This window comes from Gymnoscopelus braueri (genome assembly GCF_963280865.1).
Source record: "Gymnoscopelus braueri genome assembly, chromosome: 1".
Classification (NCBI taxonomy): Eukaryota; Metazoa; Chordata; class Actinopteri; order Myctophiformes; family Myctophidae; genus Gymnoscopelus; species Gymnoscopelus braueri.
This window is the reverse complement of record NC_137603.1, coordinates 61,077,108-61,221,286: the sequence shown is the minus strand read 5'-3', so window position 1 is coordinate 61,221,286 and position 144,179 is coordinate 61,077,108. Positions and strand designations below refer to the sequence as shown.

Genomic DNA, 144,179 nt, shown 5'->3' with positions numbered 1-144,179 from the left:
AAAAAGATGAAGTTCAAGATCGCGTCAGTGCAGAAAAACACGGCACAGGAGGGAGTGCAGGTTAGGAGCACTGTAGATGAGGACCGAAAACATTATTTACAAGCTGCTATAGTGAGAATCATGAAGGCCCGGAAGGTGCTGCGATTCAACAACCTCATCCAAGAGCTCATCAGCCAGTCCAAAGGCAGGTTTAACCCCAGCATCAGCATGATCAAGAAGTGCATGGAGCACCTCATCGATAAGGAGTACATCGAGCGCAGCCAGAGCTTGAAAGACGAGTACATCTACGTGGCTTGAAAACAAGAAGGGCCAGAAGCATCCTTGATGTCATTAAAAGATGATTGGCAAAAAAAAAGAAGAAAAAAAAAAACTTAAATTCTTTGACTTGTTTTCATTTTCATTGTGTTAAAGGAGAATCTTGGACTAAAGTTTTCTTACCTTTTCTATGACGTTATGATATCTTAGGATGAATGGTACAGTAGAAAAATGTCATAACTCCACCCCTGAGCCGCCACAGCTTAAAAGGTGCGCGGATAGGCCTTAGGTTAGATCACATATTTTAATTGCTTTTTTTTATTATTTTTTTGTGAGATCTGACGTTCATAGTGACAGAACACTATGCAAAAAAAAAAAAAAAAAAAAAAAGTCTCGCTAGACGAGATTTCAATCTCGAGATTTCAATCTCGTCTAGCGAGACTTCTTTTTTTTTTTTTTTTTTTTTTTTGGGACAGTGTTTTTTTTTGGGACGCACCTTTTAAGCTGTGGCGGCTCAGGGGTGGAGTTGTGACATTTTTCTACTGTACCATTCATCCTAAGATATCATAACGTCATAGAAAAGGTAAGAAAACTTTAGTCCAAAATTCTCCTTTAATGGTACAATAAGACATCAGGGGTGTGGCTCTTTCGGAGCGGGAACTTTGGGGGGGGGGGGGGGGGGGGGTTGGGAGGGGTAACATACACTGTTTTTGTATGCTTTATGTTATTGACCTGTATGTGAAAGTATAAAATAAAGAAACCTTGAAAAAAAAAAGAAAAAAGATGACAGGCTGTCTGGTCAACACAAATACACAACCTCAACATAACTACTCAACTGACTTCAAATTAAAGTTAGATATAAAATGTAATGTGGAAATAAATGAGTGGACTGGTAAAAAACATCTGTCCACCAACCTTGCACAAGATATGAGCACCGCAATCTGTCACTTAACACTATTATGCAACATCCCATTGGAACTTATGCAAAGCATTCTACTTGTGTCTTAGTTAAAACCTAATGTATGACTCAGACCTGAATACGATTACAAGAATGAATGTGTCTTGTAAAGGGCAATTAAACTGAAAACATTTGTTTTAATAGAGAATGTTTGTCAAATTAACAGCAATGGTTAAATCAATTAAATCGATTAGTTTGATTAAATGTCACACCCCTACTGTGGAATTCCTTTGTCATGTGGGTCACCAGCACTATTTTGCCCTTCAAACAACTCATCAGGTTGTGTCTATAGGCCTGTAACAATTAATACATAATCGCCTGATCGCAATTACGTTTGCATAATCGTTGTTTCCATAAATCTGTATTAAAAAAAAACAGCTTGGGTGAAAGTAAAAGAAATGTCCATTTCCATGTTGTTGTCCACAATCTCTGGATCACTTTCAATCTGGCATCCCTGTTTAGGGCATTTGGAGCAACATGTTTACATTATTCATTTATTTGTATTTCTCATGCTTTGTATATTATATTACATTACATTACATTGTAATATTATCATATTATATTAACAAGTTATTTGTCATACATGGCCAGTGCATTTTCTGTTTAAAAAGCCTAAAAGGCAAACATAAAAGCAAATTTTTTAATACAGTATGTTCCATTGTTCAATGCCAAAAAAACAACAATCAACCAACAATCGTAAGTAAGACAATTAATCGTCTAAAACTAAAACGGTCACGATCGTGACGGCCCTACTTGTGTCACCTGGTTTGGAAAAGCCTGATAGTCCATGTCAACAGGTGAGAGGCTCAGTAGACGGCCATCATCACACACACCTGAGCCTCTTCTTCACGGTTCATGACAGAGGTGTTCTCAGGTGGGATGTTACGACCACCGGCGCTGACTGCCTCATTGAAGCTCTCATAGCCAGCCTCCGCTCTCGGAAAGACATCACTGCAAGGCACACACACATCGGTGCCATTTGAGATCAAGGCCAAACTGGCATTTTCTTGTGGCGAAAAACTCCCAGAATCTGCATGGCATGGCTGACACGAAATATCTGTTTGTATGGGAGAGTATGGACCCAGCTGTATATTGAGGCCCTGTTGACTGGTAACCAGACCGACTAGCGTCTTTGGATCAGGACGGCCGTGGATTGAAATGTCCCCTTCCCTACGATGGCAGCCAGGACCACCAGACAATTCCGGTCGCATCTGGTTCGCATAGCTGCCGGACATCATGTCTTTTTGACAGCTGTTGTAGCCTCTGTTGTCGAAACTCAATGCCCCAGACATCGGGCTCAAGTCATTACCTCCGTAGTCGCTGTTTGGCGATGTCACAGCGCTGTCTGTCTCTGATGATGTCATGGTGAGGTGGGGGAGGGCTTGGCGCAGCGCTGCGTGAACATTGGCAATGATGTTGCCGTTGTCACAGAAGATGTTGCCATGATAACCCGAGGATGGCTCAGTGGTGCTTCCAAAGCTCTCCTGGTGGTTCCCATCATTGGTGAACACCTCAGACCTGAATGATGTGAAATGAAAAGTTAATCACAGCTCATAAAGTATTACCCGTAATCATACAATTAACAATCCTGAGTTCACAATGTTCACTGTCCTTTTTTTTTACATTACAATCTATAAGGGCCAAAGGGTAATCATATTGAGGGGGGAAAGGCAGCTGCCTTTAAATTAAAAGGTGCTGGCCACTGTGCTTTGTTTGGCTCAGCCGCAGCGATTTCAAAAGTTGAGAATAGTTAAAACTTCCGAGAAATGCACATGGGACGCTGACAAATTACGATAAACGGTATCTTGAGATTGCTGGTTCAACCCTCCGAAACAGGTTTTTCGAATTGCCTCTCGCGTAGCCTGAAGTAACAAGCTTTGAAACGAGCTTCATCCAGACAGAGTTCCTGCACAAGGTTGTGATCTGTCCCTTACCGCTGTCGGGGGTGGAGGATGTTGTGTCTTACAGTGTGACTGTGAACACAATACATATAAAACTGTACTAACCACTGATTGTCTTCATCTTCATCCTTTTCAGTTGAGTCCAGGTAGACAGAGGAGATAATGGGTTGTGGAGGCTGTAGGAACTGTATTAAAGATCATAAAAAGGAATATTCATCAGATCCACAGTTTTGAAATACTTTTTAAAATCATTAGTTGTTGTTTTTTACAGGTAAAGCTGAATGAACTTGATGGGTTTCTAGAATCCAAAGTGCACCATTTAACAGTACGTCATTTCAGATGTATTGCCTTTAAGTTTTATTATATAATGAAACCTTAACCTATAGTTAATGTCAAATGTAGATGGAGGATTACACAAAACATTAATGGCTTGATAACTTGTGGTTCACAAAGTACATTATTATTATAGAGCACTTTTCATGAGGTAAACAACCAGACACATTTGCCAAAAACCTGATTGTATGTTCTGTAAGGTATGTTCTATACTTTATGATTATAAGTTACTGTATGTTTCATACTATGATTATGTGTTCTGTAAGGCCAGGGACACCAGGCCACACGAACATGAAAATTATTAGGACAGCCTCTCTCAGGCGTGGTCTCTCGCTATCTCTCACCTACTGCTTTGGTGTGGGTACTTAAGCAAACAATAGAGATGTTACCAGGTGTTAAATGTTAAAACTTACAACGTAGGATTTAGCAGGGAGACCTGCATAATGTGGGGGACAGTTGATTAAGCTTTTGCATAATATACTGTAGCTTTTACAGTCTCCGCACAGAGCTTTTAATTTCGAGTGGCAGTGTTACGGCATGGGCACACGGCATGTGCCCTGCAGTGAACTAGTGACAGAGTTAGTTTATTGATTCCATGTAACAATAGTGATCCTGTATTGTACACACAAAGACTCACCATTTGCTCTGATGCTGGAACCATGGTCAGAAGATTGGAGTAACATTTGGGAATGTTGTCCCAATATTTTGCTTTGTACCTACAATCAGTGGATAAAGAAGTCAATGAGAAAAAACTGAAACTACAGAAATAATTGCAGGATTAAAATGTGATGTCTTTCTAGCATCTCATTTATAAAAACAAAAATACCCTTTATTGTCAGGATGGTTCACTTGTGAAGGTTAGCAGCAACCTACTGATCTAATCACACACCTTAATCACTTTCTCCCTGTTTTTGGCATGTCATTTTAGGAAAAAATATGTTTAAAACATTTTGAAGATTTTCATAAAGCTGCAATTCATAACTTGTATGTTCTACCCAGGATTTTAAGCTGGGTGCCCACTAGTGTTGATTCTGACAGCAAATTTTGATTTAGTTTCTGAAATGTTTTACTGTTAGTCTAGTTTTAGTTGACTAAATATCATAAGATTATAGTCGACTAAATCTACAGTTGATTTAGTCGACTAACATGTATTTTGGCGGTGCCTTGATGGCGTCGTAGTGGCTGATTTTACACTTTGTTGCATGCTGAAAATAGCCGATCTACAAGCTCACAACGCGTCGCAGCGTGACGCGTTGTGAGCTTGTAGATCTGCTATTTTCAGAGGGCAACACCCGAGCACAACCAAACATAAAATGACTTGTCTTTTAGTTCTCCTGGATCTCTTCTCCACTAGTCGCCCCCCCCCCCCCCCCAACATTTTTGTCTAGTTTTTATTTGTTGACGAAATTGTCAATATATTTCGTCTTAGTTTTTATTTAGTTTTTATTTTGTCAGTGTCAGTGTCAGTGAAAAAAGGTAGTCGACGAACGTTTTCCGTCATAGTTTTAGTCGACGAAGTCAACACTGGTCCCCACAAGCGCTGACATTTCTACTGTTGAGGGAAAAGCCCGTTTGGATATTTGCGCAATGACCTTCATGCAATATCTCTTGCCAATCAGACCACATGATGTAAATGTCTCAATAGAAGAGCATGTAAACCCCAGTTGTGTTAGTTATTTTGTATTAACGTAAACATACAGATTGGTTAAAATAACATTTTATTCATTATGAAAAGTAATGGATTGCAGCTTTATCAAAGAGTAATGAACAGAGTTTACAGTAATAGTATGTCTATCTATGCTCTATAATACAGTATGTATTGTCAGATTGACTTACTTGGCATAGCAGCACAAAACAGTGCAGCTGACGATAACCACAGCAATGCAAAGGCCGATAATGAGGCCCTTCAGACGTGTGTGAGCAGAAGGGGCTGCCAATTCAAGAAGAATACAAGGTCAAATACAGTAGCCTACCAGCCAACACACTGAAAACATGGGTAATACACATGAATTAAAACATCCATACATGCAAAATAAATTATTTATTTATTTATTTTCATGACTGAAACATATTTTTTTGGCATAGTGGTTAATAGTAACTCACATACCTACAAACTAACTAGTTCAAACTAAGGCAGTAGGGACTTTACGCCCTAACTTAGGACTGAACTTAAGTTCAGCTGGTGCAACCTACACAGATGACAATAGAAAGGAGGTCTATAAATGCATTCCAATACCACTGACAACAGACTTCAGTGACAGCTACTTACGAGTTGTGAATTCCTCCTCATTGCTGCTGTCACTTAACAACGAACTGTTCGGGTATCTTGTTCTGACAGTGACCACATAGACACTGCTTGGATCCAGCTCTCTCATTTCAAAAGAGTGTGTTGTTGAAGACACATTTCGAGAGATCTAACATAAACAAACGGTAGTATACAGAAGGGGAAAAAAGTGTTGTAAGAGTTTTTTTCTCTGTACCCTGAGAAAGCAGGTCTCTGTGTGAGTGCACTTTACTACTGTAAATTAATATTACAAACATGTCAAATGAATGTTATATCATCGCTGTCTGTCGGAAGGAAACCTTGCATGTCCAAAACCAATCATTTTTTATTAGTATAAAATATAATTTAACAGTGAAAAAAGCTCACAACATGTCGCGTTGTGAGCTTATAGATCTGCTATTTTCACTACTTTTGTGTGACACTCTTGTATGTTGAAGTAGGGTAGGCCATTCATTTATGAAAAAAACAAACAGAAAAGGTTCAAATGTGGAGATACAAAGTTTCTGCCCGCCAGCAACGATATCAAACAGGAAGCTTGTGTGATGTTGACCCTACCTTGGTGCTGTCTCCTTTCTTGCCATAGGTTACCAAAGCAATTAAATCCTTTAATCCGTATCGGTGGCTGTAGTGTGTGTCCCATGTCACCTTAAAATTCCTCATTCCAGAGTTGTTCACTGTGATCGTAGGGGCTTGGGGCATTACTATGAAGATTGAAAAAACATTACATGATGATGCATGTTTGTAAGCTGAAATGAAAATGTTATTCCTTACACATTACACTTATTATCTGTGAATTGCGGCCTAAGGGCACGGCCCCACCGCACTTTTATTTTACCTCTGGGGCGGAATCTGCCAATGCTTTGTCAATGTAAATGCGTGGATTCTTGGTAAAAATCCGCAAGACCAAGAATCCACGCATTTGCAGTGACAAAGCATTGGCAGATTCCGCCCCAGAGGTAAAATAAAAGTGTGGTGGGGCCGTGCCCTTAAAATATAAAAACAAATGAGAAGCCAGGAATATTTTAAGAATCTTAACCACTGAAAACCAGTGGTTAAAAATAGTGTTTTGAGAAGTTACCAAAAAATCATATAGACATATATACACAGACCGTTTCTATACACACACACACACACACACACACACACACACACACACACACACACACACACACACACACACACACACACACACACACACACACACACACATACATATATATGTATATATTTCCTATATATATATATATAGGAAATATATATATATATATATACAAATTTACAAGATGTAATAATAAAAATAACAGATCTACAAACTGACACGCTATGAGGTTGTATATCTGCTATTTTTGAATAGCCAAAGTACATAATATGGTAAAAGTCCCCCACTTTGAGAACCAGTGCTATAGGCTATACTCTTATCTTCCACAGGACACTTTAGCTTTGTGAGAGTTGTTTCTGTTGGTGTAAATGTAGGGAGGACTTGTGCATAAGTAAGACCAACTCACGGCTCTTATAGATGTTGATGGCAATGGACTTCAGCTGCTGGCCACCTCTCAGAAGAGTTGCTGTGAGGTCGTCATGTAAATCGATGTACAGGTATTCGAGAGAGCATTTACACTCAGCCGTGGGTCCATCTTCATGCTTGAAACTGCAAGACTCCATTCTGTGACAAGCAGGCTATCAGCATTCAATATGATTGGGAAATATGTCTCTCTCTCTGAAGCAATTTACAAGAAATGATACTCACTCTGTAGCATTAGGTTTCTCAATCGATGTGATGTTCATAGTGTATTCTGAGCAGTTTGTCTGGTCGTTTGGAGGTGTAAAATGACAGAACACACTGACATAGTCATTGTAACAGTCAAAATGTCGACCCGCCTCACTTTCAGCTCCTGAATGGAAACATAGATTAGAAAAGGTAACGTGCTGACAGTGCAATAGGCGTTTATACATACACACACATATATATATACACAATGTCACAGTTTTGAAAACAGACCAGACACTGCTTACCAGAAAAACACATCATGGCCAAAAGTTGAGTGAACATAAAAGGCAGGATGAATGACATCCCTCCACAAACACACCTGCAATGAAACACCTCACTTATGAATATATTTATGGCTTATGTATTCATTATTATACTTAAGGATTCATTTAAGCAAGGGAGAAAACTAACAGTAGTGGAAAGTAATTAAGTACATTTACTCAAGTACTGTACTTTTACTTCTACTCCACTACATCTCAGAGGAAAATGTTGTACTTTTACTCCACTTTAAAACTTTAGTTACTAATTACTTTGTAGATTTTGAATATTATTACAAGACATACTGTATACCCACTTCAGCCTTATATGCATTTCGGCCATTTGAAAATAGCCGATCTACAAGCTCACAATGTGTCGCGATGCGACGCATTGTGAGCTTGTAGATCTGCTATTTCAAAAGATGTTTAAACATTTGAAAACTTGAAATCGGACATTCTGCATAATGAGCACTTTTACTTTTGGCACTTTAAGTACATTTTGATGCCAGAACCTTTGTACATTTACTCAAGTACATTTAGAATTCCGGACTTTTGCTTGCAACAGAGTATTTATATATTGCAGTTTTGATACTTTTACTTAAGTAAAAAATGTGAGTACTTTTTCCACCACTGAAAACAAATAATAGTTATTTACCGTCTCGACAGCATGTCGTGTGTGAATCCTTTTCTTCTGGAATCAGGGATGCAATCCACATTGCGTTATGTTCCAGACTGGTCCATGAAAGCTTACAGGAAGTGTGTGTGTGTGTGACCTCACCTAACTTCTCTGGAAGTGCGGCCCATTTCCTCACAGTAGAGGGAGGAGGGAGGGAGGGGAGGAGAGGAGAGCGCCTGCGGTGAAGTTAGTTTCATAACAGAGCTACTTGCAGAGGTGGGGACTTGGACTCGAGACTCGAGACTCGACTTGACTTGAAGTCCCGATTTTGATGACTTTAGACTTGCTTGACCAAATCAACAATAGACTTGGACTTGCTTGGGACTTGAATGCCAAAGACTTGAGACTTGACTTGACTTGAACGCTAAAGACTTGAGACTTGACTTGACTTGAGCCCTCTTGACTTGAAAATTCAAGTCTTTTCAAGTCACTTTCAAGTCACTTAAGCAAGCCAAAAATGTTTAAAAAGTGTGCATCAACTATAATGTTATTAGTCAGAAATCCCGGCCGTCAGTGACACCTAGTATAGTGTTGCCAAAGCTGCTTATTTACCCTAACTTTTGGACAAACTTTGGCTTGTTTTTGGCTTGTTTTTGGAAGTCGGTTCGCTTGTTTCTCTCCCGATATTGCACTGGCCCACATGTTGCACGTTACCAAACAAACAACACACCGGCTTCACTCCTGCCGTCACTGCTGGAACTGAAGCCAGGTGGAATAAAATGTCAACTCCAGCAGTTATAGCTTTCGGTTTTAAAGATTACAAGGTGGAAGACAAGACGAGAAAAGCAGTATGCAAGGCAAGACCTATACTTCACATTAACATTACGGCGTGCTTAAGAGCAAACTACAGTATAACCAGTGGTGGAAAGTAACTAAGTACATTTACTCAAGTACTTTACTTAAGTACAATTTTGACTTATTTTTTACTTTACTGAAGTATTTGCAATTTTCAGTACTTTACTTCTACATTACAGTCATTTAGCAGACGCTTTTATCCAAAGCGACTTACAGTAAGTGCATTCAACATAGGTAGGGAACGAAACTACTAATCACCAGAAGTCCTAAGTGCATTTTCTGCAAAAACAAGCAACCAAGAGTATACCTACTGTAGCACTAAGGTAAAAGTGCAATATATCAGCTACCTACTTCTACTCAACTACATACATATCAGAGGCAGATATTAGCCTACTTTTACTCCACTACAATTATTTGAAAACTTTAGGTACCAGTTACTTTGTAGATTTTGGTTATTAATACAAAACATACATTGACCACTTCAGCGCTATATACATTTCCTCTTCTACCCCGGATTTGAACGCGGTTTCCAGTACAATTGCTGAAATTTCACCATTGTGATAATAGAGCCTGCCTGCTTGATCAGAGGATACACTGAATTTGTGTCAGATCCTGTGTCTAGGTGAGACATGGCCTTTGACATTATCTAAATGTCTCAATAGAAGAGCAGGGAGACAAAATACAACCACCCTGATTGTATAAGTTATATTGTAGTAACATACTCTACCATACAGATTGTACAAAATTACATTATATTCATTAAAAAGGGCCCTTTTAAACCCTGTCCTCAAGGAGGAAATTAAAAGTACAGTATCTGCGTTCTGTTGGCCCGGAAGAAACCTTGTTTTAAAACAAATGCAAATTGTGAAAAATGCTCATGATTTATGTAAATCTTTACATATCTTGAATTAACATTTTGACTTGTTTGGGACTTGAAACAAAAGGTTAGGACTTGTGTGGGACTCGAAACAAAAGGTTAGGACTTGTTTGGGACTTGAAACAAAAGGTTAGGACTTGTGTGGGACTCGAACCAAAATGCTAAGGACTTGTGTGGGACTCGAAACAAAAAGCTGAGGACTTGGACTTGACTTGGGACTTGGCTGTGTTGACTTGGACTTGACTCGGGACTTGAGAGCAAAGACTTGAGACTCGACTTGGACTTGCAACATAGGGACTTTGTCCCACCTCTGGCTACTTGTAGGGACCATCAACAAAGTACTCTCCATACAGTATGTGTTTATTTAACTTTATAAGAGAGCTACTTAGGGACAATCAACAAAGTACAGTATGTTTTATTGAACTTCATAACAGAGCTATTTAGAGCTATTCAACTACTCTCCATTATGTGTTATATAGGACTATTTCTAAAAATATAGTTCTATAAACACATGAACTTCTGCTTCTATGAACAAACAGCATGATCTTGGAGAATGATGTCTACATTAATGCAGAGGGGTTGACTGTATTTTTAATAAAAAATAAATAAATATATATATATATATTACATGGGAATATTGTATTAAACCTGCTAACTTACTAAAACAAACATGACATCTGTGTATGAGCAAACACAGTTACATGCTGGTAGTAGTACTAGAGCCCTGTTTGGGGCCAGCCCTCTGTTCCCACAGGCCCATGATTTATTTCATTTTTTTCCCATCCACCCTGTTCCCTCATGGAATCTTTTCCAGCCTAAATAAACATAAAAAAGCTCATAATTTTGAAGCATGCACACAAATCTCAATCTTTGTTGGTGACACAATAGTTTTACCATAATTGTTGGAGATTGGCAGGTTATGAAGTAGTCAGGCTATTACACTGACTGCAGTTCCTGACAGAAAATATAGAATATAAATATATGATACCCCCCCCCCCCCTCCATGTAAAGCATCTTTGGATACTTGGAAAAGCGCTTTATAAATCTGAGAAATAATTAATCAATTTTTTCCCCCAATATAACCATGTATTGTTAGTAAGTTGATTATTTCACAAGATAATTCATTGATATTTACCAATGACCAATATTCGTAGAAACTACAGAATTAACAGTTCATACACACCCTGGAATAATCACTGGATTCATTTTAACATGTGAATTTTGAGAATTCAGAGTCTCAACTAAAGACACTGGTGTTTTAACAGGAGAGGCAGAGGGGAAAACAATATAATCAAGGCCATTGATTGTGGCCTCGTGGCTTATAATCTTTTAAGGGACAGAAGGCCAAAGTGAGGCCCTTCATGGTCTCCATATACAGCTCTGGCTGGTTGTAACTCCACTACGCAGTGTCAGATCAGACAGTTTCACAGGTTTGTTCACAGTCCCAGCCTGAATACATTTACATGCTAATGTTGAATTATAGTCATAGTGACACCTACTGGCAACTGGATGTTATTATACTGTCCCTTTTACAAACTACTCTTATTGGAATTGTCATTAGCCTCATAGCATAAGTCGTATTTTAAGGTTTTCAGAAAAGAAGGGCCGACAAGTCACTGTCAAATGTGTTTTTTCCTCATAGTTGCCTATATATTTATCTGCTTTTATTTATATCTGCCTAACTCTACTCTCCTAACACTGCCTTATTCCCTCTGCCCTCTCAGCCTATCAGAATGCTTGTTACATTCCAAAATAATAATTCTTTGACATTTTACATGTAAACAAGCATTCTGATAGGCTGAGTTTGTAGGCAATAACGCATGGTGAATCAGCAATGTTAGGAGAGTCGAGTTAGGCAGATATCACAATTTGGCCAAAATATGACTCAGGCAATTATGCAATGAGGCTAACGTTGTGTTGCTCTGCAGTAATGCATGCATGTTCGGACACGCTGTGGCTGCTGCAAGTCCGGACATGCATGCAGGCGGCTATAGCTGAGTGGTTAGTGAGCCCGCCTAGGGAGCCAGAGTCCCTGGTTGCCCCAGGTACGATTCCAGGCCAGGCCAGCATATGTGTCGATGAAATGAAATTTGTCCCTGAGCAAGACTCTTAACCCCTAATTGCTCACAGGCCCTCATTGGAAATAAGCCCACAAGGACTTTCATGAACTTCCTGTTAAAAGGAATTATTCTTATCCTTGTCTGAGGGACCGATCATTGCTGCTTTTATATTTCCAAACAGGGTTCTAATAATAAGCTCATGTGTGCAGGTGTGACCTGAAAGAAAACGTGATACTCGAGGTTCATACAATGTTAAAGTTGAATCATCTCAGCTGCATTGTTTCATATGAATAATTTTTTTGTGTTAGTTACCCACATCCCAGTTAAGTTATAAAATATCTACATTCTCCCAAGGTTATGCTACATGTTATGTTACAAGTTAAAACATTTTTTTAAAGCTTAACATTGACAGGAAACTAATTGAAAACAATATGTTTTTTATTTGGTTTGTCAGACAAAATGCCATTTGCCATTCTCAAACCATGCTCAATATTTGTAAATAATTGTGTTTTTATTCTTTATGTTCAATAAAACACATGGCTTTCTTATGAATTCTCTGTTCATTAACTACATGAACCCTAGCGTGTATATTCGGGCAAACATTCAATAAAAATAGCAGATCTACAAGCTCACAATGCGGACACGTTGTGAATATACTAGTAGGCTATATGGGTTTAAGTAGCTAATAAACATAATTACAGAAAAGATGGTTAAGAGTCGTTTGCATGCTCTTGGGTGTCCTACTTAGAAGAATACAAACTAGAAAAAGTGCTCCTCGGAGCACAGGTCTCCGCCAGGTCAGGTAAGTTATTGTGGCCTCCTGGTGGCGCTATAATAGGCCAATGTGAAAAGTGTGGCATTTCTTCCTCGGCCTAGTGGGAATGTGCGTGCAAATTTTCACGGAAATCGCACGCCGCGTTCATGATTTGAGACATTTTGTTCAAAACGGACCAATCCTGCAAACCTTGGAAGTCAACCTTAGCCAATCAGGATGGAATATGAAATATCGGACAGATGCGTCTTGATCACATGACTATAGAGATACTGTGTACCGATTTGCGTGATGTTTGGATAAAATCTGAAGGATTAATATCCAAAAATGTATTTGACATAAGTCGGCCTCCTGGTGGCGCTGTAAAAAGCAGATGTAAAAAATGCAGTGCAGATGTTTTTCCTTGGTCTCTAGGGAGTAGGCGTGCAAAGTTTCACGCAGATCGGTGCAGTTATAGTTAAAAATGCAAATCGGCCTGTTATAGCGCCACCATGAGGCTGATGTGAAAACTTTTAAGTGCCATTTCTTCCTCAGCCTAGTGGGAATGTGCGTGTGCAATTTTATGGAAATGGCAAGCTGCGTTCATGATTTGAGGCAGTTTGTTCAAAACGGACCAATCCTGCAAACTTTGGATGGTAACCTTAGCCAATGAGGATGGAATATGGGAAATCGGACAGATCAGGGTTGATCACGTGACTATAGAGATACTGTGTACCGATTTGCATGAGGTTTGGTTAAAAACTGTAGGAGTAATGGGAAAAAATGGGTTTTGCACAAATCGGCCTCCTGGTGGCGCTATAACAGGCCCATGTGAAAAATTTGAGGCAGAGGTTCTGAATTGGCATCCAGGGAGTGTGTGTGCACAGTTTCGCAGCGACCGGGCCAACGGTGCCGGAGATTTGGTGGTAACACACAGACAGGACACACGGACACACGGACGGACGGACGGACAGGGGCGAAAACATACTCTCTTGCCATGCCTTTCGGCCTGGCGGAGACAATAAGACTAAACCATTTCATATACAGTATCACAATACAATTTTACAAAAACAATACAATGGCTTTGAGGGTTGAATGATATTTTGATACAAACCTGTAGTCAGTGAGTGTTCATTATGTAAAGAGCCTGATAGAGATGATAGATGATGAGGGACAGGCTCTGCTGTTATTTATTTATCATCAGTGTTGGGGTTAACACCCAAAAAATTATGTATTGCACATGTTTCGTTAAAAACAAATAAATAATAAAAAATTGAAAGTGTTTACGTATTTACTTCCTGTATAAAGTAATTTGGTGCACTACTAGTTATTAGGGCTGCGCAATATATCCTATTAAGGAAACCTCTGTCCATCAGTCAGTGTCAGTCAGTCAGTCAGTCTGTCTAATCCACATTTTTCTCCTCAGTGGGTTGAGCAATTGATCTCAAATTATACACTGCATTAACCATTAGCATATGCAGACAGTGAGGAAGCCCGTTTTTCGCTTTCCCAAAATGTGTTTTTATTATTATCGTTTTTGTGTTAACACCAGAGATTCGGAGTTCAGGGGTTACAGCCCCGCAGGCTATGGGATCTCTAGCCGCTGGCTAGACCTGGCTTACACACACACACACACACACACACACACACACACACACACACAATGCCAGACAGGCAGAACACACACACGCTGCAAACTTATAAAGGACTTTCATTTAGGGCAAGTGTCCACACAGTACACAGCTTTTTATAAGCGGGAGGGCGCTTTGGATATCATCGCCATAGCACTAGCATGCAGACTGACACGTGCAATGTTCGAATCCAGCTGCAGGTTGTGTTATTAGCACACATAGCTTAGTTGAAACGGCATAAACATCAACTTCTCTTAGTTGTGGGTGGCAACAATTCCACGTTGGGTCTTAAATGACCGGAATTGTCTCTCTCACACACACACACACACACACACACACACACACACACACACACACACACACACACACACACACGCACCAACACGCCAACAGGATTAAATCACTGTCCAAAACTTAAAACTATGCATACCCCAACAGTCTGCATAGTATACAGTAGTATGGCTGTGCACATCGCCGGGTATAGTTGATATTATTATTATTATTATATTGATTTTGTGATATGAGACTAAATATCATCTGGGATTTTGGATATCCTAATATTGTTATATGGTGTAAAGTGTTGTCTTTAATTGGTTTCAATCATTTAAGCCCTCTATTATACTTCAAAAGCATTGTCAAAAATAGCTGATCTGCATGCTCACAACACATCACGACCTTGTGATCTTGTAGATTGCCTATTCTTGCCATTTAAAAAGGGGGGGATATATTATAAGCACAATACGGTATTTTCTGTGTTTTGATCTTGTAGATTGCCTATTCTTGCTATTTAAAAAAAGGGGGGACATATGTTATAAGCACAATATGGTATTTTCTTCACAATAACGATTTGGTCAAAAACATTAGTTTTTGTCCATATAGCCCAGCCCTACAGTTACATTACTCTTGTGTTATTCCGCAGCATCCCAGAGTCATCACTGTGATTGTGCCTGAATGACTGCATGTGACAAATAAAAACTTGATTAATATAACATACACGTTACATGAGCCCACATATCAGCAGCACAAATCACTATTCTAATAAGGACACAAGATCTTTCTTTAAAGACCACTTTGGTTTGGAGCAATTATTTTCACCTTTGGAGTTACATCATGGCAAGGTAACTACACAACCCAAACCTCTACCAAAGTGGTCTTGCCCTTTAATGCTTGTTTTTATGCTCACACACGACAGTGAAATGCACTTCTGGTAAAAGAATTTCACTACTGATAAGATGACAGACATTATTTGTAATGGTGCATATGGCTACTGTAGTGAGTTTTGTACCTATTTATGATCTAGGTCGAATTTGACACAACAGAAAAAACACAGAAAGTACACAGAAAAATATACTCATCTACTGGCAGCACGTAAGGTGCATAATGTTATTCATTAATGAACATATTCACCCAGTATGGTATGGAGTTATTTGTTCTCACGCAGGATCAGAACAGTGTGGTGTGTGCACCATTTAAACGTGAGATGTCACCCAACATCAACCGATCTGATCTCCCCACATACAGTACGAGACAGTGAGGAGGCCTTAAGGAACCATCACCTTTCCTATTCACCCTCTACACAGCTGACTTCCGCTTTAACACAGGCACATGCCACCTACAGACATTCTCTGATGACTCCTCCATTGCCCAGTTGCATCACGGATGACAACGAGCCTCGAGGAGAGCCGTGGTGGAGAGCTTTGATGAGTATTGTGTGTGTGTGTTGACCCCTAGCTCAACATATAGGTATTAAGACCAAAGAGCTGGTGGTTGACTACCGGCAGAGCAAGAAGAGGCCTCCATCTCACTGTCTGTGGGGCACACATGAACAACTAACTAACTGGACTGGACCGATAACTGAGGCCCTCTACAGGAAGGGACAGAGCAAGCTGTTCCCAACAATTCCCCCATGAACAAGAGAGAGAGAGAGAGAGAGAGAGAGAGAGAGAGAGAGAGAGAGAGAGAGAGAGAGAGATAACACCATGGAATACCTGTATGTCAAGTTAGTAACGTATACATTGAATTTGATGGGTCTTAAATGTGTACAGAGAGGAAGAGGAGCTCAGTGAGTCAACTACTAACTCTTATTAACTATAAAGACAAACAAATGAAGTTATCTGTAGAGGTCCCCCCGCCCCCTGGGATAACTTTCCCCCTTACACTGTTGGCTGTTGAACCAGGATTCAGGCATTGCCATGTTTTGGCAACATGGATTGATTTACATTAAGACATTTCAAAATCTGTTTTGATTGGGGCTAATAAAAGGAAATAAAAAGGGAAGACATCTTAGAAACAAAGTCACGTGAACTTTTATTCCCCCCCCCCCAAAAAAAAAATATTTTTTTTGCTAAAAGACTGAGAGTGCCAGTAGATAAACCTTTGATGTTCTATTGGACTGTATCCTGTTGTATCCTGCTCCAATCAAGCTCGTCTAAGTTCTTACAGAGTCAACGTCCAACTAAGTTCAACGGTTAGAACGATGTTCAGATCCCCGGAATAGATACATGACAACTCTTCGCTTTCCAAATAGAGAACAAACATACCATTGTTACAGAGGCAGACAGTACATCCTTTATGGGTGGAACTATTATGACCTGTGGGGAACTGTTGTGGGGATGGTTGTAGTTGTGTTGTCAGACTCGACTGCCGTCACAGGGCTGGACCCGGACCTGGTCACCTCCATGATAATCACCACCGCGATGATGACCAAGAATAAGCCGATAACCACGGCAACAAGCCTTCTGTTCTGACTGACGCGGTCCACGATCGATGGTCTCCTCCGCCTCTTCCCCGATGCTCGGCTCTGAAATGAAACGAAATGTTCCTGTTTCTGTGTGCATGTGTCTGTAGTTCACAGATCTCAACCATCTGACTTCAAACTTGACGGGCATCACCGGGGACCCGAGTGGGAAGTCGGTCGGATCAGCGGATCTACAAAAATATCTTTAAAACCACAAATCCCCATAGATGGAGTCACCTGATGTCATCAACATGATGTCATTAATATAACTACACTCCATATTTCCGCATGCCTGACACGGAAATCCGTATACTGTATGGGCATAAAAGGGACACAGACAGGCAGACGGCTACAACGGGTACTCTGACACGGGTACAGCGGCTATTGCATAACCGGGAGGGGCATACATTTTCAACATGCATCATTCCCGACTTGCATCATTCCCGAGTTAGCCTCGGAAACCCATGCTTTTTTTTTTGTTACAAAAGAAAAAAAGCCTGGGGGAGCCATGCAGGAACGATGGTCTTGAGCCTTGTTATCTCCTAACCAATCAGAGTGCAGAGGGGCGTCGCTCTAAATTTGGTGACGTCAGCGTGCTCCGTGCACAGGCCGGGGGGGGGAGGGGAGGGGAGGGGAGGCGGGGACATAGATTGGTGAAGCAATAGGAAGCCACGCACAAATCCGGGCGGCTGTGTTTGGATCCGCCTTTCAAGACCATCGATTGAGCTCGTAGCCTCAGGCTATTCCCGAGTAGACTGGTGCCCGGAGTCTAGTATAAAATATATACTAGTAGGGCACCGGTCTACTAGGGAACGATGCAAGTCACACTCATTTTGTAAGAATTTCAAGTTAAATTAATTATAGTCAGGCCATTAATCCACTCCACATTTAGCTAAGGACCCTCTGGAACCCTCTGAAGCCCCTTTGAGAAACACTGATCTATGCCATACAACTTTTCTCTCACCGTATGTTTTGGACAAGAAGGCTCTGCCTTCTTGTCTGCCTTCTTGTCTATCTTTGAGACATTTTCTGAACGCTCCCCTGCCTTCTCCGGTTTGTCATTCATCAGGCTCTCCTTCTGGTCACTGGCCGCCTGCTCCACCGCGTTAAGACCCGCCTTACTGTCAGCCTGTACAAGAGAAGTCACATAACTGTTAGAGAGAGAGACAGAGAGACAGAGAGAGAGAGAGTTCTCGGATGTTCTCGGTTGTCAGCTGCATCACAGGTGACAACACGAGGGCGCACGACAACGTGGTGAGGGACTTCGTGAGGTGGAGCGAGGTGAACTGCCTCTGGCTCAACGCCGGCAAGACCAAGTAGATGGTTGTGGATTATTGAAAGGAGCAAGAGGGTCGCTCTGAGTCTGGTCTCTAGTGTCATTCATCGGGAGATGGTGGAGAGATCGTGGATAGCTACAAGTTCCTGGGAGTGCACCCGAACAAACAACTGGACTGGACTGACAACTCTGAGGTCCTCTACAGCAGGGGTCTTCAACAGGGGGTCCGGGACCCTTAGGGGGTCCTCAGAGATACTGCAGGGGGGCCACCAAATCTTTGTGTGATCGGGACTTTATTTATTTTATTTCTTTGACATTAAACATTTGAACCCTAGCATCCCTATTCTGGGGGGAACATTGGCCGAAAATAGACGATCTACAAGCTCTCAACGCATCGCAGACGTGCTGAGAGCTTGTAGAATGGCTATTTTCGGAGGAGAAGTATATAGTACAGGGAGAAAAGAGCATGCCAAGTACAGAGTTAAAGGTCAAGTTTATTGAGGGTTAAAAGTCGTTAAATGTCTGAAAATACACATTAACATGTAGCGGGGGCCCCTACTTCATCGCTCTCTCTCTCAGCTAAGGGGTCCTTAGCCTGAAAAACCTTGAAGACCCCTGCTCTACAGCAAGGGCCTTCTGTGTGTGTAACAGGATGCTGCATAATGTTCTATCAGTCCATAATGGCTCTAGCTCTCTCTTCTTTGCTATTGCATGCTGGGGGGGTTACATTAATGCCGGGGACACGAGCAACCTGAACAGGCTGGTCAGGAAAGCTGACGGGGTGGAGGAGATGATGAAGGTGTGTATAGCGAAGAAGCTGGACGCTTTTATGGACAACCACTCTAATGTGGGAAGGTTTAGCAGTAGTGGTAATGGAGATGTATGACGACTGACGAGGCACACAATGGTCACTCAGCTCGCGCAGTAGACTAGTTGCTCGGAAACAAGCAGTTCAGCATGGTATGGACGCTATTAGACATGTTTACATGTGCACTCTCTTGTTTGTTCCTTTGTCTTGCACTATGCTAGCAATGCTGAGGGTGTAGTGTTTGTATGTTGCATGTCTTATCATATATTTGTTTGCCAACTTACTGATGGTGTTGCTTTGACTGGCTTTGACTGTCTTTCCATCATGTCTTTTCCATCACTACTTTTCCCTGCCCTGTAACTTGTATTTTTAACTGCTGTACTATCTTTTTTCCTTCAAATTTCCCTTGTGGGATCAATAAAGGTCTTATCTTATTAGTCTTATCTTACTACTACTGTTGTTGTACTTCTAATCTACTGTTATTACCTAACCACTGATAAAAAAAATACTACAATTGGTTTAAAAGCTTTGAATACATTTCTGATCTTCTGCTACGTTATGAACCATTCAGACTTTTCAGGTCGTCTGGGACAGGTCTGCTTTTTGATCCCAGAGTCAGAACTAAATGTGAAGAAGTTATTATGTACCGTATATGGAACATAAACTGCAGATCTGCAAACTCTCAGTTCTTTTAAATCAAAGCTGAAGACCTTTCAGTTTGCTGCTGCCTTTTATTGAGCTTTTTGATTCATTTCTTGTACTGCACAGTAACTTTATTTAAAAAAAAATCGGTTGTATTCAAATGTCATTGTATAATGCGTTTCTTTTGAATTTTGCCTTAATGTGCATGTTTTGTGTAAAGCACTATGACTTGCCTTGCCTACACTACAACTACTGTACAGTATATGCCACCTAACAAACAATATTATAGTGGGTCATACATTTATACTGTAACAATCTAAGATGGAACCCATCTCTTTAAGATGTCCAATAATAAAAGTCCGGACTCACCATGTCTAATAGACGGCTTCTTCCAGTGTCAGGTTGAAGTCCAAAATACTGAGAGAAATACTGAGAGAAATACTGAGAGAGAGAGAGAGAGAGAGAGAGAGAGAGAGAGAGAGAGAGAGAGAGAGAGAGAGAGAGAATAACTCTGTTTTGGCAACACGAGAAGCGTATTCCTACAAGGGGGTCAGTGGTGGACAAAGTACACAACCCCATTACTTGAGTCAAAGTACTAAAGTGAAAGTCGCAATGTTGCCCAAGAACTGGAGCCCTTGTTGTAAAAAGCCATTTCCACAGTTCATTTACAGGACATAAAACTCTTTGAAACCACCAAATGAATGCACTGACTTGCTTTTAGAGCCCTAAGCCACACAAAAGAAATGCTTGTAAAAACTTCAGCATAGAAATGCAATCGAATCGACAAAAAGGACAGCCTTTGTCATTTTCACACACACGCACGTCGCACGCACGCACACGCACGCACGCACGCACACGCACGCACGCACGCACACGCACGCACGCATGCACACACACACACACACACACACACGCGCGCGTGTGTGTAGGCTCACAGTAGGCAGCTAGACAGTGGAACTGCTGTAGATGCAGATTCCAGATCAACCTACTTTAATTCTAGATTCATAACTGTCCCATCAACACTGCTATCAGTGAGACAAGCTAAATAAAGACTGTATTAATTCACAACCAAGAAAAGCCTTCAAACAAGGACCTACTTTTTTCATTTTTTCCCCCCAGTTTGGGGTAATGTCCACTCAGTCAGTTTACTGTACTGTCAATCTCAAATGAGGTGAGACAGGTGGTGACAGGTAAATATTCTGTGGTCAATTGCATTTTAGAAAAGAAAACCTTAAGAGACACTAGCGAGTGTTGTGTCAAATGTCACGTTTGGAAACACCTTATTATTAGTAGTAGTATTGTATTAACCTCCTCAGTGGTCAGTAGGAACACACTGAGGACACTAGCAGGAGCATTCATCCAATGTGCGACTGGATACAAGACTTCCTGTCCAAACAACATCAGGTGGTGAGAATGGGCAGCATCACATCTGACCCCCTGACCCTTAGCACTAGAGCATCACAGGGATGCGTGCTGAGCCCTCTCCTCTACTCCCTGTACACGTATGACTGCACAGCCACACATGACTCCAACACCATCATAAAGTACGCGGACGACACGACAGTGACAGCGAATTGTCAACAATGACGAGTCTGACTATAGAGATGAGGTCAACTCACTGGCACTCTGGTGCCGGGAGAACAACCTCGCCCTTAACGTCGACAAGACCAAGGAGCTGATTGTGGCATCATCTGGCATGGGCCTTGTTCAGCAGCCTGATGACAGGCGGTGCTGTCAGGCTGGGCTTGGACCTTTGCTCTTCCCTGAACCTACCTGTGGATTATACCAGGGACAAGTGACTTGGATTTATCTCTGGACCTACCTGTGGATTATACCAGGGACAAGTGACTTGACTTTTTTTTCTTTGCTCTTCCTCATGGACCTACTTGCGGATTATGCGAGTGTCAGTCTACCTTATGTGGATTATGTGGTCGACACACACTGACACCTTAATCCCATGTACAACGCACTGAATGTTGTCTTTTTATTGTGTGTTTTTTCTAAGCACCTTAACTAACACCCATAAGTATGTCATGCACAGTATACATCTGCTGCTATGCTCACGCACCTTTTTATCTTATCTCAAGGACTTGTGTAAATATGTAGATAACTTGCTTTGTTTTTTTTGTTCTCTTGTTTGATCTCCTTTCCCACTTTTTTTTTTGCCCCCCCCCCCTCTTCTTCTTCCGTTTCTTTTTTTTAATGGATAACGATACGATGAATTTCACCCACTTGTAAACATGTGATGTGACAATAAAGCTGATTCTGATGTCACTATACGACTAGGCATGCTCCTCGATGTACGTTAGCACCTCAAAGGCATTAAAAACAAAACTGCAGACCTCCCAAAACAAACTGGTCAGGTTAAAGGCCTTAAACCCAGAACTCACCTAACCCCTGCTCATGATGCTATAGGGTGGGATGGCTCAGGGTAGAGGACAGAGTAAAGCAACTTGCAATGGGCCTGGTCTTGAACATACGCGAGAAAACAGGGATACCCATGTACCTGTCAGACTACTTCAATAAAAGACACACAGGCACAACACCAGAAGGAGCCTCACTGATCTCACTGAACCCAGTTTCGGCACCAAAAATTGGTCAAATTCGTTCTACTGCTATGCCACCAGAATGTGGAATGCTCTACCAACAGTCATAAAAATAGTGTGACTCCTACACTCCTTCAAAAGCGCTCTAAAAGAGCACTTCAGGCTGGCTGCAAATTGTAACTGCAATTTACCCCCCCCCCCTCCCCCCCAACTGTTTACTGTAAATATATTTTTTTCTTATTACTACTTGTCGTGCATATGATGTTTTTTTTGTGCATATTATTGTATATTATTGTTTGTCTTTAAATGTCTCGACTCTCGATGAATTGAATACAGGACCTTAATGAAAACACGCCCTGAGGGCTTATCTGGGTTATCCTTTTAGCATCCTTTTGTATAAATCTATGCCACGGTGCATTTTTTTTGCAAACTTTTAATAAAGTATTCAATCAATCAATATTATTATTATTATTATTAATTTATTTTTAATTATTACCCTTATTATTATGATTATTATATTATTATGATTATTATGATTATTATGATTATTATGATTATTATTATTATTAGTAGTAGTAGTAGTAGTAGTAGTAGTAGTAGTAGTAGTAGTAGTAGCAGCAGCAGCAGCAGCAGCAGCAGCAGCAGCAGTATTTGTAAATATATTATAATAACGCGCTTATAACGTCACAGAACAGAATCACTGGTAACTTAGCAACAGCCATAAAACGTGTCTTTACTGCTGAAAACTGTCGTGGAAAACCTTTTTTTCGGCCATGGGTCCCAAACCGGAAGCAGTTACGTCCAATCTAAAGTAAATCGTTCACAACAAGAGCATTTGTTTCGACGGTTTGTTTGTTTAGGAAACAATGCGACGCATAATAAACATGAAACAAAAATAACATTTCGTTTTCCCCCCCTTTTTTCCCGTGGAATTACTTTTTTCAATCGAATCGTTCATTTTCAATTTGACATTTTCTTGCACGAAGTCAAGAGAATAACGACCAGTGGTGTAAAGTAAGTAGTACATTTACTCAAGTACTGTTTTGAGGTATTTTTTACTTTACTGGAGCATTTCCAATTTTTTCCACTCCACTACATCTCAGAGACAAATAGCCTATTGTACTTTTACTCCACTACAGTTATTAGAAAACTTTAGTTACTACTAGTTACTTTTAGATTTTGACTATTACTAAACATACATTAACCACTGAAAATAGCCGATCTACAAGCTCACAACGCAGTATTTCTACATAGCAGTATTGATACTTTTACTTAAGTACAAAATGTGAGTACTTTTTCCCACCATTGACAAGCTCTTCATTACGGATTTTCTATTTTTGACATTGAACGACTTTTATTCTGAAAACGTGGACAGGACATACTAGTGAGGAGAACAAGAAGAATTGTGAAGATGTCCAGAAAATGACGGATCTTTGATTTATTTCAGTTCGGAACCATTCATCTCTCCACCATAACGGAGGTGTGTATGGTTTCATTGTCGCTGTTGTTGTTCCTTTTAAATCGGTTGTTTACTTTGTGTGTGTGTGTGTGTGTGTGTGTGTGTGTGTGTGTGTGTGCGCGCGTGACGGCGAGCGAGCGTGCGTGTTCGTGTGCAGATTTACTGCTACTAGCGTTTGCTAAAGGCCCCCTTTAAATATATATCTATATATCTCTATATGTCAATCTCTATATATATATATAATGTGTATATATATATATCTATATCTATATCTATATCTCTATCTCTATCTCTATATATCTATGTATATGTATATGTATATGTGTATGTGTGTGTGTGTGTGTGTGTGTGTGTGTGTGTGTGTGTGTGTGTTTATATATATATATATATAATATATATATATATATATACACACACACACACACACACACACACATATAATATGTATGTATGTATGTATGTATGTACAGTATGTGTACGTACGTACATACGTATATAATATATATATGTGTGTGTGTGTGTGTGTGTGTGTCTATATGTATACACACACACACACACACACACACACACACACACACACACACACACACACACACAGAGAGTACTTCTAACTGGTGCAAGGCATATGAATCCACTATCACACTCCACTATTTGTATTTAAAGACCCGAGGTGTGTGTCTGATCCAGGATCAGCCTGGCTTACACAGTGCTTTTGTGGTGCTACAATGTGCTTTGTCAGACCACAGAATAACATGTGATAACAACATGATGGGACGGTTCCCCTTTGTCTCATGTTAGTGTGCTGCTGCTATAACAAGCTGTACTGTACTGGACAGCTCCCAGTGGCCACTGGTACATTCTACCTCTGTAGAAGTACTCACATGTTTTACTTAAGTAAAAGTATCAATACTGCAATGCAGCTATGATCTGTTACAAGTAGAAGTCCTGTATTCAAAATGTACTTGAGGAAAAGTACGAAAGTATCAGTTTCAACATATACTTTAAGTATCAAAAGTATAAGTACTAATTTTGCAGAATGTCCCGTTTCAAAGTTCAAAATGTATAAAAAAAACTTTTGAAAATAGCCGATCTACAAGCTCACAATGCGTCACATTTCTCCTATTTTCAAATGGCCGATTTATATATACGGCTGAAGTGGTTAGTGTGTTTTGTAATAATAATAAAAATCTACAAAGTAACTAAAGTTTTCAAATAACTGTAGTGGAGTAAAAGTACAATATTTGCCTCTGAGATTTAGTGAAAAGTACTGAAAACTGGAAATACTTCAGTAAAGTCAAAATGCCTAAAAATTGTGATTAAGTACAGTACTTGAGTAAATGTACTTAGTTACTTTACACCACTGCAAGCAGTACAGTATGGCCGTGTACTGGACAGCTCCCAGTGGCCACTGGTCCATTCTTTCACTGTAGAGTCTACTACATGGTAGAAGACTCTAGTTGTACTGGTGAGCTGAGCTCCCAGTGGACACTGGTAGATGAACTCTCTCTCACTCTTCCTATTCATTTTCTTTATTCCTGAACTCCAACCATCCGTCTGTCTGTCCTCCAGCGTCCCCCATGCTGTCTCCATCATCAACGGAGTCCGGAGGAGGGGTCCCAAAGAGACCGGACCCCCTGCCTCACCCCGCTCCTCCCCTGCAGATGCACCCTGTCGTCCGGACCGATCCTCACTCACAGATGCATCGCGGGACGGCGCTTTGTCTCCGCCAGGAGTTCCAGGGTCAAGGCTCGGCTCGGCCCAATCCAGAGGCCCGGCGCCCGGCCGCACCGCAGCCCGCAGCTTGGTCCAGTGATAAGCCGAAGAACAAGGACCTCCCACAGTCCAATTCTCACGATAATCCTCGCACATCGGAGGCGGTTCCCGGCAGTTCCCGCCGGAAACAGTCGGGGGCGTCTTCGTTTGACCCTTGCGCTCAAACCAAAGGTGTGTTCCATAATTTCACATCGCCCCCCACCCACGCTCATCATCACCTCCACGCTCCCCTCAAAACGGCCACCCAGCGACAAGAACACAGTCGGCTCGGAACCGCTCCGTCGATCCAAAACATCAAATCGTTTCTGGTCCCGGCGGAGGGCAGGTTACCGCCTGCCGGTCAGAGTGGCCAATCGGCAAGACCGTCGACCGGTCATTCAGCCAACCAGAAGAGGCCAACGTTGGACGGTCAAGGTAAGTGAAGTGTTACAGTTCCATACTTGGGGGCAACTTAGACAAATTATCTAAAGTGTATTGCTATATTTCATTATGTAAATAGATTAGAATAGATTCACAAATGCGTACAGTATGTTAGAATTGGGGATTGGGGATAGATTTACGAACATGTTTGTTTGATTTACAAACATATATTAGATTTACGAACATGTACATTAGATTCATTCACTCACTTCAGGTTTACAAACGTGTACTATACATAGGGCTGTCACGATTACAAATTTAAGTTAATTGCGATTAACGATTTAATTGTGTGTTTGGCATTGAACATTCGTAATAGAAAATTGCACAGGGTAGTATAATTTAAATATACAAATAAATTATTGACATATTTAATACATTTATACATGTAAAAAAAAAAGCTGAAATAGTTGATCTACAAGCTTACGACACGTTGTAAGCTTGTAGATTTGCTATTTCTGCTTTTTTATATTTAAAAATGTGTGAGCATTTTTCAACATGGAAACGATTATGACGATTATGCAAAAATAATTGCCTAACTGTACATTCGATTTACATTTAGGACTAACGTTCAAAATCAGCCAAATAGCTGTTTAAATTGTTAGTTATTTAGCTAACAGTCCTCTCTCTTCTCCTACTCTTTCCTCCGTCTCCTACTCTCTCCTCCTCCTCCTCTCCTCCTCTATGTCCTTCCAGGGAAAGTAACCGAAGCTCCTCCGTGGAATTTCACCTCCTCCTTTTCTCCTCCTTTGACCACCACCTCCTCCCCTCCTTTCCCCTCGACCGCACCTCCCGTCCAGCCTCCTCTGTCCTCCCTCCCTCCCGCTTCACCTCCCTCTGCCTCCCTCCATCATTTCCTCACAGCGCAGCAGGCCGAGTTCAAGCAGTTCCTGGCGGACGCGCTCACTCCGCTATCGCAGCGTCTGGAGGCGCTGGACCGCCGCGTGGAGCACCTGTGCGAACAGGGCGTCGCCCACGGCAAAGACCTGGCTCAGCTGTCCAACCAGGTGGAGCGCCTGTGCAGCAGCAGCAGCCGTGTGAAAGCCAAGCGCACGCGTTCCCTTCCTGGACCTGGGAGAGGTGAGCTGATTTAGAAAGAGACAGCAGGGTGCAGTACCGCTAATCAGTGGTGTAAAGTAACTAAGTACATTTACTCAAGTACTGTACTTAAGTACAATTTTGAGGTCTTTTTATTTACTATTTTATTTTACTTTACTGGAGTATATCCAGTTTTTCGTACTGTTACTTCTACTCCACTACACATCAGAGGCAAATATTGTACTTCTACTCCACTACAATTATTGTTTTTTTTACAATTTATTTTTATTATTATTATTATTACAACACATACATTAACCACTTCAGCCCTACATACATTTGGGCCATTTGAAAATAGCCGATCTACAAGCTCACAATGCGTCACGATGCGACGCATTGTGAGCTTCTGCTATTTTCAAAGGATTTTTATACATTTGAAAACTTGTGAAATGGGACATTCTGCATAATGAGTACTTTCTACTTTTGGTACTTTAAGTACATTTTGATACCAATACTTTTGTACTTTTACTCAAGTAAATTTTGAATTCCGGACTTTCACTTGGAACGGGAGTATTTCTACATTGCAGTATTGATACTTATACTTTTGAACATTGTAGTACTTTTTCCACCACTGCAGCTAATTCCCTGAGTTACCCAATGGAGCTTTCTTTCAAAAATAGTATTATTATTATCAATTATACAACTTATTACATTTAAACTTTCTCTCTCACACAAACACATAAACACGTGTCACAGACACACTGACTGTCACATGATACTCAGCTTTGCAAAGATGGAGAGATTGGCAGAAGAAGTAAGAACATATGAAAAAAACGACAAATGCAAGCTGTGTGACACCAAGTTGGCCTCCTCCTACTACAACTCAACAACAACAGTGCACATGAATTTGAAGATTTCAAGCCATTTTAGTTACACGGCCACAGCTTCCTTGTATTACGAGAATTTTACAGACTCTCCTGGAGCAACTTCCAAATGCAGGTGTTTGAACAGCAGAGTTGCTGTGACTGACAGGGTATTAAAAAAGAACTTGAAACACCAGATTCTCCACACAGTCGTTGCACATTTCAGAGAGCTCGACACCGCCGGTAGCAGCTCTTCCATCACGCTTCAGTTGACATCAGCTTAGATCAAGGATCCTATGAGTTTTGTGACTCCTTGATCACAGCAACACAGGCAGTTGAACAGAAACAGCAACAGCAAATGTTATTCCAAACTTTTGATATGCTGTGATTTATTTTACTTCTATTTATTTTACTTCTATTTGGGTTTTTTCTCTCATGACCCTTTGTCCTCTGACAATGACCTTATTTATCTTGTTATATTGCGTCTTTTTATTAACACAACGGGTGCCAGCGTTTTATTAAAACAGATTACTTTGAGTGCCAGAGTCTCACCGTTTGTAACGCTGTGCTGTTTATAGCTGTGGACTCCACGGCGAGCACCCACACGCAAACAATGGATGATAGATAGATAGATAGATAGATAGATAGATAATTTTATTTCCTGTGTCCTGCACACAAAGTGCCCAACCCTCATGGGTTTATAAGACACCATTTTACGCTTTATAACATGTTTTTTACAATATATTCACGTAGTACATTCAATTACATCTCAGAATTATACCTCAGAATTATACAGACTGTTCTGTCTTCTCTCCCAAGCTTGACAAATAAAATCTGCCACAACAAAAACTCCTTTAACAAAACATATCTCAAATTTTTCATAATCATCTAACTCAAGGAAATTTCCACAAATAGAAGACATCTTACTAACAAATACCTCTCTTATATCATCATACTTTGAGCAATAAAACAAAAAGTGTACCTCATTTTCAATTTCCCCAAGTTCACAAAACAGACAATATCGCTCTTCCTCTGGAGTGGCATTAAACCTGCCAGTCTCCAGGGCTAATGGTAGTGTTCCTGACCGTATTTGTGCACATAGAGATCGTTGTCTTTTGCTTAAATTATACTTTACATACGGTTCTACAATGTACCTGTCTTTTATGAGACAATAGGTTCGTAACTTGGGCTTATACCATCTATCATTATACCATCGCTCTTTATATCTGGAAAACATTGTACTTCTAATTTTGTGAACGTCACATATTAACTTATTTTGAAAAATGAAAAACAAATCATTTGAATAAAATAAAGATCTCAATTCTTTTGTCCAAGAGTGACCAAATCTAAAATCCCAGTTAAAAATCTTTTTTGTGAGTCTCTAGTCAGACATCTTCACAAGCCTATTCCATAACCGAACCATTTCACATCTGCTGCGTGTACGTACGGTGATCGATGGTCCTGGCTAACGCCTGAAACAATAACATCTCTCACGCGAGTGGCCATTACGAAGTAATCGCCCATCGAAAATGACTCGTTTTCCCCACTGTAAAAAGTTAAGGAGATACAGAGGTTTTTATCAAGGAGATAGAACGGGAGCGGACGGGGAGCCATGTTTTTTGGCACGGTGATCCATCTGTCCCTTCCTTCTCAGAGTCACCGTGGGTGATTCCAGAGCTGCGCTAGCCCCCCCCCCCTTGTGGAAGAAAACAAAAAAAACTAAAAGACTGATGACACGGTTTTTACCGTGTTCGGCACCTAAGCGCTACTCTCTGAAAAACGGTTTTTAGCACGGTTTGGCACCCGATGTGTTAAGTGCATGTCTAGTTGTTTTCTGCATCCTTTCTCTTATGTGTATGCATGCATTTATGTTCACGATTGTATGCATGCCCACTTGTATGTATTTAATCGTTTTAGCAGTTTTGTGTTTTTTCTTGTTTTTATTTTTATACTAAACTTACCTGTCTGTTGGGATAACCTCTCAGTTTTTCTATCCTTCTTTTCTTTTTATCCCCCCACCCTTCTTTTTTTGTTGTTTTGTTAGTCTGGGTACCTTTTTTGTCTGTGCACCTTTTTTATGTATTAAAATCAATAAAATCAATAAAAGCAACAGCTAAACCTGCCAGAGCACATCTGGTACAATACTGTTGTACGAGGTGGACTTGTTGATGTTTGAGCGCCTACTGGAGTTGCGATTGGCAGTTGATGCAGTTCTTGTTGTAGAATTCTGTTTGACTTTTCAGGAGCCTAGTGTGTCCAGAGCTAATCTAGCAAACCACGGTAGAGATCCACACCCCCACTGCCAAACATATTGTTTATACTATTTGAAATATTTATATTTAATTGTATAATTGAAGTCAATGGGGCTGTGATTGTGGTTTCGAAATTAGGATTTGGAAACCGTGTCCAAATCAGGAGTCATATGTCATGGATACGTCATAGAGGACGGAGTCACGGCGGTACCATGTGAATCATGAGATTCACATGATTCGATATGAAATTAATGGGCAACGCCATGCTTTTGCGACGATAGCATTTGGCAGAATACACAGGAGAAGACCTAGGATATGTTTTGCCATGCTATTGCTGGATTTAGATTAAGATTTTGAAAATCAGAGAAGTTTCACTTTAAATAATTTGTGGTTTGTCAGAAAGGGAGACCTTTCCTTGTTAGTCCCACAGGGGAAATTGTATTTAAGCTTCACCCAGCTGATGACTGCTCAGATGGTTATGATGAGCACTTGCGGAGGGGCAGTTAGGGCTGTAAGTGACTTGCTCGGACAGGGACACTTCGACACATAGCCGGCTCGGAACACAACCCAGGGACCTTCTGTTTCCCAGGGGGCCTCTCTCTACCATTCAGATATGGCCGCCCATAAAGTCAGCAAGTGTTGTTACATTTCTTCGCCATCGCTGTAGGTGTTTCAGATGAGAGAAATCTATTTTACATTAGGCATGACGAAAAAAGTATTCTTCCCTTTCTGATTCTGTACATCTCTTCCCAAAGTCATTCTCAATAACTGTGTCTCTTTTCCTCTCGTTAACTGTGGTTGAAAAATAGTAGTAACCTATTAATTAGATGTTAACACACATGCACCATTAAAACAGGGCCATTGTTCTGCACTGCTCCTGTTCACTTTCAAACCAGTGAGCCTGGGTGTGATTAGACGGACAATACGAATGGATGTTTTCATTTGGGTTTTCAATTAGACTATACATTAGACAGACAGACAGTATGATCTACTGTCTGGATGAATTAGATACATTCATCCAGACAGTAGATCATAAATTGGATACAACATCCAGACAGTAGATCATAAATTAGATACATCCATCCAGACAGTAGATCATAAATTGGATACAACATCCATTCAGACAGTAAACCATACATTAGACAGCATCTGTTCAGATTCAGAACTGTGCTATATTCCTAATTGTTGATTTTTTTCTTTTTCTTTTTGGGGAACAGGCCACCAGGACGATTTGGCCGGGACTCCAAGCTCCACCCCGTCACACAGTAACCTTGCTCCTCCTGCCGACGACCACAAGTTGCGCCCGTTCCCTCACCTCGCGGCCCCGCCTACATCCGCTCCCGCCCATAGCGCAGAGGGCAAAGGTCGCTTGGGGTCGTACGCCACGGAGCGGAAGGAGCGGGGCTTCTCCCCTGTGACGGACAGCGATGAGGACGATGGACGCAGGGACGCCCTCGCCTGGCTGGTCCGCTCTGTGCTAAGCGACACAGAGTCCTGCGGCTCCGCTTCCTCGGGTGTCGAGGAGCCGAGCGCGACTCCTCCCGTCACCTGCCCTTCACCCCTCGCTACCTCGCTCCCTCTAACCCGGACGAGAGGAGGTGGGAAACGGGACGTACCGTCATCCGGTGAACCGCAAGGTGGCATCTCGAGAAGGGAAATAATAAGCAGAGGAAGAGGAGGAGGAGGAGAGGATTCGATCAGGGGAGAAGGCCAGAGGTTTGTGCGATGTATGGGGGTCTCGCTCCCGAGGGGAGGTGGAGAGGAGGGTCGGGCCGCCCCGTGTCTGACCCTACGCAACCTTCAAGGGGAACCAACGCATCCGGAACCTAGCAGCCAATCTTCGGGCAGGGCTCTAAGTATTTTCGGCCATTCGGAAGGCTCCAAGCTGATGGCCGGCTCCAAGCTGATGGCCGGCGAGAGGAACGGCTCATCCAAGAACCTCCTGGTGACGATGGGATCAGATTACCCAGAAGGCCACGCAGCACTGCTGCTGCAGTTGGCAAAGACTGCTAGTCGGGTGGTGGGATGCAAGAGCCCGACTCACAGGTAGCAACAAACAGAGACTAGCTTAAAGGAGTAGTTCACCCAAAAAGTGACTTATTCTCTATCAATTACACACCCCATAAAGCCTTGAATTCATGGAGACTTTTTAGTTTTTATCGCATTCCTGAGCCAATAATTTGATAACCGGGGGTCTCCGGTTATCAAAGAGTCACCTTTAATAGAGAATAAGTCATTTTTGGGGTGAACTACTCCTTTAACTACTACCAACAAACTACAGCAGCCAATGAAAGACAAGTTTAACTACTGCCACAAAATACAAGAGCTTAAGAGAAGTTACAGGTTATTTCCCAAATACTTTAAGCAGGAAGTGAATGGAGCAGTAAATCTTTGGATCACGTTATCTCCTGGTTCTGTGTGAAAAATAATAATAAAATGGAGACGGAGATCTCCGTCAATGGCTAGAGAGACTTGTCTTGCGTGGCCAAATGATTAGATATCTCTGCCTACTGATACGTGTGGGGAAATCTAAATTAATTGAATGGGCTTGGAGGCCAGAGAAAAGCAGCAGTAACGACAAACCTACGCCCACTGCTTTGACAAACAATCCTGATGTCATCCCATATGAAGGAAGGCCTCATAGTCATTGCTTTACTCAGTTTTTAGACAATTGTCACTGAATTTAGATGTCACCAGACATATCAGTCAGTCAGCATTACTTCTCTTGTTTCCTCTCTCTCTCTTAAGGTCTCCCTCTGATAGTCTCATCTGCCCTCTGCCCTACAGGAAGAGTCAGCTAAAAGGGAGTTGTCTGGGATACAGCAACCTCAAGGTCAGAACGTAAAAACGTATTTTGTTTTCAATTTCTTTGTTTTCCACTCCTCTCTACTCCTTTACTGTCTGCTAGCAGTACAACCGCAGGCTTCTGCTGTTTGTTACTGGGAGCGTCCCAGTACAACCGCAGGCTTCTGCTGTTTGTTACTGGGAGCGTCCCAGTACAACCGCAGGCTTCTGCTGTTTGTTACTGGGAACTTCCCAGTACAGCCGCAGGCTTCTGCTGTTTGTTAATGGGAGCTTCCCAGTACAACCGCAGGTTTCTACTGTTTGTTACTGGGAGCTGCGCAAACATAGTCTTCTACTGTCTGTGGGTGTACTGGTCAGCTCTGTTACTGGGAGCTGCCCAGTACAACTACAGACCTCTACTGTCTGTTACTGGCCAGTAAAACCATAGTCTTCTACTGTGTTAGTTTCCCAGTAAAACCGTAAGCGCAATACATACTCCTTCCGACGTCGGAAAATCTCCCCGCTTGGAAAGGCTTCCCGAACTTGTTGTTATATATCACCTCTCCCTTTCTGAAGAAAACTTTGGGATGTCGGAAAGTATGTGTTGCGCTTTAGTCGTGTGCTGTTAGTTAGTGTGAGAGTTTCCCAGTACAACCACAGTGTTATAATGTTGGTTCCACAGTGGTGGAAAAAGTACTCAAATGTTTTACTTAAGTAAAAGTATCAATACTGCAATGTAGAAGTACTCTGTTACAAGTAAAAGTCTGGAATTCATAATTTACGTGAGTAAAAGTAAAAAAGTATTGATATCAAAATGTACTTAAAGTACCAAAAGTTAAAGTACTACAATGTTTGAAAATAGCAGATCTACAAGTTCACAACGTGTCGCGATGCGATGCGTTGTGAGCTTGTAGATCGGCTATTTTCAAATAGCTTAGGTATAAAATAGGGCTAAAGTGGTTAATGTATGTTTTATAATATCATAATTTATATTTGCAGATATTATATCTGCAAAGTAACTAGTAACTAAAGTTTTCAAATAATTGTAGTGGAGTAAAAGTACCAATAATTTGCCTCTGAGATGTAGTGGAGTAGAAGTACTGAAAACTGGAAATACTCCAGTAAAGTAAAAGTACCTCAAAAGGTACAGTACTACATTAGTAAATGTACTTACTTTATACCACTGTTCCTCTGTCCTGCTATAGTCTCTCGGCAACATGGACCTGACGACCTCCAGCCACCAATTCCACGCCTCCAAAACTGTGAACAGCCAATGGGAAATGCCCGACCTGCTGAGCGGCAATTGGAAAGCCTCCATATCGCTGGGGCGCCGACGGGGTTCCGTCAAGTTGCGGTTCCTGAAAGCCATGCCGGCGCTCTCATCCAAGTCCAGGGCGTCCCGCCTCTGGCTCCACCCCCTGCTCTCGCGGCTCTCTGCCGCCGCCGTGGAGATGCTGCGGTGTCGCGTCATAGAGGGGTGCGCGTCGTGGCCCAAGCCCCGCCCCCCTCTCAAAGATTACACGGCTCCACCTGGATTGGACAACGACCACAGGTGTGCATTATGTGTATTATTACTATGGCTGCTACTGCTACGTCTTCTCTTACTACTACTATTACTACTGATATGAACCCTTTAAGACCGGGAAAGCATCTGTGTCATTTTTTGAGTTCTTTGGCTATTCAAAAATAGCAGATATACAAGCTCATAGCGCAGCCTGTAGCGCTTGTAGATCTGCTATTTTTGAAAAATCGTGAAAATGTGTGCAAATCTTTTAATATATATATTTTTAGAGCAAACATTTGTAAAATATTTTGTTCCAGGGACCTCCAGAAGCAAAGTTACAAAATGTTCGCTTTAGAAATATATATATATTCAAAGATTTGCACAAATGTTCAAGATTTTTTTTAAAATAGCAGCTCTTCAAGGTCATAGCGCTGCACTCGGTGCCGCGCTATGACCTTGAATATCTGCTATTTTTGAATGGCCAAATAAATCTTAAAATGACACCGATGCGTTCCCGGTCTAGTAGAGATTTTCTTATTTCAACATGAAAACGCAGAGTTGGTGCAGTAATCATAGCAATACAGATGGTGATAATAATAATCATGATAATGCTGTTGGTTTGTATTTTCTAGATACAACCGGCCAATTGGACAAGAGCCCTCCACCACCAGGTGAGCTTAGTTTGGTCTTCAAATGAATTTAGATATGAAGTTAATAATAATAATTGTTCATTGGAATATTTCAGCAATAGAGGTCCTACAAGAATTGGACTGCCTGCAGTGTCACTAGCCAGCTGTGTTGTACATGCATATGAAAAAAAAGAAAAAAACACTTCCCCTTCCTGTCTCAGCTCCGCAGCTTCCCTGACGATCCGGCGACGACACAGAACCCGTAGCGTGACTGAACGGGCCAATCGCAGCCCGGGGAGCCTGTCCCCATCCCACTACAGCCCCAAGGCCCTCGTCCAATCGGCGACGCATTCTGTTTTGGCGCTGACCAGCACCAAGTACCCTGGACTCCACGGACGTGGCACCAGCACGCGCGGCTCTGGAAGAGGGGTATGTGTACCGCCCATTGCTATGCAGTATGTAGTAGCAGAGAGGTGGGGATGCGAGACAGTCTAATAAGGGTTTGGTTCTCTCTTTCTTTCTCTCTCTCTCTCTCTGTCTCTGTCTCTCTCTCTCTGTCTTTCTCTCTTTCTCTCATTCTCTCTTTCTCTCTCTCTTTCTCTCTTTCTCTCTCTCTTTCTGTCTCTCTCTCTCAGCAGCCTGCTTTGATTGACAGCTCTAAGTGCGTATCACAGATCAGGATAAGGAAGGTAGTTCCGAAACCTGACACCAACTTGACACCCATGGGCCTGCCCAAACCCAAAAGGTTTGACACACTATTTGATTATCTTTATTATGATTTTATTAAAATGATGACACAACAGTAGCATATGATATACATTAGACAATGGTAGAATAATAATACATATTAGACAATAGTATAATATACATTAGGCACAAGAGTAAACTATAATATTCATTGGCCACAACAGCATACTATACATTTGATGGCTGTTTGTTTTTCTTTCTCCAGATTGAAGAAAAAAGAATTCAGTCTGGAAGAGATTTACACCAACAAGAACTACAAATCTCCAGCGTCCAACAGGTCAGCAAAAAACTACAATTACCAAACTTGGGATGTCCTAAAAGTCATCGGGCCTCATTCCACAAAGCTTTTTCGACTATATTTTAGTGTAGGTTTGCTACGACCGACATGGGATTCATGAAAGTCTGTGTAGAGGTGTATCAGATGATGAATTCCACCTGTTTGTAAATCAAATGCGTGTTCATGCGAGCCATATTTGCATTGTTCCACGCCCCGTTTAACACCATAAAAGGCAACCGGAATATCCAACGTCAAACCAACTGGTAAATGAAAGCGCTCCTTAGCACAACTTCCAACGCCATCCATAGTCAAAAAGAACAGATCTGCAAGCTCGCAGCACTTCCCATTGCAACGCTTTGACAGCTTATAGATCTGGTTTATTTGTCAAGTGAGTGCCTCGGGCGATGGATCAGTTGAACGTAGGAATGAATAAAGTATTGAAAGTTTAATGTCACAGAATACCAAATAAATACTATAGGCTAATAAAGCATGGCAGGATATTAAAGCCTTTTCTACTAAACAGTTGCTCACCTTTGCTGAGGTAAAAAAAACAATGATGCTGGAATGCAGGACACACTGGAACACCACTACCTGATAGAATATGGATCAAAACAAGCAATAGATTCTTCAGATTCTTTTAGTTTTTTGTTTTAAATGTTTTGACAAATGTTGGGCATATAAACATTTTGTTTGGCAGTGGCACTATTGGAATTGATTTGGCATGACGAATACGGCATTCTAACAACAGCCAACCATGTCTTGTGCCATGTACGAGTGCCTTGGAGCTTCACGTACAAAGAATAATGACTATGCTCGTGGAAACTCTCGTATACGCGTATACGATAGTTTCAAATAGTATCAAATCTGAGCATATGCGCGCTTTGTAAATGAGGCCCATTGTCTGTCTCCTTTGTTCAGGAGTCTGGAGACCATCTTTGAGGAGCCAAGAGAGAGAAATGGTTCTTTAGTCTGCATCGGACATCAGAAGAGGAAGCGTGTTCTAGATTTCCCGGACTTCACTCTGCCCAGGAAGAGGAAAGCCCGTGCCACCCAAGGCAAGCTGGGATTTGTTGTTCAGCAGTTACGAAGTCACTGACAATTAGGCCTGTCACAATTATTACATAATCGTCTAATCGCAATTATTTGAGATAATCACAATGGATTTTTTCATAATCGTTTCCATGTTGAAAAATGTTCTCACATTTTCAAATATTAAAAAAATCTGAAATAGCTGATCTACGAGCTTATAACTTGTTATATATTGTTAGCTTGTTAGATCAGCTATTTTTACTTTTTTATTTTATTTTATAAAATGATTAAATGTCAATAATTTATTTTTATATATAGTAAGTAATAAGTTATTTGTCATATCTGCCTTGTGCAATTTTTTTTTACGAAGCATAAAAGGCAAACAGAAATTATTTGTATTCATATGTTCCAATGTTCAATGGCCAAACACACAATTAAATCCTTAATCGCAATAATTTAAGTGCCAATTAATCGTCAACTTAAATTTGTAATCGTGACAGCCCTACTGACTGACAATGAATGGTTGGGGTGAATGTTTTTTGTTTCTCACGTGAATTTTCTCTCTCCAGGGATCCCTCGAGTGTTGGGCCCTCGGAACCGAGGGGCCCGCAGGTGCCGAGGTGACGAGGTGGACCTGGACGTGATGCTGATCGAACGACTCAGCGAACTGGAAGATTTCCTGCATACACAAGGCCTGGAGGTCTGACTGGTGGACCAGTGGGACCGCTGGACCAGCGAAAGTCAAACTAGATCCCAGTCCAGCGGAGATTGTTGTCCGTATAACACCAAATTATTAGCCTGGCATTGGCCAGACTGATAACGTGGATCCACTCTCACGTTCCTCCCCGGTATCATACCGGGGAGGAACGTGAGAGTGGATCCACGTTATCAGTCTGGCCAATGCCAGGCTACCAAATTATATGATTTAGTTTCTTGAAAATGACTTGAGGGCTTTTGTTTTGAAGGGACTTGAACCAGAAACCCTGTCGGTGATAATTCATATTGAGCTGTGCCCCCTCTTTTTTGCACAAGACAGGACCAGAGCCTAGCAACACTATACAATCAACCACTAGTTAGGAGCACAAGGACCAGATCCTATTAGTGGAAATGCAATATTCCTTTTTTAAGATGCTTAGATTCCTTGGAAGATGGAAGGAGAAATAGACAGAACCAGAATAGAAACGAGCGTTTTTTTTTTGTCCTCCCCACTTTTGAAAGAAACAATGACAAATATTTTTTCTCCCTAAACGCTAACTCCTCCCACCGGTTTGTTGCCCGTTCAGCTGGGAGGGTGAACTGTGAATGATAGCCAGAACCTCAGAGTGAAACAAGATAGTCGTATTATACAGTATTTCACTGCTGCTACACTCCGTTAACTGTGATGATATACGCTGTGTCCCAATTCCATACTATATACAGTCCTAATACAATACAGTATATATAATTTACTGTATACTAATCCTAGAATTCTATTTTGGCAGGTAGTATGAAATGGGTAAATTCAGCTCCCGACAGATGTGATTTGGAGTTTTCATTACCTGGACTTATTAGCCCTTTCCCCTTTCGCCACGTGGAATTTTAGTTGCCGCCATTTAAAGGCTGCTATGTCTTAGTAATGTTTTCCTACGTTTCCTTGTCCTACTCAAAACACGCTATAAAGTATGGTGTCGGGACACAGGGATTGTCCACCTAGCTCGTTAGTCCTACACTCAGCCTCTGTGCTGAAATGTAGCCCAGCTGGCTAGCTAACGCCTACAATAAAGATGGCAAGGATGGAACAGTGACATTGCAAACAATCTAGGCAATCTACATGACAAATCCTCTGTATCTTTAGTCTAAGCTAATGCCAAATTCACGTGACTGGTCCTCCGCCATTTTGCCTTTTGTTCCGACTGAGAAGGCCGCTTAACCAAGCTCGCCCGTTGACGGCCGTGACGTCGGACCTGACTCGGAGCCACGGAGAACTTTTTCGACCCACAGAGGGCAGGACAACTGTGATTTGACGCGCACCTTTACAAGGAATGCTCGGGATTGGGACCAGAATCAGTCAGTATGTGAAACTTTGGTAGATCCTCAGGTTGCAAATCTACCTGGCCAAGAAAGAAGTCCAAATGTCAAATTGTCTTTACCCATTGCTTCTGCACTCCGTGATGGAGAAACCGGCCTCTGACCCCTTTTAGCACAAACGGAAGTGAATTCTGAAAAAAAAAACTAGTATTTCGCCTACTGCGGGCAATGGCACTTGTATTACACAGATATTGGCCAATCGACAGAAGCATCAGATATTTGGACTAGTGATTTGGCCAGGTAGCTACACAGCCCAAGGTTGCTTGGTCTGAGACTTGGTCTAAGACAGACCAACAATCAGATGTAAATAAATGTGTGGATGTTTTCTCTTCTCTCACTGAGAACCAAACAACAGTTTGGCAGTTGTGTGTGTGTGTGTGTGTGTGTGTGTGTGTGTGTGTGTGTGTGTGTGTGTGTGTGTGTGTGTGTGTGTGTGTGTGTGTGTGTGTGTGTGTGTGTGTGTGTGTGTGTGTGTGTGTGTGTGTGTGTGTGTGTGTGTGTGTGTGTGTGTGTGTGTGTGAGTGTTTGACTGTTGTCACCCTGCTTTGGACCTACCTAAAAGATAGTATACTGTCCCAAAGTAGACACACCAAGTGTAGCTTTTCTTCACGTGAACCACAACCAAGAGCCTCTTCTCCTACCAGGACCCCTCGTACTGCCGGTTTGTTATCCTATACCAGGACCCTTTTTGTCTTGATTTGTGAGCAAAATGTGACAAAATGTAAACTTTATATGCAATTTTCATTTAGTTTTGTTTTAGTTTGGTGAGACATATACGTTATATATGTTTTTGCAGGTTTTAGAATGGAACTTAGATTTGTTTTTTTATACATTACCTCACATTTATGGGCTTGGCTCCTTTGTGTCACATGATGTCATGTTTGTGAATTCTAGTCATTTGAACTGTAATATTTATATTTTTTGATGAATAAAATTAGTGTTGAAATTCAAATGAATGCATAGTTCTGTGCTCTGTAGATGCAATTTATCTGTTCTCTCCATTATAAACCAATGTCTCTCTCACTGTTGGGTATATTATTGAATTTAAACAAGAGTATGATAAGTTTATCACTACTTTTTAAACTTCATAATAATGTAATGTCTTTGGGCAAGAATTTTCCTAATAGACACGTAAGGTACACAGATTTATGTGGAATGTCCCATTTCACTAGTTCAATATGTATACAAATCTTTTGAAAACCGTATATGTTGTGAGCTTTTAGATCGTCTATTTTCAAACAGCCTATATAGTGGTAAAGTGGTTAATGTTCTGTAATAACAATCAAATTCTACAAAGTAACTAGTAGCTAAAGTGTTCAAATATTGTAGTGGTGGGGTAAAAGTTCAATATTTGTTTCTAAGTAGTACTGAAAATTGGAAATGCTCCAGTAAAAATAAATCAAATCAAATAAAGTAAAAGTACCTAACAATTGTACTTAAGTACGGTACTTGAGTAAATGTACTTATCTACTTGCGCACAACACTGCACACAACAACCATGACGACGATTCACGTCTTCGTCACATCAAGACTCTCTCCGCTGATTGGCTGCGTTCTACGTCACGTCCCCGCTGATTGGCTGCGTTGCTCGTCACGTGTTGCCTCTCCGGAAGAAACTACAATATTGTCTTTAAAGATGGCGGCGTCCTTCGGGAAAGTGTGGAGGTACGTAACGTACAGATGCTGTTCTTCGTTGACTTGAATCATTTGTGACATTTAACGTGTAGCACTCGACTCGAGTTGATAATATGACGGCTTTTGGAAGCCGATATATTTAAATGTTCTTTGTAATTATTTATAAAAGCTCTCGTCTGTCGCTGCCGCAGGCAGAGAACTAGCCATGGATCCAAGACGGTCCCGTCATGGATTAACTTCGACATGGTGTTTGCAATTTCTCCCTTTCTGGCCCGTATATCTACATAAACGTTAATATTTCAAATATAAAGTGCTTACCCCATGGCCACGGATGTAACAATTATGTACGGGCCCTCAGAAGTACCTGTATCTTCCGTATTGTTCAATAAAAAGCATTTTAGTCCGATCGGTGGCCATTTTCTCATAGTTATAATGTATCAGAGTGCAATACACTTCTCAACCGATAGGGTCGCGTAGTTGAAAGTATATGGAGAAAATACGAAGAAAATGGCCACCGATTGGATAAAAATGCTTTTTATTGAACAATACGGAGAATTAGGGTACTTCTGAGGGCCCATACAGTATTGTAACATCCGTGGCCATGGGATAAGCACTTCATATTTGAAATCTTAACGTTATTTAGATGTACAGGCCAAAAAGGGAGAACGTCCAAACACTATGTTGAAGTGAATCCATGACTGTTACATAATATATGACTGTCAAGTATCGCGGCTAGCAGAGACGGAGAGAATTACATTTGCCAGGACCTGTTAATGCAGTGATTCTCATGCGTTGTCATGCCACGGACCCCCAAATTGTACGCTCCCTTTGGCCGCGGACCACCATTTGAAAATATGTTGCCTATGAATTAAATACCAAGGCCCTCATTGGAAACAAGTCCGCAAGGACTTTTATGAACGGACCTGTTAGACAAAGTATTTTAAATGTAACTGTGCTGTTTTACATTTTTTGCCTAATAAAATATTCAATCAATCAATCAATGTTGTGCCAGAGAAACCCCAATAAGAGAAGATTTGTCAAAAGAAAATTCGAGAACGGCTGATCTACAACAAGCTCACAAGGGGTGGCAATGAGATGCTTGTGAACTTGTAGATCGGCTATTTTTCAAATCGAAAATGGCAATACATGTTTAACACACACACAGAGCAGACACACAGGACAAATACAGCTGACTTTATTAAGTTTTGTTTTGGTACCATTCAGTGTTGCAACTGTAAAGAAGTGAAGTGAGGTGGCATTGATTGCTCCCAATGGGTAGGCTATAAAACCATCAGTACTAGAGGTGCTGGTAGGATAGAAAACCAGTCCAGCAGTATTATTTGAGGTGCTGGTAGGATTGAAAACCAGCAGTACTAGAGGTCCTGGTTGGAAAGAAAACCAGCAGTACTAGTTTTGTAGAAACTTGTAGAAATCTGCTAATCTGAAGATGGATGATCTATTTGCCTGTCTATCTGTCCATACAGCTCTCAGACAACTTTACGATTGCTACGGGGACCATTGCGTCACTTCTCTGCTGGTGAGTCATTCCTTCTAAATGATAAAATATGTGATTTAATATTCACATTTTAATAAAGTTGTAGCAAAACAAGTCAGTTATTCAAACCATCCAAATAATATGGTACAATAGAAACTAAGCTCAGTCATGTTGAGTTTGGATTCTATTCTCATGAGATTTCTTTTACTTAATGTGCAAAGTGATTTTTACTATTTTCTCAGTCTTATCACATTTGGCAGGGTCACAATCATTTGCCTGTCATTGATTACACGTTTTGTGTTAAAGGTTTAATACTAACATGTTTCTCATTCTGAAAACCCTGCAAAATGCAAACAGTTACTATTATTTCATAAAGTCTCTCTGGAGCTGATTTCATGATTGGTTGGTGTTTAAAAACTAGACACCTGTAGTTTCAAGGTTTTGCCTGTAGGGGTCAGTGTTGCCATGACTGATCTCTGTTTTATGCTATTGCGTTGTCATTACCACCATCATAAATTCATAAATATTCAGGTCCGCTATATTCAGGTAAAAAAGGGGAGAAAAACATACCTAGAAATATTTAGAATATACTTTATGTTTTATATTTAAGTGAAAACATTGAATACTTGAAACATACATGATTTTAAATCAGTGGTTCTCAACCAGTGGTCCAGGGACCACCAGTGGTCCTTGAGGGAGTTCCAGGTGGTCCCCAGGTAAATGATGGAGAGTTGGTAACCAAATGGACCCTTATAGATCTTTAACTCTTGAGAGCGTAAAATGAAACCATTTAATTTTACGCTCTCGAGAGTTAAATTATTGTTAAACATCTGCATTACTTAATTAAAGAATTGTTATTTTGATCAACGTTTGCCTGTTGTCTCTCCTATGGTACCAACATCAATATATATATATATATATATATGGAATTGTGGACAAAATCGTATCCAACGATAACAAAATATTCTAAGAGAGGCTATATCTCATCAAATGGTGGTCCGTGGCTCAAATGCTGAATAAATAATGGACCCTGATATGAAAAGTTTTAAATAGTCAGATACATACAAAAAATACAAAAAGACGTAATGGAGACGTTTTCATTTAGTCCACTATGGGCCATTGTGTGAAATAATGATGGAGTAACTCTTATTTTTCAGGGCGTGGACGGTATGGCTCGGGCCCCCCAGGTCTCCAGGCCCGCATGAGGCCCCTCCCCCTCCTGCTCGCCACGGGCGGTGGCAGTTACCTTGGTTACGACCAGTACGGGCGCTACCAGGACCGCCGGCTGGCTGAGCTGGGCATCGAAGTCCCGCCTCACATAGCCAGCGACTCTCAGGTAGGGAGGCTTCCTGACTGTCGTCATGGCTACCGGCCGGCGCCGACCGCAAACACTTCCCACAATGCCTCTGGATGCTGAGAACGTGTGTGTGTGTGTGTGTGTGTGTGTGTGTGTGTGTGTGTGTGTGTGTGTGTGTTGTTGGTCAGATATGCCAGTGCTTCTGCAAACTTTTCCAGTCAAAGACTCCCAAACTGATATGTATTTGGACCCCCATCTGAAAAGAGTTTGTGCCAGGGACCCCCAGAAGAGAAGATTTGTGTAATTTTTTGGGGGGGATTTTTCAAAAATAGCAATAGCCAAGTATAAAATATGGTTTAAGTGGTGACGCTACATTAACACATTTTGCTGGGGATCCCCTGGTACCCACCTAAGGACCCCTGGGGGTCCCCGGACCCCACTTTGAGAACCAATGATATATGCTACTGCTACATAAACATGGACCAATTCATCATTGAAGGCTTCAGTTTGACACTTTCTCTGTAATCATAAAGACGTTGTAGAACAATGCTGGATAAAAAGTTATAGTATTAATACTATTATTAGTACTATTATTATTATTTGTGTCATTAGTGTTATTAGAAGTATTTTAGTGGTACTAGTATAGTATTGGGGCGTGGCTGTTCTGAACACTCAACACTGCACTTCCATGTGCCCTCAGCAATAGTTCTGCCAAGTGTGAAGACAATCGAATGAATTCTCAAGATTATGTGAAGGAGAGAGACATACAGAGTCTATCTGTAATTTATAGATAGACTAGAAAGATGCACTCCACTGCTTAGACGCCATCATGCATAGTGAAAATAGCCAACCTACAGTCTCACTTCACATCGCATTGTGATGCGTTGTGAGCTTGCAGATCTGCTATTATTGCTATTTTTGAGCACTTTTTATTCTTCACAATTGATTAAATTGATTAGTTTGATTAACTGTTCGCACCCCCTAACTATCACAGTGAGAAGCTGTTACTGTCTTTAGACTTGGCAAATGTAATGAGCTTTGCTTGCTTTCAACTTGCTAGTGCTCAGAAACAAGGACCAGACATACATGCAGTGATCTAAATTAACTCCACCAATTAAAGGAGAATTCCGGACTAGTCTTTTTCTTACCTTCATCTGATGTTATTATATCCTAGAACGAGTGGTACAGTAGAACATTTTCATAACTATCCCGAGTCCCCCGCAGCTAAAAACGTGAGCCGATGGTCCTTGTGCTAAATCACATATTTTTATGGCTTGAGGAAAACAATTCTCGTCTTGCGAGACTTCCGGAGGGGCTTATCTAACACAAACACTGTGGAGAGTTTTCTGTCAGATATCTAAAAAATAAATAAAATCGAGCGATAAAAATAAGCGATTTAACACAAGGACCATCTTTCACGTTTTTAGCTGCGGTGGACTCGGGATGGAGTTATGAAAATGTTCTACTGTAGCACTCGTTCTAGGATATAAAAACATCAGATAAAGGCAAGAAAAAGGCTAGTCCGGAATTCTCCTTCAAGACATTCACACAAGCACAATGTTGATTTGAAATATACATATTTCACATTCAATATAACTTGACAAGTGGGTATTTCAGTATGCAGCCATCTGCCTTGTGGCGGAGGGACAGGAGCATGGTATTATTTGGCCAGTACTAGATCCCGTATGCCAGGCGAACAGCTTGCGTGCCTGTTTGGGTGTGTGCCTGGGCAGGTTGACCAGGTTCTAGAGAACGGCTCATCTGATCGGCTTCATCTGTTCTCCAGATATGCAAAGGACAGACAGACATTGATTGACATATTTATTGACAAAATGCATAATGCATAAAACTATTTGTACGTTTCTGTCAAAAAGGCTATAAAACACGATAACTCTCAAGAGCTTAGTTCCATCGTGGTCCTTTTGGACCACGATGGAAATTTTAGTTGCATCAGTTGGGACTTTCCCTTGACATCAGTTCATAAGGTTGGACTCTTGTCATGTAACGTGTGTGTGTGTGTGAGAGAGAGAGAGAGAAGGGTTCAAAGTGACTTCATTGAAGCCTTATCTCGTGTTGGAAGAGTTTCATGACATGATGTGACAAAGTGAAGACCCGACCTTCATCAGGTGAAGGCCACGTTGAATGGCCTTAATGTTGTGTACCTGGTTGCAGCTCAGTGTGCAGACTTTCTTCCTCTTTTCACTGTTACTCATTGTTTATGACACCGGCGACCATTGCGTGTGCACAACATAGCTCTTTGAACATGGTGTGACACAGTGTCATCGCACACTCGCTCGCTGTGATTGGCCGTGGCGGACGATGAGATGAGAGGGTCACGGTATTCCTCCTGCACGGCGGTTAGATGGGTACGAGGACATTGTTGTGGTTACCGTGGTTGCAAAGGGGCCCAGAGTGGCTCGAATCAAAGACGAACTGTGTGAATTAACCCATTTAGACCGGGAAAGAATCTGTATCATGTTTTAGATTTCTCCATTCTTTTGAAAAATCGTGAAAATGTGAGCAAATCTTTGAATATATATATATATAATTTTTTTAAAAGCGAACATTTGTAACTCAAATCTTTGCTTCTGGGGGGTTCCTGGAACAATATATTTTGAGGTGGAGGTCCGCATTTTGGGGGTCCTTGACATGAAAAAAGTTTGAGACCACATACGTTTTTTCCCAAAAACTGTTCGTATTTAGAAGACATTTGTAGAATCCCCCTGAAGCAAAGATTTGAGTTACAAATGTTCGCTTTAAAAAACATACATTCAAAGACATACAAATGTTCGCGATTACAAAAATGTAATAGCAGATCTACAAGCTCAGTGCCGCGCTACGAGCTTGTAGATCTGCTATTTTTGAATAGCCCAAAGTATAAAATTATGGTTTCAGCTAAAATCTAACATGACACAGATGCGTTCCCGGTCTTAATGGGTTAATCTCATTAACCCCGGGGTCCCTATTTTGGGCATGTCATTAGTTTGTAAACAAATGGCACACGGTCACGCAGGTCATCTATTGGACAGAATGTTTTTCTGGGGGAAAATCACTGTGTCCATTGTTGTGGACAGCAATGGAGCAACAGCAGTGTGTTGGGATTGTAGCTGTCATTGTTCTGATTTGGTGCTTCAAGCAAATAAGAACAGTGGGAACAGTATGAACACGTCTCAAGCAGGCTTATTATAATTTTTATCATTCGTTTTTATTTAGTTTTGACTTTTTGTTTTCAATTTAAGTTTGTTTTTAATTCGTTTTTGAAGTGGGTTTGGTAGTTTAAATTTCGTTTTTTTTTTCCTGAAAAGGCTTAGTTTTAATTAAATTTCTGCTTCCAGAAAATACTCAAAGATTTGTTTATTTGTTTATTTTGTTAGTGTAATATGGGGCATTGCATTTGTTGCATTTTTTGGGGGAAAACATTGGATACTAAGACTAAAACTAAACATTTTCTCTATGATTTTAGTTAGACTGAATTATATTGCCACCTGAACGAATCTGCGGGTACGTATTTTCACTCTCATATTCAGGCAAGAACCTAGACTACTAATCCACAATCCCCTTATTGGCAATTGCTGTGGTAACGCTGGTAATTATACGTGCATAAATATATCTATATCTAAATATATCTATCTATATATCGTCCTTGATTCAACACACAATGCACTGCATCTTGGTTTGCTACCTTAAACAGTATAGGTTCTATTTTAAGTCCAACTACATGTAACGTACCAAACTGTGTGGTTTGCTTGGAACTGGACCGAACCAGGGTTCAGTTGTTTGATCTGCACTAGAGTTTGGTTGAATGTTCTCACCTCCAAATGAACCAGACCAACAGAGTAAACGTACCATGGTTCAACTAAAACGGACCAAAAAATTTAGCCGTGACTGCAAAGATAACAGTACAAAATGATGGTACAATATGGTTATAAATTAAGAATGATAAAATAAGATTGTGAAGTACAGTACTAAATGATAGTAAAATAAAATGCATGATGCATGCACCACTAAACATTTATTCCAGTACTAAAATTGTATCCCAGTCGATTTCACCGTGTGTGTGTGTGCGTGCTTACAATAGCTGCTGTGTCGTCTGTGGATGTGGGACAAATGGGTTCAGAATGGCAATGAGGACACACACACACACACACACACACACACACACACACACACACACACACACACACACACACACTATGTGAGTGAGTGTGTAGGAAGCCCCCGGCATGCGTACACAAAGGCTGTGATCCTTGTACCCCTAACTGTAGGTTGTCAGCAACAGTGCTGATATAAATGTTGATAACAGTAGTTACATGACTTACATCATTGTCTGAACTGGAGACGGGTCACAGCTGAGGACAGGGGTCCTGTAAGTGCACTGTGTAGCCAGATGAAAGCCCACCCAGAAAGACCACTTAACCATGTTAAGTGGGCAGATGAGTGGGACGCGTGCATTTTTCAGAGCACGTTTATTTTTATGATCAGTCAGTCGATTGTGAATGAATGAATGTTATGTTATCATTATAATCTTAGTGCTTTGCCAATTATTTGGGGGACCCACTTGTAATATCCTCACGGTCCTCCTGTTGGCCCTGGCCCACAGGTTGAGAACCACTGCTCTTAAGCGTTTATTTCCGCTACAAAATGTCTGAAACCTCCACATCACCTTCGTGTGAACGCCAGGTTCACACCAGGTTGGTTGCCGCCATAAACGTCAAGTGAAAAAAGTTTAACGTCAAACATTTTGCCCCGCTTTTTGCTGGCTCCGCCTCCTGCCACAGTGAGGTTGCACCTCGACATAGACCATTGGTTCTCAAAGTGGGGTCCGGGGACCCCCAGGGGTCCTTGGGGGGTTCCAGGCGGTACCCAGCAAAATGTGTTAATATAGCATCACAATCTTTTTGACCTTTTATACTTTGGCTATTCAAAAATAGCAGATCTACAAGCTCATAGCTTGTAGATCTGCTATTTTCGAAAAATCATGAAAATTTGTGCAAACCTATATATATTTTTTAAGCGAACATTTGTAGCAGAAATCTTTGCTTCTGGGGGTCCTTGGAACAAAATATTTGAGATGGGGGTCCGCGGCCAGATACATATCATTTTGGGGGTCCTTGACATGAAAAAGTTTGAGAACCACTGCCATAGACATGGCATGATGGAACCGAATGAATGCTGAAGCAAAACATGGCTGTTGGTATGTACTGTATGTCTTCTAGCATCATGTAGGATCAATTGGCTTTGAGTGTTCCTGTGCTGTAGATGCAGGTGAATATGCTGCATGTATGTCAATATGGTCCATGGCTGGCTATATACTGTAGATGCATTGATCGGCCAGGAGAAATAAAAGAAACAACATTAGAGCCAGTACCGGATAGGTGTGATGTGACGGCATTTCCATCACATCACACCCATCACTAGGCCTGTCACAATTATTACATAATCGCAATGGAAATGATTTGAGATAATTGTAATTATTTTTGCATAATCGACAGAAATTACCTTTTTAAAATATATATATATATTATTATTTTTATTGGTGAAACAGGTGGTACAGAGAAACGAAGGTTGGTTACTAATATTAACATATCACCATGATTCTTTTTTACTTTTATGGGACATGACGAGACACAGACAGGACTGAAATTGACCAAGAACAACAAAAAACTAAAACAACAACAAAACGAAAACAGACAAAAAGAAAGTAGGTTAAAAAATAACCAAGATACAATGGGCGGAGTTTACGTCAGAGTATCTGAGGTGCTCACCTCAGAGAAGGAGTATTTATTTAGGATCTGTCTGGGTCAAGGGATGTGAGGGTGTTTATAAATGTGATAAGCGGTTGCCATCTATCATAAAAAGTAGCAATTGAGCCTCTTAGAGAGTCCTTGAGCCAGGAGGTGGTGGCTTGGGCTTTTCCAGTGCAGGAGGATACGTCTGCGGGCTATGAGTGAGGTCAAAGGCTACAACGTCTAATTCAAGGGTCTTCAACGTTTTCAGGCCAAGGACCCCCTAGCTGAGAGAGAGATGAAGCGGGGACCCGCTCTACCTCTATATTGTATAAAATTGTGTTTCATATTAAAGTTTTTTTTTACTTAGTCTACTATTTTTTCCCTCTACACCTATAGCCTCTTTGCCAAAAATAGCCGATCTACAAGCTCTCAACGCCTTGCAGCGCGAGGCGTTGAGAGCTTGTAGATCGGCTATTTTCGGCTAATGTTCCCCTCAGAAAAACAATTCTAGGGTTCAAGTGGTTAATGTAAAAAAACTAAATCCTATCACACAAAGATTTGGCGGACCCCCTATAGTAGCTCTGAGGACCCCCTAGGGGTCCCGGACCCCCTGTTGAAGACCCCTGGTCTAATTCCTTCCAGGAGAAACCAGCAGGTGTGAGGGGCACCCCAAAGATGGCTACCAAGGGGCATGGATCGAGGTTGATATTTAGGGCTTTGAAAAAACAAGACCAGAACTCAGCCAGCTTGGGACAGGAGAAGAACATATGGGTATGGTTGGCAGGTGACAAGCCACACCTGTCACAGCCAGGTGTCGCTCGTCCCTGGAAAAAGGTTGCTAAGTCTGTCTTTTGTAAAATGAACCCGGTGCAAGATCTTGAACTGAATTAGACTTACAGTAAGCGAGCTCATGAGGATGTATTATTGACCCTAAAGACTGCCTCTTCCCACTGTTCATCTGCCAAGTCGAGCTCAAGCTCTGCTTCCCATTTACCTCAAACCCCTGCAAGCGAGAACACTTTCAGTGTTGCTATAAGATCATATAGGCTCGAGCTCCCGCCTTGTGCCTTGGGAAGAGAGAGTATCTTGTTAGCCACTGAGCCAAAGGTATAAAGTTGGTACGGGCGTAGTCGCGGGCCTGAAAATAACGGAACAGATGAGAATGGGGTGAATTAAACTTAGCACGGAGATCTTCGAAGGAGGCAAACAAATATGTACACATGTACAAGCTCTCAGCACGGCACGAAGTGTCGCGCTGTGAGCTTGTAGATGTGATATTTTTTATTATACAACAGGTAGTTCCGACCAAGCAATCTGATTGGCTGAAATAGCTTTCTAGCCGTGCTTCAAACCAGCATCATGGCACGGGCCTAATCACATTAAATAAATCACTCCGCACTGCAGTCCGCACCTGATTAGACCATATATTGCACAGCTGTGCTGTGAAGTCACGCTGTCCCACGGTAGGAAAACAAACAGACAGTACCCACCGCCGCCACCGGAGAACAAACAGCTACGCAAAATGGACTATGTTGTTAATTTTGACTTATTTGGTGGACTTACGGTTGATCAATGGTTAGAAGAGAGCACACTAAATCGCCTAAAATCCTATAATAAAAGGAATAACTGGAAAAAAGTGTGCTTTATTTCAATGGTAACATCCATACTGTATAAATATCCTCCTGTGTTAAAGTAAAATTACTCCCATTTCGTTAACAGTCCAGTGTATGTTATACTCTATCGTACGAAGGTATCGCACGGCAAAAATAGCCGATCTACAAGTTCACAACGCATCGCCATCTTGACGCGTTGTGAGCTTGTAGATCAGTTATTTTGGCCGTGCGATACCTTCGTACGATAGAGTATAACATACACTGGAATCAGCTGTGTTGATGAGACGATGACTCGGAGTGCTGCTGTTACAGGGACTATTTTGTCTCAGTCAAACAAACTCTTCTCTTTACAGGGAAACGGATAAGCGAAATGTTTTTTATTATGAATTGCCCCACAATATGAATACATTTGGATGTGTTTTGTTGGTAACTGTTGTATAATCGCAATATTACACTCGAGGGTGTGCTTTACCTTACATTATTAGCACTTCTGTGATCGCGGCGGAACTCGGCTGACGCCTCGTTCCTGACCGCATCACAGGCGTGCTAATAATGACGGTAAAGCACACCCTCTCGTGTAATATTGCTTAAATAGCCAACGTGTAAATGGATAAAATGGTTGTGACGCTGTATTAACTGCTTTTGCTGGGGACCCCCTGGAATTCTTTTTTTTTAGTTTTGGCATTCCGAGAATACGGATGCCAGGGTTGGTTAATAAGCTGTTGGCATCAATAGGGTGTTTGTGTGGGCTGTAAATCCTGTTGAGGTCACAGGTGAATTTAGTTATTGTGCTGGTGGCTGCAAGTCGGTGTACTACCCAGTACCCGCCCAGCCAAAGCGCCAAATGGCGCACTGCCGTTGTTGTCCAGTGATTTGAAAAAAACTCATGCATTTGTTATAAAACCTTGAACATACACAGGAGATTGAGTGAACCAAAAACAAGCTCTCCCTCTGTGTGTTTCAGCCAATCGCAGAGTGTGGGACTTGCTTGGGATTCGCTAGTTACAGTGGTTCCCAAACCTTTTAGCTCGAGACCCAAAAGAGAAATTAGACATTTTGGCCGGGACCCAAACTAGTGAAAATAGCAGATCTACAAGCTCACAACGCGTCGCTTCGCGCCGCATTGCGAGCTTGTAGATCTGCTATTTTCACTCATTCTTAAATGTTTTTTTTTAATGTATTTATGTAAATTATTTTATTTTATTTATGAAATACTTTTGGAAAATGTTGGAATTCTTTTCAATTGATGAACTTTTTTAAATCTTTTGAAATAATATATATATTTTTTAGATATAGTAAACGGGGGGGAAAAAGGAGATATTTACTTGCGAGTCGCGACCCATTAAAAAAATGGTCCGCGACCCAAAGATGGGTCCCGACCCACTGTTTGGGAAACGCTAGGACCCTCTGCCTCTCATCATCTCCTGCAGTCATTTACTCTTGACAGTCGACTCACTCTTATCTTTGTTTTTTGCCCTCCCAATGACTGGAAGCCTCTTTAAAGGGGAGGCTCTCTGTGTGACAGACTTCATTGTGTGAGCAACTTAAAGGGGAGGCGATTTGGTCTGGCAGACTTCATTGTGTAAGCGGATCAGCCAGGGGAAACATCCTTTTGCCTTTAAGGCTTTGAATTTTTTTGTGTTTTTAAAGGATTATTAAAAGGAAAGGTAAAGTTGTGTTTTTTACTTTTATTATTAGTTGGTAGTACTTGTTGTTATACTAGTATTGTATAGGCAGTGGTAGTATTACTTAGTATGAACTAGTGTAATAGAATTGTAGCATAGGCAGTAATAGTATCATTTTGTAGTACTTATTAGTGTAATAGTCTTAAGTCTTGTGGTACAGGCAGTAGTAACATTCCTAGGTAGGACTTAGTCATTGTAATAACATTGTTGTACAGGCAGTTAGAGCATTCCTTATTAGTACGTCTTGGTGTTCAGGCATGCAAACTAGTCAACCTTTCGGTCAATTTCACCATTTTGAGTCAGAAATAGAGGAAGAAAGTCCAGCCATGCACAGGAAGAAAGTCAATGATGTCAGAATGACTGTGTGAGAGTGTTGCCAGCAGCCTTTTACCCGGAGGAGCACAACTCTAGCGCAGTGGTTCTCAAACATTTTCTTGCCAAGGACCCCCAAATTATGAATTTGGCCGGCACCCATCTAAATAGATTTGGTCTGGGACCAGCTTATAATATTTGTGTTATTAAAATGTTTAAAAAAATATTACAAATGTCTTTTTTCAAGATTTTCTTTTTTTTAATAGCAGATTGTGAGCTTGTAGATCAGCTATTTTCAAATATCCGATGTATATAGGGTTAAAGTGGTTACACTGATTGCGATGCCTTGTTTACTCATTTTGCTGGGGACCCCCTGGAACCCTCTCAAGGACCCCTGGGGGTCTCCGGACCACACTTTGAGAACCTCTGCTCTAGCAGGTCTGTTTGTCATGTATCTTTCTTGGAAAATTACAGTACTTTAGAAGCAGTTCTACATTGACAGTGCTTTAGTTACAGTATTTTAGTTGCACTACTACAGTGACAGTACTTTAGTTACAGTACTTTAGAAGCAGTACTACCAGTATTTGTACTTTATTTACAGTACTATAGAGGCAGTAAGTACTACAGTAGCTGTACTTTATTTACAGTATTTTTTCGGAACCTGTACATTAAAGCATAAAGCCGCCACAGTATTGGCTAAACCAGGCTTTCTCTCTCCCCTCCATCCCTCCATCTGGAAGAAGAGAGAAGACGGGACAAAGGAGGATAACTAACTAAGTGGGCGTGGTTTCAGTAGAGAGGGGGTGCGACAGTTCCTCGCTCTCTCCATCACTCTGGTAGACAGAGAGAAGAAGGATAGAAGTGGATAAACGAGGCAGATTGGCAGCCATGTGCACGAGACCAAGAAGTGTGCGGAAAGCACGGAGATGGTGAGATATGCCACCGCCTGGGGGCTTTGCTCCTCACGTGTGTGGAGGTGGAGGACGTGGGGCCGGGGGGGAAGGGGGGGGGGGGTACGAGAGAGAGAGAGACTTGACAAGAAGGAAGAGAATGACAGAGAGTCGAGGTCAAAGTGTTTTATTTATCAAAAAACACAGTATAACACAGGGCCATTCTGAACAGTGACATTTGTGTGACATCGCAAGTGACAATGCGTAGAAGGCAATATCGAGATTATATAGAAAGAGTCACAAATAATTGTAAAAATAGCAAAGCATGGTAAGAATTATAAACACATATACAACACTTGCAGCAGAATGTGCAAGTGATCAGAGCATAATTATATTGAATTGTGTTTGTGAGTCTGGTAGTGAAACAGTCCATGGTCTGGATGGCTGTAGTGTACTCTTTTATTAATTTCTGTGCTTTCCTAAAGCATTGTGCAACCTGTTCTGTACCGTATTGATCCCGGTACATAGACCCACTGTACGTACGTACGTACAAACAGAACGGATACCTATTTAGTTATATTAAGTCAAGTTATCATTGTTTATATGTTTGTTTTTCTAACAGAAAAAGCTATTTTTAAAGTTTCTGTAGTCGATTGCAATGTTGGAACACGGCTCTGTTTAATTTCTTTATTCTAGTAGGCCTATATCTTGTACATGCTGTACTGTACGTTTCTTATTTAGATTTGTATTAGTTTTTCTCACTTGTTAACATAAGTTTCCCATGCCAATAAAGCCCCTTGGAATTGAGAGAGAGACACTTGGTTAAATTCAGATTGTTAGACTGGGGATAGACTCTGTGAGACACAGAGAGTGCCTTACTTCTTAGCAACAGTAGTAGCCCTAGCAAGCTGAGGCTGTCAAGTAGCCTCGTCCTACTCCTCTACCCCTCTTCTCCTACTCCTTCTCATATTCAACTTCTATTTGTTTTCTCCTCCTCCACTACTTCAGATTTCCAATTAAGTTTTTTTTCATGGTTTAGTTTTTTGGGATAAATGAAAGAAACATGAGCTCTGTAGCAAACAAACAAAGGCTTCTGATACCCACACACTTTATTCAATGAGATCATCTCCACAAACCAACACACTTTGACCGTATTTCAGTAATTTAATAGAAAAAAGCACATAGAATAACAGCCTCAAAATTCACGGTTGCAGATCAATGTTTACCATACATGAAACGGGCTGATGTTAACTTTCTCTAGGAGGATCCAGGATCTGATCCGTGTGCTGCTTTCTGTTGCTTGGCTGTAATGTCGCTGGTCTAGCATCTGATTCTTGTCCTCCTTTCTATTGCTTGGCTGCAATGTCACTGATCTAGGATCTGTTCTACCTTTTTAGAGAGTGGTCAAATCAAATACAACATACAAGAACATGTGTGTAACATTGGTCCATCCCATTTCAGGCTCCAGTTACCTCAGTTCTCTCTGCGGAGGCGACTAGGCGAGATCAGTTGTGTCTCGCGGCCATCCGGCCGTCTGTCCTTCCTGTATTACTTCCTGTCAGCTGTGACACTCCGTCCCTCTAGGGTACGTACTCGTATAGTAGAATACACCAGGGTGTGTACACCTATAGTCAAATAAAAGTACACCAGCGTACATACATCTATAGTGGAATACACACCAGCGTACGCACATATAGTGGAAAACAACAGATTTACAATGCATCAGGGTAAGCACTCTCATTGTAGAATACCATAGAATACAATAAAAACAGGAATTTGCGTGTTTGTGTGTGTGTGTTTGTGTGAGCGTCCAGAGGCACTTCGGTATGAACTTTTAAAATGAATCATTAAAAAAAATGTGCGCTGTGGATCCACAGAGGCGAGCCGTCTAAAAAAGGGTCTGTCTTGTCTGTGTGTCTGGAGCTAATCTCTCAAAGCGCTGGACTGATCAGCGCAAAATTTGATCATTTGTGTGCTTTCTCTTATTATAATACTGTTTTTCTTCATGTACTCTTGACATTTCATATTGTTGCTGTCGGGCAGAAACCGTTTGTGTTTTTCCTTAAATGAATGCCGTACTTGATCATACTACAACGTCTCATACATAAGCATCAAAAGTAGCAGATCTACAAGCTCAAAATGCGACACATTTTGAGCTCGCAGATCTGCTGCTTTTGAATTTGAATCCTGAAAAGTAACTCTGTGCGTAATGCCTAATAATCTATGCTCCATCTATCACATCCGTGACGCGTTGTGTGTAGGCTTGTAGATCATCTATTTTCCGCGTGCTGTTGTGTGACGAAAGTATAAATCAGATAAGGGCCTAGCCATCTACAGCGTTTGTATGTCCCCCAAGTTTTTTATTCTTGTTTCCACTGGGCAGGAAAAAGGAATACATCACTTTTCTTCTCTCTCGCCCTGTCTGCCATTCTCTCTGTCCTCCACCAGGTGGCGCTATACAAGTCCATTCCTACCAGGTTGTTGTCGAGGACGTGGGGGCGTCTGAACGCCGTGGATTTGCCCACCTGGATGAGGAAACCCATTTACAGCCTGTACATCTGGACCTTTGGTGTCAACATGCAGGTAGAGCTGATTGATTGATTGATTGATTGATTGATTGATTGATTGATTGCTGGATGGATAGTCATATATAGGTAGATGGATAGATGATAAGTGACATACTGTAATTCCTCCTCCTTCCACAGGAGGCAGAGGTAGAGGACCTGCGCCACTACAGGAACCTGGGAGAATTCTTCAGACGAAGATTGAAACCTCAAGTCAGACCACTGTGTGATTCCAGCTGTGTGGTACGGACAGACGGACAGACAGACAGACAGACAGACAGACAGACAGACAGACAGACAGACACACTGCTCTCATTTCTGTCCTATGTTCTACTCTGTTCTGTTTTACACTCTATTCTAATGTCATATTCTACTCTATTATGTTGAACTCTTCTATTCTACTACAGGCTGTTCTAAAAACATGATCTGTTCTTCTCTTCTATATTCTGTTCTATTACTTTTTTTTTACTACGGTACATTGAACTATATTTTCTTCTATCCTTCTGCATTATGTTCTATTCTACTCTGTTACATTCTGATATATTCTCTTACATTCTACTGTATTCTCTTATATTATTCTATATTTGCTTCTATGCTACTTTATTCTATTCTGTTCTGCACTCTTTTACTCTCTTCTATTACATGCCATTTTACCCATCTATTCTACCCTATTCTGTGCTTTCATATTGCATTCTACCCGTTTCTATGCTATTCTCTTCCACTCTGTGTATGTTACATAATCGTGTTCTACTCTGATGTATACTCTTTGATATTATATTGCTTAGACTGATGCTAGGTTCTTGGTTTACCTACAGTATCATCCTAGATTACTGAGTCACTACACTCTCTCTCTGCATTTGATGTGTGTGTTTACCTTCTTTACTGTAATTCGCCCTGGATAAAGAGCTTCTGCTAAATTCCTAAATTGTAAATTGAAGTATTCAGTTGTATTCTTTTGTCCTCTACTCCTGGTGTATTCTGTTGTCCAGATCAGCCCAGCGGACGGTAAAATCCTTCATTTCGGTCGTGTTCGTAACTGTGAGGTTGAACAAGTCAAAGGCGTCACCTACAGCCTGGAGTCATTCCTTGGACCTTTGACTTGGACCGACGGGCTGGACATGAACAAGAGTGAGGACCAAACCCTTCCTCTGTGTGAAAGTCAAGACTTAAATTTAAACCCCAAACCACAAGACCGGTAGACCGCAAGAACTGATGCTTACTTCTCTCTTTCATTTCTCTAATTCTCATAATTTAAGTTCTCAGTCGCCACGACGTCATTTGGATTCCATAGAAGCCAGCGTGTCTTCTATGGAACCGTGTTACACAGCGAAAATAGCCTATCTACAAGCTCTGTGAGAGCTTGAAAATGGGCTATTTTCTGTTATTATTTTAAGATTAGAGCATTTGAAGTGATCAAACTAGCAATATGTTCAGAAGCTTCTTCCATAAAATCTTAATCGTCTCGGATATTTCATATAAAAGCAAAGGTTAAAGCCTCAATCTGTGATTTTTTTTCACCTGGTTGGCAGTATGTAGAACAGCGGGAACACTATTACTAAAACATATTGTGTAAATTGTTTAGGAATCAGCGCTAGTGTGTGGTGGGGGCTCCTTTCATACATCAACATTTTTCAGTCATGAGATTTTATTTAGCTTTAATCCATGAATTCTCTCCGCTCAGACGAAACAGGTTCATTCCAGGAGCTGCTGGTGACTCAGCCAGGCAACGAGTTGTATCACTGTGTGGTTTATCTGGCTCCTGGAGACTACCACTGCTTCCATTCACCTACCGACTGGACCGTATCACACAGGAGACACTTCCCTGGTTAGTACCCCATTCTAATTAATACTCGCGGACTATCTGAAAAGATTTTGTGCCAGGGACCCCCAGAAGAGAAGATGTATGTAAAAAAGATTATCCCTGTATACATATATTCCACATTTTCCAATACTTTCAAGATCAAAGATTTTTGTATTTAATATTTTTGATGCTTGTGTAATACTTTTATTCTGTAGCATATTCAACTGTTTACTGCACTCAAACAGAGGAGGATAATTCAAAATAGCCAATCAGTAATTGAAATGTGACGAATCGAGAACCTGAAGGCTCAAAACTGATTCATGAGGTTACAGGCGATTACCATACTAATACTGGGGCCCCATACTGGGGCGGCCATAGCTGAGTGGTTAGTGAGCCCGCCTAGGGAGCCAGAGGCCCTGGTTGCCCCAGGTTCGATTCCAGGCCAGGCCAGCATATGTGTCGATGAAATGAAATTTGTCCCTGAGCAAGACTCTTAACCCCTAATTGCTCACAGGTTCTCATTGGAAACAAGACCGCAAGGACTTAATTGAACGACCTGTTAAAAAAAAGGATTATCCTTATTATCCTAAGCATTAACCTTTTTTCTACCCTGCCCCCTCTCTTTTTCTCTCTCTCTCCTCTAGGTTCTTTAATGTCGGTCAACCCAGGTATTGCTCGGTGGATCAAGGCATTATTTTGCCACAATGAGCGGGTGGTTCTGAGCGGCGCCTGGCGCCACGGCTTCTTCTCGCTCACCGCCGTCGGAGCGACCAACGTGGGGTCCATACGTGTTTACTTTGATGAGGTACAAATAGTCCCCCGACTACCCACAGTTTAGGTTTCTCCAGCTGGTTGTTTGTTTGCTAGTTGCTAGCTTGCGTCTCCCCCTGACTCTTACCTTAACTCATTTAGTGCCACTGGACGTAAAATACGTCCAATGTAATAAGCCCTGTGCCACAGGACATCAAATACGTTAAAAAAAACATTTTTTCTTTTTTTTTCTTTTTTTAAAGGTTTTCAGAACCCAAGATATGATGATTTGAAAATGTTCTGCTCCATTCACTTCTTGTTTAACTTCTTACTGAAAAAGGCTGTATCTCGGCTCCTAAGCACTTTTTTTTTACAATGAATTTTGGCTGTGGCACTGAATGTTTTTTTTTACAATGAATTTTGGCCAGTGGCACTGAATGACTTAACAGACTGAATACCAATGTTATGCTAAAACTGGTGACCTACAGAACCTATTTTAGTTTCTGAGCCAGGGTTCCACTTATGTAACGCACGCACGCACGCACGCACGCACGCACGCACGCACGCACGCACGCACGCACGCACGCACGCACGCACGCACGCACGCACGCACGCACGCACGCACGCACGCACGCACGCACGCACGCACGCACGCACGCACGCACGCACGCACGCACGCACGCACGCACGCACGCACGCACGCACGCACGCACGCACGCACGCACGCACGCACGCACGCACGCACGCACGCACGCACGCACGCACGCACGCACGCACGCACGCACGCACGCACGCACGCACGCACGCACGCACGCACGCACACACACACACACACACACACACACACACACACACACACACACACACACACACACACACACACACACACACACACACACACACACACACACACACACACACACACACACACACACCAGTTACATCAGATCCTTAATCCAGATGATTTAACAATGTTTTCCTCTGAATATTTGAAATAGGGAAATCATGTTGTTGTCCCTAATCTTTCTTTAGCACGGCCACAGAGAATACTCTATTCTGATTCGAGTGTGTATTTTCTAATAACCGCATGGCTTTGAATACAGTATATAACTATAACATAACTATAATAAAATATATTCCTTAGAGAATAAGTATCTCACAAATAAAGATTAACATTTAACGTTAACATTCTTTTCAAGTCATTAGATGGCATCAGAACATAATGAAAGGTAATTTAAGAAATGGATTGATAAAACAGTTGCTCATAATTAGTAGTGGCTCAGGAGGAGGCAGAGCGGTGGCTTGGTAATCGGAAGGTTCCTGTATCAATCCCCGGCTCCTCCTGGCTTCGTGTCAAAGTGCCCTTGGGCAAGGCACTGAACCGCTAACTACTTCCGATGAGCAGTTTGCTTCCTTGCATTTCCTCCCCTGTCGGTGAGTGAATGTGTGTGTGAATGGGTGAATGTAATGCACATTGTAATTAAAGTGCTTTTGGCACTATATAAATGCACCATTTATCCTGGGGTGTGTGGGTGAATAGTTAAGCCTGATTTATACTTAGTTAAGCGCCAGCGCATGTGAAAATAGCTGCTCTACACGCTCCACAGCACTACCAAGTACAGTATAAATAAGATGAAACACAGTTGACCTGCGGATATGGAACTTGTGACAGACCACCTTATAAGACACATGTGATGGAGGGAAAGGGACTGCGAGATGCAGAGAATGGATACAAATTAACTAAATAAAGGTTGACAGGAATAGATCACTAGTGGCCCATTTTGAGTTAGGAAATGCTGGGATTTATTTCCCATTCTGTGCATAATAAATGTGTATCATTTAAATTTAAGAAAAAAAAGGACTGACCACTTCTCATAACACATAACCACATTGTCTGACCATGTAGTGAGCCCAGCTTACTACTAATGATTTGACATACTAACAAAAACAAATGAAAAAGGAAATGTTCAGTGGGTCGAGTGTTTGTTTGTATACAACAAAGTGCTCTTGGTGGGGAGAAAAATGTGTGGCAAAGGTCTGTTACTGCTGTGGTGGTCAGGATAACATGTGGTGGTCATCATGGCACCTGTTCTCTGGTGTGGCTGGCGGTCATGACAAATGGTCCTTGTATACAAACAAACTGTATGCAAACAAACCTCCACTCGCAACCTCCGCTCTAGAAACACTAACCCCCCCCCCCCCCCCCCCACACCCCCCAAGCTCCGCACCATGGGCGACCGGGCCTTCTGTTCACCTGCCCCTCAACTGTGGAACTCACAAAGAGCTGCAAGTCTGTTGATGCTTTCAAGAGAGGACTAAAGACTTTGCTTTTTAACCCATTAACACTTTCACTGCCAGAGTTTATTCATAAATACTGACCCAGTGCCAGCGATTTGTGTTTTATAACCTTTTCAACCGGTCACAGAACTTGTATATCCATTTTGATGTATCCATCATCTTACCGTGTTTATAAACACACACGATCGATGTGCCAGCCCCCAGAGAATTACGTTTTCTGAGGCGAGCTGTCTTGAGTTAGTTTTTGCCAGCGCAAACAGGCTGCAGGCACCATATCCGTGTCAGACCGTTCGCGTGTCAGACCGCTGGTAAACACAGAGGGGATAACTGTTCGTCGTCCAGAGAAAAGAAAATATAACCGGAGCTTTCCCTTTCGTTTTTTATACCATGTGAAAACGACCATGTCTAGCCAAAACAGGGCAAAACCAGTTAACTCGAGATAAAACCGGAAACACGAAACAGGAAACGGTTATTTTTGCCAAGGATGAGTCGAAAGCGAATGGGAAGAGAAAAAAATCAAGGATGGTACAGAAAACAGCACGATCGTGTATTAAACCACAAAAAGACCCTATCCCGAGATATCTCGGGATAGGCGGTTAACGGGGTGGATTTGATATCCCGAGATATCTCGGGATTGGCGGTAAATGTGTTAAGACCGGGAACGTATCTGTGTCATTTTAGATTTTAGCCATTATTTTATACTTTGGCTATTAAAAAATAGAAGATATACAAGCTCATAGCGCGGCACCGAGTGCCGCCCATGAGCTTGTAGATCTGCTATTTTTTTTAAATCATGAAAATCTGTGCAAATCTTTGAATATATATATTCTAAGCAAATATATTTTAAGCAAACATTTGTAACTCAAATCTTTGCTTCTGGGGGGGTCCCTGAACAAAATAATTGTGGGGGTCCTTGACAGTTTGAGAACCACTGATATTATTATAGGAACATACGGTTTTCAGAAAACTGTTAGGATTTAGAAGACATTTGTAGATGCGTTTCCGGATTGAAAGGGTTAAGAAAGTATTCGGTTAGCTATTCTGGTTTTACCCCTAGGTTTCTAATTTTATTTTTTTTAGACTCCTTTATTTAGATGTGTTGTTTTTATGCAAATGCCTTTTATTCTGTACTGTTGCACTTTGCGATTAGTTTCAAATGTAAAGTGCAATATAATGTAAAAAAAGTATTATTATTATTATGGTCTCAAGGCAGTCTTAGTCTTGAGACTGCCCTGAAGAAGGCCACTTGCCTGAAACGCCCCGGGAACCTTTATTTTCTTTCTTCATTATTTTTTCTCCCTTGGACATGCCTGTGTGCCTTAGACCCGCAGAAGACAATGTTTTGTAGACAATACAATTATTCAAACGTCTAAAGATGGAATGTAAAGAGAACTACATGTTCATCCTACCAGGTTTTGTGTCTTATCTGTCCTCATTTTACCTATCGATTCCACTATGAGGGTGTTCAGCACCACAGAGCCCCCTGCTGCCTCTTTTGTGAAGTGCGTGTCGTTTGGTCTCAGTACCACCTCAGATAATATTTGGCTCTCCAAGAACCACCATTATGACTGATTAGCCCTATCCTATTCTATGTGCAGTTCACATAGGAGGCAAATTGTATTCCTAATAATAAGACTATTATTTATTGTTGACAGTTGTGTGATCTCAGTTTTGCATTGGTTCCAGTGATCAAGTAGTCTGATCTCTCTGTTTTGTATCAGTGACAGTGATCAGGTAGTCTGATGTTAGTCTTGTATCAGTCACAGTGGTCAGACATTCTGATCTCAGTTTTCTATTAGTCACAGAGTCCTATGATTATGATCAGTGAGTCGGTGACTTTGAGATTTAGATGTTTCTTTTCAGTGTGACTTTATTGATCATTTATTTTTTTTAAATATATATTTGGGGGCTTTTTGCCTTTATTGATAGATTACAGTAGGCTGACAGGAAATGGGAGAGAGAGATGTGGGGGGGGGGGGGTGACACGCAGCAAAGGTCATCTGGATCGGGAGTCGACACAGTGTCAGGCTGGCACTGCAGCCTAGGGTGCCTGGATCTCCACGCAGCGGCCCAGGCCAAACCCCCCCCCCCCAAAAAAAAAACATTTATTGATCATTTATATAACTTTGTCTCTCCTCTACCAGGAGCTGAGGACCAACGTGGCGCGCTACCACAAGGGCTCCTACAACGACCTCAGCTATGCCGCCGGCGGCAAAGGGGGCGTGGCCATGTGTAAGGGGGACGACGTCGGCGAGTTCAACCTGGGCTCCACCATCGTCCTGCTCTTTGAGGCGCCGCAGGACTTCGCCTTCAACCTGGAGGCCGGCCAGAGGATCCGCTTCGGGGAGCCAATGGGAACGCTGTGAGAAAACGACGACACAGCCGACGGATGGAGAGACTCTCAAGAAGGCGTGAGAGCGAGAGAGGGCGGAGGCAGACTCGTGCTCAAACGGACACTTTAACATTTTTTTACCTCAATATATTTGTTGTTGGGCTAACGTTCCGTTTGAAGCCACGAAACCGAAACGCCGCCCAGGTTGTGGCCAAACGTTTACTTCTGGTCATATGCCACTAGGGTAACGTTTGCGAATGTGAAAACCACAACCCTTCCACTTTTTTCCCCCTTGGACAATCATCCTTGTTCGCCACGTTCACGGCATAATAACATCCTTGACTTAAGAGGACGTGAATCTGGTTGATGTAATGGTCAGCCATAGACGGTACGGGCATGCCCAGGGCTGCGCTTGACTGCAAAATGCATCATGGCGCTCTTCATGGCCGAAACGGAGAGAAAGAGGAGCTTGGCATGTCTCTATAGAATATGATAACCATCTACAAAGAACTGAAATACACCCATAGCTTCCACAGCATGGCCTGATGCCTTTGCCTCTGATGATGGAGAGGTGGGTGTGTGGTTTGATGACCGAAAAGTCGTAGTCTCAAGCCCCGCTGTACTCAGTGTATCCTGTCCAAGTGCCCATGAGCAAGAACTTGAGGCTGCTAATTGTCTCCGGATGTTCATTGTAAGATAGCCGTCCCTAGCAACTAGCCTGTTGCTTTTATTTATGAATGAACATAAATCAAATATGATTATATAATGAATATATATATATATATATATATATATATATATATATATATATATATATATATATATATATATGTACTTGAGTCCACACTGTAACAAACTGTAAAAAAAAAGAAAAAAATATTTTTAAACTAGAAATCAGCTGTTTTGTAATTGGAGCTGTTGCGGTGTATGTTTGACATCAAATCTACATGTCAGTTTTGGAAAGCAATGAATGGGTCACAATTAATGATTAATAAAGTTTTGTTCTTTTTCATTTTTGAACCAGTCTTGGGCTGTGTTTGCTTGTAACAACCGTAATGTGAAGTTTAAGATAGATGCCGTAGTGCAGTGGTTCTCAAACCTTTTCATGTCAATGACCCCCACATTAATATATATTTGTCTGCGGACCCCCATCTGAAAATACAAGATTTGTGTTGTTAAAAATACTTCACGTTTTCTAGATTATTTTGAAAATACCGATCTACGATCGGTAGCCGACATACTGTATATAGAGAACCACTGGCGTAGTGAGCATGGCGTCTGATGACCAGGTGTGCCTAGGACAGTAGTTCTCAAACTTTTTCATGTCAAGGACCACCCAAATTGACATATTTGGCCACGGACCCCCATCTGAAAATGTTTTGTGCCAGGGACCCCCAGAAGAGAATATATGTATATATATGTAAAAAGACAAATGTTTTCAATATTAAAAAAAAAAACATAAAAATGTACAAGCTCTATTTTTCGAAGAAATCGAAAAATAGCAGATGTACACATGTTAAAATGATTATGATGCTATATTATACCCCCCCCCCACACACACACACACACTTTGAGAACCAAAGGCCTAGGACTGTCCTCAGTAAGCCGAGACGTCAGTCCTGCAGCTAAAGGGAACGTGAGACCAGCAGGTGTCCAGTTTCAGACTCGCAGCAACAAGGGTTCTAGGAACAGAATGGAACGGGGTTACATACAACAACTCCACCATTGAACAGAACAGAAACGCAACGCAGACTTCCAGTTTCACTTTTATTGATTAGCACAATAACAGAGAAGTAGTCGGGACTGCAGATGTGCGCTTGTCCAATTGAACGGGATACCACTGGTGACCTCCATGAATGCTTCCAACAGATGCAGGAGCACTTCCATCCCAGCAGCTCAATCACACTACCATGTGAGTTAAGACTTTTGACTGTTTTGAAGACTTGTAATCACTTTAGACCTATATTTATTGATTCAATACTTTATTAACGGTTTGCAAAAAGTACAGATGTACACTGTACAGTTATACAGTCATACAATAACTCTAAAAGGACAACACACAAAGCCCTGAGGGCTTGTTTCCATTGTGGTCCTGTGTATTCAATTCATCAAGACATATAAAGATATACAATACTATACAAGTGTACTATATAGTGCACTTTGTCATACAATGAATAGCGAAAATAGCCAATGGATCTGCTATTTTCTCAGACTTTTAAAATTATTATTATTATAATTTTTTTTTAATGTGACTAATACTTTGAAGTAAGTGTCCTCTTTTTCATGGTGATTGTGGTTTTATTGTAGCTATGATTATTATAATTATCAGGTGGACAGCATAAAACACATTTCCACAATGGAGACTTTCAACTTTAGCTCGACTTCCATCAGCACTAACGGCCCCAATCCTGGATTGTTGTGAAAATACATACATTCACATTGTTAAAAAAGTTTGTAATTGTAAATTAGATGGTAACGCTATTTGGAACTTTCCCACAATTATAATAGTACTCCAGAAGTTGCCAATGTAAAGAAACCAATTACAGACCCCAAATAAATCCAGAAATATTGGTATATCGTTATACCCTTTATCTGAGCCAATCACCTAGTCCAGTTAGCTCTCAATCTTTTTCGTGCCAAGGACCCCCAATTGATATGTATTTGTTCAAAAATAGCAGATGTACAAGCTTGCAGCACGGCACGAAGTGTCATCATAAAAGATGACCATTCTGCCAAAAATAGCCGCTCCCCACGCTCACAATGTGTCGCTTCGTGACGGGTTGGGAGCTTGTAGATCGGCTATTTTCAGCAAAGAGAAAATAGAGGGGAAAAGCCTGGGGGAACACAGTCAACAAAGTATTTAAAAAAAAAAGGCATGGGTTTCCGAGGCTAACGAAGTATAGGCCTATAGGGTTTAACCACCTAAACCCCATATGGTTGAGCTAGTGTCTTTTCAGTTTTCTGTTCGACACGCTCACAACACGTCGTAGCGTGATGCGTTGTGAGCTTGTTGATCTGCTCTTTTCATAGAAAGCTTTCCCCACAATACGGATGCTGGGGTTTTAAGTGGTTAAGGGGTTAACTCACAGGTTCAGAATATAACTGGATCTCTGATTCTGTCTCTTTGGTGGCATGAATTTTTAAAGAGATGCGAGCCGAGGAGAAAGTCTTAACCTCTCATTCCTAAGTGTTTGATTTTCATTTGGTTCTCTCTCTATGTGTGTGTGTGTGTGTGTGTGTGTGTGTGTGTGTACCCCCCCCCCCCCCCCCAACAAGGACGGCTGTGGTCCATTGAAGTGTGTGGTTCATGAACTTTGGAGAAACGGCCTTGGCTGTCTTGTCACAGTGACTGCAGAAACCATGGCAATGACAACATTCCACTGGAGTTATGAAAAAAATAACTGGTGGGCATTTTAATTTTCTTTTACTACCGTAGATTTTTTTGTGTAAGGAATTTGCTGGCATCTGGATAGCATCACGTCAACCAATAATAACCTTCTAGGGTCCTAGAAGGAATGTAATGTCACTGATCTAGAATCTGATCCTAGAATCTAGGATCAGATCCTAGATCAGTGACATTACATTCAAGCAGCAGTAGGAGTACAAGGATCAGATCCTACATCAGGACAAATTAGTAATAATGATATAATTAGTATAATACATTCATATAATATATAATTAAAGGTAGGGACGTAGGGTAATTAAGTGATATTTTTTGGTTAAAACAAAACATCTTTTGTTAAACGGTTAAAGCTCTATATTCTGATAGTAATCATTGCTATAGAGTGTTTAATAAGCACAATAAAACAAAATACAATTTCAGGTAGGTGACAACATTTCAGCCAATCAGGAGAGAGTACCAGCTTCATTCATCAGCTTCATTTTTATAGTGTTCCAGTTCCAATTGTGTCTGCTCATTTAGATGTGTCATCACTTCCAATTTCACTTTTTTAATCTGTATCCTGTCTGAGTTCTCTATCCTGATTGGATAAAATTGGTATCCTGACCTGAAAATGCATTTTCTGTTTAACAAAGAGCAGGAGAGACTCTGAGCAAACTGAACAAACTCTCAATGACTGAGTAGAATATAGAGCTATTAACACTTATTTTAACCAAAGAAAATCACTTACCCTACCTTTAAAATGTATCTACATAATACATATATGCTATATACAGTATTTCACATAATGGCAGAGAGTTCATATATTCTGCATGATCGTTTTTGTCACTCTATTGTTATGCAACAGTCACCTGGGTTGCCCATGGTTACATTTACACACATACTTTATCAAATATTCATGTAGGGAAAGTAGAGTATTGGTTTACAGCAGTGGTCTGCCCAGTACAGTACCAGTCTTTACTGGTCCTTTCCCAGGCTCTCAGTGGTTTAAATGTTAATGGTTTAAATGTATATCATTGTGTTAACATATCGTTGCTGTCGGGCAGAAACCTCTTATCTTCAGATTCTAACTCTAACTTTGAGTTTTTTCGTAAATTAATGCCATACTGCCTACTTGATCATACTACAGTGTCACACAAAAGTATGAAAAGTAGCAGATCCGTACGTTTCGAACTTGTACTGTAGATCTGTTACTTTGCTACTTTTGAATTTGAATCCTGAAAAGTAACAGTTTTGGACATAGTATGAGGTTTCCACCCGACAGAGACGATATGCATGTAATCATTCACATTGCATACTGTATGTCTACTGTGTTTCTCTTAACCCATTAAGACCTGCAACGTATCTGTGTCACTTTAGATTTCTTTGGCTATTCAAAAATAGCAGATATACAAGCTTTTTTTTTTTTTTTTTTTTTTAAACTGTTAGGATTTAGAAAACATTTTTAAGAATCGCCTCAGGTCTTAATGGGTTAATGTTTTTTTGTTCAATATACTCGGTAGTGTTCGTGGCAATCTGCACATGAAGTTAATTATGACCTAGAGCAGTGGTGTGTTCTAGTTTTTTTCCGGAGGTATACGATAATCATTCCTTGCACGACATGCGCGTGGTCTTGGGTATAATGCTAGCGCGTTTTCAATGGATGAAATGGTTAGTAGACGGTATACGCTTTTTCCCAAAACATTCTGCATGGTATACTACGTATACACCGTAACGCGGTAGAACGCACCAGTGACCTACAGTATGCAGTGTTGACACTTTGGCCCGAGGAAGGTGCTAGAGTAGAGGAAAGGTCATGGGGTCATCATTATCAGGTTTCACTTGAAGGTGCACGTAGTAAATTCCAAGACAATCCATCCAATTCCAAGTACATAACCAACCCATTTAGACCTGAGGCCGATTCTAAAAACGCCTTGTAAATCCTGACCTAAGTTTTCTGAAAAACCTCAAATATTTATTCCAAAATTACAAAACCATTATGTTGCTATACAACTGTACATAGCAACAACAACCCCAAAAGGGGTTCCCGTCTTGAAAGGTATAGTTACAAATATGGGTTCCCGCCACTCAATCCAAAACAACTTTTCAGATGGCGGAAGAGGATGAGCCCAACCCGTTCACGGGCCCAGCAGCCCAGCCCGGGAGCTCGGTGACATTGGACGCGCCTCTGATGCGGCTGCCCGGTGACAGTCCCAAGCTGGACTGCATCGTGTGTTTTGCCGGCTTCAATCTGAGTGACCGCCTGCCACTGAGACTGTACTGCGGCCATACCTTCTGCCAGGCATGTCTGAAACGACTGGACACGGTCATCAACGATCAGGTTGGTGGTGGAGGGCAAGTTTGGATTTGCTGGGGGGGGGGGATTGGGGCGTTAGAATCCATGCATCTGCTTTTGATATTCCCCTCTATAGATCTCTGTAGACATCAATCTGCAGACGTCTACATTTGTGTATTTAGACGTCTATTAGAGGTCTTTAGCCGTGGTTCTCAAAGACCCCCAGGGGTCCTTGGGGGTTCTAGGGACCCCCAGGGGTCCTTGAGGGGGTTCTCACCAAAATGAGTTAAAATAGCATCACAATCGCCGATCCCCAAACTCACATCGCGTCACAATGCGAGCTTGAAAAAGAATCTTGAAAGAATTTGGAATATTTGTTAAAACATTCTAACACAAATCTTGCATGGGGGTCTTTGGCACAACATATTTTCAGATGGGGGTCCACGGCCAAATACATTGACATAAAAAAAGTATGAGAACCACTGGTCTGTACACATCTACAGATGTATACTGTAGACGTATATAGACTTCTGTAGACATGTCTACAGAAGTTTATAGATACCAACTAGACATCGAATAGGCGTCTACAGGGCTCAATACGTCTGTAATCTTTCACTATATCGTCTCTGTCGGGTGGAAACCTCATATGTCCAAAACTGTTACTTTTCAGGATTCAAATTAAAAAATAGCAGATAGCAGATCTACAAGCTCAAAACGTGTCGCTTTGCGCCGCGTTTCGAGCTTGAAGATCTGCTACTTTACATACTTTTGTAGTATGATCAAGTAGGGCTTAATGTACAGAAAAGTAAAAAATGGAGATAAGATACATACATTGTATTCGTTGTCTCTTTTCTTTTCCTCTATAGATGTGGATCCCCTGTCCTCAGTGCCGTCAGAACACGCCTCTGCCCAGAGTGGGAACCAGCGGCCTGGACCTGGACTTGGCTTACTTCCTGGCCGTCAAAGCGGAGCTGGATCCCTGTCCCTCCCAGGCCTCCCCAGGCAGGTCCAGACGAGCAGGACATGGGGGGACTCTGGCCGCCGGACTCCCTGTCTTCTGGGATGATGAGAAGCTGTGGTCAGGAAAGTCCGGTGTGGTGGACATTCCGCCGTCTGAATCGGCCGCCTGGCCGCGCGGAGGATTGGCCGAACCGAGGTTCCATCGCTATAGCAACTGTTGCCCTGCGTCCCTGTGGTTCTGTTGCATGTTCTGCTGCCCGGGCCGATGCTAGGTGTTTTTTTCTTTTCTTTTTTGGAAGACCTATAATACCGTATGACATCATCACCGTGATGTCCCGCCCTTATAGGATTTGCAATAGTACACCTCAATGCTACGAATCCTATATTAAAACTGGCTTAGGGGAGGACGGGCGGGCAGACCACGTCGTCCCGCTCGTTTCACCATGATCCAGCCATAACAATATAAGGAGTAACTTCCCAATGCAGCTACACCCAATATGGAGTGTGTTGTCTAACCTCAATGTGTCGTCATGGCATCAGGCGCAAACAAATCAGTTAGGTCCATGTATGGGCACAAAAGGGGGCAAGCCCATATATGGGCATATACTGATGACATCAAGGATCTCCATATATGGGCATAAAAGGGACATGGACTGACAGATAGAGATTTCCATATATGGGCATAAAAGGGACAATGACTGACAGATAGAGATCTCTATATATGTCTATATCTATATCAATCGGATCGGCTGTGAGACGTAGGTGTGATGGCCGCGTAGCGGCCCCGAACTTCTAGTTATACAAAATGATACGTTGTATTAAGTATTTGGATGACAATGGCAACCTTTGTTTACATAATTCAACATCAATTCTAACTTCAACAGCATTGCTTTTTTCCCCTGAAAATGTTGGTTTGCTGTTTATGGAGGGGAATCTAAAAAGAAGAAAAAAAAATCACACCCTGTGTGAAGTGGGCGGTGTCTTGCTAGCTAATCACAATACTGAATGGAGTCAACCAATCATGTACAAACAATAAATACATTTATTGAAACACTCTTTATGATGGACGAAACCATAACTTAAAAAAAACAAATGTATTGTTTTTTTTTAAAGTTATGGTTTCTTATATAGGGCTATGCACATGTGTCATGTGACTCTGGCCAATCACAGTCCTGAATAGACTGTGATTGGCCAATCACGGTGCAGGGTTAGGCGGGGTACTTTTTGGCCAATCACAGCGCAGGATAATTGTACAAATATCCAAACCTCACTTATAGGGGCGGTTTCACCGCCCAAAAATTACCAAGGTGATTTGTAACTTTTCAACAGCAGACACTGCAAGATGGAGACATTTTCCGTCAGACTTTAGACTCTAGAGGAATGTCAGACTGTGTCAATATTGGTATACTGTATGAGCAATAATCCTCTACCAGTCTACTGTGTCATTCCAATGAATAATCTATCACTGCCGCCTGAACACGTATCCCCTTGCACTCCTTGTATCAGTACTTGTCACCCATTCCGATGGATGCTAGTTATGTTATCCAGAATGTATGTTGGTTTAGTTACTTGTATGTTATTTCCATAAACGTATCATTGCTGTCAGGTGGACACCTTGTATGTCCAAAACTGTTACTTTTCAGAAAATGGGGGGGAAAAATAACCTGTGTTTCAATGGATCCTATGTAGTTATTTAGCCATAAGCTCTAGTTAATACTTTTCATTGGTTCAATATTTAACCATAGACACTTAACCACTTTCACAAAAAAAAACTGTCCGAACTTGCCGATCTATAAGCTCACAGCGCTTCGCATCGTGCCGTGTTGTGAGCTTGTAGATCAGCTATTTTTTTTTATTTGTGCGTATGACGAAGTAGGGCATTAATTTAAAAGAAAACGAAACATGGAGATACAAGGGTTCTGCCCGACAGCAACGATATGCCGTTTGATTGTCCACAGATGCTAAGTATGTTATTTAGAGCGTCACATGCTATCCTACTTACTTTGTAGCACTTGAGTCAGATAAATGCCTAAATTGTGAATTCTAGTACAGTACTAGCTCTACTAGTGTAGTAGGTTGTTGTCACATTTGCTCATTCTTACCCCATTTAGAGCTGTTACACCTATACATTGTTATACATTTCAAGCTGGGAACGCCTCTGTGTCATTTTAGTTGTTGCTATATATCATTGTTGTCGGGCAGAAACCTACCTCCATATTCTAACTTTGTGTTTTTTCGTAAAATTAACCCCCTACTTGATCATCCTACAGTGATACACAAAAGTATCAAAAGTAGCAGATCTACAAGCTCGAAGCGCAGAGCGAAGCGACACGCTTTGAGCTTGTAGATCTGCTACTTTTGCTATTTTTGAATTTGAATCCTTAAAAGTAACAGTTTTGGACATGACAGAGACGATATATAGCAACATTTGGATTTAGAAGGTGTTTTTAGAATGGGCCTCGGGTCTAAATGGGTTAAGCCACAGTAGGCTACTACCATTAGGCAGTCTCTCTGGAGGAAGAGCCTTGCCCATGGTGTCTAAGGTTGTGAGTTCAAGCACTGGGTGGTGCAGAATAAACATGTTCATTCCTACTCATGCACTGTGCTGTGTGATTTAGAGATGCATGATTTCAATTCAATTTTAATTAACATTAGGCAGACAGTTCTGCTGATTGATTCACCTGTTTTTGTCTTATTCATCTTTCTCCTCCCTCCTCAAATTTCTCCCCATCCTTGACCATTGCTGCATAAGAAAACTTTTTTTGGGAGGATTTGGGGCTGATTGTAGACTGATTGTAGACATCCATTTTATTTCAGTGACAGATGTTGAGATTAAACCTAGAGGGAGTAGCAGCCAAAGTCAACAACAGATTCCAATAACTTGCAAGGGTCTCGGAGCATGCTGAAGCGGGTCAAACACACATTTAGTTTGTCCTTGGCAAAAAGCCAAAATGGTAAGGTCTTTAATGTGGGCACTCTGATGCAACTTTGAATTTCTACTCTGGTTTTTCACCTATCAAAATGAAGAACCATAACCATACAGGAAGATGTTTTTCAGAAATCATTAGTTGTTTGGTGTACCTACAATGTCATTCTTCTAGAGGCCATGCGGTCTGGGTCTTGGATAAATGGACGGATGGATGGACAGACAGACAGACATAGTACAGAGAAAATTAATGTTTACCGTTTATGAAACACTCCATAATGTACTGTGTACTGTAACTGTAATTCCTGAAAAAGTATGTTAAATTACTTGCTATCGTGGACTGGATGCATCCATTTGTAGGTTACAACACGCATGTGTGTCAGTATTGTTTTCCAGTATTCTTTCTTTTCATTTGTCCGTAGTAGATTAGTAGATCAAGTAGATTAGGGAGCCACCTCTTAAACAGTATCCCAATTAAATGAAAATGTCTGGCAAAGATGTGATAATTTTTTTAATCTCTGGACGTATTCAGAGAACAAGTAAGGACATTTGCTTTTTGGGAAAAAGAAAATCATTCTGCAGGACAAATATGATCTACAACAATGCAGAACTTGCAAAACTGTGTGTAGTTGATGGTGCTGCAAATTGTATTACCTCCGGCAAGGAGGTCATGTGTTTTAGCAACATTTGCCTGGCTGTATCTCTTGTTAGCAGGATATCTGGAGCAGTTATGAACGAATTTGCGCAAACCTTAGTTGAAAGGTTGGTCCTGGACCAAGGAAGAACTGATTCACTTTTATCACCAGTATAACACCACAATGCTTTGCACAAAGTTTTCGCTACATTATCTCACTCGACCAAATAAATATAGAATACTATAATGCCTTTGAAGAACCAAAGAACCATTAAAATAACGTACAACATCCCATCAACAGGTGGGTCACCTGGTAAGAAGAGAACGCATACCAAATAAATAAAGCCTGAGTTATACTTGGTTGCACCCGAAAATAGACGATCTACACAAAGATGTAGATCGACTATTTTCATATCGTCTCTGTCGGGTGGAAACCTCATGTCCAAAACTGTTACTTTTCAGGATTGAAATTCAAAAGTAGCAGATCTACAAGCTCTTGCAGATCTGCTATTTTTGACCCTTTTGTGTGACGCTGTAGTATGATCAAGTAGGGCATTAATTTACGACAAAACACAAAAAGTTAAAATATGGAGATAAGAGGTTTCTGCCCAACAGCAACGATACAAGTATTTAGAATAGGTATAAATCAGGTACAGTATAAGGCTATAAAATCCTTCCTGCAGTTGGCCTAAGTTCGAATGCGACACAAGGCTCTTTGCTGTGTGTCATCCCCCTCTCTCCTGCCTCTCTCTCTTGCTATAAAAATAAAAAGTAGAATAAAAAAAAAAAAACATCTAGTCATCACCATGACATGTATAGTAATAACTGCAATATACGATGAACGATGTTGCGATGAACATTTTTCCATCTCTTGCTTTGGACTTGTTTGAAACATGAAGCCTGAGTTTATACTTGGCTGCGCATCGTAGCACGCATCGAAAATCGACAAGCTTGAAGCCATGGCTATTTTTAGTGCGCGACACTGCCGTGCAACCACTAAAGCTTTGTTTCTCAAAGTGGGGTCCGGGGACCCCCATGGGTCCTTGGGGGGAGGTACCAGGGGGTCCCCAGCAAAATTAGTTAATATAGCGTCACAATCATTTTAACCACTTTAACCATATTTTATACTTTGGCTATTCAAAAATAGCAGATATACAAGCTCATAAACGCGGCACATTGGTCAAATGTACTCAGTGGCTCCTCGGCCAAGGAGTCTTGGACTGGTTTCAAAACTGCTTTTGTGTCTGTTATTGATAGCCTAGCGCCCAAGAAGGTGGTGAGAGTCAGAGCCCGTACACAACCCTGGATGAATGGAGACATCCTAAATGCCATCAAACTCAGAAACAAAATGTACTCTGAGTTCAGGAAATGCAAAGATGTGCAACTACTTGAAAGATGCAGAAATCAACGAAATGTAGTAAACAAATTGGTCAAAACTGCCAAAAAGAATTTCTTAAATGAAAGCATTGAGGCAAACAAAAGCCACCCACAAAAGCTGTGGGAAGCGCTACAGAAATTGGGCTGCAACAACAAAATTCAAACCAAAGCTACAAACATCTGCATTATTTCAAGTGGCGTGCTCATTACCGACAAGCAAGCGGTAGCGAACTGTTTTAACAGCTTTTTTACCACCATTGCAACCCAGTTGGTAAGCAAACTTCCTCAGCATTCAGGTTTGTACGGCTCTGACCACATCCATGCTCACTATGTTAAACTAGGGGCTAAAAAAAAGACTCCTTTTCATTCAAACCAGTAAATGCTGATGATGTGCAGAAAAAACTACTCGCCCTCCAGCCAAACAAGGCCACCGGCCTTGACAATATCCCCACCAGATTCCTCAGAGACGCAGCTACTGCTATTGCCCCCATAGTAGCCCAAATCACAAACCTATCCATCAGCCAGTGTCACGTCCCACAGGATTTCAAGTTGGCAAGAGTAATCCCTCTGCATAAAAAAGGAAGCAAATTAGAACCTGGCAACTATAGGCCTGTTTCCATCCTTTGTTCCATCTCAAAGGTTGTAGAGCGATTAATTCAAGAACAAATCAACAACTACCTCAGCGAGCATAAACTGTTGTTTGAATTCCAATCGGGCTTCAGAACCTCCCATTCCACTGACACATGCCTACTGTATCTGACCGACTACATCAAACGTGAGGTAGACGCGGGCAAATACTGCGGCATGGTCATGTTGGACCTCCAAAAAGCGTTCGACACTGTAAACCACTCAATTTTACTTGATAAGCTGAGGGCGATTGGTTTTGACTGCACATCACTAAACTGGATGAGATCTTACCTGGAGGGAAGAGAACAAGTGGTTGACATCAACGGAACCATGTCCTCATCCCTCCCGGTGAGCTGTGGGGTTCCTCAGGGCAGCATTCTAGGGCCGTTACTGTTTCTTCTATACATTAACGACATGAGTGCTGCCTGTAACTGCAAATTGTTCCTGTTCGCTGATGACTCGGCACTCCTGATCTCGGGAGAGGACAAGTTGCAAGTTGAGGAGGCGCTCAGCTCCGAACTCTCAAAAATCCGTACTTGGCTTACCGATAACAAACTGTCACTACACCTTGGGAAAACTGAATCCATTCTCTTTGGGACCAAACATTCCCTCAGACAGATGGATGTAAATGATTTCAAGGTCAAAGTCGATGACACAATTATCTCTAGCAAAGAAGAGATTACCTATTTGGGTTGTGTTCTTGACAAATACCTGACAGGTGAAAGCATGGCTACAAAGGTGGTCAAAAGAGTAAACCAGATAACCAAATTTATGGGCAGAGTTTCCTCTTTTGTCAACCCTCAGGCCCTCAGGACCCTCTCTGGGGCCCTGATTCAACCACTTTTTGACTATGCTTGCACCTCCTGGTACTCCAACACCTCAGTGTCACTGAAGACTAAGCTTCAAACCTCCCAAAACAAACTGATTCGGCTACTCCTCGGATTGGGGCCCATGACCCACCTTTCTCCCACCCATTTTGCCAGCCTAGGCTGGCTCAGGGTGGAAGACAGGGTTAAACAACTAAAAATGGGACTGGCCTTCAAAATTGTAAATGCAAATTTGCCCGATATGCCCCCTATTCCCGCATATCTGAGTAAATACCTCCAAAAGGTTAGCGACACCCACAGTCACAATACCAGAGGGAGCGTTAACAACAATTTGGTACCACCCACCCATAAATCAAACATGGGCAAATTCTCCTTCTACAGCACTGCCACCCAGGATTGGAATAGTCTAACTCCATCCCTCAAAAAATGCAGTTCGCTGGGCTCATTTAAAAGAGCCTTAAAAAATCACCTTTCAGGAGGCAGTACCATTTTCCCGTTAGACAGCAGACCCTCCCCCCCCCTGTTCTTGTACATATTTTTTTTCCCCTCTTTTTTATTTTTTTAGTGTTATATATATTTTTTTGCTGTTTATTTTGTAATGATATTTGAACTGTGGTGCCACTATATATGCCTATGAATTGAATACCAAGGCCCTCATTGGAAATAAGTCCGCAAGGACTTTTATGAACGGACCTGTTAGACAAAGTATTTTTTTTTTACATTTTTTGCCTAATAAAATATTCAATCAATCAAAAAACAGAGTGCCGCGCTATGAGCTATACTATTGCTATGAGCTATTGCGCTATTGTAACTCAAATCTTTGCTTCTAGTCAGGGGATATTTAAAATATCTGGGAATAAATTCCTTACCAAGAAATTTCTTCACAAATGTGTTTGTAAAAGTGTCTAGTAACACATCGCATAAAGACTGAAATGCAGTTTCCCTAGGGGAATTTTTGACAGCTGCTGAAAGTTGGGGTACCCACCATAACCTTATGCAGGGATTTTTATTAATTTTTTAATTCTGTTTTAAGTAGCATGTGAGGGGTCAAACTAGGGTGTTTTTATGATTCTGAATCCATTGCAAGCATTTGTTTTGCACCAAAACCATTCCTTGGGCTAAAAATGGCCATAGCCAACCTTTTCCAGGTAATTTTTTGTGTAAAAAGCACATTGAGATTGGGCCGTTTTTAGCCCAAGGAGTGGTTTTGGTGCAAAAAAAATGCTTGCAATGGATTCAGAATCAGAATTCAGCAGCTGTCAAAAATTCCCCTAGGGAAACTGCATTTCAGTCTTTGTGAGATGTGTTACTAGACACCTTACAAACACATTGGTGAAGAAATTTCTTGGTAAGGAATTTATTCCTAGATATGACATTATTCTGATAATATTCCCTGACTATTCTGGGGGTCTCTGGAACAACATATTTTGAGATGGGGGTCGGTGGCCAAATACATATAATTTTGGGGGTCCTTGACATGAAAAAGTTTGAGAACCACTATGCTAAAGTATAAATCTGGCCCGACTCCTCTGGGGAACCACTGGGTAAAAGTAGACATTTTTTATCCAGTCTCTATCTCCACAGTCTCAGCCACAGAGCAGAGTCCACCGTCTCCCTGTAGGATCACCACCTCCCCCACTGGCTGCTGCCCGCCACGGACCACAATGCACTGCTCTCCGTCCTCGGACATGACCACCTCCACCATCTCCTCCTCCCCCCCCACCACTCCCTGGAGAGGGCTCTCCGTGGAGGAGGCGATGACCAGAGGGCCGGAGCTCGCTGTGTGAAGATCCCCTCCCCCGACGGTCTGGACGTAGACCACCGTGTGCTCCGCCATGACCGCCAGTTCGTGCACTCTGCCGACCCCGCTCTCGTTCGCCCGCTCCACGCGAATCCTCCTCTTCTCCGTCTGCTGCTCCTGCTCTCTCCTCCCACGTGATCTCTTCTTCTCCGGCGGGATCCCGAGCCTCTCTCCTCCCACTCCTAGAGCTGTCACGATTATTATACATTTTTATTTGACGATTAGTTGTCGCTCAAATATGATTAAATAATTGCGATTAAGAATTGTAATTGCGTGTCTGTCGAACATTATGAATATAAACTACATTTCTGTTGAACAAAAGGTGCACAGGGCAGATATGACAACATAACTAACATAAGTTAATAACTTTATACTTTATATGAATGGTGAAAATGTGACGCATTTTGAACTTGTAGATCAGCTATTTCCATATATTTTTTTTTATGTTTGAAAATGTATGAACATTCTTCAACATGCAAATGATTATGACGACTATATATAAATAATTGTGACAGGCCTACCCGCTCCTGTTGCTTTCTCTTCTCCTTCCTCCTTCACTGGCTGTGGATTCCTTCTAGGTCTGCCTCTCACCGGCCTGGAGTGACTGTTCTCCAGGCCCGCCAAGGCCTCCAGGACCTCGCTGCTCCTCACCTCTCCCCTCTCCTTTCCCTTCTCCTCCCCCTCCTCCTCCTCCTCCTCCACCTCCCCTTCCTCTCTCCTGTGCTGAGCCTGGTGTCTCAGCAGGCTCTGTCTCAGCGTGTAGGAGGCCCCGCAGTGGCAGCTGTGAGGTTTCTCCAAAAGGTGAGACGACTTCATGTGTCTCCTCAGCTTGGTGGCCAGGATGTAGCCTGCAGGGGAAAAGAAACACAACGATAGAGGGACTTGGAGTGAGGATGGAGGAACGTGGTGCGACCGAATAGCGCAGTGATTCACAAACTTTTTAGCCCAAGGCCCAAAAGAGAAATTAGACGTCTGCCCGGGACCCAAACTAGTGAGAATAGCAGACGCTATGCAACGCTTTGCGCCGCGTTGTGAGCTTGTAGGTCTGCTATTTTTTACTACTTCTTGAATGTTGTTTTTTTATTTATTCATGAAAATTATTTGATTTATTAATTTTTTCATTTATGAAATTGTTTTGAAAAATGTTGGAATAGTTTTTATTTTGTTTAAACTTTTTTTAATCTTTTGAAATCTTCCGCCTCTCTCTGCCCTCAGTTTCCTGTATCTCTATCATCATCATATCTAAATTAAACAAAACGTACCTAAAAGAAGAAAGATGATGCAGTATTTTATTTTAAGATGAATTAGCATAATGACTAAATTGGGAGAAACAAAGGGTGTAAAAGAATGATTGGCTACTCTAAATTATATATTTTGAAATAATCTGCTGTGTCAATGGGGGCTTATTTCCAATAATGACCGACTTAGTGACAGAACATTATAGCTTACTTTTATCTATAATTTAGCAAAGTTTCATAGAGGTCATTCATTCTAAAGTATCTGATATTTATGAAATTTAGAATGCAATAATTTCACTAACCACTTACCCTATATACTTCACAGTAGCTGACCGGAGTCCACCAGGGGTCTATACAAGGTCTGATCCTTTTCCCCCCTCTACACCAAATCTCTTCGCTGAAGATAGCCGATCCACAAGCTCACAACACGTTGTGACGGGCTGTGAGCTTGTAGATTGGCTATTTTCAACGAATGTTCGCTAGGGAAGTGGTGCGCGTCATACCTCGGCTATTTTTGAAAATCTTTGAAAAATATGGAATTTCTTTGGAAAATGTTTGGAATAATTTAGAGTTCTCTTCTGGGGGTCCCCGGAGCACAAAACCTTTTCAGATGGGGGGATCCGTGGCCAAATACATATCAATTTGTGGGTCTTTAACATGAAAATAGTTTGAGAACCAGTACACTAAGGTTCAAGAGGCTAAAACTCCCTTCTTTTACTTCCAACTTGCTCACCTTTCCCACAGACGCTGCAGCGGTGGGGCCTGTCGTCGCTGTGCAGTCTCTCGTGGGCCCTCAGGGTGTGGGGGTCCCTCAGTGCCTTGCCACAGTAGCTGCAGAGGAACACCTCCCCCGTGTGGGAGAGCAGGTGTCTGCGAAGCTCGGGCTTCTGGGAGAAATTCTGGTCGCAGTGGGTGCAAGGGTACGGTTTCTCCCCGCTGTGGATTCTAAGGTGGCCCTGTAGGTTACCTGAGCGATAAGACAGACAGATATGTTAGTACATTTAAAAAGACAGCCCACAGAGATAGATACTAGAGGTGCTCCAAAAAACGTCCAAAACTGTAACTTTTCAGGATTCAAATTCAAAAGTATCAAAAGTAGCAGATCTACAAGCTCAAAACGCGTCGCTTCGCGCGCGTTTCGAGCTTGTAGATCTGCTACTTTTGATACTTTTGTGTGACCCTGTAGTGTGATCAGGTAGGGCATTATGTTAGGAAAAGTGCCCCATCTTGTGACAAAGCAGAGGTACTACATATTCCCATTTCATCACAGTGTATATGTTACAGGGTGAATGGAGAACCAGGTAGATTGAAGAAGGCGCATTCGTTTTTACCACCCACCCAGCAATTCTGTAGAAGCAACACTAGAGGGAGCCACAAGCCAGGCTTGTGCACAAACATGTATATGGCTGCGACCACACACACACAGTCACACACACACACACACACACACACACAAGCGCACACACACGCGCACGCGCTCATGCTTTTTTTGGTTTATTGAAAGCAGGACTGTTAAGATACTTTTATTGTGTTCTGGCTTTTGTTTTACTTTCTCCCTGACACACACACACACACACACACACACACACACACACACACACACACACACACACACACACACACACACACACACAGTGATCCATGAAAAGAACTATTCTGTCCCTATCGGTTTACAACTCAAACGGCGCTCAGTCGACTAGTAGAGCATCGGCCGGTCAGCGCGGGCACTCGCGCCTGGAGGTGCGAGGGCGCGCTTCCTCGGCCTCAAGCTCCACTAAGTCGGCGCGCCTGCGTCGTGGACAAGCGTGTGCGTGTGCACGCGTGTTCAGCGTTCCCCTAGCGTAGCTTCCTGGTTGCTATGTGGGGGGGAACAACAAAAGACAGGTCCGCGTCGGCACATCAAAGCCCCGCCTCTCCGCGTTCTCCTTCTCCTCCTCGGAGGAGGAGAAGGAGGACGGTTTATTTCGCCAGGAGGAGCTCCTCCTCGCGAGCCTCACGTAATAAACCCCCGCCTCGCAGCGTCCTCCTTCTCCTCCTCCTCCTCGCGAGCCTCGCTAAAAGCCCCGCCTCGCCCCGAAGTCCTGTGCCTAAAAACGAGCACTCTGTCTTCAATCTACCTGGTTCTCCATTCACCCTGTGACATATATAGCAGTTAAATGTTGTTTTATCAGTTCCAACAAATAACTACATTCTGTGATTAATATAAGTGTAATAGGCATTGCGACAGAGGTTTGGTCGCTGTCCATGTAAGTTATTCTGAGAGACATTTCAATGATAGTGAATATTACACCTTTTAAGGAATGGTCAGACTGATAATACTGGTAGTACCTCTCTGCCTGAAGGCTTTGCCACAGTGTGGACAGATGTGGGGTTTCTCTCCTGTATGGAGCTTCATGTGGTTCCGTAGAGAGCCTGAGTTAGCCAGCAGCTTGGAACACACTGGACACTGTAACTATAGGAGACAGCATAAGACCTGGTTTAAATGACTGCAGTGGTTCTCAAACCTTTTTTATTTCAAGAACCCCCATAACTCTGAGAGTGTACAAATGGAACAAAATGGACCCATAAGGGTTCATTTGTACATTCTCAAGAGTTACAGACCCGTAACTCGTAGCTCTGGTCCATTTACTGTAGAACCATCTCAAGGAACCCTCAGCCTGACACGTAACTCCTTTCATTGTTCCGAGTGGCATCATTCCCGAGGTGGCTAGTTATTATTAAACATTTTTAAACAAGCTTGTAGATCGGCTATTTTCGTAATTTGTTGTATGACGAAGTATGATGTAGGGCTTATCATTTGAACCCTGTATACTTCATTAACTGGGGTCCCCCAGGGGTCTATCTATAATTTTATGTGCCAAATTCTCAGCCCAGAATATGGGATGCTCATTTGGTATCATGGGTTAACCCATTAAGACCGGGAAAGCCTATACGTTGTTATACCTTTAAAACCGGGAAAGCATCTGTGACATTTTAGATGTTGCCATGTATATAGCAACAGGATTTGTTTAGATTTTTTTTTAATAAAACATAGAAGACTTTCTGAAAACGTTTTAGATTTAAAACCGTCTCAGGTCTAAATGGGTTAACCCATTCAATGCGGGAACGCAACTATGTAATTTTAGAGATTTTAGCTATAACCGTTATATTTTTATACTTTGGCTATTCAAAAATAGCAGATCTACAAGCTCATAGCGCGGCACCGAGTGCCACGCTACAAGCTTGTAGATCTCGTAAAAAAAAAAATGTTTTTGAACTCAAATCTTTGCTTCTGGGGGGTCCCTGGAACAACATATTTTGATGGGGAGCGGCGGCCAAAAACATATCATTTTGGGGGTCCTTGACAAGAAAAGGTTTGAGCACCACTGATATACAGTAGCAAAAATTAGAAATCAGAAGAATTAAGACATTTGGGTGAGACATTTGACAGTTACAAATGTTCGCTTTAAAAATATATATATTCAAAGATTTGCAAAAATGACTCCAAAGCAAAAGGCTACTGAGTGAATAGCAGGGTTTCTCCTCACCTTGGGGAGTTGTCTGTGTGCTTCCTTCTTGCAGTGGTTGAGGCGGTGGATGCGTAGGGAGGGCCGCCGTGCGAAGGCCTTGCCACACAGCTCACACACGTAGGGCTTCTCTCCGGTGTGCAGCACCATGTGCTCCTTCAGGTCCCTCTTCAGCCCGTAGCTCTTCTCACAGTAGGCCCAGGGGCAGGAGAAAGGACGCTCCCCCCGGTGGCTCAGCTGTTAACATTAGTATTATTATTATTATTATCATCAGTAGTTCTCAACCTTTTCAGACCGTGACCCCCTAACATAATCATATTTGAACTGGGGGACCCTCCCACCCTGACAAGGAGGAGTTGAGGCATTACATTTTGTTTGACTCGGTTCCACAGATAAATATTTTGAAACTAGCCGATCTACAAGCTCACAACGCCTCGCAAAACGCGAGGCGTTGTGAGCTTGTAGATCTTTTTTTTCTTCTTATTTTATAGTAGGCTATAGTTTGTTGATTACTTTTGATGCAGTAGGCTAATGACCCTTTTCTTTCCTTCTTTTTTTTGGGGGTATTAAAAAGGCCTTAAATTGTCACTTCACTGTCATCTGGGGATCCCCCCAAAATGATGTGGGGACCCCGACCCACATGTTGAGAACCACTGATCTAGGGGTTCAACAACTCATCAATTTAATTGATTATTATAAAAATATATATATGCTTCTCAATTATTCAAGTAAAAGTAGGGTATTTGTTTTTTTATGTAACTTTCCTCTTCTACCCCCCTCCTCTACAACCGGCCTGCTTGCTCAGGGGATAACTTGAATCTTGACCATCAGGTCAAAATCCGTGTCAGATCCTGTGTCTAGGTTAGACGTGACCTTTGACACGATCTAAATGTCTCAATGGAAGAGCAGAGAGAAAGAAAGCTATGGTTGCGTCCTAAATCACTATATGCTACAGTATATACTGAGCAGTATGCTATTTTTCATAGTACTACAACATACTTTTGAGTGTATACACAATAGTATGTTTCATTTCGGACATAGAAGAGAATGCACGCTATATTAGGAAAGTGCCCCATCTTGTGACAAAGGAGAGGTACTCCATGTTCCCATTTCATCACAGTGTATGAATAGCAGTTAAATGTTGTTTACTGGACAAGTCATCAGTTTCAACAAATAACTACATTCTGTGATTAATATAAGTGTAACTCTGGCATTGCGACGGAGGTTTGGTCGCTGTCCCCATGTTAATTCTGCTATGTTGTCGTTGTCCCAGCTACTGCACTGCATTGTGGGACATTCATAGCAGCATAGTGTGTCCACTGTTGCATACTATAATATTCCCATAATTTAGAAACTAAGCTTTCGGACATACTAAAAATTCTCACATATTAATTTGGGAATACTGAATAGTATCTATTCATTATAGGAAATGTAATTAGTGAATTGTTATAATTGAAAACGAGATATATTGAAAGATGAAACCCTAACCCAAAATAATATTTTAAAAAGTGTTTACATGGATATGAATGCATAACAAATCTGCCTCTCAGAGAGGCAGATTTGGCTTATATCTTTCATAATATGCTTCGTTGTAACATTAACCTGTTGAAAGAAAAAATATTTTGTAATTACAAAGAGAAATGGTCAAACGACATATCATCTAAGCCAAAACTTAGATCATATGTCCAGATTAAGCATTGTTTTGGTACTGAGTCCTATGTCAAATCCTTTTTAACCGGAAACCAGCGGTCATTGTGTGCTCAGCTGAGAGCTGGTATCCTGCCTCTTGCTATTGAGGTAGGTCGGTTCTCAGCTGTGCCAGAAGAGAATAGGATATGCAATGTATGTGACCTGAAAGATGTCGAAAATGAATTCCATTTTGTTTTATTGTACTCTGTATGACGATTTGAGGGTTCCTTCATTTGATGTAATGCAAAAACAAAAACCTGAGCTATTCTGGGAAGATGATGGCCAGAAGTTGGAGTGGTTGTTTAATTGTGAGGTATTTAAGACGGCACATTTTGTCTCTAGAGCCTGGAGTAGAAGACAATCTCATCTTTTCAAATAGGTTCATGTCCGGTCCTCTGTTAAGATGTGAGGTAACAGACCCAATGTTGTATTTTAAGTTGTATTTATGTAATCTGCCATGTGCAGTATGAAGCTTGAGTGTTTTAGTTTGTTATTCGTTTGTTCATTGTCATGTCGGTTCATTGTCTATGTCAAATGAAATGCTAAAGTGTCCTGTAAGTCCATATGGGCTGGGCTTCCTTGGAAGCATGACACTTAAATAAAGAAAAATCAATCAATCAATCAGTATGTTGGTATGGAATTTCGGACACAGCCTATCATGGAAGCAAACAACAAGCAAGAAATTACCTGGTGGGCTTTGTAGTTTTCAGCAGAGCTGTAGTTTTTCCCGCAGTACTCACAGCTGTAGGGTTTCCTGTCTGTGTGGGTGAACTGGTGTTTCTTTAGATGACACAACTGGTAGAAACCTTTACCACAGTCGGAGCACTGGTACCGTCGCTCCCTGGCGACCGCCTCAGGCGCCTCCGGTTGCCTAGTAACGCCTTCCCTGGCATCGACACGCCCCCTTGTGTCAGCAGCATCACACGTTTCCGTGGAAACGGCGTCGTCCCCGGAAACGGGCTCGGCGGCCTCCTCCGCGAGGCGGCCACCGGCGGCGTTTTGTCCGTTTGTCTGTCCCGTCTGTCTGTGTGTCAGCGGCGGCGAGGAGGGGGAGGGGCGAGCGCGCTGTTTGGTTTGGGGGGCGAGTTGGCCAATCAGCAGGTGATGTCTGCGGGGTTTCGCCGCCAGGCGGGAACTGTGTCTGACGGGAGGAGGAGGAGGAGGGGGAGGGGGAGGGGCGGGAGCGGGGGGGGTGGAGCCCTGGAGGTCAGTCTGTCTACAGTTTGGACCGACTGTCTGTCTGTCTGCTGTGGGACAGTCTGTCTGTCTGTCTGCTGCAGGACGGTCTGTCTGCCTGTCTGTGGCGAGGCCCTGCGGGTCAGTTACTGCCTGTGGCGGAAAAAAGTACTCAAATGTTTTACTTACAGTAAAAGTATCAATACTGCAATGTAGAGGTATTCCGTTACAAGTAAAAGCTCAGAATTAAAAATAAAAAGGACAAAAGTATTGGTATCAAAATGTACTTAAAGTAGAAAGTACTCATTACACAGGATGTTTCACAAGTTTTCAAATATATAAAATGTCAAAAAATCTTTTGAAAATAGCAGATCATTGTAGATCGACTATTTTCAAATGGCAGAAATGTATATAGGGCTGAAGTGGTTAACATATGTTTTGTAATAATAATCTAAATTTACAATTATTTGAAAACTTTAGTTACTAGTTAGTAACTAAAGTTTTCAAATAATTATAGTGGAGTAAAAGTATAATATTTGCCTCCGAGATGTAGTGGAGTAGAAGTAAAAATTGGAAATACTCCAGTAAAGTAAAAAAATACCTCAAAATTTTACTTAAGTACAGTACTTAAGTAAATGTACTTAGTTACTTTAAACCACTGGAACTTACTACACACGCCGTCCGTACTCCTGGCGTCTGTGACTGTGCGTCTGAGTTGTTTAATATGTCACAGTTGGCAGTTGAAGTGTCAGCGATGCGTCCATCGGGTAGCGTGTGTGTTTCAGTCGTGGTTTGGCCCTGTGGGCTGTGTCCGTTGGGTACCGTGTGTGTTTCAGTAGTGGTTTGGCCCTGTGGGCTGTGCGTACGTGAGTCTGTCGTTGGGACGTCATCCGTGCGTGTTCCTGAGCCCAGGGCTGTCACGATAACAGAATTTAAGTTGACGATTAATTGTCACTCAAATAATTGTGATTAACGATTTCATTGTGTTTGGCATCGAACATTAGAACATATGAATCAAAATACATTTTCTGTTTGCCTTTTAGGCTTTGTAATCCAAAATTGACAAATAAATATGACAAACAACTTAAATATACAAAGAAACATTTAAAAATTTTAAACAATTTTATACATAAATAATTGCGGAAATAGCAGATCTACAAGCTTACAACGCGGCACGAAGTGATGCGTTGTCTCAATAATAGCGATTATCTCAAATAATAGCGATTAGACGATTACGGAATAATTGTGACAGGCCTACCTGAGCCTCGACTCCTCTTGATGATGCGTCTCCTGGAGTCCCTGTTGTTCTCCTCCGTCTTCACCACCTGCACCGTCTCCTTCTCCATGTCCTCCTCCTCCTCCTCCTCCTCCTCCTCCACCTCCTCGTCCTGTTCAGCTTGTGTGTCAGTTATAACCACCTCCTCTGGACCGCTGCTCTGCTCTGAAGGGCTTGTCTCAGCTTGTAGATCTGCCATTTTTTAAAAGCCAAAGTATAAAATAATGGTTTATAATAATGGTGTAAATGGGTTAATTACGACTATATCTACAGCTTAAGTAATGTATCATGCACCTTTGTCTTGTCCAGTCCCAGTGTGCTGTGGTTCAGGTTTAGCAGCTTGACCTTTCCCTCCAGGGTCACCGTACAGCAGCAACTCTGTTCCTGAATGGATGTCTTGAGACACGTGAAGACACACGTCCCCACAGCCAGCCTCACACACCTCTCCTCCACACACACACTGCACCGTCACGTTCTGCTGCCCTTTGCTCTGCACAACGCAGGCAAAGCTGGACACACACACACGCACACACACACACAGAGTGAGAGTGGAGATATTTCTTTTACGACACTGGTTTCACACGTTTTTACTGTGTACTAGTTAACTTCACCTCTGGTGTGTGTGTGTGTGTGTGTGTGTGTGTGTGTGTGTGTGTGTGTGTGTGTGTGTGTGTGTGTGTGTGTGTGTGTGTGTGTGTGTGTGTGTGTGTGTGTGTGTGTGTGTGTGTGTGTGTGTGTGTGTGTGTGTGTGTGTGTGCGTGCGTGCGTGCGTGCGTGCGTGTGTGAAGTCTGTGAACTCACCTGATCCAAAAGGGTTTGTTCAGTAGAGCTTCTATATCCGGCTTCATCTCCATCACTGCCTACAGCACATCACTTTATCTTACACCATTGCTTTTTAAACTTCCATCTTCCGTAATAACAACAACAACAACAACAGCTACAATAATAATAATAATAACCACAGCTGCATATTGTTCATCCAGCAGTCTCAGGTGCTTTAAATTATATTATGATACACGTGTTTGTGTGTGAAAACATAAAGGTTTTTTGTGTGTAATTTCTGCCTTGTTAGTGTTGGCTCCTCACATGTGTATTGGGTATTCTATATTATACAAGTGTTATTCTGTTTACCTGTTCTGTCTCCAGGCTGTATGTCTGACATTTCCTGGACCCCGGCGCAGAGGCCACGATGAGGTCACCGTCGGGGTCAGCGCGGCCACTGTCCACCCAGACCCGGTCCCGGTCCGTCTCCTTCCCTAGGAGGAGCACTACGCCGGCCGGCAGGGAGCGGCCCACCCACCACAGCCCCAGCCTGCCCTCGCAGCATCTGGACGGACCCACGGCGTAGCCCTCAGGGAGCAGGGCGGACAGCAGGGAGATGAGAGGAGACAGGCTGGGAGGTGGCGGGAGGTCGGCCATGATCGACGATCCTGTGGGGTAGAGAGCAGTGGTGTAAAGTAACTAATTACATTTACTCAATTGTACTTAAGTACCATTGGCACTGGGTGAAAAAATGGGTTACAAAATCGTGGGATAAGAATTAGAAGCAAAATTCTTCTTCTTTTTTGTTTTTACTTTTGTACAATTTTGAGGTATTTTTACTTTAGTGGAGTGTTGCCAATTTTCAATACTTTGACTTCTACTCCACTACATCTCTGAGGAAAATATTGTACTTTTACTCCACAACAAGTATTTGACAACTTTAGTTACTAGTTACTTTGCAGATATAAATTACTATATTATAAAACATACATTAACCACTTCTTTAGCCCTATTTTATACATCATAGGCTATTTGAAAATAGCAGATCTACAAGCTGTTGTGAGCTTGTAGATCTGCTATTTTCAAACATTTTAGTACTTTTACTTTTGGTAGTTGAAGTATATTGTGATGCCAATACTTTTGTACTTTTACTCAAGTAACATTTTGAACACAGGCCTTTTACTTGTAACCGAGTATTTCTACATTGAAGTATTGCTACTTTTACTCAACTAAAACATTTGAGTACTTTTCCCACCACTGGTATAGACTGGTAAAAAAAACTTAAGAGGAATCTATCAGAGCAAATCATATAACTCAAGGGTTCTCAAACTTTTCAGGCGGCGACCCCCCCAAGATAATCATATTTGAACTGGGGACCCCCCAAACTGACAAGCACTTGGAATTGCAAGCATTGCATTTAGTCTTGTTATGTTTAGTCATTTTAGTCTTGTCTGTCTTATGTTTGATTACTATGTTTAACTTACTACTTGTTTCATATTTTAGGTGAGAACCTTGTTTAAGCCTTATATGGGTTTCCTGTCCTCCTAGGCTCCTCCAGTTGCATCACCCCTGCTGTAGACCAAAAGAAGCCGGTGAGATCATGACGCAGCTGAGCTGACTATATTATGTTTAAGTGACTTGTAAATGGATGAATCACTGAGTGAACACAAGAACAGGCAGAGGTAACAGGCTGGGTGAGACCTTGCTTGAGATGCTTGCTTGACATGATTAAGACAATCAATTAACATATTATCTACACCATACTCTTTCTGGTCTTGTTGATGAGAACTTCTTGTTCAGTTTGTGTTTATAAAGCTGAGCCCGTGTGTGACTGATGTTAATGTTGTCACCATCAGAGGTGGGAAAAAGTACTCACATTTTGTACTTAAAGGTATATTTCACTTTCAAAAAAACTTTGGGTCATTTTATTGTCTACTCAGGCTTTTGAGAGCCCCCCAGATCGTTTTTAAGTTGCTTGATTTTTTTTTGTATTGAATTGTTTTCATTTTCCCCAAAAAATATTAAAAATAAATGAAAAAAGTAATCGAAAAAAGATCGCGTATTAGGAGGGCAGGGTGAGTCACCAGTAGCCTGGTAAACCCTCCCTCCGGAAATCTCATTTCCATTTGATTTCAGAAATCAAATGGAAATGAGATTTCCGGAGGGAGGGTTTACGGCTAAGTCACCAGAAGCAAGGACGGGTGTTTTTGATTAATCTAACATGTTAAAAATTGAGTTTGAAGTTATAATGGGTTTGTATAGGAAGGGGGCATGTCTGATAAAATGAATATCAAATATCTAAATACTGAATCAAGCAACTTAAAAACTGTCTGGGGGGCTCACAAAAGCCTGAGTAGACGATAAAATGACCCAAAGTTTTTTTGAAAGTGAAATATCCCTTTAAGTAAAAGTATCAATACAACAATGTAGCAATTCTCTGTTACAGGTAAAAGTCCAGAATTAAAAATTTACTTGAGTAAAAGTACAAAAGTATTGGTATCAAAATATACTTAATGCACCAAAAGTAGAAAGTTCTCATTAAGCAGAATGTCCCATTTCACAGGTTTCAAATGTATAAAAATCTTTTCAAAATAGCAGATCATTGGCTATTTTCAAATAGCCAAAGTTTAAATAGGTCTGAAGTGGTTAATGTACATGTTGTAATAATAATCCAAATCTATAAAGTAAACTCAAGTTTTCAAATAAATGTAGTGGATTAAAAGTACAATATTTGGATCCAAAATGTAGTGGAGTAGAAGTAAACGTATTGGAAGTTGTAAACACTCAAAGTAAAAAAAAAATACCTCAAAATTGTACTTAAGTAAATGTACTTAGTTACTTGACACCATCTGTATTTAACGCAGGGAAAACATTTTCTGGCCAACAATCATCACTTCCCTACAGACCATAAACTAGCTGGACAATGAAAGGAAACAGAACTAACTGGTGAGTGAGTGTGCTGTTAAAACAACTAACACACACACACACACACACACACACACACACACACACACACACACACACACACACACGGTTATTAACCATGATATTATATGTTGTTATGCTGTGTTTATGCTAACGGTAACGGTAGCATTGAACATTGTTGTTTCCAAGCAGCAGTTAGCACACGAGCTAACTAACGCAGATAAGTGCCTGACTTTGAGTCACACAAGGGTAATTCCAATGTAAATGTATGTTAATTAATTAAAATAAACGGTGTACTGACTTAATGTCGTGGATAGTTTAGTTTTCGCTACAGTTTATTCCACTGTAGAAACTCTGGGAAAGACATCGTTCTCCAGCGAAAAACAAACCAGGAAATGCCCCCTCCGCTTCCGGTCCGTTGAGTGCATTGGTCGGACGAGGAACATGGATTTGAATGTTTGTGGTTCCTTTTCGCGCTCAATACCAGCACAATACACAAAGATCAGAGTCAGTTAAATCAGATTATTCTCAGAACATGCAGTGGTGGGAAAGTGCCCAATTTCTTTACTTAAGTCAAAGTATCAAAACTTGCGGTGTAAAAATACAAATTTATCTTACAAGTAAAAGTCTGGTAATCAAAATGTACTAAGTAAAAGTACAAACGTGTTGGCATCAAAATAAACTTGAAGTACCAGAAGTAAAAATACTCATGCAGAATGTCCCATTTCATAACTTCAAAATGTATAACAATCTTTTGAAAATAGCAGATCTACAAGCTCACAATGCGTCGCTTCACGACGCATTGTGAGCTTGTAGATTGGCTATTTTCAAATGGCCGAAATGTGTATATAATAAGGCTCAAGTATTGTATTGTGATGAGCACAGCCACAGACTCGGTGATGATGACGCTGTGAATCAGGATTCAGGTGGGGAAGAGGAGCGTGGACTCTGTGATTAGACTGTATTAGTTTCAGGTGTGGGTGAGTGCAGAGAGAGGACTCTGTGATTAGACTGTATTAGTTTCAGGTGTGGGTGTGGGACTATAGGGTGCGTTCGGAAATATAGCACTAAGCGCACTGGCCAATACAAACTAATAGGCGAGTGCGCTCCCGCTGCGCATTTCCGAACGCACCCATGATAAAACAGTCAGTGGGACTTTTGCACAGGACCAGAGCACTACGTCTGCGCCTGCGGCACGGCACTCTGGGGATGGGAGTGGCCGTTCGCTGGTTTTTAGTCCTACCGACGGTGAAGACAGCTAGTCAGGGGGAGCTATATAGCCCCATTTAGAACCTCTCCCTCCGCTATGTAGCTCCGAGATGAGGTCCTACGTGGCCCGGTGCCGTTTGAGTAGGACATCTTCGAAATATTTTCCACTTTACATGATTCGTACCTAGGGTGACCATAGCATTTCAGTGACTTTTAACGCCCACCAAAAACAAACCGTGGAACACAGCGATAAAGACGCGACGCGTTTAATACTGAAATGTGATAAATTACTGAATGAAACATGGAGGAAAGGGAGGAAACTACGACCAAGGCAAAGAAAAGGAAATGCAGTTACAACAAGACAGGGAAACTATTTATCCATGGGTGAAACCAGTGCAAGGCAAATCTGTTTTCTGTGACGTTTGTCAAAGTCGTTTTTCAGTTGCACATGGAGGTGAACACGACATGAAAAGACACAGACAATGTGACACTCACAAAAAACGTGTTGCTCAAAAGGAGGCTTCACGGTCTATGGATACGTTCCTACTAAAAAAATATAAATAAAAATAACGTAACGATAAGGTAACAGCTGCTGAGATAACTAGTGTTTATCAGACTGTGCAAGTGCAACCCTCCCAGTCATACAGGTCAGAAGACTGTGGTAATAAGCTCTCATCAGTCATGTTTCCAGACTCTGATATTGCAAAGAAAATGGCATGTGGTCGTACAAAAGCAGCATCCATAGTTACAGATGTGCTTGCACCTGCCAGTGTGGAGAGTTGTTTGAGAGAGTTAAAAACACCAGTGGTTCAACTCCCAGATGACAAAAAAGCCCACACTCCATTATTTTCAGTGGCTTCAGATGCGTCTAATCATGGCACAACAAAGCTCTCCCCATTGTCTCTGAGATATTGGACACCAGAGCTGGGTTTGAAAAGCAAAATACTTGACTTTTATGAGAATAGTGATGGCCTGCAACTAGACATGATTTCAGCATATACTGTCGATAATGCTAGTGTAAACTATGGGAAAAATAATTCTGTGTTTCAGAAGCTAAAGTTAAGACAACAGTAGCATCATCAAGGCAAACTGCATGGCCCACATAGTACACAACTGTGCAAAGCATGCTGGAGACAGGCTGAACATTGACATTGACTCAGTAGTGAACAAAATATTCAGTCACTTTTCAGTATCTGCACACCGTACAGAAGCATTGAAAGCAGTGTTTGCCTTTGTGGAAGAGGAGTATCATGCTGTACGGAGACACGTACCCACAAGATGGTTGAGTCTGTGGCCTGCTGTCAAGAGGCTACACGACAGCTGGGCAGCTATCAAGAGCTACTTCTTGTCACTGGGAGAGAATCAGTGCCCAAAAGCATTGTGGCAGCTGATTAAAAAGGATCAGGATGGTGAAATATGTGCTGAAGATCTTCCATGGACCATGATGTTGTTCTGCTGTTTCAGGATGGGACTGTCTGTGAGCTATATGATATAATGTTCACTATCAAGACAAAGCTCCAACAACGACAAATTGATTCCTTCTTTGGAATGGAGGCCAGTGCTATCCTCCAAGAGTTTCCAGACCAAAAGGCAGCAACAATCAGAAATGATCTCCAACTTCTACAACGTTGCACTCAACTACCTGGAAAAGTGGTATGACTTCACAGACATTAACTACCAGAGAATGTTGCATGCTTGGCACTGAAGAGCAGGTTCACATTCTCCCAGCTCAGTGATGCGGTGGAGGTCCTACAGATCAGAGGGAAACTGGACATGGATGAACTGTATGATGAGTACTGTGTGACTCTGCCACGCCAGCAGGAAATTGTGGCGAGAAGAGCTTGTAGATCTGCTATTGATATTTTGGCACTTTGTTTACTTGAAAGTGACATGTTTACATAATTATTTTACTACCTTACAACAGTTGTCTAGCGTTCTTATTCTGTTGTGAGCATTCGGCGAAAATAGCCGATCTACAAGCTCACAAAGGGCCACGCGTTGCGAGCTTGTAGATCTGCTATTTTCGGTGAAGATATTTTGGCACTTTGTTTAACGATATTAATCGTTTTGTTGTACTTGAAAGTTACATATTTACATTATTTTGTTACTACTGTACCTCAAAACTGTAAAATTCTGTATATTAAGGTTGTGTCTATAACGCACAATAAGTGCATTTATAATGCATTACAACAATCGTTATAAATGTTTATAATTATGCATAACAACCTACAAGTGGCAGTTTGTTTTTGTTTAACGATATTAATCGTTTTGTTGCACTTGAAAGTGACATTTACATATTTGGCTTTTATATATTTTTTATAATAAAAGCAAAAGCTTTTCCCATTTATTTGTGTTTTGCATCTTTACAGCTTTCATCTATACCTGACAAAATATGCTGGGCTTATGGACTTTACACATCAGGAGCGTGACGAATGAAAAAATGCCAGAAAAATAGGTTTCCGGGAGAATTAATCGCACAGGCAATAATAATAATGCTCCAGGTTTACATGGACCTTTTATAGTTGAGATTTTGCTGAAAGAAATTATACCATACATGTAGGGTTAAACATTCAAGGTAATAAAGAGGCAAAATGTAGAGTACAGTCAAAATGGCCTTACAGGGTAGTACCCTTTAAAGACAGTCTTTCTGTTCCACAATCCTTGAATGCTACAGAGTCTGTAATTAGGGTGACCATATTTTCAAAAACCCAAACCGGGACCCTTAATCAATTAAATCTACAATCTCACAAGTATCAATGCGCCCCGTTGTGAGCTTGTAGTTCTGCTACACTCGCTACTTATGACAATTATTTTAATTGTGGTGAAAACTGGAACGATTGGGGGCGCTAAGGTGTCAACCAGTGTGTAACTTGCTTTTTTTTTACATTAACCACTTGAACCCTAACATATTCTGTGGGGAACATAAGCAGAAAATAGCAGATCCACAAGCTCACAATGCGAATTTGGTTAAGAGGGGAAAACCAAGTACAGCCAAAAGCCAAGTTTACTTATTATAGAGGGTTTATTCATTAATATGAATCCAACATATTAATAGAAAAGTTAATGTGTAAACTAACAAACAAAAAATACATTTTACGCAACACTGATGATAGTGCTGTCAAACAAGTATATGGAGCTATCCATAAAAGTTTAATCTGTAACACAATTTATTCAATATGTAGTGGGGGTCCCTGCTTCAGCTCTCCCAGCTAAGGGGTCCTTGGCCTGAAACACATTGAAGACCCCTGGTTTCGAGGGCGATAGACAGATTAAAGGACCACTTCAGAGATTCATATAATAGGTCCTCACTCATGCTCATAAGATGGCACCATAGGCCAGGCGTACACCGTAGTACGCCTATCATACACTGATCATGGGCTGGATTTTATAGACTCCTGGAGGCACCGGGCCCAGGTGCTCTCCAATGAGCCATTAGCAGATTGGTAGACTGCCCCACCCTGTTCACCCAGAAGGAACAGATTGAGCAGAGCAGACACTCCCATAACACTCCATACAAGGGAGTGGGGCGTCACACATTTCACAAGTTCAAAATGTATAAAAATCTTTTGAAAATAGCAGATCTACAAGCTCACAATGCGACGCATTGTGAGCTTGTAGATCTGCTATTTTCAAAAGGCCGAAATGTATATAGGGTTCACTTCAAGTCGTTAATGTACGTTTTGTGATAATAATCTAAATCTGCAAAGTAACTAGTAACTGATTGATTGATTGAATACTTTATTAGCAATTTGCAAAATAAAAATGCACAGGAAAGTACAGTTCAATACAATGGTCCTTTGTACTCAATTTATTGAGACATTTAATGACAGACAGATAAAGCTGTCAAAAAATTGTAGTGGAGTAAAAGTACAATATTTGCCTCTGAGATGTAGTGGAGTAAAAGTATTGAAAATGGGAAATACTCAAGTAAAGTCAAAAATCCTCAAAAGTGTACTTACCCAATCTGAGCAAGCGGCCAGCGTTAGCCAAGCTAGAGAGAAGGGGGGGGGGACACAAAAATGAAAAAAAGCTGTCATGTGGGAAGGATTCTGGATAGACTCTAGTCTTAGTTCTACTGGATCTCTTCTCCACTAGCTCTTAGTTCTACTGGATCTCTTCTCCACTAGCTCTTAGTTCTACTGGATCTCTTCTCCACTGGTCTTAGTTCTACTGGATCTCTTCTCCACTAGCTCTTAGTTCTACTGGATCTCTTCTCCACTGGTCTTAGTTCTACTGGATCTCTTCTCCACTAGTCTTAGTCCTACTGGATCTCTTCTCCACTAGACTTAGTTCTACTGGATCTCTTCTCCACTAGACTTAGTTCTACTGGATCTCTTCTCCACTACGTCTCCACTAGTCTTAGTTCTACTGGATCTCTTCTACACTAGTCTTAGTTCTACTTCTCCGCTAGTCTTAGTTCTACTGGATCTCTTCTCCGCTAGTCTTAGTTCTACTGGATCTCTTCTCCGCTAGTCTTAGTTCTACTGGATCTCTTCTCCGCTAGTCTTAGTTCTACTGGATCTCTTCTCCGCTAGTCTTAGTTCTACTGGATCTCTTCTCCACTGATCTTAGTTCTACTGGATCTCTTCTCCACTGATCTTAGTTCTACTGGATCTCTTCTCCACTAGTCTTAGTTCTACTGGATCTCTTCTCCACTACGTCTTAGTTCTACTGATCTCTTCTCCACTATTCTTAGTTCTACTGGATCTCTTCTCCACTAGTCTTAGTGCTACTGGATCTCTTCTCCACGAGTCTTAGTTCTACTGGATCTCTTCTCCACTAGTCTTAGTTCTACTGGATCTCTTCTCCACTAGTCTTAGTTCTACTGGATCTCTTCTCCACTAGTCTTAGTTCTACTGGATCTCTTCTCCACTAGTCTTAGTTCTACTGGATCTCTTCTCCACTAGTCTTAGTTCTACTGGATCTCTTCTCCACTAGTCTTAGTCGTACTGGATCTCTTCTGACTCAAAGCAGGGTGAGTCTGAATGATCTTAGATCAATAGTTTTAATGACATCATTACAGCTTCACAGATACGTTCCAACACTGAAATACTGATGACTCTTCTCAGGCATTTTCACAATTAATGTCTCTACATTCATCTACGTTACTCTATATTACTCTTACTACTATTAATAACAGTCTGGAGAACAAAGCCAAATAAAACACACAACCAGGGTTATTATAGTGAACTAAAACTATCAAAATAACTAGAAATGTAAAAACATTTTAGTTACTGAAATAAAAAATAATATCATAGCTTTACAGAAAAAAAGTATAACTAATTAAAACTGTATTGTGTTTACAAAACTACCTAAAACTAAATATTAGAGAAAATTAGTTTTAGTCAATAAAAAATATTCAAAAATAGCAGATGTACAAGCTCACAATGTTTTGTGATTGTGACACATTGTGAGCTTGTAGATCTGCCTTTTCTGACCGTGTTAATTAATGTCATTTTTACCTTTTTTTTTTGTCATTTTAACTTTAACCCTTAAGTCTGAGTTATACTTACAGTAGTTTTACACCAAAATAGCCGATCTACTATTGTGCTCTTGTAGATTAGCTATTTTCACTATTTTAAAATATTCTTTAAGTAGTATAAAACAGGCCTCAAATATTATAATCTCCACAATCTATTTGTGTTTGTTTGTTTGTTTGTGTCTTTCAGGCCAGTGGTTCCATCCAGTTTCTCTCCCATCGTGCACACGGAACAAACAACCAATGAATACAGGTCAGTCGTCCTAAACATCTTCATTGGTAGCTTCTTATCAAAGAGACCAATCGCTAAGACCCACCCCACAACACACGCACGCACACACAATGTTAAGAATGCCATTGATTTATGAATTTAGATGATTATTTCAGGAATGTCATTTTGTTTTAATCATTTATTACTTTTATGTGTCTATAATCATGGGTCACAAATTAGCCTTTTCTAGAAACCCTACATGTAATAAATCTGTCTGATGTTACTTGAATCAAGGTTTTTTACATTGTACCTGTTAAATAAACATTAAAAAAAGAACAAATGGGATTGTAAATGAACTTGATGTGAAGTGGCAACATGACAGTTAATAATACAGATTGTATCAATGCAAATGTTTGTTTAATATCATATAGATTTATACCAATACAAATGATTGTTTTATATCATATAGATTTTATATCAATACAAATAATTGTTTTATATCATATAGATTTTATATCAATACAAATGATTGTTTTATATCATATAGATTTTATATCAATACAAATGATTGTTTTATATCATATAGATTTTATATCAATACTGTCATGTTCTTTCTCAGTTATTTTCCACTAGTTGGCAAGCATTCTTTCTGCAGCTGTTAGCCTTAAGAAATTAGGCAGGTCATTATGACCTCTGTCAGTTACGCATCTGTTTTTGCCTTTGATAATGACCTTTTGTCAATCAACCTGTTTTGGCTTTAGTAATTATGTGTTTTCTATAAAACAAGCCTAGCACTAAGCCTTAAGGCCAAATGCTTTCATGCCTAGAAGTTCATCGCTTGTGAGTACATTGTGCAGTTATTTTGGTTGAAATGACTTTGATGTAAATTCATGATGTTTATATTAAGAACGTTAAAATGCTATGTAATTTAGTCTTGTGAGTTTATTTGCATAGATACATGTTTGGTATTAACGTTTGTGATTTCTACATGCTGACTGTACTTTATTTTGAATTATTAAGATGTAAGTTTACTGTGCATTTTTGTGATACATCCTTTTTGATGTTTGTATTTCAGTTTTACAAAATGATTGTGGAGAGAAAACAGACAACAGTAAAAAACAGTCAACTTTACTCCAGCTTTTGCGTTTCTCTTCAAGTCTTGTTCGCTACCTGTTAATTCGTATTCAGACATATGATGAGATCAGGATAAATACAAATGATTGTTTTATATCATATAGATTCTATATCAACACAAATGATTATTTTGTGTCACAGGTTCCAGGTCCCCGGGGCGGGGCTGTTCCAGTGCAGTGACACAGGGTTGGTGTTTGGAACGACAGGGGAAGGAGAAGTCCTCTACAGGACTGTTCAGTGGGATGAAAGATGTCTCCAGTCAACAGGAGGTACTCTTGCAGGCCCTCTGTTTGACATCCAGTGTCCTCAGAAGTCTGTCCGCCAGCTACACCTGCCACACTGTGCCATCACACCTGGTGAGTCAGCTACACCTGCCACAATGTGCCATCACACCTGGTGAGTCTGCTACACCTGCCACACTGTGCCATCACACCTGGTGAGTCAGCTACACCTGCCACACTGTGACATCACACCTGGTGAGGAGCTGCTCTTAGCATCGTCCAGTTTCAAGGATCTTGTTCAAAGCAACATAATATAACATAAAATATGATGAAACCCTTTATAGGATTGTTGCGTTTGATCAAAGAGTCATGGAAACTGTCATGGTTTATGCATGTTGTTGAAGACAGATGCACTTGTCTCTTTGAGTTTTACCATAAAATGGAAGCTATAGCCTAATGTTTTTTAAATCTTTTCACAGGTGATGACCTTTGTGTGGCCAACATCACAGATGAAGGGATGTACCTCTTAAAACCACAGAAAGTGACCCAGACTCATGTGGTTTTAAATGTGACACACCTGTCTCTGTTTGGACTCCTGTGGAAGAACATTCAGTGTCTCGGTGTGCGTCCAACATCTGGTAAAGTTCTGCTGTTCCTTCAACCACCAGGACGTCGAACACGGAAACTGAGTGTGTTAATGCTGCCAGACAACATGCCTGTCAAAGAGGTAACATATACAGTATCGTCTGTTAAGTAGCATCTTAGTTCTTTAGACTTATTGAAGTTCACTTCATATTTTGAACAGACATCCAGAGGCTAGTCTGTAGGTGTGTGAACACATTCAACAATCAATTTAAGACCAAAGTTTATATACTGCATGGTGCCTATAAAGACATAGGAGCTACTGTATGACAACATACCCTGGTATTCATGGTAACAAAGACTGGTGAAGTATATTGTCAACAGTGCACAGCCTGTAAAATGTGCCCACGTACCTGTCATTATGATTGAACCATCTGGTCAAGTTGTGTTTGTGTCATTGTAGGTGAAGACATTCTATCAAGAGTGTAACCAGAAGGATCAGCTGGTGAGCAACTCCAACTGTGTTCTCACCCCAGACCAGGTCTACAGACTGCAATGTGCTTCACATGAAGTACAACCTGAGGTATCACACATTAAACTACAACCTGACTTTATTATATGTTAAGAGTCATGATAATGTCCAGTAACTAATACTACTACTGCTAGTACTACTAATGCCAATACAAATATTATTACTTACTATCACCACAACTACTACCATTACTAGCACTGCTAAAGTAATACAATAGTTCTATAGTTCTCTATCTAAAATGTATCTCTGTTTTCAGGCTGTGGCTTATCGTCTGAAATATGGACCAAATTTCCATCCAACATTTAAGGTGACGATGGATGTCAACGCAGAAGTCGTCTCATTGGCATTACTGGGACCTGAGAATGAACAGGTCTGGGAGGGAGGCATTGAACTGGAAGGTAAACATAATTATTCAGTTTAATTTAATTATTATTAAACTTTATCTTCCCCAACTATAACTGTTGGGGATTCGAACCCTGAAAACTGTTATGGGGGATAACTGACCACTGCAGGGCACCGGTCAGCACAGAGACATCACACAGATTTAAACTCTGTACTGATGGATTGAGGCATCACTGTATTGGTGCATTGAATAACCATAAGTGTCTGAAAATAAAATGTAGAAATAAAAAACAAAACAAATGTACCAGTATTAACTAGAGCATAAGGACTGTAAATGAAATATGCATCAATAATAGACAAACTGTTGAAATAAACCAAAGCAACGTTGTCATAATACAATGAAATCACCAACAACTAATTGTATTACAGCACACTGAAAACACACTAATAGCATTCGCTGTGTTCACAATAATACAGGCCAAGCTAGCTTGGCTAGCCTGTTAGCTCAATACATATTAAGACTAATACACAAACAGGCTAATGACTGGAATGAGTGCTCACGGTCTGTGCATGAAATGTACTGGAGTGTACAAGTGTACACATGTGATTAATGATCCTATAATTATGATTGACATATGGTAAAAAATTCCGCAAAATGTTTCCTCTGTGCAAATGTCTTGTCTGTCAGACAGACAGACATTTAGTCAATAATAATGTTTGATAAAACATTGCATTATTTTTCCTCCATAAACCCATCCAGGCTCTGGCCCCAGTCAGCCAGACACGTCAACAATGACGACACGACAGGAAGCAGAGACAGAGATCGTTGCACGAGTGTCGGAGGCCGTGCTCAAAGGTACATTACACAATGTGTGTTTAAAGGAGTAGTTCACCCAAACAATTACGTATCAATTACACCCCCCCATGAAGCCTTGGATTCATGGAGATTATTTAGTTTGTCACATTCATAAGCCAATAACTTGTAGCCTGGCATGGCCAGACTAATATCACTGTGTAGATGTTAGTCTGGAATGTCCGTGTGGAACCTGCATGGGCGGATACAAAACAATGCCTCTAGTGATAAACCCGCCCCATATTTGCATACTAGTTCCTGATTGGTGCGCCTCTTTGTTAGAAAGTCCCTCTGTCTGTTAGACATTTAGTCAGTCTGTGTCAGTCAGACATTTCAATAAAGTATATAAAGTGTAACTGAAAATGATGTATTATTTTTCCTCCAGACGCCGGCTCCAGTCAGCCAAACGTGACGACACGACAGGAAGCGGAGACGTTGCTGTCCGTGAGGAAAGAGTTCATCCAACGAGTGTTGCAGCCCGTCCTCGATGGTGTGCTGGACACACTGCTGGATGAGAAGGTCCTCAACGATGGAGAGATGGACTCGGTCAGAGTGGAGAAGGGCAGGAAAGAGAGGGCGAGGAAACTCATCGACATGGTGAGAAAGAAAGGGAACGAGGCGTCGTCAAAGATGATCGCTGCCCTTCATGAAGAGGATCCAAGCCTTCATCAGGAACTGGGTTTGAACAAACCTTGATTTGTCTTGGTTTAAACCTTTGATTGATTAACTTTCTTACAAGAGAAACAAATGTACAAAGCAGAAGATTTCACAATGGTAGAAAAAAGACACAAAGAAGCCCTATAGAGCTCATGTCTACTGTTTATACATTAACGCTGATGTTAATGTGAGACCCCGGGGTGAGGGACAAGAAAAGCAATGATAAGAACATTGTACTCTAAAAGACATGAAATAAATACAATTATGATCAGAACCAACTGACTTTCAGCAGTTTATTTAGGGTGAACATAGTGCTGATTGACTTGATAAACTATTCCACCTAATTGCTGCACAATACCCCCCAAAAAAGTCCTTTCCTGAACTACTTTTAAACCTACTGTACATGGAACTAACCTTGATTTATCATTTATAGAATCCTCTTCTGTTGAGGATCATAATGCTGTCTTATGACTAGAAATGATCTAATCAGTAGGATCTCACATCTCTGGGATGTTTGTCAGGAAGTTTTACATTCAAAACATTTGATTTGACCCATAAGTATGTGTTCTGACCTTTACTGTATCTTTATTGTATACAGTAACCACTGAATTACATTGTGTTGATGAATACATGTTGGTTGAAACTGAAATTGCACTCTTCTGCCCCCCAGACAAAACCGCAGAGATCTCCGCTTCCATCGCATCTTTATCCCCCTTCATAAAAACACACATAAAAAACCTTGGCGTTTTATTTGACAAACAAATAAATTATGTGGTTAAGGGAAGCTTCTTCCAAATTAGGCAAATAGCAAAAATAAAATCCTTCCTATCAGCCCACGACCTAGAGAAAGTGATCCATGCCCTTGTCACGTCCCGGCTGGATTACTGCAACTCTCTGTACACAGGGGTTGCAAATTCTTCAAAATGTACAAAATGCTGCCGCCAGACTGCTGACTGGCACGGTGGCACCCATAGGCGGGACCATATCACCCCTGTACTGGTTTCCCTCCACTGGCTGCCAGTCAGATTTAGAATAGATTTTAAAATCCTATTATTTGTTTTTAAAGCACTAAATGGACTAGCACCACCCTACATCGCTGAACTGCTGGGCCCCCCGGACAGCACCCGGCCATTGAGATCCTCTGACCAGAGGCTTCTCAAGGTTCCAAACTCCCGGTTGAGGCAAAAAGGCGACGAGCCTTTTCCGTGGCTGGCCCAAATTTGTGGAACAGCCTTCCATCCACTGTTAGGTTCGCCCCCTCCCTGGACACTTTCAAATCCCGACTCAAAACTCACCTCTTCTCCCTAGCTTTTGATCCACCCTAGATCTTTCTCCATCCAGCCTGCACCCCCCCCCCCCATGCTCTTATCTTGTGGTCTGTCATGGTTTTAACTTTTGCTGTTTTTGAAATGTTTTTGCAATGTTTTATTTTTCGTTTATTTTTATGTTGTTTTTTATTATGCTGTACAGCACTTTGGTTCAACCTGGTTGTTTTTAAACGTGCTTTATAAATAAAATTTACTTGACTTGACTTGGTTTATTTGTGTTTTGGCATTTCTTTAATCTATCAGTTATTTTGATCATACAGTGCATATATGTATATAATAGTGATTTGACATTAAATGATGTTGGCTGTAGTTGCATGGATTTACAATAAGTATCCTAAAAGTGCCAGTTTTGTACTTTCAAGTAGTTAGATAATTTTAAGTCATCCTGTGTAACCTTTTTTTTTTTAAAGAAGTCTTGTTGATGTCTGTTGGAACTGCTATTCCCAGAATTCAGTTCAAAACAAAACTACCACGTAGCCTAGCACTGGAATAAATTAATGCTGCACGGCCCTAGTGCCGGATACTCTTTCGAACGCGACGGTACATTACTGCGGCATTTTGTCAGGGGAAGACACTTGACCTCGGCAAAAAAAAAGAATAAAATTTATGTTGCAACGTTATTAATTCAAAACTGAATCCTGAGGAAGATCTTTGACCTTGACTGGCCAACTTGGGGTTCCTAATTAGGTGCATTGGTAGCACCTGGCAGTGGGCGTCGCTCCAAATGTTGTGTCGACGGGGCGGAGGCTGACGGACAGATCGGTGAACCAATGGGATCAGGCGCATTCTCTCCGCTGATTTTAAACCCGTCCCTCTATGCACGAAAGCAGGAAGGCTAGTGCAGCCTACTCTCCAGATGACAGCACCCTTTAGTTGGTTTCTCTTCTGACTGAGTTTACACTCTCTACAACACCCCACACTACATTTATCACACATCCATACATTGCTGACACTACTGATTACTGAATTACACACCTCATACCTTTTGTAAAGCATTAATTAAGTTACTTCTGTTAATAAATCACTGTTACTTTTAGCACTACCACTGTGTCCTCCTCAATTTGTCATGGCCCACGGGCCGGGTTGTGACAAATTGGGGGCTCGTGCCGCTTTCAAGTAAAAATACTCGGGTTGGCTGTGACTCTGAACAGGTAAAGTAATTTCCTGTGTTGTTTGAAGCCTATTTTGGCAAATTAAGTCACAGCATTACTGGGCAGGTGCATGGTAGTGTTTGAGTAATAATTTGAGTAACAATTTGTTTTGAATAACAATTGGGTTTGATTAATAATTTGAGCAATAATTTGATTAACAATTTGTTTTGAGTAACAATTTAAGTAATTGGTTTATCATTTTGGTTAAATACAATTATTTATTTTTGTTTTGTGCTGTCATTTAGTTACCACTAGTGTGGTAATTAGGGCAGGTGGAACAGGTGTGTCTTGGACAGTCTGAGGGGCGGTGTTCCCCACCCAAATAGGATAGCAGCGTTTTCCCCTGTGGGACTCGTTGTGCTGTTTGTTTCTTTGTTGTATGGTTTGATAGATTCTGTCCCACAAAAGATGGGATAGGGTGGTGCCACCGAGATGCTCAGTCGGTAAGGGGGACTCGGGAGGACCACTGAAGACCAGGGCAAGTTGTGGTAGTTTAGATTTGGTTAGGCAGCTGAGGTAGGGGGTGAGGAGCTGAGGTGCGCCTACAGGTGCGCCGCTCCTGTAGGCGCACCTGTCTCACCTGTCCTATTTTGGCAGAGGGGGAACATTTGTTCCATTTTGGAATTTTTGTTTGACTCCATTTAAAATCTAACAAAAAAAAAAAAGGTTGTGTCCCCTCGTTTGAATTGACAGTATGACCTCATGTCCTTCCTCCCACTCGACAGAGCAATACAAAAAAAGAGCGTTTTACGAGGGAGGCTAGCGAGGACAGCATTTAGCTGATGTGTTCTATTTCTGAGCAGTAAGAACGGCCAATAAGATAATAGGCAGGCCACGGCGTCGACGGTATCAATATTATGTGGCCCAAACTAGGAAAAAACTAACCAAATTGGTGACGATTCCCTCACATCCATTTTATAAGACACCCAGAACAACAAAGAAAACTGTTCCTTCATCCCCATTTCTGTCACGGTTTGAGTCAGGGCAGATTGTAGAACCCAAGTGCAGGAGGAGGCAGAATAGGTTAGATCAAAGGGTTTAATAACAAAAGACAGGGCTACAAAGTATAAGAGCTGAATTCAAGAGGGTATCACACATAACAGTTCAACAATGAATTACCAACCAAATACTGGGAACAGGGAGGTATAAATACACAAGGACTAACTAGACACAGGTGAACACAACTGGACAACACTGGGATAGGCTAACAGGCAAACACAACACAGGTGACTAGGGTTACAATAATTACAGGGAGGTGAGACAAGACAGATAACAGTAACTAAGCACAACAGGAAACAATACTACAAAATAAAGGTACACAGAGAACAGGGAACAAATGGAACAATACAACAGAAGAGTCCTAATAAGTCCATGACCTTATAAGGGCAGAAAAGGTCCAAGGACTGAGAAACAGTCAAAGTACAAGGCCCGAGGAGCGGACCGTGACACATTTCATTGGTTCCTAAGCCATGTTCTTATTTATTTATATATTTGTATTTGTTTATTTTGACGGGACACCACATGTTAATGAACAATACAATCAATGTAATGTAAATACAACCTTATAAACCCCAGTATCCGTATTGTGGGGAAAGCTTTCACAGAAAATAGCAAATCGACAAGCTTACAACGCGTCGCAGCGTGACGCGTTGTAAGCTTGTCGATCGGCTATTTTCAGCACAAGCTTTCTCCACAATGACACAAAAGACACTAGTATAGGGCCCTGAGCGACTCCGGTCAACCCTATAGGGTTGAAGTGATTAACTGGCTACAGTGAGGCTTGACACAGTTTCCACGTGAGTGAACACTAATAAAGGTCTTCTTATGTCAACGCCATAGTGTGGGAGCAGGGTGTGGTTTACCGTCCGCTGCAACTGGAGAGCTACGGGTGCAGCAGTTAACATGTGTGATTAACTGGGCTGATTGGCTGTCTATCAGCCACCCATCCCTTCTCTGTTGTCTATCTTGTAGTGACAGCGGAGCCAAGCCACACGCAAGCAAGGATAGGACTGTCACGAATCAATCATGACTCATGATCAATCATTTCACTTGACGATTAATTGTCATACAAATAATTGCGATGAATTATTTAATTGTGTTTTCGGCATTGAACTTTGGAACATTCTGTTTGGCTTTTAGGCTTCGTAAATAACATTTCCACAAGGCAGATACGACAAATAACTTTAATATACAACGAGAGAACTGATATATTGAACTAGAAAAAGTGCCTCCTTGGAGCACAGGTCTCCGCCAGGTCAGGTTATTGTGGGCCAGCAATGTTTGACATTCACCAATCAGGCTGGACTACGAAAAATCTGACAGATCCGTGTTGATCACATGACTATATAGATCATTTGTACAGATTTGCATTATGTTTGGAGTTTGGACCAAATCTGTAGGAGTAATATCAAGAAATGTGATTTGCAAAAATTGGCCTCCTTGATGGCGCTATAACAGGCCGTTCTAAAGAATTCGGGACAGAGTTTCTGCTCCGGCATCCAAGGAGTGTGTGTGTGTGCACAGTTTCGCTGTGATCGGGCCAACGGTGCCGGAGATTAGCTGTCACAGACACAGACACGGACGGACGGACGGACGGACGGACGGACAGGGTGCAAAACATAGCCTTTGGCCTGGCGGAGACAATAACTTTATACTTTCAAAATAAATAAAAAATAGTTGAAATAGCCAATCTACAAACTCTCATTGTGAGCTTCTAGATCTGCTATTTCCACTATGTTTTGAATATATTTGAAAATGTATTAACAATTGTCAACATGGATAATGCAAAATAATTGCCATTATCTCCAATGCCAAATAATTGCGACTAAGTAAGAAACCAGAGTGTTTAAAGGGACAGTTCAATAATAGAAGATTAGACAAATTCATGGATTACTCTTGACCAAGTTTAGTCAATACCTGGATGTCTATGAGATCAAGTAAAATCTCTTCTCAAAAGTAGGGAAACGTACCTCCAAAATCTCAACCATTTTCATTTCAAGGACCCCCGCTTTGCTAAACTTTAGGCCACTGACTCCCCCATTTGATAACCATTGTTATCTCTTGGAGAACCCTTAGCTACAATGTAAAACCCTCAGAGTCAATTCATGTCCAGTTGACAAAGTATAGAGGGGTTTAAGTGGTTATCATACTCAACCATACAGGATGTACTAGTTATATTGTATTAACTTACTTAACCACACAGATGTACTATTTATATTGTATTAACATACTTTACAGATGTAGTCGTTATATGTATTAACACTCAACCATACAAATTGATTAAAATAATTGTTTTATTCATATTATTTGCTTACAGCTTCAATTGTTAGTAATTCTTAGAATGCACACAAAAATAGGGACATCAAGTTGAAAGTTGGTGAAACTCTGAATGTAGAAATGAAATGTGAAACTAGAGATTTTCTACTACATGGTTACATAACATTTATGTTACAGTATGTCAGGAAATAAATGAAAAAAACGTGGAGAACAAAATGCAGACATTTCTAGATGTCATAGCACTGACAGAACTTTCTATTTGTAGAGATCTTCTCTTTTGCAGCCATGCTTCTTGTTGTTCAGCTGGCAGTAGTTTTTTCTTATGCCATTTGTCATGTTTTGTTGTGTGTGTAGTGTATGTTTTCCTGTTGCTGCCGATGGTAGTTATGGCTGCCAGTGTTCAAGAGGTTTGAGTCAGTGTACTGTACAGTACGTTCTTGTTCATTCCCTCTTTTAGCTGGTAATTTTCTCTATTTCATCCAGATCATCTGTGCCCAGTTTTTCAATTTCCTTATGATTGAAATGCTTCTGGATCCTTTTCAGGATGCCCATGCTGTAATCGCCATCCACCATGTTGATAGCCAGCCCTCGTTTGCCGAACCGGCCTGTGCGGCCAATCCTGTGCAGGTACGTCTCGTAGTCTGGGTTACCGTTCTTGTCCACCGGCAGGTCAAAGTTGATCACCACAGAATCCTGCTCAATGTCGATTCCTCGTGAGCAGACGTTCGTAGTGACCAGGACTTTCTCCTTGCCGTCCCTGAAGCGTTCGATGACCTCTGCCCTCTGCTCTATGGGCAACTCTCCACTGAGCAGAGCCACCTGATGGCCCTCCTTCTTCAGCTCCCCTTCCAGCCAGGATCCTGTCTGCCTCGTTTTGCAGAAGATCATAGCCTGGGCGATGGTGATGGCTCCGTAGATGTTGCAGATGGCTTCCAGCTTTTCCTCCTTGCTGTTACAGAGCACATAGTACTGCTTGACGCTGTCCAGCATCTCCTCCTCTCGCTTCAGCTTGATGATGTTGGGGTCGGGCACGACGCGCTGGGCGAAGGTCCACACGTGTTCGTCAAAGGTGGCCGAGAACAGCAACATCTGGCAGTCCTTGGGCAGCATCCTCTGGAGGCGTAAGCTCTGGTCCTTGTGGCCTTGTGTGTCGATCATGGCGTCAGCCTCGTCCAGGACAAACACCTTGATCTTCTTGGGGTCGAAGAACCTAAACTTTTGGCACCAGTCCAGCATGGTGCGGGGGTACCGATGACCACCTGCTCCTGCAGCGCTGTGCCTCTGAGCAGCTTGTTGCCTCTGACAGCGTAGGCCAGCTTCACTTCTGGGTAGTGTTTGCCCATCTGCTCGATCACCTTGCCAGTCTGAAGTGCCAGCTCATAGGTGGGCGACACACACAGGCACTGAGGGTATTTCTGGTCGGGGTCTACGCGGCTTAGCATTGCCAGAACAAACGCAGCTGTTTTCCCCGTCCCTGACTGTGATTGGGCGATCAGATTGTGTGGAGGCTGTGCCAGCATCATGGGCAGAGCGGTCTCTTGTATTTTGGAGGGTCGGTTGAAGCCCATGGCGTACGCGCCCTGAAGCAGCTGGGGCTTGAGTTGAAGCTCCTCAAAAGACTTGACTGAGTACAGCGGAGAAGTGGGGTCCCGTTTAAGTATCTCCACTTGGTTGGTGCTGGTGACCAGGTTACTGCGGATCATCTTGTTCAAGAAGGACTGTGCCGCTTTGTCATCTTTGTCCTGATGGTCCTGTGATATGATGGTACTGTCCTCCTTTACCCCTGTCTTCATTGTTGCTCCGCTTGAAGAAATGCCCTTTTCTGCTTCTGGTGGTGTGTCTTTGATCTGCATGCCACCCAGCAATTGAGCAGCAGCTTCCTGCTTGTCCATCGTCAGTGGCCGATACAAGACTTTATTAGCCATTGTTTATTAGCTAGTAAATACAGTTAGTTAGGACTGTGCTGTAAGAGATACTATGCTTCACAAAGTGGACGATGTCAAAGGTTCACAGGTGCTGTGTAAGAATGTGATCCTGCAGCACTTGCTGCGGCTTTTATAGGAACAAAATGCCTGACCAAGTCAATGGTCAGCCAATCAGAGAAGCTGATGTCAGACTGTCCACGAATGAGTTACCATGACAACCATGTATGTACGTACACACACAAATGAGCTACCATTACAACCATATATATATGTTACAGGGTGAATGGAGAACCAGGGTGATTGAAGAAGGCTCGCTCGTTTTTACCCACCCAGCAATTCTGTAGAAGAAACACTAGAGGGAGCCACAAGCCAGGCTTGTGCACAAGCACATATGGCCGCGACCACCCACACACACACAGTCACACACACGCACATGCGCGCGCACACACACGCGCTCATGCTTTCAATGGACTGTTAAGATACTTTTATTGTGTTCTGCTGGCTTTTGTTTTAGTTTCTCCCTGACACACACACACACACACACACGCACACAGTGATCCATGAAAAGAACTATTCTGTCCCTATCGGTTTACAACTCGAACGGCGCTGTGTCGACTAGTAGAGCATCGGCCGGTCAGCGCGGGCACTCGCGCCTGGAGGCGCGAGGGCGCGCCTCCTCGGCCTCAAGCTCTACTAAGTCGGCGCGCCTCCGTCATGGACAAGCGTGTGCGTGTGAACGTGTGTTCAGCGCTCCCCTAGCGTAGCTTCCTGGTTGCTATGTGGGGGGGAACAACAAAAGACAGGTCCGCGTCGCATCAAAGCCCCGCCTCTTGGCGCCGCGTTCTCCTTCTCCTCCTCGGAGGAGGAGAAGGAGAAGGACTCCTCGCGAGCCTCGCATAATAAACCCCCGCCTCGCAGCGCCGCGTCCTCCTTCTTTTGAAAATAGCAGATCTACAAGCTCACACTCCTTCTCCTCCTCGCGAGCCTCGCTAATAAACCCTGTCTCGAAAAGCCCCGCCTCGCCCGAAGCCCCGTGCCTAAAAACGAGCGCTCTGTCTTCAATCACCCTGGATCTCCATTCACCCTGTGACATATACACAAATGAGTTAGCATGACAACCATGTGTGTACACAAATGAGTAATTGAGTAAAAATGCTTAAAAAGAGTAAAAATACTTTTAAGTACCTAAAATGAGTAAAATACTTAAAATTTGTAAAAATACTTAAAATGAGTAAAAATACTTAAAAAATGTTAAAATTAGTAAATATACTTAAAAGGCATCAAAGTCTGTAAAAAGTAACTAATTTAAGTAAAAGCACTTGAAAGTTAGTAAATTGAGTAAAAATACTTAAAATGAGTAAAAAATACTTAAAATATGTTAAAATGAGTAAAATTATGTAAAAGATGTTAAAATCAGTAAAAAATACTTAAGTCATTGTTACGGCCAGCCGTTTGTATTTATTATTGTATATTTGTATTTGGTTTATTTTGGGATAATTATGATGCTTTGGAATATTGTGGTGTTATTTGTGGCTTGTATTATATTGTTTTTCTGTATTCCACATAAGGTCGTGAATGGTGATGAATGCTGTGAGTATTTATTTGTTCACTCGCCTTGTAGGGGTGTTTGGTCTTTTTTATTTGGTTTAACCACTTCCTTGTTTGTTTCTGTTGATTCTTTAGGTAGGAAAGTAAGTTTAGTAATTGTATATTTTTCTTTGGTTAGGTTTAGGTTAGGGGGTCATTTTCTTTATTAGGTAGACATTTTGCAAATGTAAACCGACAACCTAAAGTTTTTGGCACTTATGAAAAAAAGCTTGAAATCTCTGCACAAAAAAAGGAAAATAAAATCAATTCATTTTTGAAAGCAACTTTGTCCTCCATTATTATGTCACCTCCCCTACCCTAGACAGGGGGTCGTAACAATAGATTGAATTTATTTGTCATATATGCCCTGTGGAATGTTTGATTACGAAGCCTAAAAGGCCGTCATATGTTCCAATGTTCAATGCTAAACACACAATGAAATTAATTAAAGTTAATCGCAATTCAGGCGCGAGTGGAGGAAGCGAGGAGAGTGAGCGAGTGACCGAGCTTTGGGGAATGGAATTTAGCTTTAGTGAATACGAAGCCGTATTTAAAGGAACCCCTTGCAAATGCGTGAGTTGTGATTGGAGTATGAATGTGTGATGTAATGCAGCGCTGTGAGGGGAATAGAAAGCTGATGTTCAACGCTGATTACAGCTTTGGCGTGCAAGACTTCCGTGTCCTGCATGAACTAATGCTATGCTTCATTTATTTGAGTGACAATTAATCGTCAACTTAAATGTATAATCGTGACAGCCCTACCAAGCTGTCCGTAGAGGTGCAATATTATATTGGTGAGTTTCTTGCCATGAAATACACTCAAGTTTTATTTCTCATGAAGAGAAGAGCGCACCGTATGGGAGGGAGTTGCGACTTGGAGGTTGCAGTAGCCTATAACATTGGTTCTCAAAGTGGGGTCCGGGGACCCCCGGGTGTCCTTGAGGGAGTTCCAGGGGGTCCTCAGCTAAATGATGGATAGTTAGGAACCAAATGGACCCTCATGGGACTGTAACTCTGAGAGTGTACAAGTGGAACCAAAACGGGTCCATTTGGTTCCACTTGTGCACTCTCAGTGTTAAATTAACATTGATTTTCAAATATAAATTGGGGTCCCAGAGATGGAAATGCCATTAAATGGCAGAAAAGCCTTATGCATGTTAAACTGGGGGTCCTTGAAATTATAATGGTTGAGAATCACAGCTAGAGCCGTATAAATCTTCTCTTATGGGGGTCCCCGGCATATCTTTTCAAATGGGGGTCTGTGGATTAATAAGTGTCAATTTAGGGGTCCTTGACATGAAACAGTTTGAGAACCACTGGCCTATACAATGTTAATCTCTCAAGAACAGATTCTGCTCTGCGTTGGAATCTGTCGTGAAGGCTCGTCATAACATGTACGCACTGGGCTACAAGTGGGCGTGCCTTCAGATCAGGAAGCAGGCCGCGCTTTACCCAATCAAATGTAGTGGGCGGGATTCACTTGTCCGTCGATCTTTCCCCCTCGAAACAAACCCAAACTAATTTAACAATAGCGTCCGCGGAGCAGACAAAACCACGGAAAGATATTCACATTTTAACTTACTCTTTCATCATAGAAACAAGTGGGCTTATAACCAAAACGATCCATGTTCTCTGGGAGAAGTGGTGTTAGTGTTCCGTGTAGATATATTGTTAGTGGGAATGAAAACATAGTGGCACCACCGGAAGTGAAAGCTGAAGGCAGACCAAAACCCCGGTTTCCTTTGCGCACGGGTGCTACGTCGCCATTGTCCCAGAGCCAGTGAGAGATAGTACAAACAGCAGAGGGCGCTGTTTTTCATTCTCACTGGCTCTGGGTTCCCAGATTGATACAATGTAAACATACAGCCTTGTGTGTGTTTGAAACAATTTTTCAGAGTACTGCAGACATTACCGGGAAGTGAACTGCAGTCCTCCGTGGCCTTTCTTGTGATCCTTGCAGATGATGACGCAGAGTTCTTCAAGACATGCTTTGTAAGTTGTCTTTAGTCCTGACTATTTAATTCCACACCACAGGATGGATGTTTTATGGATGTGTATACAATATTGTATTGCTAATTGAGTGTACTTGATTGATATTTGAAGGGACGCTGGAAGTAGTTTAGAGCAAGGGGGGCCTGCGTGCATTTCTTTTTTGTTTATTTATTTTTTTCCCACACAACGGCGTAACAATGAGCTGCAGACAGTGCACAAGCAAGCTGCATAGTTACTAGTTATTCACAATGCAGCACAGCACGTGCACGCACGCACGCACGCACGCACGCACACACACACACACACACACACACACACACACACACACACACACACACACACACACACACACACACACACACACACACACACACACACACACACACACACACTACAAAGACAGTGTTCATGTGATTAAAAAACAAACAAACACATCTATTTTATTCCCCAAAGTTGAATACATTATTGTTTTAATATATATGTGTGTATATATACTTTAAAAAATATATTTTTCCTCTTCCCCACCACCAGCGTCCCTGGATATTTGGGTCATAACCGAACCAGAAAAGTGAAAATGCAGGCGTCTTCTAAAGGGCCAGTGTCTGCCATACATGTATATCTGGCAATAATGAACAGAATGTCACCACATTTGGCTTGTTTATTCACATTCATACAATAAAGCAAATATGTCATCAATACCTTCATGTCCATATTTGAAATGTATACTTAAACACAGATAAATTACAGTCACCCAATAAGAAATCCAAAAGGTATGCATATATAGCTACTGTATCATTATTAAAAGGAGACCAACCACCAACAATGTCATGTACCAAAGGCTGTTATGTTATCATAAAAGTCTGTTCACTTTGCCATCTGATGTCACCAGCCACTAGCGAGTAACTATTGAAATGGGCAGTGAGTGAAGAGAAGGATGCACACCATGGATTAAGACAAACTGCATACATTTAATGCAAGTAGGTTAAATTGACAGGTGCATGGCAACAGTGCATGGCAACAAGAGAGCTGCAAGAGACAGGACATTTTGTTCTGTTGACTGCATTGTTTGTCCTTAGCAGTAGGAACGTGTTGATCCCGCATTTCTTATTAAATCGGCCTCCTTGTGGCGCTAAAACAGGCGACAGATCCGTCTTGATCACATTACCATAGACATAATGTGTACCGATTTGCGTGATGTCTGGACAAAATGGGTAGAAGTAATATAAAGAAATCGGCTTCCTGGTGGCGCTATTACAGGCTGATGTAAAAGAAAAATGTGTTTCTGGTATCCAGGGAGTTAGTGTGCAGTCTGTGCACAGTTTCACGTCGATCAGGCCAACGGTGCCAGAGATTAGCTGCTCACAGACGGACATACGGACGGACGGACAGGGGGCAAAACATAGTCTCGGCCACGCCTTCGGCTTGGCGGAGACAATTATGGTTCCATGACTCTTTCTGTCATCCTCAGCCTCTCCCTACAGAACTCAGAACACAGCACTGTTTTTGATGGCTGTGCAACCAAACAGCAGTTTAGCACATGGCTCATACATGCTGCCTAAATGAATGTTCAGTTGGGGATGGTTGAGAGGCAGACATATCTGCGTTGGTTGCCAGTACATACCTCAACTCATCCAGAGTGTTACATTTCAACCCCTTTCCCATTCTTCTTGTGGCGATACAATATGTGTGCGTAACTTCTAACTGTACAGGCAATGACTCCTCAAGATTTGTTGTAAAACCAAAGTAACTTTAGGCCTTTCAGTTCTTCCAAGTGCCTTTGAAGTTTTGTGAAAGCAGTTGTTTTTTTTGTATTTAAAGGCACGGGCACAAGGCTTTCACAAGATTTCAGCAGATTGTATTGGTTGGCACAAACCTGTCTTTGCCCGCACACTGCACAGTATGGCCTTTATGTATTCGGGTGGAAGCTGAGCCTTGCTACAACTTGCATTACAAGAGCAAGACAATTAAGTTAGTGTCATCATCACGTGTGTGTCTTGGCGAGGTGGATGGCATGTACTGTAGCACGGTCCTGGTGACCACCTCTTCTTGATCACTCATCGAAACAGCTGGGCTCTCGGCTATTTTCGAAAGAGATTTGGTGTAGGGCGGAAAAAATGTGGCCAGAGGAATGAGAGGGTTATGGATATATAGACCCCTGCTGGGACCCCGATCAATGAAGTATATAGGGCTTAAAGGGATAGTTCACCCCTAAAATGACATTTTTTTCCTTTTTCGATTAGTCACCCCATGGAGACTTGAATTCATGGATATTTGTTTTTGTCGCATTCCTATCCTAAGCCAATAATTTGATTCCGGTAGGAGACACAAAGAGTCTCCTTTGTGTCTCCTACCGGGATCGCTGCCTACCGGTCCGCTGGTCATCAAATTATTGGCTTAGGAATGCCACAAAAACAAAAACAAATCCATGAATTCAAGTCTCCATGCAAAGAAAAAGTAATTTCGGGGGTGAACTATCCCTTTAAGTGATTTAATAACTAAATAGCATGTCTTATACTCTATAATAGCAAGATATGGGTTGAGATTAATACTGTGGTTCTTAAATGGACCTTAACAGGTCTGTAACTCAGAGAATTATGGGAGCCCTTGTATCTAAAAAGTTTTATATCATTTATCAGGTAGCCGAAAGAAGAGAGAGAAAGGACTTTGACAGGAGGCCTGGGGAAGGGAGGTGAACCGGTGTGGACAGTTTGAAAGGAAATGGTGGTCAGTTTGAATGAGGGAGGGTGTGGTGGAGAGCCGTTAAAAGGACTCCTTTCAGTCACAGGGCAGAGCTGACGGCATCTGCAACCCACCCTGTTGGGCAAATAGAAATTGACCGTAATGTTATTATTCTTATGACTCAGCGCTACTAACTATTTGCACCGAGAAACATTGAGCTCACTTTAGAGTGGGAAGGTGAAAGACACATTTGTTACCTTCACCTGGAAGGTTTGGGTGGTGGCCCTCTGGGAATGAATGTGGGTGGGGTGACTGATCTGTGTCTATGTTTTGGAAGTTAAATTAATTTGTTCTAACCACTTCACACATTAAGACCTGAGGCCGATTTAAAAAAAAACAGTTTTCTGAAAAACGTATGTTGCTATATCAGTGGTGCTCACACTTTGTCATGTCAAGGACCCTCAAAATGATATATATTGTAATTATATATTAGACAGCCGATCTGCTATTTTTGCTCTTTTGACAGGCTCTATACTGACAGGCCCAAAATATGGTTGAAAGTAGTTAAACAGGTTCACAGGCCCACGTTATGCCTGCTTTATTTTGGTTGCATGATGTTGCGCACCGAAAATAACAGATCTACAAACTAGTGATTGTAGATCGGCTATTTTCAGTACGCAACACCAGTAGGCAACTACTATAAATATAAATCACCCTTTAGATTCAAAGTACTTAGATTCAAAGTACTTAAACATAGCTAAGATAAATATAAACACATTGCCCATAGACGGTCATAATTTAAGTATTTTTATTTGGCATTCAGTGATATGTTTATAGAATTCAATCACTCAAACATGAGGTACACATTTGGGTATAATATGCAGAGCTTCATCACACGTAGGTTTGGTGTTGTAAAGCATAACAGAAAACTCAAGACAAGACAAAAATAAATATACCTTGAAATGGGAGGGCAAATATTGCTGTTTCAGTCAGTAATTGTGGACCTGCCCGCAGCATAGACACACCAATGAAAATGGTGTGTCGCTGCAAATATTTGCCACTGCATTGTCTGTTGAACTCTGGTCTGCACATTTATGTTCCTGATGTGATAAACTCTCGTCGTAGGCTTACAGTAGTTACATTTAAATATTCGAGTTAATTGTCAGACTATGTAGTTCTGTCTTCTTGTGGTACATACATCATACAGCAGGTGGCATTATTTATTGTACTAGTTAAGAAGGCACAGCCTCCCTCATGTACAACAACAACAACAACGAGGCAAAGGAAATGCAAAAAAATAATAAAAGCAGTCAGAAATGGAAAACAAACAGAGGCAACTCAATGAGCACAAGAATGCTCCTGGAGATGGTTTAGTTTTTCTGAGGTTACATACATTAAATAGTTAACACAATTAGTTTATGCTCTGTAAGTTATTCTACACGTGTCCCACAGAAACACTATGCACTGCACAGCTTTGTGGAAGATTTTGACAACTCTACTGAACGCAATGATAACAAAAGGCTTAAACCAACCGACATGGAAAAACTGTGGGGTAAATAGCAACTGAACATGTTTTGCCCAAAATTCATAAATACAGTTAGAAAGTAATTGACCCAGACAGCGTTTTTTTGTGGATTTGACTGTATCTACCGTTCAGCATCATTCCTTATCTTAAAAACCTTTTAAAAAAATAAAATAAAATAAAAACCTACACGTTTATCTATGGTTGGCTCAGTACAGTGCAGGATAATGCCTTCCCAGTGTGTCAAGCATAGATACCATCACTGTGTTTAATCAATAAATAAATGGATGATGTTCACATTAAACACTGTAACTCATTTAAAGTAGAGGCTATAACAGACTATACTCTGCAACATCTAATCATTAAGAATGTCTTCTCTCACTACTGGTTTGATGGGTGATGCCACTCACCATAAGAGCTTGTTGCTATAGTCTTGGTTCGGTTAGTCTGGTTTTGGTCTGGCTACCTCTGACCAGTTAAAGACATCCAACATCCCTATAGAAAACTATACATTTCATATTAAGTCACTAGTAACTCATAACTGATAATTGGACATGCATTGCATAGAATCACAACAGTTATGTTGCATTTACTGGTTTATTCCTAACATTAGGAAGAGAGAATCCTGCTTAGCCCTCACCATTATCCATATTCAACAGAAATTACCAACATTAAAGGCTTGGCTATAAATATATACCCTAAACTGTCTAGTACCTTACTGGATACACCAGCTTTAGTCTTGGCACATGGTAAAGTGCTCCCTTTAAATGCTAACCAGTGTATGTGGAATATGTATTTATATATGTCTGTGGCAAGGATCTAAACCAGATGAGAGTGAAGATAGATGAGATGAATGCATTTCAGCTCCTCAAGGTTCATATAGGCCAAAATATCCCAGTAGTGAGTGACTCTAGCAATAAACTGACATTACGACAAAACGTGACAAAAATAATACACTCTTGAGCAAAAGGAAATAATTATTTATAACTGTAATGATGGGCGTGGACAAACAAATACAACAAAATTCCATGATGCGTCACAAACTACCAAATGTATCATTGACCAACACAATATTCCTTCTGGTTCCGGTCGCTTTTGTCTTTTCTTCGTATGAGCTTGTCAATCTTGGAAACCTCCAATGTAAAATAAAAAATATATAAAATAGATTTTGTGTGCTGCATTGCAAATGTTCTTTTTTAAATAACTATAGGTTTGCTTTTTCGCCGCTTAGTCGAGCTTGTAGCTGTTTGCGTTCGATTCTGTTTTACTTCTGGTCGCCGTCCGCTGGATTCTGTTGCTGGATGTGACTGCAGAGGGCAAAAGAACGTGTGCATGATTATCTATAAAGAATATCTACTCTACCTCTACTTTGAATTAACTCTATCATTCCTATTCTGGGTGTGTCATTGTTGCGTGATTTGGGAACGTACGGGACCGGTTGGCCAACCCCGCCCCCGACTGTCTCCACTTGCTGAATAACGCCTGCTTGAAAGGTACATAGATGGGCCTTGCTATGTTATGCCACGCAGTTAGTGACAGGACACTCTTACTAAAAAAACACAATATAAAAGACAGCTTTTGTGCATTTGTGCAGTAGGAGAGGCGTTCTCACATGCCCAATTTTCCTGTACAGTTTGCGGTATGTACCGTTCAAATTTTTGGCGGAATAGTCGAGTGCAGTACTTGCTACTCACGGGGAGATATATGACAGTTGTCTACAGACTACTGAGACTAGGCATTTGGGGATGAGAATTGTCAATATAGCATCCATGATCCATCCATCTGCAGGCTGGCAGACGGCTGTTACCTAATCCATTGAAATAAAGAAAAGGAACGGATGGTTTTCTGCTGAAGAAACAGCAATGAAATACCTTGCAAGTACAGAGCTGAAAAGTGTTACCCATATGCAGTGGTGGAAAAAGTACTCAGATATTTTACTTAAAGTAATACTAGGTAACGTTTTCAACAAAACTAAAGTTAAATTGTATATCTTTTGTGAGTGGCAAAAGTTTCACAACACCCACTCCATGAATTTCACCCCCGGAAGCCTTTTATTTATATATTTTCTATTGAACGCTGTCGGGGGGGACTTTCCCAGGAAAATGACGTCATCTGGCCGGAAAACGGAGGCGGAAATGCACTGGTTTCCTGTTTGGCCAGGAACTACCGCAACGGTTTCCTGTTTGGCCAGGAACTACCGCGCTAATAACAAAAAGGAACCTCACGCTGATTTTAAGAGAATGTAGGATTGGAAGATCGAAAAAGAACAGAAAAAGAATGCACAGCTCATGGTAACTAATGCTCCACTGGCTAAGAGAAACGATCCGCAGATAGTAAAAAACAATTAAAAGAACGCTTTTTGAAACGTTTCCGGCTTCCGGTGAAAACAAATGGAATTCTGGGTAATCGAGGACTACGGAAATTGTATGCAGTGACGGTAGTGACCAGCAGAGGTTGCTAAAAATCGTTATTTGTGAATCTGCATTGTACAACTTTAAGTAAAAGTATCAATACTGCAATACAGAAATACTCTGTTACAAGTAAAAGTCCGGAATTCACAATTTACTTGAGTAAAAGTACAAAAGTATTGGTATCAAAATGTACTTACAGTATCCAAAAGTAAAAGTACTAAAATGTTTGAAAATAGCAGATTTACAAGCTCACAACGAGTCGCAATGCGACGCGTTGTGAGCTTGTAGATCGGCTAATTTATATCTGCAAAGTAACTAGTAACTAAAGTTTTCAAAATAATTGTAGTGGAGTAAAAGTACAGTATTTGCCTCTGAGATGTAGTGGAGTAGAAGTAAAAGTACTGAACATTGGAAATACTCCAGTAAAGTAAAAATACCTCCAAATTGTACTTAAGTACAGTACTTGAGTACATGTACTTAGTTACTTTACACCACTACCCATATGGCCTTTATCATATACTATAAAGGTCATAAAACGGACTGCTGTCTCTGCAGTGTGTACTACTTACATTTGGTACATTGCACCTGGGGCTTCTCCCACTCTCCATCTGGTTTGCAGCGTATGACAGGTAGGTGGCGCTGTCTAAAGCCAGGGTTACACTGGTACCGTATGACAGAATGGACCGGGTAATGCCACTTCCTGCCCCCATACATGGCTGCATTCTCCAACGAAGGCGGGGCACCGCACGAGACTGAGGGCAGAAAACACACAGCAGGCCTGATCAAACAAATGTAGGATAGCCTACTTTAAGCTCATATTTATTGGTATCAGAATGAAAACTAATTTTTCAAGGTTTTAAAGAAAAAAAAACATAAGTTTGTTTGAATTTTAATGTCATATTAATATTTTTTATATAAAAGCAGCACTATGTAACTTTCCCTCTTCTGCCCCGGATTTGAACCCAGTTTCCTGCACAAGTGCTGAACTTTTTACGATTGAACTAATAGAGCCTGCCTGCTTGCTCAGGGGATAAATTTTGACCGTCAGGTCAAATTTGTGTTAGATCCTGTGTCTAGGGGAGACATGACCTTTGACACAATCTAAATGTCTCAATAGAAGAGCAGGGAGACAAAATACAACCACCCCCAATTGTATAAGTTATATTGTATTAACATACTTTACCATACAGTTACATTTTATTCATAAGAAAATGTTACATAGCGAGGCTTTAATGTTATGTGTTCCACTTAAAATATCCTCATGGCCCACAGGTTGAGAATCAGTGTAATGGATCATGCATGAAGGTCATAAAGTGCAATGTATCCTCTGCTCAACCAAGCTCAACAGTAGAAATGCAATTTCGTAGTATTGGTTCATAGGTTCATAGGTTCAGCCAGTTATTACACTGACCCGGAGCGCAGTCCTCAGAGAGAGAAAAGAAAGAGACAAGACAAAGAAGACTAGACTAGGACAACAAAAACTCAATCACACTGTCAGTCCGTCACAACAGGAGGGATTAGACAAAACACACACACACACACACACACAACCCGCAAAACACAAAACAACAAGTGACCCTAGGAGTCCTCTACAGTGTTTTTTAAAAGTTCCTAGGGTGGGGGCAGCTTTGATCCTCAAAGGGAGTTTGTTCCACAACTTCGGTGCCAACACGGTAAAGGCACGGTCGCCCGTCCTTACAGTACGTTTTAACAGCGGGCGACTCTCGGGCGATCGCCGGACGACATCGTCCAAAAGATAAAGAAAATCCATCTTTCATCGCCCCCCCGCCCACTTCGCCCTATTGCCAGTAGTTGCCGGCTCTCATAGACATATAATGCACTTCCGGAAAATACTATCCTGATCGCCCGCTGTTAAAACGCACCGTTACTGTGCTAGACCGTGGAGTCTTCATATACAACTGACTGTCAGATCTGATGATGCTGGAAGATTTGTGTAAAAGTTCCACAATATAGGGAGGTGAAAGACCGTTACGGGCTTTGAACACAAACAAAAGAATCTTAAAATGTCACTACGCTTCACTGGGAGCCAGTGAAGAGAAACAAGGACCGGTGGAAGTTAGGGATTTACGCTTTAAAGTTAAAATGTTGTAATGGGGTCAAGCACTACCAGAACATTCCACCCTGGCCCTGCCTGGCAGTGTGTATATATACCTGGTCCTTTCTTGCAGGTGAACGGCAGGTGATAGTTACAAGGCACGTCGTTCCACTGGCCGTTCTCGTGCCAGATCATCACAGCACAATCCTCTCCTGAGTTGAAGTAGTTATCTGGCTGGTTGGGACGCCAGTTCACAAATTGCTGAGGGAGAAAGAGGCCTATGATTATGTAATTTTGCCACGAATAAAATCACCTCGGATTTGAATTATTATAGATGAAAATGTTCAAAAATTAAGGTATGAAATAGGGCTTAAGTTGTTAATATGGTGCCAAGCTTCTATATCATCTCCAAAATAAATAACTTACAATTGAATAATTAATTTGGTAATTGACGTACTATGGAACAACATATATAGCATATTATAGGTCATAACAGTACAGTAGTGCTATCATGCTAGTCTGCCTTACCAGCGGTGTGCCATCTGTCCAGCGGAAATCATTCTCTACTGTCTTATCATTCAGTCCAATCCACTGGTAGTCCTGTGCATTTGCTTAAGGAAGAAATAAAGAAGTGAAAGGACTGTCACCTCCCTCTCTCCCTCTCTCTCTCTCTCTCTCTCTCATCACTGTCGGGTGGAAAACCGTTACTTTTCAGGAAATAAAAAAAATAGGAACCTGTGTTCCAATGGATCCAATTTAGTCCCAAGCTCTTGTTAATACTTTTCAATGGTTAAATATTTATAAAAACCCACAGACAGACTTGACAACCTGGTGTCCCTGTTTTGGGCATATCATTAAAGCAGTAGTTCACCCCCAAAATTACTTATTTTCTATCAATTACACCCCCCATGAAGCCTTGAATTTTATTAATTTTTTCGCATTCCTGAGTCAATAGTTTGATGACCGGGTCAGTAGGAGACTCTGAGTCTCCGCCGGTCATCAAATTATTGGCTATCAATTTGGGGGTCCTTGATATGACACGGAAAAGTTTGAGAAGTACTGAAATAGGGCATTTATTTCTGGAGGGGGGGGGGGGTGTTTGACATAAAAAAACATATATGGAGATACCACGTTTCTGCCCGACAGTGACAAACATACAACAAAAATGCCGTTTTTGTATTTTCTTGTCCCTCACAGTTGACAAAGTGTTGCTCCTCTGGGGTGACCACGCTGACCAGATGGGCATTCAGGTCCCTGCAGTGCTGCTCCGCCTCCAGCCAGGTCTCCCTCTGGAGCATGTGCAGGTAGCAGTTCCCCTGAAACTTAATCCAACCCACCTCGCACTGCTGCTCGTCTGCAGCCCGCCACCGGAGGCACACATTTTGTGAGAAAGATGGATTTACCACAGAAAGGACAAAACAAAACAAAACAAAACAAAAAAGCGAGTGCAAAGATATCGTCAGTTCCATTGATAGGTGGGATCAGCATTATGATTTGGCCTGTAATCATTTCAATCCACAATTACTTAAACACCACCTTCCCTCTGCAAATAGCTGATCGACAAGCTCACAACGCGTTGTGAGTTTGTCGATCGGCTATTTTCCTGCGAAAGCTTTCACCACAATAACAGAAAACAGAAGACCCTAGTATAGATCCCTGAGGTACTCCGGTCAACCATATGGGGTTTAAGTGGTTAATGGCATTAACCACATGGCATCCTTCTGTCCCTATTCTGGGGGGGGGGGGGCGAACATTAAGAAGAAAGTAGCAGATCTACAAGTTCTCGCATCGTGTTGTGAGCTTGTAGATCTGCTGTTTTCGTGTAGAGTGAAAATAGGAGGGGGGTCTAGTGTTGAGCCCTGCAGGGAGACTCCAGCCAACTAAGTATTATGTGTTTTTTTATGAGATATTGTTTTTGTAGCTGCCTCTGACACTCACCTGATAATGTCTGACTTTCACTAGAGAGTGAAATACAGATAGAGACGGGTTGTATGACCAAAGCACTGTATCCTTAGGGTGAAAAGCCTTTATTCTCCTATAGATGATCTCACATAACATGGATCGTCTGCTACAGTATGTATTAGTGCTGAAGCTGTTTTATGTGCTGCTGATACAGTGTTTGATATTGTTCACAACCCATAGTAAATGATTATTTGAGGTCCTTCTTTTTTCTACTTGAAGAATATACATATACAGTACGGTAGTCTAATATGAAGAAAGTAAAAAATAAAATAAAAAATGTAATACTTCACTTTGTTGGCATACACCGCTCTCAAGAGTAACGCTCTTAGTTTAAATAATGTGGAGTTGTACAACTTGTACATTTCCGCTCTTTTCGCTCCACTGTAACATTCAAAGTTTTCCTTCACCCTCTTGACTCACTTAAATGACTGTCGTTAATTTTTTTTTCTTTACTTACACAGGCAAGACTAGCAACATAAACAAGTATTATCACAAAGCCACACAGCTTATCGTCTCTGTCGGGTGGAAACCTCATTATGTCCAAAACTGTTACTTTTCAGGATACAAATTCAAAAGCAGTAAAAGTAGCAGATCTACAAGCTCACAACTTGTGGATCTGATACTTTTGATGCTTTTGTGTGACTCTGAAGTATGATCAAGTGGGGCATTCATTTATTTTAAAAAAAAACACAAAAACTAAAAAATATGGAGATAAGAGGTTTCTGCCTGACTGCAACGTTATGATATGTGCGACTCATGACTTGTTTAACATCCCTTCTAGTTGTTTTTGAGAGCTCGTTTTGTTAGTGCTTATTAGCTGAAGCCGATCTCGTACCGATCTCACAGCGATCCCCTCCGTAGCTCGGCAGGCATAAGCATTTGTAAGAGTCCCCGCTTTCCACACAGGTGGCTCCATTGGCACAAGGGTTGGAATGGCACACGTCTAGCTCTGCAAAAAAGGGGGTGTTGAGACTGTTGTCTCAGCGGGGGGGTGGGGTGGGGGGTGGGGTGGGGTGTAGCAGGGAAGGTAGCTGGGCCGGGACGGCATATACTGTACCTGTAATGTTGATGAATTGAATACATATAGGAGGACCACAATGGAAAGAAGTCCTCAGGACTTTTTTTGTGTTATCCTTTTAGCCTTAATGTCTTACTGTACCTCGTGCTGTTTTACATTTCTGACTAATAAAGTATTCAATCGATCAAACCTCAGAACTGATGGAATCATGGTGATCAGGGCTGCTGCTGCAATGTTTGATCCTCATTAGACTTACTGCAATCTATCACTCAGCACGCTGCAATGCAATACAATACAATTACAATCATCAATTTTTTTGTCTATAGATGATAATGTGCAGTGAATACTCAGCATTGCTAAAGGGAACTCTTGTTAAGCTGGGCACTCTGTAGAAACCAGCTAGCTCAAATCATAACAGAATAGGGAGTGCTTAATATCCACTTCCTATATATGTATTGTTTGAGGTGGACCAGCAAAATCACACCCTTATTTATGATTGTCTTTGCCATTGCTGAAGTAAGTAAAAAAAATAAGAGTATGATATTTGCAATAAGTTTAGAGTTTGATCCACAACAATTTGCAGCAGAATGTCAGTATTCAGATTCCATTCAGAAGAGAGCACCCATATAGGAGAAATGCCCAGGGGGTGGCAGACATGCAGCTTACGAGCACAGCAGACCAAAAACAACATAGTCTGGAGACAGTTGTGGTAATTGTGACAGAGAGGTCCTAAAATGTCAGAGCAAGGCCCACACGTAATTAGCCACACACTTTAACATTCAGCTTGGCTTAAGGTCAGGACAAACAGTTACCCAACAGACACAATGAATAAGTGACAGGAAGCAACACACAAAACCGTGGTACAAAACACATGAAGACAAAAGAGAAAGGCAAAATGAATATTAGCAAGTCTGCAATATACTGTACAAAAAAAAGGAAAATGTTATTTTCAAAGCACATTATCTCTGAAAGTAACTAAATACAAGCTAGTTAACCTTACAGAATACAGACTATCGAGGGAACACAACGACAAATTAGCAATAAAGTGTCAGTGTAGTTCAGATCAATACATTGACAATTCCTTATTATCAGAGTGATAATGCAAATATCCCATGGCTTTGGGACTCACCATACTGGCACTTCTCTCCTTCTAGTCCAGGAGGGCAATGACACAGACCAACTCCTCCCTCGACGGTGCATGAACCAGCAGCGCATGGGTTAGGCTTACATGGGTTAGCGCCATCTACGGATGCAAACAGGTGAAAAGTGAAGGGTCAAACACGTTGATCGTCCCTGTCGGGTGGAAACCTCATGGGCCCTATTTTCGCCGGTGCCTTACCCATTATCCCTAAACTTCTTTGCCATTTTTTATATTTTTTAAAACATTTTCAAATAGTTCAACTAGCCGATCTACATCGACACGTTGTGAGCTTGAAGATTGGCTATTTGAACTATTTGAAAATGTTTTTAAAAATAGCAAAAACTGGCAAAGAAGTAGTTTAGGGATAATGGGTAAGGCACCGGCGAAAATAGGGCCCCATATGTCCAAAACTGTTACTTTTCAGGATTCAAATTCTAAAATAGCAAAAGTAGCAGATCTACAAGCTCAAAACGCGACGCTTTGTGCAACTTTTGATGCTTTTGTGTGACGCTGTAGTATGATCAAGTAGGGCGTTAATTTACGAAAAATCACAAAAGGTTAGAATATGGAGATAAGAGGTTTCTGCCCGACAGCAACGATATACAACATTATCACATGGAACGGTTTAGGAATACAGTACATACCTTCCTCTGAAGCTGGCACCTCGACAGTACCTGGTGTCTGTAGAGAGATTGCCGGCGGCGTGGTAACAGCGTTCAGTGCTGCCGGGGCTAGCGCAGGGCCCAAGGTCCCATAGAATCTGCTCGTGGTGTCCGTCATCTCAGCCAAAGCCTCGTCTTGCCCTGTTGTGTTCGCGGTCGGCTCAATCTTGCCGGGTGAAGAGGACAGGGCAGTGAAGGGGAAATCTCCGGAGTGAGCCCCAGATGAGAGACCGCTACCTGTGGGTGCATCACCACTGCCCGAGTAGAAGACACTGCTGGTGCTTCCGTCTCCGCTGTACTCCACCGAGCCCTGGCCAAGCTCCATGGAGACAGAGGTTGTTGTGGGCGTTTCCGTCATGATGACGCCTCTGCTCAAGAATGTAACGCTGCCCTCGTCTCCGCTGGTAGAGGACTCGGATCCAGAGATTCCAGATCCGGACCCAGAGGGATAAAATGTGCTTCCAGATCCAGACAGCGGCCCACCGCTTCCCTGCCCAGAACCGTAGAGCAAAAACCCAGAGGCCTCCTGCTCTCCTGAAGATGGCTCTGTGAGGTCAGTGAGCCTTGGCCCAATAAAAGTCACACCTGAGAAGAAACCGGAGCCACTCCCTGAGTCTGAGCCACTTGGGTCACCATGGATCATCCCTGATGCAGAAATGTCTCCAGAACCGCTAAATTCCAGAAGGCCTCCCCCCGCCTGCTCTTGCTCTTTGTGGCTATGTGAGGATGTTACCTCCACCAGTTTGCCGTCTATCAAGAGGATCTGTCCGTCGGCACTGCCTAACTCTCCTGACTGCTCACTGGAACTTTCCCCAGAGCTTCTAGAGCTATCTGAGGAAGAGCTGCTAGAGCCATCTGAGGAAGAGCTGCTAGACCCATCTGAGGAAGAGCTGCTAGACCCATCTGAGGAAGAGCCACTCTCTTCAGACCTGAAACTAGATCCACTTGCAGATCCCGACAAGTCGCCACTACCACTAAACATCCCAGAGCCCGTTCCAGAGGGGAAGGTGAAGACTCCAGTGCTTCCTTCTCCAGCTTCTTGGGATTTTCCTGAACCCGAGCCCTCTCCAGAAAGAACGCTCTGTCTTCCAGAGAAAATGACAGTGATCCCAGAGCCCTCTCCACTTAACCCTGATCCAGACAGTTCATCACCGCTGACAGTTGTCGCTCCGCTGGCCAGCTCAGCACTCCCACTGCCAAACAGGTCTCCAGACCCAGACAGGTCCCCAGAGCCTGGTAGGGACCCAGACCCAGGCAAGTCTCCAGACCCAGAAATGTCCCCAGAGCCAGGCTGGTCTCCAGAGCCAGACAGCTCTCCAGACCCAGAAATATCCCCAGATCCAGGCTGGTATCCAGACCCAGAAATGTCCCCAGATCCAGGCTGGTCTCCAGACCCAGACTGGGCACCAGATCCAGACAGGTCTCCAGAGTGGTCCACAGAGGCCCCAGACCCGGAAATGAAGTCAGCGGAACCCGAACCAGAGCCTGAGGTCTCCACAGCTATGGGAGAAACGATTATGGGCGGAACTATAGAGACGCACAAAGAGATGGACATGGGAGAACATTGAAACAGAGGTGAAAGGGAAAGAGAGACGGAGACACAACAAAGATAAGTAAGCCGTCAGTGGAATGTGAATATGAACTTCATGATCTTTCGTTGAAATATCAACTTTAATCATTAGAAGAATATGACTTACCGGGCCTGAACAGATCAAATATTGATGTTAGGTTAACCAAAGCCTCCTGGATTTCTGTGGTGTTCAATCCAATGTATTCAATATCCGCTGCAAGAACAAGTACACTACTTACTACTTGCACCTCACATAAGTTGAAAATCATACAGCAATGATTCCATAACAATGTAATGCTTACGTTTGATACAATAGGCATCATATCTGGCATACTGGTCCAGGTGCCCAGTCTGGTTAGAATGGGCATACACTGTGTATACTCCTGCCCTCCCTGCCCCACACTTTGCTCGGGGGTTGTTGATAGGATAACGGACGCTAAGATCCAAGAGCCACCCAGCGCGGCACTTGTCAAAGCCGAGTTTCCAGGCGGCGTGGAGCTCCCCCGTCGAGGCCAGGGTAGCGTTCTGCTCCTGACAATGGGAACGAGCCTCGTTGTAGGTGAAGCCTTCACTTGAGCCAGCGTGGAAAACATCACCTAAGAATCAGATGGAAGAGAGTTGTCAACATGGTCAATTGATTGATTGATTGAATACTTTATTTAACAGTTTGCAAAAGGTACAGAGGTATACAGTTATACAATAAAGCTAAAAGGATAACACAAAAAGCCCTGAGGGCTTGTTTCCATTGTGGTCCTGTGTATTCAATTCATCAAGATATATAAAGACATACAATACTATATAAGAAATCATCAATACTAAGATACCAATAACAGCGCTTGATCAGCAGGAGCAATATTACCAAAACATCATAACTTTACATATTGTGTTAATAGTTTAGGAAACACAGTGCCAGTACGGGGGCTCCTTTCACACTGTTTCACAAATCGCAGATTAGGACTTCGCCTGACAAAATGTTCGTCATCATGAGATTGTATTTTGCTTTAATCTACGAGTATAAAAAGTGCTGACATTTTACTTCATGAGGTGAATGTTCTCACCTCTGAGCCCGTCAACATAGCAGTAGACATCATAGCGCTCCTCTGCTGGCCTCAAGCCATAGTTCCTGACTCCAGGTCGATCTCCCAGGTCTCCAGAACACTTCTCTCGAGGATTAACAATAGGATACCTGAGCAAGGACAAATAACATTATACGTGATTATGATTATGAAAATATCTAATAATAATGATTATGCTAAAAATAACTACCTTTTTTAAATAAATATTTTTTTAAGCATCGGTGCAGTTCATATCACGGAACCACAAACTGACTTTCATTAGACCTATGGACCCCCCCATTTAAAATGAATAGCCATACTTTTTTACATACGAATTGAATTTAAACCAGTGGTTCTCAAGGTGGGGTCCAGGAGGTCCTTCAAAAATAGCAGATCTACAAGAACTTATCTGCTACTTTTTAATATTTTTTGAAAAATATCGATAACATGTGGACAATTTTGAATAATTTAGAACTTTTAAACACACATATTCTCTTCTGGGGGTCCCTGGCATGAAACCTTGTCATACGGGGGGTCCGCGGCCAAATACATAAATAAATAAATCTGGGGATCCTTGACAAAAAAAAACATTGGAGAACCACTGATTTAAACTAGTCAGTGTCCTACCAGCCTTACCTGACAGTCTGGTCCAGTATCCACCCTGCATCACACTGATGGAACCCAGCCTCATAGGATGCCTGCAGTTGCTCTGGGGACGCCATGGCCGCCCCTATACTGTGGCATGCTAGTTGGGCTTCAATGAAGGTGAATGCATAGCGACCAGAGCCAGCTCGGTAATGGAACACTACACCTGTATAGAAATGAGAAAGATTTGGTTTCTGTTGGTAACATGTTTTTTTCTTCTCTGTTATAGTAATACTGATGGTCACTGGACATGCTAAGCATGGTAATCAAAAAATAATAATTAATAACTAGGGGGAAAAAGCAGTTCCTGGGGAACTATATGTGGACAATACAGTTTAGTAGAATTAGCTTTTGAAAAGTAAAAGCATAAATAGATACATAGATTAAAAATAGCAGTTGAGTGGAAGTTGTTGCATAGTATAAAACATTTGAACAGAATGTAATTTTACATTGAAGAGATAAAGCATTTCAATGGATTTCAACTTTGAAAGTGTGAGAAGTTGAATTCGAAAGAAAGTCACAGATCGGGCGGCCATAGCTGAGTGGTTAGTGAGCCCGCCTAGGGAACCAGAGGCCCTGGTTGCCCCAGGTTCGATTCCAGGCTATCCCAACATATGTGCCGATGATATGAAATTTGTCCCTGAGCAAGACTCTTAACCCCAATTGCTCACAAGTTCTCATTGGAAACAAGACCGCAAGGACTTTCATGAACGACCTGTTAAAAGGAATTATCCTTATCCTTATCACAAGAGACAGGATTAATGAGAGCAAACCAGCCGTTTTGAAAACTGTGTACAGTTACTGTTAAAACTGAAAGTAGTTTAGCAGCCAATCTGATATATACCATGGGTATTGGTAGGCTATTGCTATAGCGTAACGAGTGGTTGCGACAGCATTGATAGGGCAAAGCAGGTGGTTACTACGGTGTATAGGTGGTTGCTATAGGGCAGGGCTACTCAACTTAAGATGGCTCAGGGGCCACTCAGCAAAATACCAAAAGTCCAAGGGGCCGCCATAAAAATGACGGTCCTATTTTGGATTTTTCGATTTTGTAACGCACAAGAAAATGTACATTTTGACATCATATTCTTTTCACTGTACCAGTTTATTTTGTGTTGTGTGTATGTCCAGTGGCAGACACCTATCCTGGGCGCGCGGCAAAGCCGCGCGGCCGGAAAAATTTGGGGGTCAAACCCCCCCAAAAACCCGAAATGCATAGAAAACTATGCATTATACCTGTAACAATTGACGCACCTGTATGTATGTCTGTCTGTTTGTTTTTGAAAAATGTTTTAGCAACCCATATATATATATATATATATATATATATATATATATATATATATTTTTTACCATGAGGGGGCCGCCAAGACGCTGCGATCGGGCCGCATGCGGCCCGCGGGTTGAGTATCGCTGCTATAGGGCAAGGGTTCCCACACTTTTCAGGCCGTGACCCCCCCAAAATAATCATATTTGATCTGCGGACCCCCCACCCTGACAAGCACTTGGAATTGTAGGCATTACATTTAGTTTGACTCGGTTCCATAGACAAATATTGTGAAAATAGCTGAACTACAAGCTCACAACGCCTCGCAGTGAGCTTGTAGATCGGCTATATTCACAATGTTTGCCTATTTCTTACGTAATATTTGATAATTTGGACAATTTAGTATTTAAAAGTCATTATATGCTATAGGGAAACATCAGTGAAGGACACATGTGTACAGTATACTATACTGAGTCCAAAGAGGTAACCCTCAAGTCTGTATTACTTGGTTGGTTATGGTTTAGTGGTTCAAAGGTTATGAACTATCAAACATCGACCAATCAGGAAAAGCGGTGGGGCTAAATTACACCAATAAATAGCAAGGACTCTCAAACGATGTCAGTGAGGTAGCTGCACACGTCTACAACAAGTGGTTCAAAAGCTATGAACTATCAAACACTGACCTATCAAGAAAGTACACAGAGCTAAGTTACACCATTGGACAAGAACTTAGAACAGAGACAGAGTGCAATGAGGCAGGTCTATTGTTGTTGTTTTCGATGAATTATTGCCCGCTTGAACTAGGGTTCAAGTGATTTAAGTTTGAACAGAGTTCCTACTTCAAAGTATGTCACAAAAAAGTCATGTTAGAGTCACAAAAAAGTGGGAAGAATTAAGAAGGAAAATGGGTGTGCTCACTTCCACTATTTCAACGATCCTGATAATTCATATAATAATGTCCATCAATAGGCTTACTGACCTGTCGGAGACATCACAAACATTTTGCTACGTCCTCTGCCCACGTCTGGTCTGGCAGTGACTCCCTCTATCACCTCGGTAATGATCTCTGTGACACTTGGAGGTTGAGGCAAGGGCAGCTCCGTAGGGCTCTGTGTGAAGGTGATGTCCACACCGGTGGGTCGCTGGGTGAACAGTTCTCCAGCCACCTCGCTCTCTGTGGTTGTCTTCCAGAAAAAGACCCTCGGAGTCTTTGTGACGGTGGAAACGCTTAATACGCCACCTTCCGTTTCTGTGAAGTACCCCATGCCTGAGCCGTCTTCATCGGGAGAGGGCTCAGCCAGGTCTGGGGCGAGACAAGGGAAGACAGGCACGGTGAAAGTTAACTTTACGTCATACATGTGGATTGAAAGACACTGACGAAGGCTTAAAGGAGTAGTTCACCCAAGAATGTGCTTATTTTCAATTAATTACACACCCCATGAAGTCTTGAATTCATGTTTTTTTGTTTTTGTCGCATTCCTAAGCCAATAATTTGATGACCAGGTCATCGGTCAATAGGAGACTCAGTAGGAGACTCTTTGAGTCTACGCCGGTCATCAAATGTGACAAAAGCTAAAAGAATCTCCATGTTTTCAAGGCTTCATGCTGTGTGTAATTGATAGAAAATAGTTCATTTTTTGGGTGAACTACTCCTTTAAATGCCGTCCATACAGAGCACTAGAATTGTAACTACAGTATAAAGATATTGTTTAAAATGTGGTTTTACAAGTACAGTGGTGAACAATATAGTTATAATGTTTGGTGTGGAGTCTGTGGACGGCCCTTTAGTCTTTACATGAATGATCTAAAACAACCCAAAGCTTTTAGCTCGAGACCCAAAAGTGTCTCCCCGGGACCCAAACTAGTGAAAATAGCCGATCCACAACTTGCTGTAAAACATGTCACATCAGATCTGCTATTTTCACTACTTCTTTCATTCATGGAATTTCTTTGATTTGTTGTTCTTTTATTCATGAAATTATATTGAAATATGTTTGAAATTTGTAAAAAAAAAAAAAAAAAAAAAAAACGTTTTGAAAATATTTGATTTTTTTTTTTTTTACTTGTGACCCAAGTTTGTGATTGCTTGAACTGTACTGTATCTGCATATTTTCAAGTATGTGACCGTTACTCTACATACGACTTTGGATTTGAGTCCGTTCTTTTATTTCATGATACAGTCTCTTCAGGAATGGTCAAAATGTCCAGGATCTCTATGATGGAAATGGCTCACGCCTGGTTGCTAATTTGCTAGACTGCTACTTGGTTGCTAGACCGCGTCGCGCATTGAAAATAGAATACTTACAAGCTTACACCGCTTTGCAGCGTGACAAATTGTGAGCTTGTAGATATGCTGTTTTCGGTGCGTAACACCCATCTACATTTGAGTTTTTTTTGTTTTTGTTGCATTCCTAAGCCAATAATTTGATGACCAGGTCATTGGTCAATAGGAGACTCCGCCGGTCATCAAATTATTGGCTCAGGAATGCAACAAAAACTAAAAAATCTCCATGAATTCAAGGCTTCATGGGGTGTGTAATTGACAGAAAATACGAGATTTTTTGGGTAAACTACTCCTTTAACCCATTAAGACCGGGGGCAGATTCTACAAATGCCTTCTAAATCAGTAGTTCTCAAACCTTTTCATAATTCGAAGTTATTCAAGATTTTACAAACACTTTCAAGATTTTTCAAAAATGTACGCGAAGTAACCTGCTGCGAGTTTGTATATCATTTTGAATATCTAATATAACACAAGATTAATTGATTGATTGATTGAATACTTTATTTAGAAGTTTGCAGAAAAAAAGCACAAGACAGTACAATTCAAATACAAGGTCAACTAAATAGGATTAAAAAACCCAAGAAAGCCAAATGGCTTGTTTCATTGGGGTCCTTATGTACTCAATTCATAGTGACATTAAAAGACAGACAGATATACACTATGCAGAACATCATATAAAACAGTTAAGAAGTGAAAAATAAGAAAAGAAAAAAAAATATGTACAGTGAAAAGTTCGAGGGGGGGAGGGGGGCTGGGTTATGACCACCTGAAGGTACTTTTTTTAGGGCTGGGTTATGACTTTCACAGGGGCCAGTTTCGAGTTGCAGCCACCCGAAGGTACTTTTTTAGGGCCGTTTTGAAGGAGAGTAGGGTTTTGCTCTCCTTCACTGCTTTTGGTAGGGCATTGCCGGTTTTAATTAAGGACCTACCTGTGTAGCAGAAGGCGTCGTAGCGAGACTCGGGAAGTGGGTATCCTGTTTGGTTGGCATGGCGATAAACAGTGCGTACCCCCAGCAGCCCCCCTCCGCACTGTGTCCGTCGGATGTTGATGGGGTATCGAACGCTCCCGTCTCCCAGCCAGCCTGCGTTGCACACGTCCATACCGCTCTGCCAGGCCAGGTACAGCTGGCCCGTGGTGGCCAACCGGGCTCCTTGCTCCGCGCAATCTTCCACAGCTTCAGCGTAGGTGAACTTGGTTGCAGACGCACTGTAGAAAACCCTGCCTACATATTGTGAGAAGGTTAAAGGATGACGTCACCCATTTTCAAACTATCTTCATATAATAGGTTAACTAATGCTCATGATAAAATGGCACCATTTGTGTCCACTCAGTCTGTGTCTCAGAGGAGGGCTGTGGACAGTTCAGATACCCGCCTACCAGTAACATCATCGATGGGGAATCCAAGCGAATAGAAACTGCAGGCTTTCTATTCTTGGAAAGTTAGCGTGCTATAATGGAAGCCATTGTTTTCGCGTAAAAAAAACGATGCCTAACGATGATGTCACTGGTGGGCGGGTTTCTGAAGTGTCCACAGCCCTCCTATGAGACACAGAAAAATAGCACCATTTCATCAGGAGCATTAGCTAGGACCTGTTATACGAAGATAAGTTGAAAACGGGTGAAGTGTCCTTTAATGAATATAAATATAATTCCAATTCAAATGAATAAACCCTTGTGACAATATGAGTGCTTTCACAAATGGGAGAGATTTCAGCAGAGTTGTCTTTACCTGTCATCTTCTCAGCGAAACAGTACACGTCGTAAGTCTCGTTGTCCTCTCTCACGCCGTATGTCCTGACCCCAGGGAGACCGTCTTTGTCGCCAAAGCAGTTCTCACGTGGATCGTGGATTGGATACCTTGGATTCATGGGATTTAAAATTGAGTATCTGTAATTGTTCATACCCGGACCTTACGGGGTGCAGCGTAACCACGTCAACCCAAGCGTCCCTATTCTGGGTATGTCATGATATAGGCAAACATTCTGTGAAAATAGCAGAGCTATTACTCACAATGCGTCGCAATGTGACATGTTGTAAGCTTTTAGATCAGCTATTTTCGGCAAAGCGATTTGGTGTAGAGGGAAAATGGAGTACAGACCCCTGGGGGACCCTGGTCAATGAAGTATAGAGTTTAAGTGGTGAAAGAACGTATTATAAGACAATAAGGTACGGCATACAGTGTCAACATAATGGGCTTTGTTTCATAGCACAATAAAACATGGAATCTGTATTTTATTATTTTCCATACTCACTCATCATTTAAGTGGTTTCCAAATATCGATAATGGCTGACATGTCACAATTGCTCCCCGGTAAAGCTGCAATCTGTAACTTTTATGGCCTGCCAGTCCCCTGCCCAAGCGTCACTCAAAACGTCTACTGCTGAGCTATTACAGAAAGCCCATTTGGGCAGAGGATAAATTGCATTTTGAACTTCATGCAATACCTCTTGCATACGTCATTTCGTTTTTTCCTGATGCTTGCAAAAAAAGACAAAGTCATCTTGAATCTTGTCAACCAGTTGTGGTCCTACCTGACCACATGAGGTTGACAAACTACAACCACCACAGTTGTGTTAGTTGTATTGTATTAACATACTCTACCATACAGATTGGTACCAGGTGTGTCTAATAATGAACATGATAGTTGCTATTTTTTTTGTTTGAGTGAGGGCTGCAGAAACCTTGACCCAGACACGTGTCGCATGCTGCAATAAATAACATTAAAGTTGATGCGTGTGCTGGCCAATCTTTCTTTAGTAACTGCAATCTGATAACCACAGCAATGTAGACACATAAATGGGACAAAGAGTGACTGTGCCCCAAAGACCAGACTGATGCAATGGAAAGAAATGAAAAAAAAAAAAACTAAGCTGTGTATACAGAAAGTATTTCAATTTATTCATGGAATAAGGAAAGCAGGGCATAAGAGGGCTACTTTTGGCTATTAATGAGGTTTTGTATTGTGTATTGTATTGCATGAGTGTTTTATCCACTTAAAGCTGCACTATGTAACTTTCCTCTTCTACCCTGGATTTGAAGTGCTGACATTTTTACCATTGAGCTAATAGAGGTGAGACATGACCTTTGACACCGTCTAAATGTCTCAATAGAAGAGCAGGGAGACAAAATACAACCACCCCAATTGTATAGAATGTTAATATTGTGTTAACATACTCTAACATACAGATATGACAAAATTACATTTTATTCATTAAAAAAAGGTTACATTGTGCCACTTTAAAGTGGTTATAGTCTTATTGGTTATCATACTGTATCATACCTTATCCCTGGAAAGGACCACAGGATAGCTCTTCTGAATAACTGACCTTACTGTTTGATCTGACAGCCAGCCGGCATCACACTGGTGGAAACCGTCTTCAAAGGCAGCTTGGAGCTGTTCTGGTGTAGCAACCACAGCACTGTTCTGGAGGCATGCTGCCTTGGCTTTCTCAAAGGTCAAGCTGTAGCGGGAGCTGATGGCCCGATAGTGGAACACAATGCCTGGAAATATTAATAAATTAGTAACTTAAACCTTATTGTGTGTATATATACAGTACTTCAGTTGACCGGGGGTGCGGTCTATACTATACCAAATCTCTTTGGCAGAAATAACCAATCTACAAGCTCACAATCTTCAGAAATGTTCTAAATGGTGCCACGTTGTGAGCTTGTCGATGGGCTATTTTTGAACAGCTGAAGTATAAAATAGGGTTAAAGTTGTTAAACTGATGCTATATTGAGTCATTTTTGCTGAGGACCCCCTGGAACCCCCAAAAGGACACCTGGGGCTCCCCGGACCACACTTTGAGAACCACTGCTCTACCATACAGATTGGAATCACATTTTATTCAAATAAGTCTCATATTTTAGCTTTAAACTGTATTATAATATGAATAACTTTATTTATATAGCACTTTTCAAAACATGCTGAACAGCAGTTGGAGCATAAAATATATAAGTACGCTGTACGGTAAATAAAACATACACATTTACAAAAAAGCATAAGGGAATAACATACAGTAGTACGTTAATTCTGACAAGCAATAAAAACACATTTAAACAAACTAAAAGGAGACCAAAAGAACAGACAGATACAGACATACGCAACACAATTATGTCAAATGAGGTGATCTAGGGGAAGGCTTTCCTGAGTGTGTTTTCAGAAGTGATTTAAAAGATGCCACAGAATTGTTTTTTTCTGATTTCCAAGGGTAGGGCGTTCCATAGCCTATAGGTGCTTGTACGGCCACTCCACCAATGATAATACTATAAGCATGCTTGCACCTTAAGCAAAGCTCAAGGTCGAGGTCAAGGTATTGGCATACCTTGAACCTGCACGAGGACATTGTCATGGTTGTCCTCGATGCCATGTTGGACCTCACAGCGGTAGTGTCCAGTGTCGTTGGAGCGGAGCTCTGTTATCTTGATGCTCGCATCCGTTGCCGTGGCGGGGTAGCCCACCATGTGGACCCTGTCCAGGTAGTTCTCCTCGACACGCACGCGTCCCTGCAGGGCCACGAGGACGGTTCTGACTTTGTCCTTGGTGACGTGGCTCCATTTGATGCGGTGGGCGAGAGGGGCGATGGTGGGTGCTCCTGGGTCGGGCACGGTGTGATCCTGTTGGTTGCGAGCATAATTGTCACGTGCTTGCCAACTCAATTCAAGCAACTTAAACATCAACAGAAAGTGACGAACACTCATATCAAACCCCCTACAGAAAATATACTGCAGAAAACGTGCTAGATTTGCAAGCATAAGGATATACAGTATATTTTAGCATAAGGATACTGTTGCTCAAGAATATACAGTATGTAGTGACATAAGGATAGTGTCCCATGCAATTTGACTGGCTGAGGAAAGATTCTCAGCCCATGTTGTTGTCGTTTATGGTTGTGTTATTGTGTTGTTATTTGCCATTCTTTGAGACACATATACGGATAATGGCCGAGCCCACCATTGTCTTGGAGCTGCAAACAACACTGGTATCAGTACTGACTTTGCGAGACAGATCGTATGAGATCCTATTTTTTCTGTCCTAGTGTAAAACTGTGGTCAAGCATCATAATGTGTTGCAGAGCAGGATTTATGTCATTTCATGTTATATCATTAGTTTTATGTGTATGCGATAATTTGGTTAGCCACCCTGAGTGATAGGGACATGCTACAAACAGCGGCTCTGTCCCTTCTGTATTCTAACTCAACTGACTTGGTGTGTCGGTGCTGTAAAGGAATGAGTTGACAAGAGTCGTCATGACTACTCTGTCCTATCAAAAAACCCATCGATCCTTATTACGTTGATTTGTAGGCGTACCTGGAAATAGCATGGTAACACCAAGCTACCTCCCAGTAGAGGGCGCTGGGGTTGGTCCAGAGGAATGCTCACACTTAGCACATCTTCAGGGTCTAAAAAAAAGAAAATGTAATAGTTATATTGCTTGCTATATTAATATATTACTAATATATTGCTAATACATAAAAAATAAAAAATAAAGATAAATAGCCACTCACAACACACCACGATACGTGTTGTGAGCGTGACCATTTTCACAATTTAAAAAAATAAAATGGGGCTTAAATGGTTAAATGCTTCTTCTCATGCTTACATTTGGCCACAACAATGTACACACTTACCCACACTTACCCAAAAAGGCTTGATCCTCATACATATAATCAAATGTGGCTGAGATGACATGCAGGCTCATACACAGCAATACAAAGCTCTTGCTCATGTTTTACCTGAAAGTAAAAAACAAAATAATAATTATAAATTGAATTAATTAATCAATTAATAATAATTCCTCTTCTACTAATTGAACATTTTGATGAGGTGCATTGTAAAATGAGTTAAATTAACACAGACGATATTTTCTGTGTAACATCAGTATAATTACTGTAAATTTGAGACTGATGTAGTCAGATGAACTGTTAATTCCAGGTATCAGTGTCTACAGAACATTTTACATAGTGTACACATAACTGACATTTGTGTTGAATGTGTTTTGTTTGACACTTCACCTAGTAACACAGTAGACAGTTATGACTTTGTGTGCATGCAGGCCTTATGATTATTCATATTCCATGAGCTCTAACAGACTTTCTCACAGGGAACAAAGACTTCCAGTTATTTCAAAAGGGAATGTTTTTTTCCATTATTCCATTTACATGTCTGAGTAACAAGTTCCCACTCCTCCCTACTCTAAAAGTAGAAGCTGTAACTTTTCCTTAAACTCTCTGTGCGTGTGTGTGTGCGTGTGTGTGTGTGTGTGTGTGCGTGTGTGTGTGTGTGTGTGTGTGTGTGTGTGTGTGTGTGTGTGTGTGTGTGTGTGTGTGTGTGTGTGTGTGTGTGTGTGTGTGTGTGTGTGTGCGTGTGTGTGTGCGTGTGCGTGCGTGTGTGTGTGTGTGTGCGTGTGTGTGTGTGTGTGTGTGTGTGTGTGTGTGTGTGTGTGTGTGTGTGTGTGTGTGTGTGGGTGTACGTGCGTGTGCGTGTGCGTGTGCGTGTGTGTGTGTGTTTGTTGGCGTGCATGGATGCAAGCGCACGCGTGTGCGTGTGTGTGTGCCACGTGCGTCCATGTCAACAAACACCTGCATTAGAGGAGGTATGTCCACCTCGGTAGAGTAGAGCATACTGTAACAGTACAACCTGACCTACATGTAATCTGCAGATATACAACTCATACTGTAGACCAGTGGTCTGCAACCTTTTTGACATTACATTTAATTATGACACCTCATCAAAATAGAATACAAAAAACAGTTTCTGATCGTCCATAAATATAACAACTTGTGTTTTTTTATTTTGGACATATTTTCTTTCACAATCTCCTAGACTCTCTCTGCAGTCAGAGTTCAGAGTTTGAACTAATGTAGAATTATGTGCAGGATGTAATTTTTATACAGATGTGAGGGAACTTGATTGAATTAATATGTAGTATTTTATGTTAAACCAAAAAACCTCTCTCACACTTAAGCCATTGTGCCAGTGATCACCCTCCCCTGTGCCAATGTTGGCACCCGTGCCTAAGGTTGCCTACCCCTGCTTTAGACGTACTGTAGAGAAGTGGTTGGTTGTCAAACATTCTTTAGTGGTGTACTCCCACTAAAAGTACCCCCTTCACCAGCACAAAACATTCTTCCTGATACCGATTAATTTTGTTTCTGTCTTGACGTAATTTTGTTTTCCCTCACTTCACTATTTTTCTTTTCGTTTTCTTAACCCATTAAGACCTGAGGCCGATTCTACGAATGTTGCCACACTTTTTCGTGCCATGGACCCCCAAATTGATATATATTTTGCCGCGGACCCCCATCTGAAATGTATTCTGTGCCAGGGACCCCCCAGAAGAGAAGTGGTGTTTTAAAAAATCAAAAAATATTCAAAATTATCCAAACATTTTCAATCAAAAATAGCAGATGTACAAGCTTGCATATCTGTATATCTTCTATTTTTGAGTAGTTTTCTGTAACACTTATGTTGCTATAGCTAAAATCTAAAATGACACATGCTTTCCTGGCTTTAACGTGTTAATATTCAAAACTCACTCAGGCCAGGTCAAAGTTGTTTAGGCCAACTTATTTCAATGTTTTTATTGACGGGTGGCACTGTTGTATATTCTTGGCAATTGGTTGTATTGAAAATATATATGCATACAGTATAAGATGATATGATTTTTTCAAACGTGTATGTTAGCTTCCAGATTTAACAGATTTTTTTGAATGTGGGATAAATTGTTCATAACCAATGTCAGACAAAAAACAGAGTACCCCTAGGAGCAGTCCAAAGTATCCTTAGAGGTAGGCTACTGGTAGGTTATACCCCATTGGAGAAACACAGCTATACAACATGTTTAAACTCCACAAGACCTTGTTTAGTTACATTGAAAAACTTGGAAAATAACTTAAATTGGATACTGGAATCTGTGCACTCTTATACTCATAGCACAAAAAGCAAGTGACAGTGACATTCAACAAGCTAAATAAAGTGACAGATTCATGCATCCTGTGGTAGGCTATTATGCCACAGTATACTGTAGGAAAAAGATGTGATCATGAACATATCAGTTCATAGAGAAATTGTGATGATGACATTACAGGTGTGATCAGGAAGAACATATTTCCAAGCGGGATGCTATCCTGGCATAACCTCTGAGAGCTTCTGGCGCTTTTCACGGATTCTACAGGCTACTGCAACCTGTCCTGAACTGACCTGAGCAAATATCTATGGGTCCTCTCTTCAGCTTCATGACTACTGCTGGTCTACAGAAGTACCTCTATCAATATATGTTATTATATTACAATACAATGCATGGCTTACCAGAAACACAAAGGGAAACGGGTTGGTTTCTTCAACACTTAAACCCTGTACTAACCATGCAGGGTTCTCCAGGGGTCTATCCTATCATTGGTCCACTCCTTTTCCCCCCTCTACAGTCTCTGTACCACCAAATCTCTTAGGCGAAAATAGCAGATCTACAAGGTCACAACGTGTGGCAACACGACACGTTGTGACGTTGTAGATCTACTATTTCTGCCAAACGTTTACCCCAGGATTAGGGATTCTAAGGTTCATGCGGTGAAGGAAGCACTGTTAAGAAAAAGTTCCTTCTTTCTAAGTGTTTGAAGGGAGTGGCGTTTTGGGCTAAAATGTGTTTTCAGATCATTAGCAGTTCACTTAAGTGCGAGTGGTGGAAGAGGTATACACTCCACACTGTGTCCATTCAACTGGTGTGGTGAGGAGGGCTACACACCCTTAACTAGACCACAAGACCAGATCTGTTCCCCCTCGGCGCTGTTAGGGAGCTCTGACGTCATAATATACAACCTATGTAAACGCTACAGTGTGTTCCACGGGAGGCACCGTTAACAACACTGCTCACATTCAAGCACAATAATTCAGTTAAGTTCAAATTGAGTATGCAGGGAGTAGGCTATCAGGACTACAACTGAGCTATACTATGTGCAATTATTGATCTGCAGATAACAGCGAAGGCGTTTAGAAATCATATAAAACGAGAAAACGAGATCTATTGTTAATAAGCAACATCAGAAGAATGTAAATACTGTACTTTAAAAAAGAAAAGATCATCAAGTCTCCTAAAGATGCTTGAGAATGTTCACCCATGTGTCACTACATCAACACTTTTTAATGCAGAAATAGTGATGTGACATTATGTTCAGAAAAATTCTAGATATAAAGAAAACAACATATTTGTTTTCCTTAAAAAATAAAAATAAAGTCATTGGGCTTTCTATCCTGGACACTATTAAGACTGCCTTAAGTTTAGAAAATTTAAATAACTAGCGTATAAAAACATACATCTGCAGGACTACGTACCATACAGTAGGTATCTATTATTCTTGAATTTTGTTTCCTCAAAGAAAATCTGTGCATAACCCCAGAACCAAACAATGAAAACATTACCCACCTGTTGCAGAGATATCGCACCCGGGAAAATAAATAAATAAATAGAAATATTTTTAGTAGTTTTTAAAGCGATGTGTGGGAGCCTGTTGTCCCGTGGTTAAATCCCAGTCAGAAGCACAGGTATAGAAGGGAGAGAGTCCTTTTTCAAGAGGGGAACAAAATAGTGTAGCTGTCAAATGTCCAGAGAGAGAGAGAGAGAGAGAGAGGAAGGGAGGGAGGGAGGGTGGAAGTTGCGATACAGTGACGGAGAGATGGAGTAAAACAGTCAGCCCTACATGCCATGAGGTAATGTTCCCAATTGGTGGGAACTCGTATGAATTTATAGCTACTCCATACTCCATAGTACATTGCTAGCTTATAGATCTGTTCTTTTTGGCACCTTTAACGAACCAAGTATAAGTCACACCTAAAGGTCATAGTAGGCCTTTACGTCAAGCTTATCTACCTTGTTGACATTTTGGTCTGATTCATTTATCATTTAACATGTATTTTATGATTCCTTCTGATGGCCTTCTGATTCAGGAGAATATTTTTCCCCAGATAAAAGGTAGGCTACAAGCATTATTGGCCACTTGACTTTCCTCTACCCCTGGCTCTCTGTGTATAGACAATGCTGCTCTTTCAGCCTGCAGCCTCACAGGACAGGAAATAATAACATGGCAAATTACACAGGAATCCCACGTTTAAAAAGAAAATGTTGTAGGTCTAAATGAAAAGACTCACTTCATTGTGAGTGAGACTTATTACGTTTATTTATTTATTAACATAACATTAAGATAACATTCAATATCTAAAACTCAAGTAATACATG

General features: G+C 41.6%; 9 protein-coding genes and 1 pseudogene across 16 annotated transcripts in view; 5 read left to right on the top strand and 5 right to left on the bottom strand.

Moving 5' to 3' along the window:
• LOC308089402 (cullin-2-like) overlaps window positions 1–297 on the top strand; it is a gene marked incomplete at both ends in the record, with an annotated part of 2,154 nt that extends 1,857 nt beyond the window's left edge. The window contains one exon of the mRNA XM_080434097.1: window positions 1–297. This exon is cut by the window's left edge and continues 1,857 nt beyond it. Coding sequence (XP_080290223.1) covers window positions 1–297 — 297 coding nt within the window.
• A 912-nt stretch (window positions 298–1,209) lies between these two features.
• LOC308091165 (uncharacterized protein) lies at window positions 1,210–8,513 on the bottom strand. The gene is made up of 10 exons (XM_080436579.1): window positions 8,412–8,513; window positions 7,745–7,818; window positions 7,479–7,623; window positions 7,237–7,394; window positions 6,287–6,432; window positions 5,717–5,861; window positions 5,284–5,377; window positions 4,085–4,163; window positions 3,220–3,299; window positions 1,210–2,731 (listed from the first exon to the last, which is right to left on the bottom strand). The coding sequence occupies exons 1-10, from the start codon at window positions 8,423–8,425 to the stop codon at window positions 2,020–2,022; spliced, it is 1,647 nt and encodes a 548-aa protein (XP_080292705.1). The 5' UTR covers window positions 8,426–8,513; the 3' UTR covers window positions 1,210–2,019.
• An 8,321-nt stretch (window positions 8,514–16,834) lies between these two features.
• Window positions 16,835–20,426, bottom strand: LOC308087208 (uncharacterized protein). The gene is made up of 3 exons (XM_080430923.1): window positions 20,379–20,426; window positions 18,248–18,412; window positions 16,835–17,346 (listed from the first exon to the last, which is right to left on the bottom strand). The coding sequence occupies exons 1-3, from the start codon at window positions 20,379–20,381 to the stop codon at window positions 17,131–17,133; spliced, it is 384 nt and encodes a 127-aa protein (XP_080287049.1). The 5' UTR covers window positions 20,382–20,426; the 3' UTR covers window positions 16,835–17,130.
• Window positions 20,427–23,914: 3,488 nt separating this feature from the next.
• LOC308087467 (uncharacterized protein) lies at window positions 23,915–38,115 on the top strand. Of its 3 annotated transcripts, none has more exons than XM_080431349.1 (12): window positions 23,915–24,035; window positions 25,584–26,201; window positions 26,901–27,284; window positions 31,575–32,403; window positions 33,145–33,190; window positions 34,347–34,693; window positions 35,278–35,316; window positions 35,496–35,703; window positions 35,910–36,019; window positions 36,227–36,298; window positions 37,217–37,353; window positions 37,897–38,115. In XM_080431349.1, the coding sequence occupies exons 2-12, from the start codon at window positions 25,592–25,594 to the stop codon at window positions 38,031–38,033; spliced, it is 2,919 nt and encodes a 972-aa protein (XP_080287475.1). In that variant the 5' UTR covers window positions 23,915–24,035; window positions 25,584–25,591; the 3' UTR covers window positions 38,034–38,115. The 3 variants fall into 3 exon arrangements, with proteins under 3 accessions (XP_080287475.1, XP_080287474.1, XP_080287473.1); XM_080431348.1 differs by having other exon boundaries at window positions 33,106–33,190; window positions 35,913–36,019; XM_080431347.1 differs by having other exon boundaries at window positions 33,106–33,190.
• A 2,911-nt stretch (window positions 38,116–41,026) lies between these two features.
• On the top strand, window positions 41,027–63,925 carry pisd (phosphatidylserine decarboxylase). 3 transcript variants are annotated; one of them, XM_080431377.1, is made up of 9 exons: window positions 41,027–41,059; window positions 42,514–42,566; window positions 43,682–43,860; window positions 56,499–56,633; window positions 56,756–56,857; window positions 57,604–57,742; window positions 58,296–58,439; window positions 59,060–59,220; window positions 63,608–63,925. In XM_080431377.1, exons 1-9 carry the CDS (start codon window positions 41,031–41,033, stop codon window positions 63,827–63,829), a joined length of 1,164 nt encoding a protein of 387 aa, XP_080287503.1. In that variant the 5' UTR covers window positions 41,027–41,030; the 3' UTR covers window positions 63,830–63,925. The 3 variants fall into 3 exon arrangements, with proteins under 3 accessions (XP_080287503.1, XP_080287504.1, XP_080287505.1); XM_080431378.1 differs by lacking the exons at window positions 41,027–41,059; window positions 42,514–42,566; window positions 43,682–43,860 and adding exons at window positions 52,758–52,830; window positions 53,904–54,089; window positions 55,512–55,635; XM_080431379.1 differs by lacking the exons at window positions 41,027–41,059; window positions 42,514–42,566; window positions 43,682–43,860 and adding exons at window positions 53,901–54,089; window positions 55,512–55,635.
• A 5,359-nt stretch (window positions 63,926–69,284) lies between these two features.
• On the top strand, window positions 69,285–70,702 carry rnf224 (ring finger protein 224; the record flags this gene model as incomplete). Its single annotated transcript, XM_080434086.1, has 2 exons — window positions 69,285–69,515; window positions 70,337–70,702. 2 exons carry the CDS (start codon window positions 69,285–69,287, stop codon window positions 70,700–70,702), a joined length of 597 nt encoding a protein of 198 aa, XP_080290212.1.
• A 7,460-nt stretch (window positions 70,703–78,162) lies between these two features.
• znf408 (zinc finger protein 408) lies at window positions 78,163–91,581 on the bottom strand. Its single transcript, XM_080433358.1, has 12 exons — window positions 91,496–91,581; window positions 88,639–88,937; window positions 88,309–88,367; window positions 87,802–88,016; window positions 87,490–87,699; window positions 86,901–87,145; window positions 85,743–86,384; window positions 83,388–83,603; window positions 82,189–82,312; window positions 80,594–80,827; window positions 79,144–79,470; window positions 78,163–78,810 (listed from the first exon to the last, which is right to left on the bottom strand). The coding sequence occupies exons 2-12, from the start codon at window positions 88,924–88,926 to the stop codon at window positions 78,383–78,385; spliced, it is 2,988 nt and encodes a 995-aa protein (XP_080289484.1). The 5' UTR covers window positions 88,927–88,937; window positions 91,496–91,581; the 3' UTR covers window positions 78,163–78,382.
• Window positions 91,140–103,895, top strand: LOC308088878 (caspase recruitment domain-containing protein 8-like). Of its 2 annotated transcripts, XM_080433463.1 has the most exons (8): window positions 91,140–91,215; window positions 98,073–98,135; window positions 99,369–99,583; window positions 99,928–100,175; window positions 100,494–100,613; window positions 100,819–100,960; window positions 101,665–101,760; window positions 102,143–103,895. In XM_080433463.1, the coding sequence occupies exons 1-8, from the start codon at window positions 91,193–91,195 to the stop codon at window positions 102,451–102,453; spliced, it is 1,218 nt and encodes a 405-aa protein (XP_080289589.1). In that variant the 5' UTR covers window positions 91,140–91,192; the 3' UTR covers window positions 102,454–103,895. The 2 variants fall into 2 exon arrangements, with proteins under 2 accessions (XP_080289589.1, XP_080289590.1); XM_080433464.1 differs by lacking the exon at window positions 101,665–101,760.
• Window positions 103,896–108,622: 4,727 nt separating this feature from the next.
• LOC308102629 (ATP-dependent RNA helicase DDX19A-like) lies at window positions 108,623–109,905 on the bottom strand (annotated as a pseudogene). Its single transcript has one exon. The product of its transcript is annotated as an ATP-dependent RNA helicase DDX19A-like (transcript).
• A 7,233-nt stretch (window positions 109,906–117,138) lies between these two features.
• On the bottom strand, window positions 117,139–143,534 carry LOC308083180 (aggrecan core protein-like). Of its 2 annotated transcripts, XM_080425372.1 has the most exons (20): window positions 143,370–143,534; window positions 139,589–139,683; window positions 139,259–139,350; window positions 138,273–138,564; window positions 137,274–137,448; window positions 135,676–135,803; window positions 134,875–135,168; window positions 132,641–132,964; window positions 130,386–130,560; window positions 129,753–129,880; window positions 128,997–129,290; window positions 128,822–128,908; window positions 127,107–128,651; window positions 126,451–126,564; window positions 125,139–125,252; window positions 123,537–123,695; window positions 122,870–122,952; window positions 122,458–122,602; window positions 120,855–121,037; window positions 117,139–119,181 (listed from the first exon to the last, which is right to left on the bottom strand). In XM_080425372.1, the coding sequence occupies exons 2-20, from the start codon at window positions 139,674–139,676 to the stop codon at window positions 119,102–119,104; spliced, it is 4,500 nt and encodes a 1,499-aa protein (XP_080281498.1). In that variant the 5' UTR covers window positions 139,677–139,683; window positions 143,370–143,534; the 3' UTR covers window positions 117,139–119,101. The 2 variants fall into 2 exon arrangements, with proteins under 2 accessions (XP_080281498.1, XP_080281499.1); XM_080425373.1 differs by lacking the exon at window positions 125,139–125,252 and having other exon boundaries at window positions 143,370–143,533.
• Between the last annotated feature and the right edge of the window lie 645 nt (window positions 143,535–144,179).

Coding starts and splice junctions, on each gene's coding strand:
- LOC308083180 (XM_080425372.1), bottom strand. CDS start 139,676: ATGAGCAAGAGCTTTGTATTGCTGTGTATGAGCCTGCATGTCATCTCA. Junction 132,965..134,874: donor CGACGCCTTCTGCTACACAG/GTAGGTCCTTAA, acceptor GTCTCGCCCCAG/ACCTGGCTGAGCCCTCTCCC. Junction 129,881..130,385: donor ATACTGGACCAGACTGTCAG/GTAAGGCTGGTA, acceptor GTCCTTGCTCAG/GTATCCTATTGTTAATCCTC.
- LOC308091165 (XM_080436579.1), bottom strand. Junction 5,378..5,716: donor TGAGGAGGAATTCACAACTC/GTAAGTAGCTGT, acceptor TTGAATTGGCAG/CCCCTTCTGCTCACACACGT. Junction 3,300..4,084: donor TTCCAGCATCAGAGCAAATG/GTGAGTCTTTGT, acceptor TCTTTAATACAG/TTCCTACAGCCTCCACAACC.
- LOC308087208 (XM_080430923.1), bottom strand. Junction 17,347..18,247: donor CTTCTTGTCCAAAACATACG/GTGAGAGAAAAG, acceptor GTTTCATTTCAG/AGCCGAGCATCGGGGAAGAG.
- pisd (XM_080431377.1), top strand. CDS start 41,031: ATGGCGGCGTCCTTCGGGAAAGTGTGGAG. Junction 41,060..42,513: donor TCCTTCGGGAAAGTGTGGAG/GTACGTAACGTA, acceptor CTGTCCATACAG/CTCTCAGACAACTTTACGAT. Junction 56,858..57,603: donor TGTGTGATTCCAGCTGTGTG/GTACGGACAGAC, acceptor TCTGTTGTCCAG/ATCAGCCCAGCGGACGGTAA.
- LOC308087467 (XM_080431347.1), top strand. CDS start 25,592: ATGCTGTCTCCATCATCAACGGAGTCCGGAGGAGGGGTCCCAAAGAGA. Junction 35,704..35,909: donor CGCGCGGCTCTGGAAGAGGG/GTATGTGTACCG, acceptor TCTCTCTCTCAG/CAGCCTGCTTTGATTGACAG. Junction 36,020..36,226: donor GGCCTGCCCAAACCCAAAAG/GTTTGACACACT, acceptor TTCTTTCTCCAG/ATTGAAGAAAAAAGAATTCA.
- znf408 (XM_080433358.1), bottom strand. CDS start 88,926: ATGGCCGACCTCCCGCCACCTCCCAGCCTGTCTCCTCTCATCTCCCTG. Junction 86,385..86,900: donor GAGTACGGACGGCGTGTGTA/GTAAGTTCCAGT, acceptor TTTCCGCCACAG/GCAGTAACTGACCCGCAGGG. Junction 82,313..83,387: donor CACACAGACAACTCCCCAAG/GTGAGGAGAAAC, acceptor TGTCTCCTATAG/TTACAGTGTCCAGTGTGTTC.
- LOC308088878 (XM_080433463.1), top strand. CDS start 91,193: ATGAAAGGAAACAGAACTAACTG. Junction 99,584..99,927: donor ACACTGTGCCATCACACCTG/GTGAGTCAGCTA, acceptor ATCTTTTCACAG/GTGATGACCTTTGTGTGGCC. Junction 100,614..100,818: donor CACATGAAGTACAACCTGAG/GTATCACACATT, acceptor CTCTGTTTTCAG/GCTGTGGCTTATCGTCTGAA.